Source organism: Urocitellus parryii, chromosome X (assembly GCF_045843805.1).
Source record: "Urocitellus parryii isolate mUroPar1 chromosome X, mUroPar1.hap1, whole genome shotgun sequence".
Lineage (NCBI taxonomy): Eukaryota > Metazoa > Chordata > Mammalia > Rodentia > Sciuridae > Urocitellus > Urocitellus parryii.
Window position 1 is genome coordinate 90,592,397 of NC_135547.1, and position 139,563 is coordinate 90,731,959.

Consider the following 139,563-nt stretch of genomic DNA (forward strand, 5'->3'; position numbering starts at 1 on the left):
GGCTGGGGCCCTGGAGCCCCCTTTGGGACAGGAGCCGGGAAGGTGTGAGTCATCGCCCGGGGCTGGGCCAGGCTAAAAAGGGCAGTTAGAACCTTTGGGCCACGCCCCACTTTTCCATAGATGGTGACGAACTGCAGCGGGCCTTGTGCTTACACGCCATATGCTGGGCGTTCCAGGTCCCTAGAGAAACACAGAATTTCCTCCACCCTTCCAGCGGAGCCCCACAGCTGGGGCTTATAAGACCAGCGGGATTCTAACCAGGGTAGCCCCAAGGCAACTGCAGTCTGAGACCAGAAATATTAGGACACCTTTGCGGTCACCACATCCTGAACACTGGGCCCCAACCCCCCAAGGAGGGAAGCTGTGGTCTGACTGGAACTGGCAACTTTCAGTCCCTATGGTGAAGAGGTGTGGAAGTAGAGAGAGAAATTAAAGGGTCAGAGTGCGAGAGTCTGGGGTTGTGCTGGAGTGGAGACAAGGATTGCAAAACTGAGTTGGATTATGAAGAACATTTTAATGGTTAGCACTGTACACATAGCAGTGAGTGTCCGTCTTCCAGCTACCTTTGACTCAGAGCCTGGAGGAGGCATGACTCCACAGTTGTCAGGAAGGGTTCTAGAGCCCCATTCCTATAAACACAGTCACACCCAGGGGACTAATAATAATAATCCCAGTCACATTTATCTCATATCACTTCATCTCTGCTAGTGGTTTTAGTGCAGTATTTATTTTCATCTAGTTACACACCTACTCAAGTAGCCTGTAGGTCCATTTCACAGTGGGGGAAAGCAAGGCCCCAAATGAAAATAGCTTTAGGTGTGTGTGTGTGAAGAGGTTGAAGAAAGAGTTAATCAAAGCTTGATTTCTGAACCTGTCCTCTTAATCTCACCTATATTTGACAAGTAGTAATAGAAACTTGGCTGTCTGTATACCTTGCATGGAAGTATTATGGGGATACTTGTGGAATAAGACATAAAGATGAATAAAGGTTATTGTTACATTTCCAAAAATATATATTTCCATCTGTGTGTAGCAGACATCATGAAGGTAGGCATATGTCAGATAAGAAAGATAAGACAATGAATTTTTAAAAGACAATTTCAGAAAAAAAGTGAGAATTACAAAGATAGCAAAAGGAGGTTATGTTGGGGAAGATCATGGTGGGCTGCTAGCCTCTTTGAGGACATGACATATGAGCTGGAACCTGAATGATCACAAGTCAGATGACTAGTTGTGGGGAAATGGCATTGACAGCAGCTGGAACAAGTGCAAAGGTCCTAAGGCAGCTGAGTTTGTCTTGTTCAAGAAATTTGGGCATTCCTTACTGAAATAGAAAGCACACACTCAGCACTGGGGAAAAATGTTTCTACCCCTTCCACTATTCAGTCACTCTTTCAGCAGCCTTAAATTTGAGGGGCCCTGTGTTTGGGAGGGGGACAGCAGGCAGGTCCACAAGGTGAATCCTTCCATGAATCCAACTATGACTCTCCACCTCAAATGAGATGAGAATGAAACTGATGTCCAGTCTAGAGAGTGTGTCATCATAACACATTGGGGTGTTGATTCCAGGTAACCAGGTGCATGTTTCAGACACAGGCATCCAGGCTGAGCCAGAAGTTACTTGCTCAGTATAATAACTCTGCAAATGACAACAACTATGTCTTCAGCCTTGCATTTCAGGAGCCATCCCCTACCTTGCCAAGCTCGCAGCAATAAATATGCCTTTCTCCTCAAAACTGGAAACTGAGGCCCAGCACTTAGGGCCAAGACTTCTCTGGAATCGCACTGCACAGAATCAGACCCTGGGCTGTCCTGGCTCTAAACCTATTAACAATGTCCACCCCCATTTACTGAGCAGCTCCATGCTGATCAGGCCCCGCTTTAACTCCACCTTTGCATCACCATGGTCTCATTCTCATCACTGCTGAGATTTATTTCACTCCGCTATCCTTTATCCAAAGTTCCAAAATCCAAAAAGCTCTGGAAACTGACTGCCCCATGCCCACCACAGGTTTGGTACTAATCGTCCGTACAAGCTGACCTGATCTGATGAAAAACAATATTCAGTCCTTATTTATCCCACTTTTTATGAACATTCACAATTTTTTTTTTTGAGGAAATAATTAACCCTAACCATCCCAGACCTCGCCGAGGGTGTTAAGTAATATATCATACAGGCATCGGGAAAACTTTCTAAAATCCAACATTTTCCGAATTCTGGAAACATACCTGGCCCTTAGACTTTCGGGTTTAACCATGGCCTCGGCTGGTTTTCAGCTGAGGAAACTGAGTCACTCCCTCCCAAAGCCAGATTCCCGCAGTTCTAAGTTGAGGCAACTCTGTTTTGAATTTTAAAAAGGCGAAGAGTCTTGATATTCCCGCGCCCGCCCGGTACCTGGAGCTGCAAAGCACCTTGGGGATGGGGCGTCCCCAAGGCTTTGCGCCGGGCTGGGACAGTCCTTGGCGGGCGGGGCGAGGGGGCTTCCGGGGCGGCAGCCACCTGGCCCGGCCCCCTCCGGCCCCGCCCGCTTGGGCTCAGCGCGGTGATTCACTCCCTCCTTCGCCCCGGGGGCCCCCTTCCCGGCCAGACGGCGGGCAAGACGGCTGGGTGTGCAGCGTCCTCGAACCCGCGAGCCAGCGAGCCAGCGAGCCAGCAGATCCTCTGTACCCGCAGGAACTCCAACCCACGCCATGGCGGATTCCGAGCGTCTCTCGGCCCCCGGCTGCTGGGCCGCCTGCACCAGCTACTCGCGCACCCGCAAGGGAATCCTCCTGTTCGCCGAGATTGTGAGCGTCCCAGGGCAGGCGGGTGGGCAAAGGCGGGGTGGGGTGGCGCGACCACGCTGTACTGGACAGTCCGGGGTGAGGCAGGCACGTGGTCGGGGCGCTGGGCCTTGGGGCGCAGGGCCTTGGGGCGCAGGTGGCTGGGTTCGTGGCCGAGGCTGGGAACTGGGGGTGCAGCGGGAGTTGGTGGGATTTGGGAGGGTGTTGGAGAGTTGGTGGAGCAAGGACGAAGCGGGGAGCCTGGGACGCACATGGGGGTTTTGGTGGGAGAAGCCCTCTAGGACTCAGTGGACTGAGCCAAGGGGTCGTGGGGGGCTGAGAAGTGGGGTGCCTTCCGTGGCAGGGCGTGGCGCGGCCTGGACACTGGCGGGCGGGCTGGCAGTGTGCCGAGAGGAGGGGCCTGTTGGGGTGGGGCCCCGTGCACTAGTGTGGTGGGGTGGTGTGCCCCACCCTCCGCCAGTTCTTTCTTGCCCTTTTGGGACTGGGAGGAAGGTCCTTAGCTCTTCAGGCGTCTGGGGAACCTTGGTTTCCCGCCCCTCAAAGTGGGCACCGCCTTTGAGTCACTTATGAGAAGGGTGCGGTACCTTTAACGGAGCCCTGCCCCTCCAGTGTCACTCTCACCGCTTCCCAAAGGGGTTGCTGGGGGAACCGCACGTTCCGCCTCCTTATGGGCTGGAAGCTGGCGCCAGCCTTGCTCGCAAAACACCTGGCAGAGCCACTCCCCTCAGGCAGCCGACATCCTAGAAGGGAAAGCGGGGGAACTGAGGCACCCAACTGTACTCCTTACTTTATGAGTGACCCTGGGAAGCCATTTAACTTCTCTGACTCACTTTTCTCATCTGTAAAACAGAGATACTAATAGTATCTAGCTCATTAGGTGGTTGTGATGACTAAATGAATCAATATTTTTAACTGAGAACAATGCTTAGAGCCCAGCATGGTGGCTCAAGCCTGTAATCCCAGCGATTTGGGAGGCTGTGGCGGGAGGATCACAAGTTAGAGGCCAGTTTCAGCAATTTAGCAAGCCCCTGAGCAATTTAGCAAGACCCGGTCTCAAAATAAGAAGGGCTGGAGATGTAGTTCAGTGGTAAAGTACCTGTAGGTTCAATCTCTAGAAACCAACCAATCAACCAACCAACCAAACAAACAAACAAAAACCCACATTGCTCCAGGCACAGGGAACACACAGAAAGTGTTTAGCAATTATTGTGTGTCATTTTTTCCCAGACCTGGTAGGTATCTGAGAAGTGGATCTTTTTTTTTTTGGAGGGGGGGAGGGTGTTGGGGATGTAACCCAGGGCCTTGTGCATGGAAGGTACTACCATTGAGGTATATTTCCAGCTCTGAGAAGTGGAATTCATTTATTTTTTCTGGTAGGCATTTGAATTTGAGACCCCTACTCTCCCAATTTAAACTAGTTCCCTCAGCCTTCAGAACTAACTGGGACCCCCTTTCCCATGTCACCCTTCCAGGTATTGTGCCTGGTGATTCTGATTTGCTTCAGTGCCTCCACATCAGCGTACTCCTCTCTGTCTGTGATTGAGATGATCCTTGCTGCTGTCTTCTTTGTCATCTACATGTGTGGGCTGCACGCCAAGATACCATTCATCAACTGGCCCTGGAGTGTGAGAAGGGGTCAAAATGGCAAGCTGGGCAGGGGCCTGGGCAGTTGGGATTGTCTGGGGAACTCTGGATGCTGACTTCCCTCTTCTCCCTACACCTCACAGGATTTCTTCCGAACTCTCATAGCATCGATCCTCTACCTGATCACCTCCATTTTAGTCCTTGTTGACAACAGAAGCCAATCCAGAATCGCTGCAGGGGTAAGCCTGTGGAGGCACCTCTAGAGCATAGGGAAAAGGGTTTGAAGATCCAGGGACCATCTGCTTCTGCTTTTGGCAAAAACTTATTCTCAGGGCCAACAGGAAAATCTGGCCCCAGCCATGGTTTATCTCCAAAGATCATTTGCTATAAAGGGCTGCCCGTTGTCAGACACAGGGCCTTTGTTGGAAGTATAAACATGCTAGATTGCCATCTGTTAGAACTTTGTCTCAAATGTAGGATGAAATATGCCCCCTACATTTGGCTGGCTGCCCTGTGTTGAGAGGTCCTAGGGGCGGAGTGGGGTAGAATCCAGCCTACTGGACTTTCTCTTTGGCTCTGGGGCTTCCAATCTAGATAGGAGTTACCATCCTGCATGGGGCAGTCCCTGGAGGTGGTGGATACCGGGAGTTAAGAGTCTGAATGGGCCAACCACCTAATCCAACTCCCTCACTCTCATCTCCATCCCCAGGTACTGGGACTGATAGCTGTGTGCCTCTTTGGCTATGATGCCTACTTTACCTTCCCTCTTCGGCAACAAAGACATACAGCAGCCCCCACTGGTAAGTGTGTGTGTGTGTGTGTGTGTGTGTGTGTGTGTGTGTGTTGCTGAGAGAGCAAAGGAGAAAAAGGAAAGGGGTCTCCCAAGGGAGGGTAATAATGCCCTTATGTCTCGTATCAGTAAGTGCCATAAGCTTCAACATTCCTGTTTGTAAAATGGGCATATGGATGGGGCTGGGGTTGTGGCTCAGAGGAAAAGTGCTCATTTAGCATGTGTGAGGCACTGAGTTTGATCCTCAGCACCACACAAAAATTAAATAAAGGTATTGTGTCCACTTACAACTAAAGAATAAATATTTTTTAAAAATAGGCACATGGATGTTTTCTCTCTTTTCCTCCTGCAGACCCCACAGATGGCCCGGTGTAGGAGAACTTCCCTCATTTCTCTCTGCAATTTGAAAATAACTTCTTTTGGAAAACACTTCTTCCCACTCCCACAACAATCCTCCCAGCCAACCAACTTCTAGCCCCCTGTTGAGGTAACAGTGCCTTTTCTGGGAGAATTTTGTCTTCCAGACTGCTACTCAATCATCCTGGGTATGGTCACCTTTATGGGTATGCCTAGGTCCCCCTCCCTTCTGCAGTATTCAGTTCTGCCTGGACCACACTCCCACCTAAACCACAAAGTGAGGGAAGTGGGTGCCTAGGATTTCAGAGTGTACACTCCATCTGGTGACCCACTCCAAATAACCTCCTCATTTTGGGGGATGGTTCTGTGGAGAGAGAAATAAATAATAAACATTGTTAAAATCTATGAATAAATTAATCCTCTGATCAAATGTGAACAAATCTCAAACATCCAGGTGGGTTGACCTGGAGTAAAGGAAGCAAAGAAGCCAGGCCTGTTTTACGACAAACATTAAATTATTTCAATAATACAAACAGAAGAAAGAGGGAGGAAGAAAGGGTATTTGACTTAGTTCAGGGTGGGCGGCATCATCTACGCTTATCGGAGAATAGAGCCCCCTCCAGAGCTGCCTAGGTCTTTAAGCCAGGATGCAGTTCTTGTCTCGGGCCTGGCGAGGCATCCCTGTGCGAGAATCCCCATGGAGCTGTGGGGTCGCAGAGCCTAAAGTCTCAGCTGCACTGTCGGGAGAGGTTGTGGGCCTGCGCAGGTGAGGGGGCAGTGGAATACGTTCCCCTAGGAAGAATCCATCATCCTCAGAGGATTCAGAACTGGGGCTGGAGGGTGAGCTGGAGCAAGATCCTGAGTCGGACCCTGATCCCAAGTCACAGCGATGGTAGCCACGTCGGCCAGTGTGGCGGTGGTGGTGGTGGTGGTGATGGTGGTGGCGGCGGTGGCGTCGACGGCTGGGGGCCCTAGGTGGGGGACTACGTGGCCTCCGGCGCTGGGCTGGAGGTGCACTCAGGGTCCTCCGTGGACCTCCTTCTGAGACCAGAGGCTCACGGAAACTAACACGAGGGGTGCTTTGGCGGCCAAAGACACTATCGTCAGGACGCAGGTCTGGTTGCTCCGGAGACTCCAGGGGTTGCTCAGGAACGTTGCGGAGCCCCAGCTCGGGCATGGAGTGGCGATGGGGGGCCCCTCTCGTAAAGGGGGAGGGCTCCTCGGCGCCTGTAGCTGGAAAAGAAGAGATGGGGGCTCCCTATATCTGCATCCCCCACCCGCCCCCACCTGTGAGGAGGCTTGTGGAAAGGCCTTCTCCTTTTCCACCCACTAAGACTAGGGAAGTGGGGACAGGGATCTGAAGCCTGGTGCAGACTGGGTGAGGAGGAACCAGGTACGATTGGTGTATGGGGCGTGGCCAAGGGTTGGGGAAGCTCTGGGATGGGAGACAGGAGGCTTGGGATGGAGTAGATTGGATTTACCACAGAATAGGGGTGGGGCCTGAGTGCAATGGGTGGAGGGTGACGGGTTGAAGGAAAGGAGGAACTTCGACTCCACCAGGAAGCAAGAGAAGCACCCTGTATAAAAGCAGGGTAAACCCAGGGTTCCCGAGGCAGGTGTAGCTGGGGCTGGAGACCAGCCTGGAATGGTGCGGCAAAGGAGGCTGGGTCAAATACTGGGGCGGGGCCTGGGCAAGGGTTCAGGTTGATGTGGGGGCGGGGCTGTGACTGGGCGTGGCTCTCACCAGGCGCCGCCTCCGTGCAGGTGCCTTTGGTGGCGGTCTCAGAATTCACCTCCGCAGCAGGGAAAGAGGACGTGGAAGTTGCCAGCCGGGCAGCGACTGTGCCTCCGCCTCCGCTCCAGCTGCGGCGGCCGGGCCCTGGAGCGGTGGGCTCAGACCCAAGGCTACAGGCTCGGGAGCAGAAGATTAGGCCACGTCGGGGCAGGAAGGGGCGGCCCAATAGGGCTCTGCCACAGCGACTGCAGCAGAAGCAGCGGTCTGAAGCGTGCCAATGCTGGCCCTCATAAGCCATCTGGCCCTGGTCCAGGCCTGTGGGGACCAAAGTCAGGGGTGGGGACTGAGGCAGAACCCCAGGCATACTCCCAGTCCTCATGAATGGGGCCTTAATTGGAAAAAAGTGGTGGATTGAGGCAGTGCACCCTGATTTGCCGCCCCCCTTCCTAAATGGGATCACTCTGGAGTGGGGTTTGGTCCACACCACACGGCTCCTCATCCTCCTGAGTCTCTCCTGAAGATTGGCAAATGTCTTACCTACCCACCTCCCTTTATTGCCCAGGGTGCCCCTCTGGGAGTGGGGTTGATCACTGGAGGACTCTTATGATGCAAGCCAGACAGACATTAAAGGGAGGTGACTTCAGGTGGGTGGGCCTCAAGAAGAGGCCTGGGTGGCTGTGGCAGAGCTTAGAAGGGATAGTGTCATTAGAAGGTGGGACCAAATCTAGGCTGGTGGAGGAAAGTGGAAGAAAATGGGGCATAGCTCAGGGCAAGCAGAGGCTAGGCTTAAAGGGCTTTGTGCTGCTGGTGGGTGGAGACATGTCACAGTGGCCTAATGTGTAAGTAGGCCTTATGGCAAAGCTTGGGATATTGGGGATGGAGCTTGCAGTGAAAAGCACTAGACTGTGATGCTGGGACTGAGTTAAAGGACAGGGTGTAGTGGGGGCTAGGGCCTGGTGGCTTGGGGCTGTGGCCCAGCTATACATGCATCCCTCCATCCAGTCCCATTATTCACCCACCGATGTGCTCCCCACAGCCATCACAGTACTCCGCATGTCGGGCCTCATAGCAGGCACAGCAGTGGGGGCGGCTTTGCCGCATGACATAGCGCTGCCCTCCTAGTGAAGCTTCACACTCGAAGCAGCAGAAGTGACCCATATGCCAGTGCCGGCCCTCAGCTTCTGTGCACTCAGGGGAAAAAATGATCTGGAAGGTGCAGGCCATCTGTAGCTGTCAGAAGGTTCTGCCCTGACCCTTTCCACCCTCCACTCCCACCCCTGGGCAGAGAGGCACAAACCTCGTCACAGGCTTGGCAGCGTGGGCGCAGGCGTTCAGCATGGTGACGCCCACAGTAGACCTTGCCAGCATGATAGAAGTAGATGAGGTCAACAAGCAGCTCCCGGCATGTGGTGCACACAAAGCACTGTGGGTGCCAGCAGGCACCCAGGCCTGCACGGCTGGCAAACACCGCAATGTCCCCACCTCCAATCTGCTTCCCACACTGCCAAATGACAGACAGACATGGTCACCATCACTAAAATAGTCAGATGGATTGGGTCAGCCAGGTATGTCACACTTGGGCCTTTCCCATGGTCAAGTTTTATGACTGGCCCCACGTACAGGGTAACTTTTTTTATTTTTTGGTACTGGAAATTAAACCCAGGGGTGCTTTACCACTGAGCCACATCTCTACCCTTTTTATTTTGAGACAGGGTCTTGCTAAGTTGCTCAGGGCCTCAATAAACTGCTGAGGCTGGCTTTGAACTTGCAATCCTCCTGCTACAGCCTCCTGAGCTGCTAGGATTATGGGTGTATGCCATTCTGCTTAGCAGTAATATTTTTAAATCAGTTACAGGGTAACTTGGAGACAGTTTTCACTTACGGGGGTGCCTTAGGGACTGACCCTGTTCATGTTCAAAAACCATAGAGACAGGCACTACATATTGAGGGTGGCCTTACAGGCAATCCTCCTGCATAGGAGGCTGGAGCAGACATAGAGACAGAACAGATCTAACCACCAGGACCTTATTGACAGACTTCAACCAACAGTAAGTTCTAAGGACAAGCTCCACTCACCATAAAAGGCCTTAGAGATAATTCCACCCACCACTTGGCTTTGGACACAGGTCCTGCCACTGTGGGTCAGTTTCTTTGTGCTGGGGATTGAATCTTGAGCAGGCTAAATAGTGCTCTGCCACTGAGTCATACCTCTAGCCTTTGGGTCAGTTCTTAAGCACAAGTCCTGACCACCAGAGGACAAGAGAGATAGCCCACGGCCCATGTCCGTTATTGCATGGAGGAAAGAAACCATGGAGAGAATACACCAAGGCCTCCTTAGAGAAAATCTATACCCAACAGTGGGATCCCAGGGACAGGTCCTATCTATCAGTGGGCTCTAGAGACACATCTTTTCCAGTAGAGGAGGCCCTAGAGACAGTCCACTAGGGCTTGAGTGGCAGGCCTCAGCTTTTCAGGGCCTAATAGGTGGGCCCTGCACCCCAGACCTTCAATCCAAGGCCCTTCATGATTTACCTCTTCACAGATGGCTCCAGTGATGGTCACTGGGAAGATGCGTACAGTTCCACGCCCCAGATTCTCTCGCTTCCGCTGCTGACTGAAGGCTCTCAGTTCTTTCTTCTCCTCCTCTTCCAGTGCTGTGCAGTACTGTGCCTAGGGGGAGCAGGGGTCTTCCAGACTTCATCCACACTGACAAGTTGACTTCTAGGACTTTCTATAGCTGGTGCCTCCTGCCTGAAATACCCACCCCTTCCCCCTTTTTCCAAAGCCAAGCTATGGTTTTGCCAAGGAATGTTCCCTGATGGCCCCTGCCTGTTCAGCCCTAAGCTCAGTTACCTTTTCTCCTTCAACCCTACCCATTTCCAACTGTCCTGCATTTGCCCAGGTTGTGCTCTCTACCCAGCATGCTCTTTCCGTCTTCTCTCTCACCTCACTATCGTGTGGGGGCAGCTGATGCAGCAACTGCTTGATCCTGTATTTCTCCCCAGGACTGTTGACATAGGGGACCTTGTCTTCTGGGAGGCAGCTGAAAAACTGGTATACCTGGGAGGACATGGTAGAGGTGGGTAGGAGAAAATAATTGAGATTAAGGGTGGTAGGGATGCAATGAGATGGTGGGTCCCTGCCTCTCTAAAAATTTAAACTCATCAGAAGGGAACGTCTCTTGGTTCCTCCTTCTCCCTAAAGCTCCCAAACATGCTGAGAGTTCTCATATGTCTTGACCCTACTTTCCCCACCAGTTATGCTCCACTTTTCTCCTTTTTCTGTACAGCAAAATTCCTCAAAAGAGTTGTGAATGCTTATGTGCACTGCACTTCCTCTCCTCCCATTTTTCCCTTAACCCTGGTTGAGTCCCCAGCACTGCAATACACACACACACACACACACCATATCCTGCTCAGTACAGTAGCACACATCTGTAGGCCCAGTAACTCAGGAGGTTAGGGCAGAAGGATTCCAAGTTTGAGACTGGCCTCAGCAATTTAGTGAGGCCCTAAGCAACTTAGTGAGACCCTTTCTCAAAACTGTAAAAAAGAAAAAAAATTAAAAGGACTGGAGATGTAGCTCAGGGGTAAAGAACCATAGGGTTTAATCCCTAGTACCAAAAAAACAAATATATCTTCCCATGTGAAGTTTAGATTCCTGGAAAGAGAAATAGCCAATAAACAAACATGTAAACATATAGTCATCCTTTGGGATCTTTGGGGGATTGGTTCCAGGACCCCTCATGGATATCAAAATCAGCAGATGCTCAAGTTCCTTGTATAAGATGGTGCAGTGTTTGCATATAACCTATACACATCTACCCACACACTTTAAATCCTTTCTGTATTACTTGTAATGCCTGATACAATATAAATGCTATTTAAATAGTTGTATTGTTTATAGGCTAGGGGTATAAATCAATAGTAGAGCATTTGCCTAACAAGTCCAAGACCATAGGTTTAATCTCCAGCACCACAAAAAAGTATTGTTTAGGAAAATAATGACAAGGAAAAAAGTCTGTATGTGTTTAGTACAAGTGCATTTTTTTTTTCAAATCTTGATCCACAACTGGTTGAACATGAAGATGTGGAACCTGCAGATATAGAAGGGAAAAACTATGTCAGATGGTATAAGGGATATGGAACAAAAAACCAGGGAAGGAGCCAGGTGTAGGTTCAGGCCTGTAATCCCAATGACTTTGGAGGCCAAGAAAGGAGGATCTCAAGTTCAAGGCCATCCTCAAGAGTTTTTTGAGGCCATGTCTCAAAATAAAGAATAAGAAAGGCTAGGGATATAACTTAGTGGTAGAGAGCTCTGGGATTCAATCTCCAGTGCCAGAAAAAAATAGCAAGGGCAGTGGAACTGTAATAAGAAACTCAGGTAGGCCTCTGTGAGAATTTAATGTCTAGCCGGGCATAGTGGTGCATGCCTGACATTCTAGCACCTAGGAAGGCCGAGGCAAAAGGGTTGCAAGTTAGAGGCCAGCCTCAGCAACTTAGCAGGACCCTGTCTTAATATTTTAAAAAAAGGGGAGAATCAGGCTTGCTGGCACATGCCTATAATCCCAGCAATCCCATCAACTCAGGAAGCTGAGACGGGAGGATTGCAAGTTTGAGGACAGGTTCAGCAACTTAGCAAAGCCCTAAGTGACTTAGTGAGACCCTGTCTCAAAATAAAAAATAAAAAGGGCTGGGGATGTGGCTCAGTGGTAAAATGCTTCTGGGTTCAATCCCCAGCAATTAAAAAAAAAAAAAGAAGAAGAAGAAGAAGGGGGGGGAGGAGAAGGAGAAGAACTGAATCTTTGAGCTGCTCCAAAGGATGTGAAGAAGTGAGTTGAGCAGATATGTGAATTAGAACAATCCAGGTAGAGAGAATAGCAGTGTTAAGACCCAGAGGCAGGAGTGTACTTGGCAGGTATGTGTGAGAAAGTGAGCAAAGGGGACAGCAGTTGGAGGCGAGGCCAGAGAGGTAGCAGGGCCATGGAGAGGACTTTGACTGTAACTCTCAATGAAGGGTCAGTCACTAGAGGGTTGTGAGCAAGGAGGGACATGATTTGTCTTAGAAGTTAACAGGATCTATGGCTGCTGTGACAGCCTGTAGGAATGAGGGAGGAAGCAGGGGGAAGAATGAGGAGGAAACAAGTGACTACTGCAACGACTGGTGACTGTGCTGATGATGGAAGTAGTGAGTCTAATTCTGGAGAATGAAAGTGTATATGTATATATATTTTTGTTTCCTCCAGTGCTGGGGATGGAACTCAGAGCCTTGCACATGCTAAGCAAGCACTCTACCACTAAGCCCCAATTCTGAATATATTTTGAAAGTACAGCTGGTAGGACAAGAGGATTTGCTTGTGGGGGTCAAGATAAAGGAGTAAAAGATGACCTAAGAATATGTGGATGTGTTCACTTGTGTGAAAACTGTCAACTGGGTGTGGTGGTGCATGTTTGTAATCCCAGTGGCTTGGGAGGCTGAGGCAGGAGGATCATGAGTTCAAAACCAGCCTCAGCAACTTTGTGAGGTCCTAAGCAACTCAGCAAGACCCTGTCTCTAAATAAAATAGAAAAAAAGGGCTGGGGATGTGGCTCAGTGGTTAAGTGCCCCTGGGTTCAATCCCCAGTACCCAAAATAAATAAACAAACAAACAAACAAACAAATAAATAAATAAATAAATGAGGGAGTTGCAGATGGAAGAGCTTAAGTTTGTTTCTGGCCATCTGGAGCCTTGGGCATGCTGGCAAGTACTCTACCACTGAGCTACATATACCCTTAGCCCCTATTTTGTGTGTTTTCTTCACTGTGGTATCCACAGTGCTTAGAACTGTGTCTGCAGTAGATGCTCAGTAATTATTTGTGGAATGAATCAGTCAATGATGGTGTGGTGAATGAGATGCTTAGATAAGACCTGGGGTGGGGGTTGCAATAGGAGTGGGTGAACAAGTCCTGGGGAACTGATCCAGTGATCACTCAAGCGTCTCCATCAAGAGGGGTCAGAAGGACACTGGAAGTTTGACCACACATTCTAGCATTGCTCCAGAAATAGATTCCTATTTGAGTGTTATGTGTTTGTGTGTTTGTGTGAGTGTATGTGCATGCCTGCATGTGTGTGCACCCACTGGAGAGTGAGAGTGGGTGGCTGGCCTATGGTCACCTGCTCAGGTTTTAGGCCCGGGGGCACCCAGGCATACTCCTCTGATGCACAGCCTGAGTCATCATCCGAGATGGAGTGGCGCTGGAAGTCTGAGATTAGTCGACACATGATGCGTTCCAGGTCCACAGGTACTGCATGCACTGCGTGCTCCTCCCGTGGGCATTTGCAGTGCTGGCAGATCTTTCTGAGGGGGCCAAGATGGGTGGTCAGTTACCTAGGAGTAGCCTATCCAGACCCCCCTGAATCCCTTCACAGGCCAAATTCAATGAAAGAGCAGGACATGTAGATTACCACCAAAGAGCTGTGAGTATAGAGCTATGGGCCTTGGGGCTGATAGGACTTGGGGCTAAGAGTCAGGGTCTGGTTATGAGCCTGTGGCCAAGGTCATAGGGAGTAGAGTGCTGGTTATGAGGGGCCCAGCTTCTGACTGATGACAGGGCCATAAGATGTGGGCAGAGGGAACTGGAGCTGGGGCTGTGAACCTGTGTGCACACAGAATGACAAGGGGCTGTATAGGGTCTTGAGAATATCGCCTAACCTTCCTGTCTGGGACTTGGGTCAGACTCTCCGAGCAGTGAGCAAGCAGCTGGTCTGAGAGTGGTGGGACTCCAGAACTAAGAGTGAAATTCTGAATCTAGGAGCTTCCCTTCAGGAAAGGCTCCGTGCTTTGTGGGGGAACTCCCTTTCCCTTGAAGCAGGGCTCCAGCCCTGTGATGAGGCACTGAACTTGTGTGTGTTGGGGAGGTGGGCTGTGAGCACCAGTAGGAGGATAGGACACTGGCCCTGGGAGAAGAATGGAGTCCTGGAGAAAGGGGTTGGGGAGTGCATGGGAGATGCTCAGAGCCAGGGTCAGGCTTGGGGAAGCCTCTTGGGCAGGGGACTGTGTAGTAGGTGGAGCTCTCCTGGGAACAGGATTCTTTGTAATGAGTTAGGGGGCAGGGCTCTGCGCCTGAGATTGAGGCTCTTTTCCCTACAGAGATCTTTCTGTGGGCAGAGTTCAAGCCTAGGGACATGGTCTAAGCCTCCAGTAGTTTTCTCTGAGGGCAAGGCTCTGACAGAGTTGAGGTCCTGGAGAGGGTTCACTTACCTCCAGCCATGCAGCAGGAAACCGGGGCACTGCTCTCTACAGGAGTTGCAGGGCTGGCCCCGGTCTGGGTCCTCTGCCTCTGGAGGCTGTAGTAGGCGGAGGCAGACGCAGGGCCAGGCGAGGCGCCAAAGCAGAGAGGGAGAAGTTAACGCCTGCCTCTCCACTCCTAGGCCCACGACTGCACGCTGGGGCCTGTCCCACTAGGGCAGCGCTGGGCAGGCTGGGACAGCGCCTGGAGCGCGGGGGAGGAAGACAACCGAGCCAGAGGCGGGGCAACTGGGGCCACCTCCCCATATGTTCATTTTTCAAGGAATTACTCTCCCTGTGCAGTCTTTGCCTCTCCCCCAGCCTTGGACACATCCCACCAGCCTCAGATCCCTTCAGACCTCCCCCAGAATCAGGGTATTCATCCCACCAGAACAGAGTCCCAAATCTGGGCATCCCCTCCTAGGCTTCATTCCAGCAGCTTCTCCACCAAGAAGACAGCAGCAGTCAGATTCCATAGGGTAGAAATCTGAGACCCCCATTCTTCCTTGGGATCCCCACATAAACCATGCTACTCCCTTCAGAAGCTCAAGAGCCTGCCCCCAAATCCTGCCTTCATTTCCTCATATCTAAGAAACTGGGGACTGTCCCCTAGGATCTCAGGAAGCCCCTGCTCCATCCAGAAACCCCCACCCCATGAAGCCTTGGCCTTTATTCCTCATGTTTACTAGGACTATTCACTCCTTTGGATCACCAAACCTAGACCCCACCTTTCCTAGTCAAGAGACTTCCTCCAAAGGAAAAGAAAGACCCTCCCATATGGGAAGTCAAAAGCTCCCCAGGCTCAGGTGGGAGCCTGGAAGCCCTTTTACCTCAAATCCCTGTTCCTCCACCCTAAGCATTGGGGCACCCCACAAGGGTGGGACCCCATCCCTCAGTCTATTTCCCTCCCCAGGGTGTGGAGGTCTCTGCTCATCCCAGGACCCCAAGACTCAGCCTTTTGACTCTAAGAATCCCCTCTCATAGTTCCCAGGAAAAGGGACACACCACGACACAGGGTTGCTGATAAAGGTGTGCAGAGAGGTGATTTAGGAGCATGGGCCACCAGATCTATATATTCCTTTATCCAACACCTCCAGGGGCCCTAGAGCCCAAGTCTGGGAGAGCTGGGGATAGGGATTCCCGGACTCTCTGTGGGGCTTCTCCAGAGTATCCCTGTGCCCTGCGCCCTCACCTGGGCCTCAGTTTACTCCTGACCCCCACCGCTGCCCTGATTGTCGCTCACCAAACGCCCGGAGCGGCGCCTCCGGGACCCACGCGCGAACATGGCGCGTCCGGACAGGGTCAAGCTGGGCCGGGTAGGGCGAATGGAATCCTCGCGGCCTCCAGGACACGGAGCGTCAGGCCTGGGAGCTCTGTTCCGTAAACCTGACACCGGCGTGGGAGGAGTGCGCCCCGTAGGGTCCGCCCCCGGTCCCGTTGTCTCTCCGAGGCCAAAGCGCCCCCTGTCGGAAGGTGAGCTGTCCGCAGCCCGGTGGTGCCCTGCAGAAAAGCCCCCTGCCCTCTTGACCCCAGCTGAAGCAGGAGGCACAGCCTCTAGAACTCCAATGTGCCACGTGGCCTTTAGGACTGAAGTCTTTAAGTAGTGGAGGAGGGAGGTTCTTGGAGGTGGCTATCTGACTGGAAGGAGTGGTGCACTAGGGTGCTTTTATGGACGCTTTGTGTCGACTTATCTTGGATGTTTATTTGGGCAGGGGTTAAAGCCGTCTCTTGGCCCCTTACCACTGGTGAGGATCCAAAGTTCTCTTTTCCTTAAAAGAATACTGCAAGATGGGCTGGGGGTGTGGCTCAGTGGTAGAGCACTTGCTTAACACGTGTGAAGCACTGGGTTTGATCCTCAGCACCATATAAAAATAAATAAATATACTGTGTGTCCATCTGCAACTAAATAATAATAATAATAATAACAATAATAATAATAATAATAATAATAATGTGAGAGTGGTTCCCAATCGCATCTACAGCCCCAGCTGAGGCTCTGTGACTCTAACCAGACAGCTATACCCTTCCTATTTCCTTCTGTGGGCAAGGATTGTATGAGATTTGTGGGGAAGAGGCTAAAGTCAGCGGCTAGGTTTAAAGGCCCTCTTCCAGCTCCCTCCCCGTCCCTACAGGCCCTGCCACCATACCCATCAAGTCCAGAGAAGGAGATTTTAAAGCTTTGCCTCCCCCACCTCCATTTTTTCTGTCTTGGGGTAGATATCCCCTTCCCAGAGTTGGTTCCAGAACTGGGAGTCTCTTCCTTGGCACTCTCAGGCTTCACTGTGCCTCGGGGCTGGGAGGAGGGGGTCCTGCATCTGCAGTCAGAACTCAGACCTCAGGCGCCTAACCCAGGTCTCTAATTAGACATGGAGGGGAGCCGGTGGCGGTCAGCCCGGCCTTTCATCGTGGGCGCCAGGAACCTCCCTCAACCCCATTACACACACCTCAGTCACTTCCCTCCCCTTTTAGTCCCCGGGAGGGTGTAAAGAGAATGAATAAATTAATTAAAGAGTCACGCCAGCGCCCCACCTCCCTGATGTCGAGGTTTTCCAGCTGGGGCAGAGTCAAGGAAAAGGAGAGAGCACAGGATTGGGTAGGGTGAGGTCTCCCTGTGATGTCTCCCTAGTCAGAGCCCTTGGGGATCCGTCTGTCTGTCTGTCTGTCTGTAGTACTAGGGAGCAAACCTAGAAACTCTTACATTTTAAGCAAGTGGTCTACCACTGAGCTACATCTCAAGCCTTTCCCATGGGGATTTGAGGATAGGGCTCCACAGGAACCAGGAAGGATAGTGGCTGAGGGAACCAAACCCTTAAAAAGACCTGTCATAGCTAGCAGGTCTACTCAGAGCTTGACTTAGAATGACTGGCAGGCGAGGAGCCTTCACAGAGAGGATGTGGCAGCAGCCTGAACTGCATTCATCAGGTTTGGGTTTTAGCCTCCTCTCCCCAGTCTTTACCCGCACCCCATCTGCCCCCCCAAAAGACACATTGAGAAACTGCAGCCAGTTGGACTAGGTGGTTGAGGAGTTTATTTGGGGAGGAGAATTATTCATATTTGTTCTTCCTGGGGAGGGGGTCTTCAAACAATACCGAAGGGCAGGGTGTGGGAAAGGGGGGTCTGGAGGGGAAAGGAAGGGGCCACAGCCAGACGAAATGGCAACACACAATCACAGGCACTACCGACATCACAGACACAGCAGAGGGTGCAGGACAGGGGCTCCAGACCAGGCCTCCAACCACCCCAGATCGGGTGGAGATGTGGAGGGAGGGAGGGGCAGGGGAAGGGGGAAGAGGGGTGGGCCAGCCCCACAGACCTGCCTGGCTCTGCCCTCTGATTACCTAGCTATCTGGTCAAGGGGAGGGACAAGGGTGTGGGGGCTGTTCCTCTCTGGATCCCACCCCTCACTCTCCAAGCAAAATCATTCGTTTTTTTTCCCAGACCAGCTTCCTTGGTTCCCAGCCTTAGCTAGGGCCATTTTCCCCACCCTTAACAAAACTCATCCTGCAGCTCCTAAGCACCCCCCCACCTACTACCCAAACCTGTTCAATTTAAAACACATTTTCTTCACTGTCCTATTGGGGGAGGGGCTGCCCTTTCTGAAACCACCAGGCTCACCCCACTCTAACCACACCCCTTCTGGAACCCTGACTAGGACAGTTCACCCCAAGCTTAGCTCATTCCTGAACCCCACCTCTTGCTCTACTCAAGATGTGTTCCCATTAGATCAAGTTCAGATTCTTGAATGTGCCAAGCCATACACACACGCGCACACACACACACACACACACACCTTCTATAGGCTGGTCCCAATCCAAGACCCAACCAGTCTGGAGTCCACTTGCTGGCTCACATAAACCCCCACCCCTTCTAGAGACATGCCCTGGGCCTCCTTCCAAGCCTCACCCCAGAATGCTTTAGGCACCCCTTTACTTCAGTTACTCCCTGATGACTACTCCCCTCCACTCTAGAGCTCCCTTTAAAGACCACCTTGGATCCAAGCTGTCTTCTCTACCCCAAGATTCCGGATCTCTGCCTCTCTCCTACCCTCAGGGTTGAATTTTCCTTCACAGCTTTGTTCAGGCAAGGCTGGTGGAACCAAGGCCAGAGTTAGGAGGAGGGGCTAGAGAGAGGGGAGAGAGTCTGAATTCACACCCACCCTCCCCACACAGCTGAGGTCTGTCCCCTCCCTGTCCCCCTTCCAGAGCCCCCTAAATTCAGGGGACAGGGACAGGGATCAGAGAGGGGCTGAGGAATGCAGGGAAGGGGCAGGAGTAGGGAAGAAGCCCACTCAAGACTGGGCCCCTAGTGCATGAAGGGAGAGGGGTGAGGGCAGGGCTCAGACAGATAAATAGATATTTATATATAATATATATATATATAAACAGCAAAGACAGTTAGGGTCTCCTGGCTTGAGGGGTGGAGACCTAGGGTGTAGGGGAAGGAAGGGGGGCAGGCCTTCTCCTGAGCTCTTGCCCACCTATGGGGTCCTCCCGGGCTGCACTGACCTGTAGAGACAAAAAACACAGAAAGGAGAAAGGGTCTAAACACAGATGGCACCCTTAGGGAGGAGCTGCCCCCTTTCCCTGGGTGCTGCTGCTTTTTCCTTTCTTTCTTCACTCACAGCCCTGAAATCAGTTTCTTTCCAGCTGCCCTCATGGTGTTCCCGATCTTGAGCCCACTGGGTTAGGTACCAAAACCATTAAGGTCCCCCACTCCCAACTAAAAAAAATCCATTAACAGCTATTGTTCTAGCCACTGGGTATATACCATATTGAGCAAAACAAAGATCCCTGTCTTTATGGGGCATACCTTGTGGCAGGGGGAGACAGACTTTCCTTAATGATGCATAAATGAATTATGTAGTAGAACATAAATTCATAACATTGAAATAAAATGAAAGTGGAGTGAACAAGGGGCATGGTGTCAGCAATGGGGTCACATGGTGCCTTGGGGATCAAGCTGTGAAGACTCCATCTTTGCCTCCAGATGTGATATAAGCCATGGAATGATTTTGAGCAGGGAAGAGTAAAATGAGTAAATGTCTCATGGTGTTTCCATCATTTACTCAATAAAATGTTTTGTAGCATGAGGAGTGCTCTAAGTGATGTGTGTCCTGTATGAATAAGTTATGGTTATATTCTTCAGTCTAGGGGAAGAGACAGTGAATAAACATATACACTAATAATTATAGATCATGATAAGGAAAAGCACAGGGTACTATGAGAGAGATAACAAGGGGGATTTGTTTTAGACAGGCAAGACCTCACCGATCAAGTGACCACAAGGATGAAATGAAGCTGGCTAGGTAGATATTAATTTGTGTGGGTGTGAAACTCCAGGAGGAAAACAGGTTCAAAGGCCCTGAAGTCAGATTGTGCTTGACACATTGCAGTGGCCAGTTTGACTGAAACAGAGTAGGGGAATGGTAGGTGAGATCAGGAAAGTGAGATGGGGGTGGGGGGCTAAATGTGTAGGGATTTAATGTACATAGTGAAAACTTCTAGTTTTAATTCCAATGAGATGGGTGGGATGGGAACTACAGCTTACTTCTAAGTACAGGAGGGCCATGAACTAATTTAGGATATAACAGAATCACTCGGATACGGCATAGAACAAAATAAAAACGGGGGTGCACACCTGTGAAGAGGTCCAGGGGAGATTACAGTAAGAAGTGGAAAGACTATGGAATTATTTTGATGGTAGGGCCCACAGGGTTCTTTGTTGAATTAGATGAGAGATGCTTTAATAAATCCCCTGCCTTTTGCTTCCTAGCTAACCCAGTACCAGAAACTACCTCTACCCACAGTTACAACTTCCTTGCCTTCCTGCCCCCGCCCCCAACTCAGGGAAATCTTTTTTTTTGGCAGTACTGAGGATCAGATTCAGGGACACTCTATCACTGAATTACATTCCAGCCCTTTTTATTTTGAGGCAGGGTCTCACTAAATTGCAGAGGCTGCGCTCAAACTTTCAATCATCCTCCTTCAGCCTCCAGAGTAGCAGGGATTGCACCAACACCAGATGACTCAATTCTCTCTTAAGGCACAGCAAAAAGATCGGTAAGCCATGCCGAGCACGGTTGTGCAAGCCTGTAATTCCAGTGACCTGGAAGCCTGCAGCAGGACTGCAGGCTAACCTGGATAATTTAGCGAGACCCTGCCTCAAAATAAATAATAATAAAAATAAATTAGGGGGCTGAGGCTCAGAGGTAGAGCGCTCGCCTCGCGGGTGTGAGGCTTTGGGTTCAATCCTCAGCACCATATAAAAATAAGTAAATAAAATATTGTGTTCATCTACAACTAAAAATTTTTTCTAATTAATTAATTAAAAAGTGTAGTTTAGTGGTAGGCCAGCCCTGGGTTTAATCCTCAATACTGCAAAAATAGTAAGTTAAAAAAAAAATGTCGGTCAGCCTTCCCAAGCACCCCCCCCACCCCTTTTCCTCCTTTGAAATTCCACACCACATCTTTAACCTCGAAGACTTGGGAGAGGTGGCATATCTACCACCTCCTCTGGCATAGGTGAGCTCGTCTGACCTTCAAGACTCAAGCCGTTTACACTCAGCATCTATTGGCTTTACCACCTATTGGCTAACCTGTCACTTCTAAGACCCACCTCTTCCGCAGAGCCGCCCCTCTGACTATGCTTTACTGCGCAAGTCCTCCTGTGATTCCCTCTTTTCATTGGTCTCTCTGTCTACTTGTTTCACCCCTTCCTTCCCGCGGAGCTGCACTTCTCCCTCCCTCTCATTGGCTTGTTATTCCGCCCATCTTCAAGTACCACTCTCTTGTTCTCCATTCATTGGCTAGCTTTTCTACTCAGGTATCTTTATTGGTTCCTTCACACTTTAACCCTTACTCGTGGGCAAATGTTCTATGTACTGTCCATTCCTAACTCTTATTGATTCACTGACCCACCCATCTCCTTTCATGTACCCTCTTTGGCCATATCACCCGCCAGTCACTCACCAGGTTACATCTGATTGGAGAAGGAGGTGGGCGCACCCTGTGGGCCGTAGCCTTGCTGCCCATAGTCGCCCTGAGGCCCGTAGCCACCGCCACCGCCGCCGGCTGGCTGCCCGTAGTCGGGCTGGTAACCACCCTGGGGCCCGTAGGAGTCCTGGGGCCCATACCCGCCGGGGCCCTGCCCGTATCCTGCATCGCCGTAGGCGTCCCCGGGTGCTGGTTGCTTCTCAGGGGCGCCAGGTGGTGCACGCAGGAACGGGGCGGCCCAGCCTGTCTCCTTAAACACAAACCACAGGTTGCCGACCCAAAGCACCAGGTTCAGGAAGCCGAACACCTGCAGGGAGATAAGGACTTGCTGTAGTCCCCTGCCCACTACCTTGGGAGCCTGAGGGGACTTCAAGGCCATGCGCACAGGAATGGGCTTATAGTGCTTGAATTTGTGGACTCCTGGACGGTGGTGGTTTCTAAAGTCCTGACTGAGGTCCCAGGGTTGAATGTCAATGTGCAGAAACATCATCTTGGGCATAGGATGCATGTTAGAATTAAGATTCCTGGGGATGTGGAGCTGTATCAGTATTCCGTATACAAATATTTATCTATTTGCACACATTACATATACATGTTTACACATGTATAAATTATAGTAAATTTAAATTTGTAATATGTTTATCATAAGATGTAAGCATACTTTTTTTTAAACTAGGTTCTGAACCCAGGGCCTTGAGTATGTGTGCTCTACCACTGAACTGCAGCCTTATTTTAATTTCAAGACAGGGGCTTGATAAGTTGTCCAGGCTGGCCTCAATTTGGGATTTTCCTGTCCTAGTTTCCCTAGTAGCTGGGATTTCAGGATTGTGCGATCACACCTGGATATAAACATACATTTTTTTTTATTAAATATGCCACTAACAGGGCTGGGGATGTAGTTCAGTGGTTGAGCACTTGCCTAGCATGCATGAGGTCCTGGGTTCAATCTCAAGTACTGTCAAAAACTAATAAAGAAGCTGGGTGCAGTGGTGCATATCTGTAATCCCAGCAGCTTGGGAGGCTGAGACAGGAGGATCGTGAGTTCAGTCAGTCTCAGCAATGGTGAGGTGCCAAGCAATTCATTGAGACCCTGTCTCAAAATGAAATATAAAATAGGACTGGGGATGTGACTCAGTGGTCCAGTGTCCCTGAGTTCAATGCCCAGTACCAAAATAATTAATTAATTTTAAAAAACAAAAGAATAGTTTACTAACAAATGTGCACACACACACATGAATACACAATGTGTACAAATTCATATGTAATTATTCATGTGTAAAAATATGTAATTATGTACTGTTATATTAAAATATAGATACATGGGAGCCAGACCTGGTGGCACATGACTAGTCCCAGTGACTCTCGAGACTGAGGCAGGTGGACCACAAGTTCAAGGCCAGCCTGTACAACTTTGTAAGACCCTCAATAAAAAATAAAAAGGGCTGGGGATATACCTTAGTGGTAAAGTGCCCCTGGCTTCAATCCTCAGTACCACAAAAACAAAGCAAAAATATATAAATATATTGAATGTATAAAAATATTTTAAAAACATAAAACCTTTCATATATCTTTTGCTATATATTGCGCCCACTTCTAAGTGCTTTACATGTTATTAATTAACTTACAATTCCTTTTTTTTTTTTTTTTTGGTACTAGGAATTGAACCCAGGGGTACTTTACTACCGAGCTATATTCCTAGTCCTTTTTTTTTTTGTTTTGAGACAAAGTCTCACTGAATTTCTTAGGCCCTTGCTAAATTGCCTAGTCTGACCTTGAACTTTCCATCTTCTTGCCTCAGACTCCTAAATTGCTGGGATTACAGGCGTGTGCCACCATCACCAGCAAAATTTCATTTTTAGGACTGAGGTTGTGGCTTACTGGTAGAGCACTTGCCTGACATATGTGAGGCACTGGGTTCAATCCTCGGAACCACGTAAAAATAAATAAATAAGATAAAGGTATTATTTTAAAAAGTTCCTTTGTAGTTAGGAAGTAAAATCTCCATTTTATTTTACCTAAATTTTTCCTTATTTATTTATTGAGACTGGGCCTGGCAAAGTTGCCCCAGCTGACCTCAAACTCCTGGGCTCAAGTGATCCTCCTGCCTCAGCCTCCAGAGTAGCTGGGACTACAGGCCCATGTCACCACACTTGGCTGATATTTCTAATTTATTTATTTAATTAATTTATTTGGACCTGGAAATTAAACCCAGGGGCACTTTACCACTAAGCTATAGCTCTGGCCCTTTTGATTTTTTAAAAATTTTGAGACAGTGTCTTGCTAAGTTGCTTAGGGCCTTATTAAGTTGCTGAGGCTGGCCTCCAGCTTGCAGTCCTTCTTACTTCAACCTTCCGGGTTGCTGGGATTGCAGGTGTGCCCACTATGCATGGCTGATATTTCCATTGCTTTAAACAGAGGAAATTGAGGCCCAGAGAAGCTAAGTTACCCAAGGTCTCAGTCAGCAAGTAATTGAAAGAAGAGTTAGAATCTTGGCACCTGTAACATTTGTATGCAATTTACATTGTGCCAGGCCCTTTTCTAAGCACTTTGTATGTTATTAGTTCATGAAATACTCAAGTTTGGAGCAAAACCAATTATTAGTCTTCAATTTACATGCTCAAACAGCCCCGAGAGGCAGTGTGACTAGCTTTAGGTCACAGAGCTCATAAGTGGCAGAGCTAGGATTTGAATTTATAAGTAGGGAAACATTTCAAGTTATTGTTTCCTTTTGCACATAAGAAAACCAAGGTTCCACGAGGATACTGAGTTGTGGGAGATTCTACATGACAAGGTTGGGTCTGGGATCCAAGTTTCTCAAATTTAATATGGATAGAAGGCTTCCTGTTCCCCACTAGGGGACAGTATGTGCATCCCTGTGTTATCTCATCCTTCAAGACTCTGTTGTTGGTATGCCTCCTCCAGGGATCCTCCTTGGATCTCTCCTGACTGTCCTCTCATTTTCACTTTCCAATGCTCCCTATGTCAAACTGGAAATTTCCCAGGCTCCCTTCTCAAACAGTTCCAGTTTCCCAGGGCTTACCACTGAGGTGTTGAGTCCTGAGGTCACAGGGTCCCTCAGCTCCTTGCATGTGTTGCCTGTCTGGCGGCAGACATCCATCTCCTTGATAATGTTCTCTGGGTCTGTGGCCATCTTCACATCTGAGAGTCCCTTGGCCCAGGCGGATGAGCTAACTAGCCACATGAAGGCAAACACCGCTGTGGCTAGAAAGTCCTAGGGTGGACAGAGGTGAGGAAGGTGGCATTGTGAGTGGGCTACTTCACACTGAACCCTCCTGGGATCAGAACCTTTCTTGGGAGGGAGGGTCCCCCACAAGAGGCCTCTCTCTCCCCTGCCTTTTCAGCTGGGAAGCCTACAACATTTTCACCTGAAGGTGGCCCTCCCAGCTTCAGCTTGTGTGAGTTTATGTGACACAGAGGATGTGGGAGTTTGATTGTGATGTGTGGGTGCAGGTGTTGGGGAGGAACTCTGTGGGATGTTTCCGAATTTGTGGGAAGTGGTGTGTCTTTCCACTTTCATCTGCACGTGGGAATTTGTGTCATTTGATGTCTGGGATGAGGGTATGTGAGTACAGCTGTGTAGGAATCTGTCTGTGTGGCAGGATGACATGCATGACTGTCACAGTGAACCTCTGCATGCACCTTCCTTTGATCTAGACTGCGTGGTTGTGAGAGAAATGGTAGGTTCACTGGTGTAGGCCTGTCTGGGATTTTTTGTAGACTGTGAGTAAGGCCCTGGGGCCCTATGGCTCCCTCACTCCCTGATACCCAGTGTGGACTCAAAGAGACAGCAGCAGCAGTAACGTGTGGCTGTTATGATGGCTGCTTCCATATGGGCCTGACAGTTGGTGTGGCCTATGAACAAAATGAATTTTGTCCCCGAGGTCTTGTGTCCCCCAGACTCTACATACAAACAGCAGGGGACTCACCATCATGGGCCCTTTGTTGTTCTCTCGGTACTTGTTCTGCAGGAAGATGTAGGTGGCCAGAGCCCCCATGGAGTAGAGGAAGGCAAACACAGCCACAGTGACAAAGAATTCAGCAGAAGAGGAGTAGTCCCCCACTAGGAAGACCTTTGTGGTGCCCCCTCGGCAGTTGGGTGCATCAAAGTACACTTGGTGCAGCCTGCAGAGAGAGGTGGGCAGGTGTGGTACAGCCCCTGAGAATACTGTCAGCCCCCTGCCCAGTCATGGGTCTACCCGATTCTGACAAAATCCCAGGAAAGGGAGGGAATGACCATTCACAAAGCACCTGTGATGTACCCAGTCACATTTCACTGACTGATCAAAAGCTTTCTAGTGAGAAGGGTTATCCATGCTCCACTCCAACCTAGGCACTCTTGTCTCTTGGTTATTCCTAGAACTTGCCAGTCATCCTCTTAACTCAGGATCTTTGCACTGGCTGTTCCTTTTGCCAGGAATGCTCTTCTCTTAAATATCTTCATGTCTTACTCCCCCATCTTCTTCAAGCTTTGCTCTGTTGTCACCTTCTTAGTGAGGCCTTCCCAGAAATCACTATTTAAAAATTAATTAAACCATTTGCTCCCCGTACTCCTTAACCCCCTTCCTTGTTCCATTTTTCTCTGAAGCTGTGATCACCACATAACATACCAGGGATTTGTTTTGTTTTGAGCTTACTTATCTTGATTTATGCTGTAATTACAAGAGGGCAGGGCTTTTTCTTGTTTGGTTCATTGCTGTATCCCCAGTGTCTGGAGGACCCCGGAGCACATAGTAGGTTTTCAAGCAGTATTTACTCAATAAAATGTACAGGGGTAAAAAAGGCTCAGAGAACTGCATTAAATTGACCAAAGTCACAAAGCTGGCAAGGGAATGGCAGAATTGGAGCTGAATCCTGTCTTCCCCCTATATCTTGCTCATTCTTCTCCCCATCCCACTTCAGGTTCCTGAGAGAGGAAAAAAAATGTATGCATAGCAGAGGATAGCCCAGTGGCTACAAAGTAGGAAAAGACAGAAAGGAGGGTAGAAGGGACATTGGAACGGGATGTTTGTATGTGAGACAAGGACAGTCTGGTGAAATGGAGGAAACTGTAGGGGTAAAGGCCTGGAATGGGGGTCCAGAGCTCTGACCTCAGACTGGGGGCAGGATTCTGAGACTGAGCAAATGGTGTCAGTGTTTTTGTATAGCAGAGTTCCTGAAGGAGGAGGCTTAACATTTATTGATCACCTACTAAACAGTTTATATATCTATCTAATTTAATGATGCCTTTCTAGCAATTTCTCTAAAGTGGGCATTACTAGACTCATTTTACAGGTGAACAGAGGCTTAGCAAGGCTATTACTTGTCCAAGGCTATTACAAGGAATTGAATCTGGGTTTGAGTTTCCATTTCCAGTGGGCTGGGTTTAGAGAGGAGGTACCCAAAGGGGAATGAGGGATCCTTAGGGTGTATCAGGGCACTGAGGAAGGCTTGTTCAGCAGGACTTGGGACAAAGACTTCTTTGAGGGAGACTTTTGGGTAAAGGGCAGATCCTTCTGTCCTGAAGTCCTAGGCATTGGGGAATCCATAGGGAGCTTTTGTGATGTGGATTCGCAGAGGGTCAACTTTAAATAGTTTTCTATGCTGCCAACTACCGCTTCTTCTCCCTGGTTTCTATGATCCAGTGGATCCCTGTTTGCTCCTCTACCTCTCAGGTCATGCTTTCTCGGTGCTTCTACTTCTTTCCATCATTATTCAGGGTCTGGGCTGGGATTTCCTCTATTTTAACTGTTCCTACTTCCCACTGAGTGATTTCTTGGGTTGACATTGACATTTAGGGTCCAAAACCCCCAATTTCCAACTCAATGCCTGGCCTCCTTCCTTGCATTCCTAAAACTGGTTTCTTTTACTTATTTAGCCAACACTTCTGGGCACTTTTTCAGTACTGGAGATTAAACCCAGGGCTTTGGGCATGCTAGACAAGTGCTCTACCACTTGGCTACACTACCAGTCCTTTTTACTTTATTTTCAAACATAGTCTCAATAAGTTGCCCAGACTGGCCATGAACTTATGATCCTCCTTCCTCAGCCTACTGAGTTGTTGGTATTACAGGCCTACACCACTATGGCTGGCTCTTAGCAAGCATTTCCTGTGTGCCAGGCACTAAGCTAACCATGGTGCAAGTATTAACTCATTTATGACTTCCCAAAACCCTGTGGGATAGGCATTATTATCATCCCCAATTACAGATAAGGAAGTTGAGACTCAGAGTGGTTATGTAATTTGGCTAAGTAGTGGAGGAACCTCAATGGAAATTGTGTCTATAGGTCGGTCTCCCCATCCCTCAGGAGATAGTAACCATGCCAGCTATGCTCACTCTTGGACACCTAGGATCCTGCACAGAGCCCAGCACACAATGTAAGCTCAATAAATGCCAGAATCGTTTAACTGGGTATCATCATTCCCCATATCTAAGCAGCACCTACTCATTTTTCACTATTAGAAAACCCTGCATGAGGATCGCCTCCTAGAGTTTCTCTCCATTTGCAACTATCCTCTTTATCAATTTGTTTGTTATCATATAGACTCCACATGGGTAGGGAGCATGGTGTATTTTAGTCACTTCTACATCCCTAGCACTTTGAGCAGTATCTGGCAAACAACAGATTCTCAAAAAATGTGTATGGAATGGATGAACGAATGGAGAATAAATAATATTGATTGAGCACCTACTGTGTTTAGATTTATATCTTTTACTATTTTTTGTTTTGGTTGTGCTGAGGGTCAAACCCAGGGATTAGGCAAGTGTTCTACCACGGAGCTACATCCCTGGCCCTGCATTTTACTTTTTTTCTTTTGTGGTACTAGGAATTAAACCCAGTGGTATTCTATCACTGAGTGACATCTCCAGCCATTTTTATTTTAAGACAGAATCTTGCTAAGTTGCTCAGTCTAGCTTCGAACTTGCAATCCTCCTATCTCAGCCTCCAGAGTAACTGGGATTACAGGTGTGTTACTTTTTAATCTTGTTTATTTCCTGTCCCTTACCCTTTTCCTTCACTAGAACAGAGCCAGAGGGTGACAGCCTGTGTCTGTCTTGCTCACCACATGGTCCTAGATGTCCAAAGGAGTGCCAGGTACACAGCAGGTGCTCAGTGCATGGGCAGTAATCCCAGTGGTTATGACCTCTTGAGGTGGGGGCTGGGCAGAAGCCACTGGGTAGGAGGTATTAGCCAGTCCCACCCCACCCTTGCCTTTCCCAGGTCTGTTGGGATCCCAGGGTGGGGTCACACCTGAAGGGGTACTCAAATTCAACCTCGATGCTGAGGTCACTCTCCGTCTTGTTGGCACACTCCACGCTCAGCCGGAGCTCCCCGTTGTAGCTGCCGCATGTGGCAAAGGCGAAGATGGCAAAGACCTTGGGCAGCAGGGATGGGGATGGTCATATTGAGCTTGTCTGCATGTGGGAGGGGGGGTGCCCTCGTCTGGGACAGATGGGGGCCCAGCATAGGCAGCAGCAGATGGAGAGGTCCCCACCCCCATCCCCTAATCAGGGCTCATAGTCACAAGCTGATTACAGGGGTGTGGCTGTCTCTTCCTGTTTCTCCCTTTCCCTGTGCCTCTCTGTCTCTACCCCTCTATGCTCTGATGTCCTCCTCTCTTTCTTTTTCTGTGTGTCTTACTGTGTTTCCATATCTTTCTATATCTCTTTTTCTCTATATGTCTTTGTCTTTCTCATATGTCTGTCTCTCTGTGACTCTGATTTTCTGCCTCTCCTGTCTCTAGGTGTCTCTTTTTGCTCTCTCTGTATGAGTGTATGTCTATGTCAGTGTCTTTCAGTTTCTTGGTCTGTCTCTGTCTCTCTGCTGTCTCTCATGAGGTCTCCATATGGTCCTCTCTCTGTCTCCCTCGTATCTCTTTTTCTTTGTGTTAGTTTCTCTTTATTTCTGAGAATCTCTCTGTCTCTTTCTCTACCCCACTCTATTTTCCTTCCTCTCCCTGTGTCCATTTCCATTTGCATCTCTGTTCTCTGTGCATCTTTCTCTGATTCCCTTTTCTTGTCTGTTTGCCTTTCTCTCTCATTTCTTTTCTTTTTTTTCTCAGTAGTTCCATCTCTATCTCCATCATTTCTTGTCTCTATTTCTGTCTCCTTTACTGTGTCTGGGTTTCTCTGTCTTTGCATCTCTCCCCAAGCAATCAGCTTTAGGCTCCACCTCCCCCACCCTTCCCTCACTTCAAAAAAGGATGTAGGACGTCACAATATGCCACTTCAGGACGGGGGTACCCTCAGCCTTATGTGACGTCACAGTCCATCCTTTCCTTGGCTTCAAACCCCTGGGACCTCACCCTCAAGCCCAATTCCCTTATCCCCTTCCAATGTCCATCCATTTGTTGGCTCCCACCCCTCCTCCTCCCTGGTTCTTCTGGACCCCCACTACCTCTGGCTCTCTCTTCAGTGTTCCTCACGACCCAGATCACACTCACCCATTGCAGCACCTTCACGAAGCCAAGGGGCTCCTTGATCACCCGGAACTGACCCCCAGCCACCAGCTGAGGAGAGAGAGTGGGGACGGGTGGGGTTGGGGGAAATGGACAGGAAGGTAAGGGGAAAAGCTATCAGGTGATGACCCCTGAGGATAGGGCACGTGACCTCTGGGAGGGGGAGGCATTTGGAAAGGGGGTGAGAAGGAAAAAGTGACATCTTGGGGAAGGTATGAGCACCAGGGTCTCTGTGAAAAGACCCTCAGGGTTCAAGTCTAGTGGAGAGCTCTGAGGTGATAGTGGGTCAGATGGCAGAAGAGTTCAGAGGTGAGAAAGACAGGGATGGAGTCTGGACCACTTAGGGAAGGTAGGTGTGAAATCCTTAAAGGTGAATCAGATGGGGAAGAAGGTCGGTGAAGAAGGTGAGGAAGGAGTTGGGGTTCACTAGGGTTGGGGGAAGGGGTCTTGAGTGGTGAAGGTGAGTCATAATAGGGCGGGAGGTGGGTTGTCTAAAGTGGGGGAGCAGTCCACAGGAGTAAAGGTGAGTCAGATGGGGGAGGTCTGAGGAGATGAGGATGAGGAGGGGTTGGTATTGGTTAGCGAGGGGGCGAGGTTCTGAGGTGGTGAACCAGAGTGAGATGGCGGAGAGGGTCTGGACTGATTAAGGTGAGGGAGAGCTGGGACATGGCTTCACTGCATATGTCTTGTGGGAGAAGAGATTGGGGGGTTTGGAGAGGCAAAATCGGATCGTCCGCCTAGGTCTGCCCTGGGGAAAGGAGTGGTCATCTACTGGGGTGCAGTCTGTTTGGGAGGGGCGGGTGCCAGCCCTCCCCCACCCCACCCCCACACCTTCTGTCGCTCTATTTCCTAGCTCATCCGCAGCCCCCCCGAGTCTCCCTTCCACTCTTCCCTCCCTTCCCCCCTTTTCTTTCCCCCAACCCCAAGACCCCGTCATGCTCCCTTCGAGGTAGCCGGTAATGATCAGAGATTTTGGTGGCCTCCGCTGCGGCAATGAGGATGGCCCTCGCTGCGGCAAAGAGCGCACTCCTTCTTTTTTCCACCTCCCTCGTCCTCCCTCGCCTGCCGCAGACCCCCAGCCCCAGCACCAGGGAACAGGTCTCTGTTGCCAGGACCACCTCTCAGAGTCAGGGGGTCAAAGTGACCCGAGTCCGGAGGCCTGGAAGCAGAGGGTTCTGTCCGCGGTGCTGGAGCGCGTACCTGATTCACCACGTCCATGTCTGCCAGCAGCAGCATCAGCAATGCAGGGGGCGGGAGGTGCCTGCTAGCAAGGGCGGGCGCGGGGCGCGGCGGGGGCGGTGCGCGATCATTGGAACAGCCCAGGCGGCGGCAGCCCCGCCCCTCGCATCCCCCTTCGCTCGCGCCTGCGCACAACAGGTCGTTTCCCAGTCTCACCGGCCGCCATTCCAGCCTGGAGGCTGGAGACAGGAGAGCGTTTTGGCAACATCTTTCTCTCTGAAAAGACAGCTAGAGGACTGGGGTGAGGAGGACCGCTCATTTCTACAGTATTATATTTTGCCAGGCCCTTTCCTGAGTTTGTTAAAATGTTCACTCATTTAATCCCTGGGTAGGAGGGACTATGAACCGTGTTTTTACAGAGGAGGAAAATGAGTCCCCAGGGAGGCTAAGTGACTTGCACAAGGTCACCCAGCTAGTAATTGGCAGTGCTCAGAGTCTCTGCAGTTTAAACATAGTTCAAGGTCCTGAGGGTTCTGAAAGTCTGGATTTTAAGTACATCCAAATAAACCTGCTCTTCCCTCCTCTCATCTCATTTTTCTCTTCCTCTTGGTCAAATCCTTGCCTACTCCAACTCTGCAGTTTAGTTCCTATTTATTCCTTGTTATTCCTTCCTATTTATTATTTATTAAGCAATCTCTTAATTTGACCACCCTTCCATGCTATTAAAACTAGGCCTATCAAGGTCAATAGTGATTGCCATGTTGCAAAATCGAGTGGATGAAATAGAGTTGGGGCTTAGGATGTTCAACCTCACTCATGCTAAGAGGAGCACACATAAAAAATTACTAATACTAAATGCTAATAAAGCAGTACATCATTATACCTGATAACAGTGGCTGCCACCAGAGGAAAAGGAAACTTTTCAATTTAACCTCTTTGTAGCTTTTGAATTTTGAAACATCAAAATGTATCCTTTTTTAAAAAATATTTTTTTAGTTGTAGATGGACACAATAACTTTATTTGTTTTGATGTGGTGCTGAGGATTGAACCTAGTGCCTCACATGCAAGGCACGTGCTCTACCACTGAGCCACAACCCCACCCCACCCCCTTATTTTTAAAACACATAAATCATTCAAATATGTAATGGATGCTTCCTAGTTGTTACCTTATGAAGGGAAGCAGTGTACAGGAGGGGTGAAGAGCATGGGATTTGACATTCAGCTGCTTGAATTTGAATCCCATCTCTAATATTTATTCCTCTTTGACCTTGGGCAAGGAAGAAGGTTTAAAATGATGTGTATAGGGTTGTTGTACTGATTAAACACAATAATCACTGTAATGTTCTTAGCACTGGGCACAAGAAATGGTTAATTTTTATCTCTTTCACTTCTCTGGAATCCATTCACTTCTTGCTGTCTCCTCTGTCACCTTCCTTAGCTAAGGCGACCATCATTTCTGCCAATTTTAGCATCTCCAGTCTCTTCCCTCCCTTCTGTTTTCAGCACAGCCATCAGAGCATCTATTTAAAATGCAATGTTAACTATGTCACTACCCTACTCAAGTCCCTCCCATGGTTCCACATGCTCTAAATCCCACATCTTGGGTCCTAGCATTCAAGGCTCTACATGATGTGGCCTCAGGTGGTCTCTCCTACTTATCCCTTAGCAGTCTTCTTTCACTCTCTATGGACTGCCCACGATTTGCTATCCCATCAGTCCAAACACTTCAAGCCTTTGTTTCAAGGCCTAGGATAACTCTCTGGAATCCCAGTCTCCAATTTTGGCTTCCTCCAAATTTCAGTCCTGATGTGATTGACACAAATGATGTAAGGTGTGTAGCATTGTCTTGTGTTTGAGCCAGTTCATAGTTCATAGTTCCCTGAGAGAAACCCAGAATGGTGCCTGGCACATAGCTAATGCCTGATAAGCTTTCCCTGGATGAATGACACCGCACAGTTGGGACAATGAGTACAGGTGGAACAAGAAGCAGAAAAAACGGAGCTTGGGGATCTGTATGGGAAGAGAATGAGTGACTCTCATGTGATTTGAAGAAGGCCAGGGGGCTCCTGAGTGAGTTCTCTGAGATGGGAGCCCCACCCCTTGCTGTCATCTATATCTTCTACCAATGAATTTAGGTCTTCTTCTCTTTCTTGGGCAGAAGGTGGGAGGCAGAAGACAGCATGATACCACTTTTAGCCTCTCTAGAATTTCTGATGCCATCAGAGGACCCCTCTGCCTAAGACACTCACATACCAGACCAGCTCCAACTTCCAGGCCTTACCAATGGCAGGACTCTCCTATGGCTTTCCTTATCCTTTCCTTCTTATCTGTGTGTCCTTCCTCAGTTTAACCTGACTGACCTCTTGAGAATCACTACCCCCCTAGCCAGGCACCAACCCTCACATCCTCTCTCCCCCCCTTCCTCCATTTCTACCCAGTGCCCTCCTCCTCCCCTACCACCTCCACTCTGTCTCCAGCTTTTTTTGGCTGCTGTCTCTTCTTCCTCCTCCTCCCTCCTTCCCTGACGCTGAATAATCAGGCCTAGCTGTCCTGGTTTCTGGAAATACCCATGTGTGGGCAGTGGCTCAGGGCTGGAACCAGGGATGGATGGATGCATAGGGACCTCTGGGCAGCTTCAGGCCCCTAGAAAAAAATACACCAAAGTATAGCAGTGTGTGGTCCATGCCTGTCTCCCTCTGGGGAGGGGAGGGCAGGAGGTTTATTGAGCAGTGGGGGAGGGATAAGTATTCAGAGGGCATGGACACAGGCCATTTCATCTCCCAGGTCCTCCTCATCAAAGCGGGAGAGGATGGACTCCTCATCACTATACAGTGAGCTGGTCCCCTGTGCCAACAGGTCACTAGCAGCACTGTCCATTTCATCCAGTGTCAGGCGACATGCATCTGCGATCTCCTTCTTGGCCAGGGCCACGAAGCGTGGGTCTCGGGCAAAGAGGCCTAGGCCTTCAGAGATGAGTACCTGAGGGCACATAGGTGGGATCAGTGTGACAGTGTATACAGAGGGGACTGTGGATTATATGATGTGCCCATGAGGACATATAGGGAAGTCAGTGGGGGACAGTGGTTGTACATTATGAAGAACATGCACAGCGCAACCTGGGAACCCCTTCCCCCCCTCCTCCAGGTTCTGCCACCTCCCTTTCCCCAGGCCTCTTGCCTATACCCCCTCTGTACTCACAGCCTCCACCAAACTGTCAGCACTGCCTCTCTTGCCATGGCTGGGGTCCGAGCGAGATCCAGGCACATGCAGACAGGTAAAGGTACGCAGTGGACCACTGGATTTGCCGAGGTATCCCTCCCCTGCTGCACCCTCCTCCACCAACAGCAGTGGGGCGTATAGGAGCCGACCCCTCCGAGGAGGGGTTGCCCAGGAACCCTGGACCAGAATAAATATCAGAGGTGCAGAGATTGATGGGTGACCATGAGGGTCTAGGACTCACTCCTGTGAATGCTGTCCTCCTCCCCCAACACACAACTGGAGTCAAAATGAATGGGTGTAAATTATTTATGTGTTTATTTGAAGTGCCATGCAGGGGGACAGGGCCTTGAGCATGCTAGGCAAGTGTTCTACCATCGAGCCACATCTCCAGCCCCAGAATTGAGTTTATGTCAGAGCCTAAGATTGTCTCTGTCACTTACTAGCTATATGATCTTGGATGAATACATTCCTTTGGGCCTATTTCCTTATCTGTAAACTGGGGGTAGTGTTACACACCTCACAAGTTCAGTGAGAATTATGTGCATTCCTCCATGAATGCCCTGTTCAGAAAGTCCTGACATGCAGTGTATTTGATAAGTTCAGTCCAGGCTGCTCCCACTCTTTCAGACCCAGGACCCCCTCCTCCCTTGCCTCACCTGAGCCCTGCTGGGCCCTGTGTTTCGCCCCCGATGATAGGTGCCTGGGATGGGTAAATCTTCACAACTGCCCTGGCGCTGCAGACACTGGATGGTGAAGGAGGGCTTCCGGCCTGAGGGTTAAGAACAATGGCATTCTTTCCCTGGCTTGCTCTTCTGCTGGACCTTGGGGGGTGGCCCTAGAGTCCATTCCCACTCTTACCTGCAGGAGTGGGGGGCAGCAGACGTCTGCGTGGTGCATTGTGCCCATTTACATATCTCTGGGGTTGGTGAGGTGGCAGAAGGGCTGGGTGTGGGGGAGCCTCTCTCTGCTCATCCAGATAAGAGAGCCTGTGCAGAAGGGGGAGATGGAGGTGAATCCATGTCTGGAACTTGGAGATGGAGTAACAACAGTCCTGCCCTCTCCCCCACAGCTCATGGGCTCATCCAACGTGATACGGCCAGTGTACCGGTCAGGGATTTCCTCTTCCTCAACTTGCTTGTTTTGCTCTTTAGTTTCCTTGGGCTGAGAACTTCCTTCTTCTGGGATGGTGAACATGAAAACCCCAGAGCTTCTCCTGGGAAAAGTGAGGCATATTTGGTAGACCAGATACTCCCAAATATGTGGCTCTGAGTCCTTGGCTACTATTATACCATGCCCCATCTTCTATACAAATATTGGGCTTAACACTTAAATGAAAATTCATATAACATAAAATTTATTATTATTATTATTATTCTAAGGATAGAATCCAGCATCTTGTACATGCTAGACAAATGCTCTATAACTGAGAATTGAGTGCTTTACCCCAGCCCTTTTTATTTTATGTTATTTATTTATTTATTTATTTATTTTTGATACCTAGGATTGAACCCAGGGTTGCTTAACCACTGAGCCACATCCACAGCTCTTTTTACTTTTTATTTTGAGACAGGGTCTCACTAAATTGCTTAGGGCTTCACTAAGTTGCTGAGTCTGGCTTGGAACTTGTGATCCTCCTGCCTTACCCTTCTAGGCTGCTGGGATTAAAGGCATGTACCACTGCATTGGTCTCTGTTATTCATTTTAACATGAACACAGGTTTACTTTTAAAAAAATATTTATTTTTTAGTTTTAGGTGGACAAAATATCTTTATTGTATTTTTCTGTGGTGCTGAGGATTGAACTCAGTGCCTCATACATGCTAGGCAAGCGCTCTACCACTGAGCCACAATGCCAGCCCCCAGGCTTACGTTTTAATACATATTTGTCTCATTAGAAGGATCCCAAATTTTTTTTTTTTAAATCAAAGTTGGTCTCTTGAAAGGATAAGTTCAACACAGGAGCCAGGATTATGTTGGGGGAAGTAAAAACTGGGCACTTGACATGTATGACTTCATTTCATCCTTTCATTACCCCTATGGAGTAGATGCTGTTATCATCACCATTTTGGAATTGAGGAATTGAGGATCCAAAATGAAATGATTAGGGGCTAGGGTTGTAGCCCAGTGGCAGAGCACTTGGCTAGCACATGTAAGGCACTGGGTTTGATCCTCAGAACCACATAAAAGAAATAAATACAACACATTTTTTTTTAAATGAAATGATTAGCCCAAGGTGTCACTTAGCAAGTGACAGAGTTAGGATTTGAACTAAAACCTATTTAGTTCCACATCAAGTGATTTTTGTATTAAACCTTTACACTGCCTTTCTCTTTTTGAGCGGGGTACCAGGGATTGAATTCAGGGGTACTCCATCACTGAGCCACACCCCCAGCCCTATTTTGTATTTTATTTAGACACAGGGTCTCACTTGCTTAGTACTTCACTTTTGCTAAGGCTGGATTTGAACTCATGATCCTCCTGCCTTAGCCCCCAGAGCTGCTGGGTGCCTTTCTCATATGACTCTCTTATTATTCCCTCTTCCCACCTGAGCCCTTGAAACATCTCCACCCTCTCCAGATTTCTACTCAAAGGTCTCTGGGTCCTCATGCTGCGCCCCTGCCTTCCTTCACCATTTTCTCCCAGACACTTGACCTTACCTTTGGTTGTGGGATCCAGCTGGGTTCACACTGGGCTGTCCGGAATTGGAAGCCCTCCCATCATCATCACTGGGCCCAAGGGAAAGTGAATCTGGGTTTTTGCTTCCAACAGGCAGAGACACGGAAATTCTGGAATTCCTACGAGATGGGGGCTGGGACTCCATGGGGGCCTGTGGAGAGTCACAGGACTAAGTGTTGCATCAACGTTACAGCTAAATCAGTTGGTCATATAGTGTGTATCCCTCAGTGGTTTATAGGCTTCCCAGGGGCCAAATCTGGGTCCTGCCCTCCAACAGCCAATGGTAGGTACTGAATAAATATTTTTCCATCATGGAGGGGGCTCCTTTGGAGGGCTTTTTCCTAGAGAAGTGTCAAAGGCAATCAGGGGATTGGGGGAATATTATATGATCAAGAATTCCTGGGGGATGAAAATTAAAGGGAGATCAATAGAGGAAAGGGACCAGGGGGAGGGAGACAGCTAGGGAGGGGGAAATGCTGGTGAGGGGTATTGGCCAAATTATAATGTTATATTGTCTTGCATGTTCGAACATGTAACAGCAAATCCCACCATTATGTACAAAGTATAATGCACCAATAAAAAACATGGGAAAAATTCCTGGGGGAATGAAAAGCAGTTCTTACTTTGTATGTTTCTGGGTCCTTTTCAGCTTCTTCCTCTCCTTGCTGCCCCTCTTCCTCCTCCTCCCCTTCCTCATCTGTGTCACATGTGAGGGCCTGCCGGATCTCAGGACCCAAGTCCTGTAGGCTCCTCAGACCAGCCTATGGGGGTAGAAAAATAGGGAAGTGGGAAACTCAGGGTCTAAACTTCCCCTCCACAAGCCTGCTTCCCATGGTGGAGGAGTGAGTGTGTGAGTAGGAGCTCTCAGTCATCCTTGACCCTCTGTGGGGACCAGTGCCTCAGTTTCCACATCTGTGACATGGGTTTCATGAGAACAAGAGGGAGGTGAGCCTCAGCCTCAGCCACAGCAGACCCTGCCCTGAAGACCTGAAGGACAGAGGAGGTGCTGGAGGGGGCCTCAGTTCCTAATAGCCCCTTTTCTTTCCTCCTCCGGAATTTGCGGAAATAATCTTGGATCAGGAATGTGGCATAGAATTTGCCCACGGTGACTTCCTCCTCTGGAGACAAGGAAGAAAGGATAAAGTTACACAGGGTTGTCTCTCCCACCACTGCCTCCCCAATTCTTATCCACCAGCAAGGACCCCCACTTGTCCCAGGCCAGTGCTGGTTTTATGGTAGAAAGCAATCACCGGACACTTAAGCAATCCTCTGATGATTCAGTTGTCTGAGTTCAAGGAACTGGAGTGGGGACAGCTCACCATCTGGAGGGGGAATGATTTCATCCAATAGCTTCTGCTTTATCCGCTTCCAGATCTTTTTGATGACCATCCGCAGTTCCTGGTTGGCTTGCTCCAAGTTCCCTGCATTGGAGGAAGATGTGGGGCAGAGTAAATGGGAAGAGCTGCTCAGCACTGTTGGAGGGGGGAGGGCATCAGAAACTACTTTTTTTTTTTTCAGTACTGGGACTTGAGCCCAGGAGTGTTCTATCTCTGGAGCTATATCCCAAGAGCTTTTGTAAAATTTTATTTTGAGACAGGGTCTTGCTAAGTTGTACTGGCTGGCCTTGAATTTGCAGCCCTCCTGTCTCAGCCTCTCGAGTAGCTCCAGAAGCTTTGACTATAGCTGTGTGCTGGCCCCATTGTATGGGATGGACTAGGCCTGGAGATGCCAGAGCCACCCATTTTGAGGTTTGAAGTGGGGTTCATCACTCTATGAGTTTGGTCCCTGCACCCTCCCCAAGGACTCTCTCACTCCTGCCCCTGACCTCTCACACACCTTCTGTCTTGATCTTCAGGGATGTCCGCACCAGGGCAAAGAGTGTGGCATTGAATGTCACTGTCCCATCTGAATTGAGGGGCACGTTCATTGCTACAAGTCTCTGCAAACATCAGAGATATAGAACCCACTCTGAGAAAATGCCAAGTATTGCATGAATCTCTGGGGCTGAAACATTTGAGAATGTGACCAAACACATGTCCCCACCCAAGGCAGGTCCCTATCCCCACATGTGATGGACAGCCCTCCCAGAGGCCATGAGAGGGTGGGTAGGTGCACAGACCTTGCAGGCCACGCGATGTGGGCACAGCTTCCCAAATCCTAGTGGGGGCTGGATGCGTCTCAGCAGGGCAACCACATCCAGGTGCTTGATGCGGCCCCTAGGACAGTTGTGGAGGTTCCCCTAGGTTGGTGATACCCTCTCTAGCTCTTCATCAAGACCCCACTGGCTCATCACTACATCCCCCTACCAACACCTCGAGGCTTTTTAGGGAAGAACTGGGGGACAGTTGGAGAGGGCAAAGGACGGGGGCAGTAGATAACTCAGGGCATCTATTGACTGGGTAGTGGGATGCATTGGTCAAAGGTTCTGGGACTATGGGACTATTGAGGGGAGTGCACTGTGCCCTAGGATTTTGGGTAAGGGGTTAGAAGGCATACTTGGCCCCAGGGTCATATTCAGACCAGATCCTCTTGAATTCATCAAGATGATGAGGGCCCAGGATGGACCAATCTCTGGTTAGATAATCAAAGTTGTCCATAATCACAGCCACAAAGAGATTTATGATCTGTGGGCCATTGAGCAAAGAGGGTTAGGTGAAGGGCAGGTCAGGGCTGTGGGAGGATTGTGGGAGGCTAGGGTGATCTTATACTGTCACTGGGTCACAAGTCCCCAAAGCTGAACTTACTGTCAGGCCAGCCCTCTCAAGATCTGAGTTGCCCACCTAATTTGGACATCTCTGGGCCCAAGGCAGTGCTGGTGATTTCAGGGAAATGGTTCTCACCAGGAAGGCACAGAGCATGAAGAAGCTGATAAAATAGGCTATGGCAAAATTGCTACCACAGGTAAACTCCTCGCCAGGGCCATAGTCAGACTCAGGGTCACACCGACTTCCAGGAAGGCTGGCAAGCATTATTTCCTGCCATGCCTCACCAGTGGCACACCTGAGGGGTCACACAGGGATGGAATCCTGAGAAGAGGCCATAAAATTGTGGCAAGTAGCATTGTGGGGAATTAGGAAGCGGGGAGATGACCCACTCCTCGCCAGGGGCTGCATCTGGCAGAGAGCATTTCATTGTTTTAGTGGCCAGCAAGGCCATGTTGATGACAGTCATCTTTGCATCTTACAGATGAGGGCACTGTAGACTAAGAAGGAGGTGCATCTTATTACTAGAAAAAGAATGGCTGCGACAAGAATATTCTAATAGACTCTTCAGTTCATGTCCAGAAAACATCTCAGGCTACATGGAGCCTCGTGCTGCCCTAGTATTTCCACAGCAAAGGAAGTCTGAGGACCACAGAGGATGTGGGGACCAAGGTGGCAGGGAAGTGGGAAGATGTCACCTGAACAGAAGCAGCACAGCCTGTGGAAATGTCTGGAAGTTGTTGTTTCGGTTGATTTGCGTGCCATCCTGAAGAGCCACCTTGCCAAACATCTGTGGGCACACAGGAGCAAGTTAGGGGGATAAGCCCATGTCCTCACACGTTCCCACCCAGTTCAGACCTTCCTATACCCAAATGATTCTCATAATCCTGACAAGCAAGCACTGTTGACCCCATTTCACATTATGTGTAGACTGACCTAGGGTCTGTTGATCTCATTTCACAGATGTGTAGACTGACCCAGGGTGATCTAGTTTTTCCATCTTACCACCCCCACTCCACTATGGGGCTATTCCTACCCAATTGTCCCCCTTCTGCAGAGAGGTGGCAAAGGGATGCTCCCTAGGGTCCCCACATACTTGCATGCCAATGACTGCATAGATGAAGAATATCATTGCTATGAGAAGAGCCACATAGGGCAAGGCCTGTGGGGATGGGGGAATAGATGCTTAGGTCCAGACAGAGAGCTATAAACTCCAGAATGCACTCCCTGCACCCAGCCATGTTTCCTGGGAGATGTAGTCCATCCTCAAAATGCTCAGGACTACCAGAGTTTCCCAAATATGGACATAGGATTAAATAGAGTAGGGTAAGGTCAGTGAGGCCAGGGGCATGTTGGGTATTGTGAGCACAGCTGGAGAACGCTAGAAAGCTGGGAACAGTTAGGTAGGAAGTGAGTATGGCAATTTTGGAGAGCTGGAGTTCTAAGGGTAATAAAGGGGCAGGCTGAGAGGAAAGGGGTTGGGTCAAGGTGTGGTTAAAGGGGTGGGATTGAGGATTACCTGGAAGGATTTGATGAATGTCCAGAGCAATGTGCGGATCCCTTCACCCTTACTGAGGAGCTTGACCAGTCGCATGACTCGGAAGAGGCGAAAGAAGGTGATCGAGATGCGAGAGCTGTCTTCAGAGCTCTGGGGATGGGGATGCCCAGTTTATACCAGCCCTAGTCACTTCCCTGTCTCATGTCTTCATCCTTCCAGCCCCCCAAACCCTCAGAAACTAGGCCCCAGAGTGGTCAGAGTTAGGGTTAGGGCTGGGGTTTCTAAGGACTCTTGGGAAAAAAGGGAGGGAGAGGGTAGAAAAGGAGAGTGTCCCTGTGGTGGTAGGGGGTTACCTCACCAAGATGGCCACCATTCTGGAGGAAGATATGGCCAAAACAGAGATGACAGAGATGATGAGATCATTGACCCCAAATGGATGAGGGGGAGAGGAGAGACATTGGAGCCAACGGAGGACATGATGGAATCAGTATTTTATGGAGATGATGGAGATGAGGACCAATGGATGACCCATTGAAGAAGCCAGTGATGGAGATGTGGAACCAGCCGCATCATCAGTTGAGGTGATAGAGTCATATAATTCCCGGCGGAGGAGATGATGGAGCCCATGTTGCAGTCATTGGTGATGACAGAGTCATGAATGAGCCAGTGATGGAAATGACAAAGTAGGTTGAGGAAATGGAGCCCATGGAGCCATCAGAAGGGATGATGAAGCCAAAGCCAAAGCCAAAGCCAATGGGCATGATGGAACCAATGGAGAGGAAGGTAGAGGCAAATAAAGAGGTGACAGAAGTAACAGGAAAGGCATTTTTAGGAGCTAATAGAGCCAGTGGAGAGGTTGCAAAATGGGTTAAGGGAGCATGTGGAGGGGGACTTTGGCTGAGTCCAACATGAACTCATTAAGAGAGAGAGCTAAATTCAGGAGTGCTCAATCCCCAGAGGTGGTGACAATGTAAGTGGGAGACACCTACCCATGTGAAGGAGGGCCCTGAGGTGGAGGTGGGGGAAGGTTTTTGGGGGAGAGTGGGTTCGTGCAAAGGCCAATCCTCACATTGACTTCAGTGACGGCGATGTCCACGACGCTGCCCACCACAATAAGAGCATCAAATGTGTTCCAGGCATCAGTAAAGTAATGCTGTAGACAGGAGGAAAGCAGTGTTCTGTCTTCTCTGAGCTAGCAGGGAAGGGTAGGGGGACACTGGCGAGGCAGAGCCTGGCTTGGGCCACAAGATGAGTCAACACCTGGATCCCTCTCACTACCTAGTCTATGACTCCCTACTTGCCCCCCCCAGCTCTGGAATGTGGTCCCTTCCCAAGGAATTCACCCACTTGGGGGTGGTTCTGGGGCTGAGGGGCACCTTTGGTTTGAAGGCGATGATTTTGAGCACCATCTCGATAGTGAAGAGTCCAGTGAACACCATGTTGAGGATATCCATCGCATAGTTGAAGGGAGCAGTCTGCTCATAGTGCTGGGGGAGAAAATCAGTGGGTGAAAGAGCCTAAGGCAAAGAATCCCCATTCCCAACCAAATTGTTCCTGATCTGGGCTAAAGTGAGTCTGGGGACATGGTAGCAATATGGGTTGGCCAAACCCCTGACACTGTCTGCTTCCTATTATGGATCCTAGAAAGCCCAATCTTTGATTCCTAGCTTTTCTAGCAGATGGGCAAGGCCAGTTCTGCTGACACATAAACATAAATCTGCTGATGGTTGAAAGCTTCTGTGAAAAATATTTTGCTCTCCATCAAAATGCTCAAATAAGGAGAGTTCTTTATCCTGCCTTGAATGTGGTTTTGATATCTGGAGCTATGGCAGCTGTGTTGTGACCATGAAGCAACAACCATAGGAATGAAAGTCACTTGCCAGGAATGGTGAAGTAGAAAGACAGATGGGGTCTAGGACTGTGATCAACAATAAGCAAACAACCTACCTCAATACTTCTCATGATGTGAGGTAATTACCATATTTCAGTGACTCTCTTTAGAATCTCTGAAACTGGTGTCATTTTATAACCAATGGCAACTTAAAATGGCCACGAATCATTGTTTTCACATTCATACAACTCTAAAATCAGAATACAATTTACAATTTTTGGCCTTAAAGAAATATGTCAAGTGTCTTGATAACTTGGGTCTCTGCCAGTTGGAGGATTTTTGTTATTTGTGGCCTAAAGTATTCCTAATGCTTCCCAGGGGATTGTGTGGAGAGGGTAGAAGCAGGTGCCTAGCATAGATCAAGATAGGGCATTCAGACCTGCATGGCTAGGGCAACTGTGTTGAGCAGGATGAGCAGGAACATGAGGTATTCAAAGGCAGCAGAGTTCACGGCAGCCCACACGCGATACTGATGTGGGTTCTTGGGGATGTATCTGCGGAGTGGCTGGGCCTTGAGGGCGTACTCCACACACTGGCGCTGCAAACCAATTTAGAGCATGAGTGAGCATGGGGGAGGAGTCCTAAGGCAAAGAGGGAGGGGTTCGTGGTCACCAGTAGGGGGTCCGGGATCAGAAGTCACCTGATTCTTGTCCAGCTCACAGTTTTGATACTCCTGCTCGCCCTGGGCACGGAAGGTGATAATGACAAAGCCCACAAAGATATTCATCATGAAGAACGCAATGATGATGATGTAGACAATGAAGAACACAGAGATCTCCACTCGGTAATTATAGATGGGGCCTCGGTTTTCTGCATGTGCATCGATGGCCTTATATAGCAGCCTGTGGGAGCCAGAGGAGAGTAGAGGCAGGGGAAGGTGAGGAGGTATCCTAGACCCCTCAGACCTGATCCAAGATCACCTATCCCAGATACAAGTGAATCTCCTGTCTGGTAACCCAAAAGTCCCTGAATCCCCAACCTAAACCCTTGGGACCACTATACATTCTCAGAGACCCCCACCAGGACCTCAAAAATTCTCAAATTCCTTATTCCACAGATCCCCATACAGCCCTTGGAAAAATTCCCATTCATCCTTTCAAAGACCCTCACCCCCCAAATTCCCATAGACCTCCAAATCCCCTTATCCAGCCACCTGAACACATCCATGTAGCTCACCAGAACTTCCCCTCAAAGCCCCTAAAGATCTTTAAATCCCCAATCCAATTATCAGGAATCCCCTGCCCCATTCCCCCTAGAAATCTCCAGTTAGTACACCCAAAGACCTGTGCAGCTTCCTAGAAATCCCTGAATTCCCTGCTCCACCTCCTTGGTGACCTTCTTTCCAATCTCCCCAGACCTCTAGTTAGTTCCTACCCAGTCCCTTCTAGATTCCTACTTAGTCCATCAGAGATCTCTACACAGTTCCTGGAGACTCCTCACCCAAGTACCCAAAGAACTGGCAGCCAGCTTCTGGGAGACCCCCCACCCCCAGTCCTTGGACACAACCACCAACCACCAGTCTTTAGAAAACCTTACCCAGATCTAGAAAAAAAAAAGACAACATAAAAATAGCAGGGAGAGCATTAGAGAAGAGGGGTAGGGGAGGAGAGGGTCAGGGAGGTTACAGGGGTGGAAATGATAAAGGAATGTTATATGCATGTGCAAACATCCCCAAATAAAGCTCATTATTTGTTCTGTATAAATAATATGAATTTAAAAACCCTATCCAGTCTTGAGAGACTTTCATCACATCCCCAAGTTATTGCAACCATTTCCAGGAGATCCCTATCGAATCCCCCAGAAAACCCTGCCTAGTTCCAAGCCATCCCTAGGGCCCCGCCTCTCACGCAGGCCAGCCTTCAAAGGTGGAGACAGTGAACAGGGCCATCATGGCTGAGAGGACATTGTCAAAGTTGAAATCACTGTTGACCCAGAGCCGCTCCCGGACCAGGGGTCGTGACACATCTCCATCAGGATAGACCAGGAAGGTGCCCCTGTGGATGAATGTTGCAGACATGCTAGGTGGGTAAGGAGGGTTGGAGATCTGTGGCAAAGGGTGTGGAGTCTCTAGAATGGAGGCAGCAGGCCATACTGGCAGAGTTTGACAGGCTGGGTTCAAATCCTATTCTTCCATTTCCTGGATAGGTGACTGGACATTGATCCTCTCTGTGCTTCTGTTTTCCCCATTTATGGAATGACGATAGTAACAGAACCCATTTCCTGGCTTGTCACAGGATTAAGCAAGTCAATAAATAAAATTCAGGGGGCTGGGGTTGTGGCCCAGTTTTAGAGCACCTGCCTAGTATGTGTGAGACACTGGGTTTGATTCTCAGCACCACATATAAATAGACTAAAAAAAGGTTCATCAACTACTAATAAAAATATTTTAAAAATAAAATAAAATTCAGATCTGGCTATAGTTGGTGCTCTATCAACCCCACCATCACCAGCCAGGGAAAAGTAACACTAACGTGGTTGTCAATGCTGGGTTTTTAGTGTAGTAACTTTATACCATGGCACACTTTCTTTTTTCCCTCCCCTCCCCTCCCCTCCCCTTTCTTTTCTTTTCGGCCTCAGGGATTGAACTACTCAGGGGCACTCAACCCCTGAGCCACATCCCAGCCCTTTTAATATTTTATTTAGAGACAAGGTCTCACCGAGTTGCTTAGGGCCTCGATAAGTTGCTGAGGCTGGGTTTGAACTCGTGATCCTCCTGCCCTAGCTTTCCAAGCTGCTAGGATTACAGGCATGTGCCACCACACCCAGCTACAACCACATTTTTAAAAAATCTCCATTTTTCAATTAAGCTAAAAGGGACTCATGAAGGTTAAGAAACATACCCAGCCCAGATCTCATGACATGGATTTGAACCAGGAATGTCTGGCTTTGCAGCCTACACTTTAATCCTCTATTCTCTCTCTCTCTCTCTCTCTCTCTCTCTCTCTCTCTCTCAGGGATTGAACCCAGCAGTGCTTAACCACTGAGCCACACCCCCAGCCCTCCTCCTTTATTTAAAAATTTGAGAAAGGGTCTTGCTGAATTGCTTAGGACCTTACTAAGATATTAAGGCTTGTTTTGAACTGGTGATCCTCCTGCCTCAGGCTCCAGAGCCGCTGGGATTACAGGTGTGCAGCACCATGTCCAGCATATAATCTATCTTCTAAAGGAGTCTCCAGATGGAAGCTGGAGGCTTGCAGCAGGGATGGGGATTGCTAGGAGATCTGGGATGTAATGGAATGTAGCTGACACTGGAGAACATGGAGGTTTGAGGGGGAAAATGGGGCAGCCTCTGAGGACTAGGTGATCTCTAAGGGCCTCTCAAGTTCTTGGAATGTATCTTGGGGCCTTAAGGAGTTTTGGGGGGTTTGGAGGTCTTAAGGAATTCTGGGAGTCTTTACAGTTCTCAGGAGGAGGCTCTAGGGGTTTCAGAGACCTTGGTGAAGTCTAGGGACCTCTATGGCTTTCAGGAGGGGTTCTGGGGTCCCTGGAGGGCTGAAGACACTCACTTGCATTCTTTGGGGGTGTGTTTGGCCTCGTCGGTACAACTGTAGAATTTTCCCTGTAGAGAGAACATCTGTTAATCAGGTTTGTGTTTCACCCACTGCCCTGACTTCTGCCCACCCTCCCTCCAGCATTTCTCCCACCTTGAAGAGCTGCACACCAATGCAGGCGAACATGAATTGCAGGAGCGTGGTGACAATCATGATGTTCCCGATGGTCCGGATGGCCACAAACACACACTGTACCACGTGCTGCAGGCACCCATGCATATGGCTGATGGATACCGCAGGCCACAGTAACCATGGGGTGGGGACTCTGGTGATAGATGCAGCTTGGGGACTTTGAACAGGCACATGTGATTGCAAATCAGGGATATGTGGCCAGAAACACGCGGAGAAAAGACAGTGATGTGGGCTAGGGCTGTGTGGGCACCAATCAAGAATATCTGCCAGGCAGGTATATTTGGCTACATGTCAGGGACCTGAACTAGGGAAATGCAGCCACTGCTAAGGAACGCATGGTCATTTGTAAGGAACATGGGTCAGGTCATATGATCAGTAGTCAAGGATTATGACTGCACAGTTATACATCAGTGCAAATGGTCAGCTTGATCAGTGTCCCTGGCTCCAGAGACAGGGAAAGGGCCTGGGCCCTGTGGGCTTGGGTAAGGTGGGCTTACCTTGAGTCCCTTGGCCCTATTGATGGCTCGGAGGGGCCTCAGTACCCGGAGTACTCGCAGTATCTTCACCACGGAGATGGCGCTGGAGCTGGGAAGGGGGCAGTTCTCAGGCCCTGAATTGGGCCTGGCTCTGGCTCTGAAAGGAATGGGGTAGGCAGGGGGAGGTGTCACTTACTGGATGCCAAAAGAGATGAGGGACACACTGACCACCAGTAGATCCAACAGATTGAACCAGCTACGGCAGAAGGAGCCACGGTGCAAGAAGGCCCCAAACACTGTCATCTGGGAACCAGAGGAGAGTGGGCTAGATGTCAGACCTGGAGATAGTTGGGGGAATGAGGGGACGGGGACCAGAGAGGTACACTTTTGGGGATGGGTAGGAAAAAAGATTAGAGGCTGGCTAGAACCATAGGCGCTGGGCTGAGAGAGCAGGTAAGAAGGATGCTGGGGTAACTTAGGGTATGGCTGGGGGTCCATTAGTCACCTTTAGTAAAATCTCCACAGTAAAAATGGAGGTGAAGGCATAATCGAAGTACCCTAGAATCTGGGAAGTGAGAAAGAGGGGGAGCCACTGAATCATGTGTAAGTTTTGTTCTCCTGCTGGGCACAGTGGTGCACCCTTGTCATCCCAGCGTCTTGAGAGGCTGAGGCAGGAGGATCACGAGTTCAAAGCCAGCCTCAGCAACTTAGTGAGGCCCTAAGCAACTTAGCAAGACCCTGTCTCTAAATAAAATACAAAATAGGGCTGAGGATGTGGCTCAGTGCTTAAGTGGGTATAAAAAAAAAACAAGTTTTGTTCTCCTTCCTCTATTTCTCTCTATCATTATTATCATCACCAAGTCAAAAGGGTTGGCCATCAGACAGACTAGGGTTCAAATTCCGACTCCTCTGCCTCAACCCAGCTTATATGAGGGTTCAAATTCAGACTAGAGTTCAATTTCGGACTCCTCTGCCTCAACCCAGCTTACACGAGTGCCCTTGGCTTGCTTCCTTTCCCTGATCACAGCTCCCCTCCACCCCAGTTAAAAACTGATCCCCCGCCTGGCCTTCCTCAGATGTGCTGCACACATAGTAACTTCTGGCACTGCTGTAGCTGCCACCATGAATCCTCATTCTCAGCCAATTAGAGGTTTTCTCCCTGACATCCCTTGGGAGAGTCCCCTCCCTCGGCCTGCCACCTCGAGATATGGAGGCCCCTCTGAGCCTCACGTGGTTGCGGAAGGAGTGGGCGCGGATGGGGTCTTCGGCGGCCAGGGACACACTGCTGAGGATGATGAACACCAGGATCAGATTGGTGAAGATATGATGGTGGATGAGGGTGTGACAGGCCTTCCTCAGCCTGGGGAGCAGGAAAAGGGCTGTGGTCAGAACCCAGGATCACAGAAACAGGCAGGAAAGCCTGAGAGGTACATCTTTGTCCCACTCCTGCTTTGACAGCTCCATGGCTCACCACCTGCCCCAACCCCAAGGCCACTCCCAGTGCTCACGGGTTGGTTTGGCTGAGGCAGAAGAATGCACTGCCTTCTGGGATGGGCATCACCTTCTCCTTGGGTACAACTTCCTGCAGGAGTTCCTCATGCCCTGCACCTGCTTCCTCTTCTTCTTCTTCTTCTTCTTCTTCCTCATCCTCTTCCTCTTCCTCCTCCACGCCTGGCATTTGGAAAAAGAGCATAAGAGAAAATTCATTAAGAAAATTGATGTAAAGTGCCTGGAACAGTGTTTGTCCCATGGCAAGATTTTTCCATTTTCTCTGCCAGAATGTCAACTCTGCAGGAAATTATTTATTTACTTTTTTTTTTTAGTACCAGGGATTGAACTCCAGGGCATTGAACCACTGAGCCACATCTCTTTTGTAATTTATTTAGAGACAGGGTCTCATTAAGTTGCTTAGAGCCTCGCTAAATTGCTGAGGCTGGCTTTGAACTCATGATCTTCCTGCCTTGGCCTCCTGGGCCACTGGGATTACAGGTGTGTGCCAATGCGCACAGCAGGGAAGGGATCTTAGTCCATTTTGTTCACTGCTGTATGTCTAGTGGGACAAGGCAGGGGCTCAGTGAGTGTGTATTGAGTGAACATTTGTGTCTGTGTGTGTGTGTGTGTGTATTTTATAAAAAAGGCTCTGAAAAGTTCTGCAGTAAAACAAAAGGTCTTTTTCTCTTCTTTAACCTCAATGTTCCCCAATATTGTTGGCCACACTCCAAGTCCATTCCTTTCAGGATGATCTTGGAAAAGGCCACTACCTGGAGAGGAGAGCATCAGGAGTTGGGAGCTCTGTGCCTGGGCTCTTTCCCCAAGATCTCACACCAGGTCCCACTGCCTACTTGCCTGCTTCTTCAGTCTTTGTACCTTCCTGTTCCTCATTTTCTCCACCAGGCACCTGGGGACAGGAAGCTGAGAGTCAGTGATAGTGGGGAGGACAACAGAGGATGGATACAGAAGGCATGGATAAGATGTGATAAAGGGGGAATGAACAGGCAGAGGGTGGCAATTAGTCACTCACACAGGCACGTATGGGTGGTAGTGGGAGGTGTGGCCAGCACCCAGGCTTCTAACTCACCAATATTCCATTCTCTTTTGGGACACTCTCCTCACTGCTCTTCTCCCTGTGTGAGGAAATAGGGGGTGACTCTCATGGATGGCAGCACATAGACAAGTCTGGGGAGGGTCACTGTAAATACTGCAGACCTTTCTTGGATCCCCCAGAACCTCCCTGATTAGGCTCAACCCCCACATTCTGTACTCACAACAGCCAGAAGGAGCCTGTCTGCTTGCAGCCTTCCCATGTTTCCATTACCAAGAGCTAAGGCCAAAGTCTTACCTTGACCCAGAATGCCCTCTCTCTGGCCCCTCTCTCCTCTTTACTATTCGACTTCACCCCCTACCACTCTCCTCCCTGCCCACCAGTGGGTGATTATTTGTTGGTTCGTTTGTTCGTTTGCAGTGCTGGGAATGGAACCCAGGGCCCCACATAAGCTAAGCAAGCTTTAAACCACTGAGCTATGGCCCCAGCCCTGGTATTTTGTTTTAAAAGTGCTAACAACATTTGCACTTGCTGTTCCCTTGCCTTAATACTCCTTCCCCAGATATTTGCACAGCTTACTCCCTCACTTCATTCAGGTCCTTGTATAAATGTCACCACCTCTTAGAGCCCTCCCTTGACTATCCCAACCAAAATAGCAATCTTGGTTTCTCTTTATCCCTTCATCTGCTCTTTTTCTTTATTACTTATTAATATATACTCAAGTTATACTACATATTCATGTGTTTTGCTTGCAACTAGGAGGCCAGCTCCATAAAAGGTCTACCTTGACCCCTGCTGTCTCCGTGGCATCTGCATCAGAGCTGCGCACAAAGTAGGTGCTTAATAAATGCATGTAGAATGCATGAGCCCTGACAGTTTGCATCTGGAGGTGAGGATTACCAGGGACACAGGAGGCATCTCTAGTGATACTGGTTGTATGCGGGGGTTCGTAGTCAGGCATCTCAGGGAGTGGCTGTCTTGGGGGTGGAGCCAGACCTCACCTGCTCTTGTCCGTGGCAGTGCCTGCATCCCCGCTGGCCAGGTTATCCACAGCAATGGCAAGAAACACATTCAACAGGATGTCTAGTGTGAGCTCAGGCTGCAAAGGCAGAGAAGCAGCCTACCTACAGACCACCCAGGTCCCCCTATCTATCCTTAGGCCCCAGGCCCCAACACCCGGGCCCCCAAAGCTTCCAGGATACAGTTGCCGCAGATGAAGAGGATGATGAAATAGACGCACACCAGCATCCCTGGGAAGAAGGGGCCACCATACGCCATGATACCATCATACATGACCACGTTCCAGTCCTCACCTGTCAGGATCTGGGGGTGGGATGTCACCATGAAGCTCTTGGGACCCCCTCCAACTCCAGGATTTCCCCAACCCACTTATCCTAAGGTGTCCTGGCCCCACCTGAAAAACAGTGAGCAGTGCCTGGGGGAAGGTGTCAAAGGTGCTCCGCTTGGTTTGGGTCTGGTCAAAGTTGAACTTGCCCCCAAACAGCTGCATGCCAAGCAGGGAGAAGATGATGATAAAGAGGAAGAGGAGCAGCAGTAAGGATGCAATAGATTTCATGGAATTGAGCAGGGATGCCACCAGGTTGCTCAGAGATGCCCAGTGCCTGTGGCAGAGATAGAAAGGGGCAGGGTGGATACCACGTTTTCTGAAGAGTCAGGAGCCAGGGTGGGGCTCCAGCTTGGGATGCGTTGGGGCCATTTGGTGGAAATGATTTTGGAATTGGGGTGTGGCGAGAGTAAGAAATGAGGGGAAAGCTGAGCTTGGGGTTAGGGTTGGCATTAGGGCTGCTATTGGGAGATGAGGTAGGGATGGAGGTGTAGGTGGGGATTGGTGAAGCTAAAGTTGGGTTTCAGGTTGGGACTGGGATGGGGGAGGGGACTGGGGACATTTGGGACTGGAGATGGAGCAGGGGATAAGCTTGTGGTGGGGGTTGGGACAGGAGAAGGGATGGGGAGGGGATTGTGGCTAGGGCAGGGAATGGGTCTGTACTTGGGAAAAGGGTGATGATTAGGGGTTAGGGATGTGGGGGTTTTGTTTGAAGATTGAGGATAGCACTATACTTGGTGGTTAATGATGGGGCTGAGGCTGGGACATGGGGCTGGCTTTGGTACTGGATGTTAGTATTGTAAACATACCATGAACAATGAATGGTGGGGGCTGGAGTTAGAGATGGAGTTATGGTCTGGGATGGGGTGGGGATGGAATTTAGTTTGAGAACGAATATGGAGTTGACTTTGGAAATGAACTTGGGGATGATGTTAGAATAGGAGTTGAGGTTGAGGAAGGGGATAGGAATGAAAGGGATACTCTTCCCAGTGCAGTCAAATCTCCATAAAGGCAGGGACTTGGGTCTACTTTGATTCCTGATGTGTACATAGGGACCAGAAGTGTGCCCAGCATGCAATAGGTGCTTAATGGGTGTTTTTTGAATAAATGGTGATGCAGATGAGATTATCGTTGGAGTTGGGATATGAGTTGTCTGGGCTGTTTATGGGACTCCAGTCTTCCTCCATATGCATACCTGGTGACCTTAAAGATCCTGAGGAGACGCACACATCGAAGCACTGAGATGCCGAGAGGCTGCATGGCACCCACTTCCACCAAGGTGGTCTCCAGGATGCCCCCACAGACCACAAAGCAGTCAAAGCGGTTGAAGAAGGAGGCGACATAGACAGAGGGGCCCAGACCATACAGCTTAAGAAGCATCTCCACAGTGAACAGGCAGAGCAGAACTTTGTTGGCATACTCTGTGGGGACAGAGACATGGTGATTGGGCTGGCTGGATTCCTTAGAGACATATGGAGAGTAATCCTGAGTTAGCTACTATCAGGCCAGGTGCAGGCTGGGGGTGAGATTTTTGAGGAGTAGTAAGGCTGGGGTGAAGAGCAGGAAAATGCCAATTCAAGGGTAGTGCTAGCACCTAAGGTTTACTATTTTTTTAAAATTGTCTAATTTTAATTTTTTTAGTTATAGATGGACACAATATCTTTATTTTGTTTATTTATATTTTTGTATGGTGCTGAGGATCGAACCCAGTGCCTCACACGCTCGAGGCAACTGCTCTGCCACTGAGCCACAACCCCAGGCCTGTCTAATTTTTTTAAAATAGTTTTTTAGTTGTAGATAGACACAATACCATTACTTTATCTATTTTTATGTGGTGCTGAGGATTGAGCTCAGTGCTTCACACATGCTGGGTAAATGCTCTACCATTGAGCTACCCCTCCAACCCCAGGCTTTACTATTTTTGTTTTGTTTTTATTTTGTATTGTTTTGGCACTGTGGATGAACCCCAGGGGTTCATGCATGCTAAGCACATGTGTAGCTCTACCATTAAGTGACACCCTCAGCCAAAACTCTAGCATTTAGTTGGGGTTGGATAGGATCTGTAAACTGAGTATGATGGCACATGCCTGTAATGCCAGCTGTTTGGGAGGCTGAGGTAGGAGGATTGCAGGTTCAAAGCCAGCCTCAGCAGCTTAGTGAGACTGTAAGCAACCTAATGAGAACTGATCTCAAAATAAAGAAATAAAGTTGAGCACAGTGGTGCATGCCTGTAAACCCAGAGGCTTGGGAGGTGGAGGCAGGAAGACTATGAGTTCAAAGCCAGCCTCAGCAAAAAGTGAGTCGTTAAGCAACTTGGTGAGACCCTGTCTCTAAATAATATACAACATAGGGCTGGGGATATGGCTCAGTGGTCAAGTGCCCCTGAGTTCAATCTTCTGGTACCCCTCCAAAAATGAAAATAAATAAATAAATAAATAAATAAATAAATAAATAAATAAAAGGGCTGGGGGTGTGGCTCAGTGGTTAAGCACCCTTAGGTTTAATTCCTGGTAGAGGAAAAAAAAAAAAACAGAAGTGGGATCTATAGTCAGCCATTCAGTTTATGTGGGCCACACAATGTTCTAAGAACATTTTATTTTAACTCATTTAATCATCCCTATAATTCTAGGCTGTGTATACTATCATTATCTCTATTTTGTGGGTAGAGAAATAGAGGCACAGTGGGATTTACTTGTCCACACAGTGTGGTATTAAGATTCTGGATTCTGCCAGTGTGGAAATGCATGCCTGTAATCTCAGCTACATAGGAGGCTGAGGCAGGAAGATTGCAAGTTTAAGGGCAGCCAAGGCAACATAGTGAGAGACTGTCTCAAAATAAAATAAAAAGGGCTAGGGGTGTAGCTCAGTGGGAGGGCATGCCTGGATTCAATCCCCTGTATTGGAAAAATAAAACAAACAACCCAAGATTCTGGGGCCAGGCTGCCTGTGTTCTAATCCTGGCTCTGCTACTCACTAGCTGAGTTTATGGATTAGATGCTTGACTTTCAGTACCCTGGTGATTAGTACCCTGTGCCTCAGAACTTAACTTGTACAAGGTTGTGGTGGAGAGTTGCTATATGTCAAGAGAACAGAGCTTGATGCACACAGCAAGCATCACATAAGTGTAAGCTACAGGCAGAATGGTACAAGATAAGGTTTCTGTGTTTATCTGGCCAGGAAGGCACTGTCTGAGGCTCCCTAGAGACCCTTAATTTGAGCTGGATATGGTGGCACAAACCTGGAACCCCAGCAGCTCAGGAGGCTGAGGCACAGGAGGATTGTGAGTTGTGACCAGCCTCAGCAAATTAACAAGGTCCTAAGCAACTTAGTGTGACCTTGTCTCAAGAAAAAAAAGATAAAGATAAAGAAAAAAGGTGGGGGTCTGGGGATGTGGCTTAGTGGTAAATCACCCATGGGTTCAAATCCTGGTACCAAAAAAAAAAAAAAAATTCTGGATTTGAACTTCTGCGATGGAGGGACCTGGGGGGAGAGAGTTGGCAGGCTGGGTGCGCACCCTGGATCCGGGTGAGCCAAACAGGCTGGCCATGGTGCTCTGAGGCGATCGTCAGCGTGTTGAGGAAGACGAGCAGCAACACAGCCCAGTAGCAGGCATTGGACTTCACAGCCTTCCGGCAGTGTGCCCGGAGCCCCCGGTTGGCTCTTCGAAAGCGGCGGCTGGTGGGGGAAGGTCAAGATCCCACTGCTGTGATAGCCTCCCTAACCCAGGGGTGGGGGCTGATGCGGGAGCCCAGAGGTCATGGAGGGCTTGGAGGTAGGGGAGGTCTTGGGAGGTCTCCAAGTCATGGGGTCAGATAGTTATACATTTTTTCCCAACTCACCAGACGCTGGTTTTCATGATCTTGTTTCTGGAAAAGAGATAGGAGGTAGTTGTCATAAAGGACTGGCAAGGAGTCAGCAGATGGGGCTGGAGGTCAAGGTTTGAGGCTAGCCTAAGGACTAAGGTTAGGGTCTAGTGTGGGCACCAGGCTGTCAGGGTCAAGTGCTGGGGGCTCTTACAGGCAGCGTGCACAGCTGGCCAGAGCTCCTTCTTCCTCCTCCTCCTCAGCTGGGGTTTCTGCCATTGAGCCAGTGTCACTGGCTGGGAGGCTGGCTGTGGGCAAAGTAAAGAAAAAAGTCAGGATCCAAAGACCCTATGTCCCACCTCTCCTCTGCCAGCCCACCTGTCCTGGCCCTGCCCCCAGCCCAGCATGGCTGGATCCCCACCGTGGCTGCTGGTAGAGTGTGTGGAGTGAGTGGAATGACTGAACCAGCGTAGACGTCCACGCCTCCTATTGGTCAGCTCTGCCAGATGTGGCCCTGTGGGAACAGAGAGGACAGTTGGGGTGGACAGTCTAGGGGCAGAGTTAGGCCCATGTCTGGGGGAGGGGACATTATGTGGAGTCTGTATCTGAGGCTGGGTCTAGATTTTTGTATCCTCAACCAGCACTGAGGACTGGTCCTAGAAAAGTTGCAGGTTGGGACTGTATCTCAGGAGGGTGGACCACATCTGAGGCATGAATAGAGCAGGGAATGAGCTAGATTGAAGTTGCCTACGATTGCCAGCCCGGCCCTCTTCAGCCATAGAACCAAAGTTGCCATCTGCTGAGGGGTCCTCGAGATCCAGCTCCTCAGCCTGTGTAATCCAATCCAGGTAACCCCGCAAGTCCTCTTCCATCTGCTGCTTCTCCCGAAGCTTCTGGAAATCACCTCGTGCTTTTGCCTTCTCTCTCTCCTTGGAGAACTCCCTGAGGGAAGAGGGTGAGGAAGCCCCCCAGACCCCTTGCGTTCACCATTCTAGCCACATTTCCTTCCTAGCTGTTCTTTCAATATGCCAAGCATATTCTAGCTTTTGCACTAGCTGTTCCTGTTGTTTGGAATGCTCTTCCCTCAGATAGCCATATGGCCCACTCCCTTATCTGTCACACATTTTTACTCAGATAACAACTTCTCAACCAGGCCTGTCCTGATGTCTCTATTTCTAATTGCAAGATCTTCCTATTCCTATATTTTTCTTTCCATAGCATATGTTGTGTGTGTGCACATATAATGTATACACACTTCTTTATCATGTATTTTGCTGTTGTCTGCCCCTGCCCTTCAGAATGTAATATGCAGAAAGGCAGGGGTTTTCAAGTCTTGTTCCATTCCTATAATGTGCCTCCCACACAGTAGATATTTAAGACTGAGTGAATGAAGGAGCATTTCAGATGGGTTTTGCAGGACACTTAAGAGTTTGCCAGCATGACAAATGAGTCAAGGGTTGGAGAAGAGCAATATGTTTAGGCCTCTCACCCACTCAGGACACCAAGCACAAGGTTGAGGACGAAGAAGGACCCAAAGATGACCAGGCTCACGAAGTACAGCCAGGGTAGCTCATGCCCCATAGCATCCTGCATCTGCGAAGAGAGCATACTTTCCTCAGGGTATGCAGACATACCCATCTGAGCTTGGGGAGGAAGGGCCGGTTCAGCCTTGGAGCTGTGTGCCTCCTGTCCACCTCACCCAGTAGAGGACATCAGTCCAGCCTTCCATGGTGATGCATTGGAAGACTGTCAGCATGGCGAAGAAGAAGTTGTCAAAGTTGGTGATGCCACCATTGGGCCCTGGCCAGCGTCCTCGACACTCGGTCTGGTTCAGAGTGCATGCACGCCCAGAGCCTGAAGATGCACAGGGTGACGGGTCCTCTTCTGCTTCCACATCTACGGGAAGACTGGAATTTGTCACTATGAAGCATGCCCACCTGCTCACCAGGAAACTCTGGAGCCCCTGAGACTCAGGGGCTCTAGATTCTTCTTAGGCAAGGGCAACCCCTTGCTCCCCTTGCTTTGTGGGATCCTGCATTCTGAACCACTGGGGAGTTGTGTGTCCCACTAACTGGGATCTGGGGAAGTTGGACTGTAAATTCGGGATAGGGACTCATAAATAACCGGGAGGCATGAGCCTGGATGTGGCATCTGGTACATCTGGGAGACCCTCTTGAGAAGAGAGTTGAATAAAGGCTTGGGCTTGGATCCCTATGAAAGGGCTTAAGCTCGTAGAGCCAGTGGTGGAAGATGACATCTTAACCATGGGACAGGGCTTTGCTGTGTGGGTAGAGTCTTGTGATGGGGCACAGCTATTACTAAGGGAGAGGTTGGAGTTAGAGACTTAGGGCACAGTCTTAAATATATAGGGGTGTGGCTTGGTTATCCAGGGAAGGAGCCTGAGTCTGGGGGTGGAGTCTGATGAATCTGACTGGATTTCCATGAGAACAAGACACAAGGCTTAAGAGCAAAGGAGGGAGCCTGTCCTGTCCGAGGAGGGGTGGGCGGGCTAACCAGATCCGAGGAAGTAGCAGGTTTTGTGCATGCGTCCAAGAAACAGCTCCAGTCCGATGATGGCATAAATGATAATGACGAAGAGCACGAGCAGTGCGATGTGCAGCAGCGGCACCAGCGCCTTCATGATTGAATTGAGCACTATGTGCAGGCCTGCGGGGAGGGAGAGGAGGGTTTAGCCCAGCCCCAACCCCACCTCCCCACCTTCAACCCGGAGGGGTGTACCACTTACTGGGGACGCCAGACACCAGTCTCAGTGGCCGCAGCACCCGAAACGCCCTCAATGCCTTCACATCAAAGCCTCCTGGCTTTGTATGCGGGGCTTCGCCTGGCCGCCCGGATCCCTGCTCCAGTAGCACACTGAACAGCCTGATGGGAAGAACGGGACAGGGAGGTGGGGGTCAGATCTTGGAAGCCCCCTCCACCCCTCCCTTCTCGCCAGTAAAGCACAAGTCCTAAAAAATGGTAATGCACATGAGTTTTAAATATGTTAATAAATCCGACTGTGGTTGCCAAATAGGGACGGTCTGAATTAGTCGCTTTCTCGAGTCCGGAATTCAAAGGGCTTAGGGTCAGCAATGCGAACTAGGGTGGGGTGCCTCCCCCACCGCAGCGAAGATGCGCACCCGACGACGACGATGATGAAGTCCAGGAGGTTCCAGCCATTGCGGATGTAGGCGCTGGGGTGGAGCACCAGCCCATAGGCCACAATCTTGAGCACTGTCTCCACGGTGAAAATCACCAGAAATACGTATTCCACCTGCTCCTGGGGGCGGAGTCGGGGCGGGGTGGGAAGTCGGGGAGTTATTTGGGGGCGGGGCCTGTCGAGATGGGTTTGGGGGAAGGGATGCTTAACTCGCACGGAGGGTGGGGCTGGGTGAGTCAGAGAGGGAAGAGACCTGACCCAAAGGCTTGAGGTGTGACTCTCCCAGGGCTGTATTTGGCTGGGGACAGGGCAAGGCAGGCCTCACCAGGTTATGGTTGGCAGTGTTGGAGTCGTCCTCAGGGAAGGGGATGTAGACTCCCAGGGCCACGCAGTTGGCAAAGATCGTCAGCAGGATGAGGATGTCAAAGGGCCTCAGGTGGACACAGTCAAGGACCCAGACAGAGCAGCACTGGAATCCCCACACTCCTTTAGGGCTCTCCCACCCAGTGCTGACTCTTGACTTCAAGGTGTCTGGTTCTGACATTCTCAACCTCCTCCGCTCTGACCAAGATCTTGACTTTGACCCCCTGCCCCACAGAAACTTATATCATACCAACTCTTACTTTGATTCAGTCCTTGACTCTGTTTGAAAGGTAGAGGGTACCTGGGATTGAACTCAGGGGCACTCGACCACTGAGCCACATCCCCATTTCTATTTTGTATTTTATTTAGAGACAGGGTCTCACTGAGTTGCTTAGTGCCTCATCCTCCTGAGCTGCTGGGATTACAGGCATGCACCACCACACTCAGCAGTCCTTGACTCTTGACCCGTGGTCACTATTACCTTTATGGAGGAGTCCCCCTCTAATCTAGTTCTTGACCTTGATCCTTGATGACCTTGACCCTCCTCAGTTCCCCCATCTGATTCGATGCTTGACTCTTGGTACCCTGGTGACCCTTACCTCTAAGCCTTATGCCTGTCCTTCCAGGATACTTCCACTCCACAATGCTGATGCAGGACCGCCGAAGGGGATTGGCCAGGGTGAGGCAGAATAGCGCACGGGGTGACCGCTGGGCACTGGCCACTGCCACTGTCTTGTGCTTGTTGTGCTGGGCCTTTCGCCTAGGGGTACCCAGGCCCGAAGCCCCACCGGTATCACCTTCCACGACTGGAGGTCCAGGGCAAATCCCCCAATCGGGACCAGGGCCTGTCCCATTGGCTGGACTGGGGTCTGGGGTGGTATCTGTGTAGAGAGAGTCAGGGAAGTGTAGAGGGGTAGAGTATTCGGACAATTATAGACACCTCCTACATGATCCCATCCCTTTGTTTGAAGAAAGGAGAGGACATGTAAAATTAGAGAGTTGGGGCTACTCAAGTTAAGTATTGTGGATAAGAATTAGCGTTGGGATTAAGATTAAACAGAGACATGAGGTGGGAGGGAAAGGGAGAGAAAAGGGATATTGCATGGAAATGGAAGGAGACCCTCATTGTTATACAAAATTACATATAAGAGGTTGTGAGGGGAATGGGAAAATAAACAAGGAGAGAAATGAATTACAGTAGATGGGGTAGAGAGAGAAGATGGGAGGGGAGGGGAGGGGGGATAGTTGAGGATAGGAAAGGTAGCAGAATACAACAGTCACTAATATGGCATTATGTAAAAATGTGGATGTGTAACCAATGTGATTCTGCAATCTGTATTTGGGGTAAAAATGGGAGTTCATAACTCACTTGAAACTAATGTATGAAATATGATATGTCAAGAGCTTTGAAATGTTTTGAACAACCAATAAAAAAATCTATCAAAAAAAAAAAAAAAAAAAAAGAAGGGGCTGGGGATGTGGCTCAAGCTCGCCTAGCGTGCGTGCGGCCTGGGTTCGATCCTCAGCACCACATACAAACGAAGATGTTGTGTCTGCCGAGAACTAAGAAAAAATAAATATTAAAAAAATTCTCTCTCTCTCTCTCTCTCTCTCTCTCTCTCTCTCTCTCTGTCCTCCTCTCTCTCTCACTCTCTCTTTAAAAAAAAAAAGAAAAGAAACAATAAAAAAAAAGATTGGAGGTAGAGTGAGAATTTACAGGGGAAGGCTTCCAAGTGAAGTAGGGTTTAACTGAGGAGAGACTTTAAATTGTCATGAGGTGGGCTTCAGTTTAAAGCTGGAGGCAAATTTAAAGTTAAATTTGAGTTGTAGATCTTGGATCAGGTTGGGGTTAGGTTTAAATACAGGAGTGGAGCTTGGCGGACATTTAGGGTTAGGACTGGATATTTGAATGAGTTTGAATTAGAATTGGGATCAGGGTTAGGGTCGAAGATGAGCTTTGAGCAGGGTTTGAGTTTTGCATTGGGGTTTTTAGCTAAGGTCATTTTCAATTGCCATGGCCCTATTTCAGCCTCTGAGGGGTAGTAAGTAGGCCTGGTTAAGATCCCCAGCTTTGGAGGAAATAAACAGTCTGAGTTTAAATCCCGCCTCTACCATTTGGTAGCTATGTGTTGCCTTGGGCAAATAAGATAATCCCTCTGACCTCAATTTTTCTTATCTGTATAATGGGATGACAATAAGGGTACCTGCATTGTACAGGTGGCCTGAGGGTAAAGTGAGTTCAGCATTCAGAAGAATGCCTGAGGTGTAGTATCATTCCATTTTGCAGAAGAGGGAATCAAGGGAAAGAGGTTAAGTGACTTAATGAAGCTGCAGAATCAGGAGTCAAACCCAGGCAGTCTGACTCCAGAGCTCTTGAAGTTTAGCACCCACCGTCAGATGTGTATTCTTGCTCTATATTTGTTTAGTCTTTTTTTTAAAAGATCTATACACTTTCTGTAAAGTCATAGATTATACTCACTAACAGTACTGGCATCTAGGGGTTGCAGTTGAGGTTAGGTGGCTTCAGAGTTCATAGGGGGTCTGCAACCAGAGTGGGGGTTTGCATTCTAATGGGTTTGCATTTTGGTTAATAAGGTTTGTGTTAGGATTCAGTTTGGGGCTGGATTTGCAGGTAGAGTTGAGTGGGCTCTAGAACAGGGGTCAGGGTGAGGATTGAGGCTGGATTTAATTTGAGAACTAAAGGTATGGAATGGGGCTGGGAGGCCAAGGGGCAGCATCTGGGTCAGGCTGAGGGTCTGGGCTCAGGTGGTGAAGAGGTTGTATTTAGGGCCTGCTGGGATGGGAATAGGGAAACATGGTTTTGGTCCCCCCAGAGGTTTCCAGGGATAGGGTTCAGGTTGGCAGTTGTTGGGTCAGAGGGGTGAGGGCAGAGCATAGCTCAGGCTTGCTCCAAGGGTCTGCAAGGGTAGTCAGCTCCTCTCACCTTTTCCAACTTCAGATTCCGACATCCTCCTCTGGAGATTGAAGGTCCATCTGCACACAGCCCCCCTCTCCTCCCCCAGCTTTGGAGAGATTAAGGTCACTGGGCGGGGCAATAGCAATGTTGGATGGGAGGGTGGAAAAGGGGTGCAAATGGGACATTTGTGGGTCGGAACCTGGCGGCAGAAAAGACAACAGATTAAATATTTACCAAATAGATATCTATACCATATAGTCAGAAACTAAAATAAGAAAAATGGTATCATTTTCCAATAGTATTTGAAATTTGAAGTACCTAGAAAAAACATAGTATATGTGCAATATCTCTATGGGAAAAAGGATCAAATATCAAATGCTAAAGGGGACCTAAAAATGAAGAAACAATGTTTAATGATTGAAATATTCAATATTAATAAAAAATAAAAAGGGCAGGGATGCAACTAGTGCTAGAGTGCCCCTGGTTTCAATCCTCAGTACTGAAACAAAAATTGACATCAACACAATATCGATTTTTTTTTCCAGTACAGGGGGCTAAACTCAGGGTTCTCTACCACTGAGCTGCATCCCAGCCTTTTTTTTTTTTTCTAAATTGAGATGGAGTTACCCAGTTTGGCCTAAAACTTGCTATTTTCCTGCCTCAGTCTCCTGACAATGTTAATTTTTCCCATAGTGTCCTGGAGATTCAGTGGAATCCCAACTAAAATCTCAAAAAAAAAAAAAAAAAAGAGTTTCCCATGGAATTTGACAAACTGATTCTGAAATGTATATCAATGTATAAAGGACCTAGAAATACCAAAATCCTTTGAAAATCAAGTTGGGAAGACTTGCCATATCTAATATGAAGGCTTTGTATAAAGGCACACTAATTTAGAACAATATAGTTAGGACACTGAGCCATATATACATCCATGAGGTTTATGACAAATCTGGCTAGAAAAGACAAGATGGTTTTTTTTTTTTTTTCCTCTTTGAGACGGACTCTCACTATGTTATTCAGGTTGTCCTCAAAGTCATGGTCCTTCTGCCTGTTTCTGGAGTAGCTGGAATTACACCCTGCTCAGGATCAACTTGTTAATAAATAGTGGTTACATAGATATTTGCTGTGTCATTATTCTTTGGAGAGTACAAAAGTGCGTGTGTGTTTGTGTGTGTGTGTGTGTGTGTGTATAGAGAGAGAGAGAGAGAGTAAAATGAGGCATGTATTGAATCCATGAATAATTATACTAACAACTTAGTTAAACTATAACTTTAGTAGTGCTCTTTTATGTGTCAGGCATATAGTACAACACGCTTTACAAAAAGTAATTGTGTTTTAATCCCAGGAAGTAAGTACTATCAATAGTTTCATTTTTCAGATGGGGAAAGCAAGACGCAGGGAATCAGTTAAAACCCCTGCCCTTTTGCCTAACATTCCTGAGGCCCTGAGTACAATCCCAGCCCGGCAAAAAATATAGATATAAACCCCTGCCCTTCACTTATACTCTTTTATAGCCTAGAAGATGAATGCTGACTTAAATGAAGCTCCCGTCTCCCCTCCCAATACAGTTCGTTTTTTCCCATTTAAAGAGACCATGGGACCGCTAGTAAAACTACAATTCCCAGCAGCCATTGCGATCTCAAGGTTTGCGCGCACGCGGATTCGCATCCCGCACACGACGCGCTCGCTCACGGAACTACACTTCCCAATTTTCCCCGCTCGTCCCGTGACGCTCATTGCACCCTGAGCGCGAAGCGGGGGTTCAACAACTGCGCCCCACTTTCTCAGATTCAGTGCTGGACCCAGCCCCCGACTCCGACTCGGCTCCACCATGGAGGAGGCAGACCGAATCCTCATCCATTCCTTGCGCCAGGCTGGCACGTAAGTACGCAGCCCCCCTCGCCCACAAATGACCACATCCGGGACTCCAAAACCCAGGACCCCCATTACCCGGGAACCTTAAAACCCAGGTCTATATTTAGGGCTCCAACTTCCAGGGATCTTAGACCCCACGCACACATCCCAACCATAGGATCTTCCCAAGCCCTTTTACCTCAACATTTGGTAAACCCAGACTCTGGGACCCAGATGCCCGGAGACCTAAAAGCCTTGGAATTTCAAGATCCATGACTCGGAAATGTATGGATCTTGATATCAATACGCTGGGAACTTGATACCTTCAGACTCTGAGACACCTGCACCTTGAGAACCAGGGAACTTAAAATCTCCAGACTCTAGCACTGGAGTAACTCAAAAACCCTAGAACTGCATAATGTGGAGCCTTCTAAGTTTAGTTTCCCAAACACCTTGGGCTTTTAAAATCCCAGGACATCAGCACATCTGGTGGGACATTAGCACTTAGTCACTTCTGACACATCAAGACTCTTCCATTTGAGGGTCCTAAAAGACTCAGGATGCGGATATAGGGTGCCTGATTTTTGTTTTGTTTGAAACTAGAGGTCTTAATATACAGGGATCTTGACACCTAGGGACCTGACATTTGAAACTCCTGAAAACCCCAGAGTTTGCAACATGAAGTCTTCTCTAAATCCTAGTAGCTCAGTATCTAGGAGTTTCAGACATGGAGAGAATGTAATTCTGGGGACCCAGAAATACAGAGAATATGCCACGTGGGCCCTTTCACCTTCACAGACCCCCAAAATTTGAGGCTTTGAAGCCTAGAGAAAATCTGAGATTTTTCTAAACTGAGATCTGTCTTATCTACCATTCTCCTACAACAAGGACTGGAGAATGAAGCTAGTTCTTTTTATCCAAGTGGAAGTCACAGTCACCAATACTTAGGATTTGTTTGAACTTTTGAACTTGGGCATCCTTTCCAACCCGGGTCTATTCTAGAGCTTTTAGAAGGCTGCATGGCCCATCCTGATCACTGTATCCTGATTACTGCCTCCATAGATTCTGTCTCTTTCTTCTCCAGGGCGGTCCCTCCAGATGTGCAGACCCTACGAGCCTTCACCACTGAGCTGGTGGTAGAGGCTGTGGTTCGCTGCCTGCGAGTGATCAACCCTGCTGTGGGCTCTGGCCTCAGCCCCCTGCTGCCTCTAGCCATGTCTGCCCGGTTCCGCCTGGCCATGAGTCTGGCTCAGGCCTGCATGGTGAGTGCCCTCCCCCCATTATACACATCTTCTTCCTTCCTCCTTCACAAAGTAACCATGCTCCTTTGAAACTCTTGACTTTCCTCTCTGCCATCTCTCTTTGTGGCTTAGCATTCATTAGTGGTTAAGGTTGCTGCTTAGTGACCAAACTGGTAAGTAGTTCAGACCTTGGCTGTACCACTTGCTAACAGTGTGACTCTAACCCTTCTAGGCTTTAGTTTTCTTATCTGCGAAGTGGAGATTATAAAAGTAAAGTTGTTATGAATATTAAATGAGTTTATCCTGTTTACACCTGGGCTGCCCCTACCTTCCACGCTTCAAGCTTAGCATCAATATATTTTCCTCCCTGTAGTATCCATTTATCAGTTCCAGGAAAGGCCCTGCTTAAGTAACATGCTGTCTCTTAAACTAATCACTGTGTTCCCTTGTTGGTCCATCCTGAATCCCATGGTCATTTGGTAGGACGCTGTGATTGGCTGCTCCTTCAGGATCCCATTGATTTGTGGGAAGGATGGTTACCCAAAGAAAGATATACTGGTTAACTCAAACAATCTCTCTTACATTCCCCCTGTGGCAACCTCATGCATCCTGCCTCTCATAGCAATTCTAAAAATGTCTCTCTGATAGATCAAGTAAGGCACCTTTCCAATGATGCCCTCCCCCCTCCCCCATTCAGAGCTGTGTCCAGTTACTATATTCTGGAGGGCTGAGTTTCTTGTGGCTCCCTGGCTCTGTGACTTGGGGCCAGTCTCTTTAACTCGTTTGGTCCTAATTTTCTACATCTGCAGAATGGGTGTGAGAATTGTACCTACCATGTAGAATTGCTATGAGGATTAAAAACAAGGGGCTAGGGCTGGGCTCAGTGGTGCACATCTATAATCCCAGCTATTAGCAGGCTGAGGCAGGAGGATCCAAGTTTGAGGCTAGTTTCAGCAATTGGGCAAGACCTTCAAGCAATTGAGCAAGACCTTGTTTTAAAATTAAAAGAATATATAGAAAGGAATGCTCAGTCATAGTACCCCTGGGTTCAATCCCAAGTAGCACCAAAAAGTGGGGAGGCCTAAGTATGTAGCTCAGTTTTAGAGTGTGCTTGGCATGCACGAGGCCCTGGGTTCAATCCCCAGCACAAAAAAGTAAAATTGAATTAATGAAATGAATAAATGGATATATAAGCTTTGTGTCAGTGGCATTAATGGATAGGTCTGATGGGGATGCTCGCATTTCAGCAACCTGTGGCAACATGGTGATCGTAAAGACTTCCAATATATCTAGTAAGTATATGGTGGCAGAGGGACAGTAGAATAGCTTCAGTGAAAACTTCCATTTAGACCAAAGGGACAGGGTGGTCAGAGATGTTGCATTTGGACCATGCTTGTGCACTTTCTGTCTTTTTCTCATCTCTTCACTCTCAAGTTTACTTACCTGTCAGGAGTTCTCAGAATCTTCTATCTGATGCTCTTGATGGCCTCATAAGGCAGACAGTCTGTCCTCTGGCCTAGGGCTATGTCCTGGAGGATGGTACTCTTAAGGTGAAAAATTATGTCTTCTGTGGTGCATGGAGTATGCACAGCAGGAAGTGCCAAGTAGGTGTCAGACCTTTGCAATTCTCTGTTCTCATTTTTCAGGGCTGACTGCCACTGGATTCATGTTGACTTACTTTGGCTCACACTAACTTTAGTGTGGGGCAAAGAATAGCTTTTTTGGTGGTCATAAAGGTACATGGGATTGTCCAGCCTTGGTTTGTCAGTGGCAGGCAGAAAGGCTCTTACTCATTATTGCTGCATTCTTATTTCTTCCTCTGCATGTGCCCTTCTCCTTGTACCCCTTTCTGTGCCTCATCCACTTCCATATTTTGGCATCTGCTACCACACATATCCTACTCCTGGAACAAGTTTCCATATCAGTCAGAACTATTTGATTGCAGATGTCAACAACAACAATAACAACAACAAACCACAAAGGAGTAAAGTAGCTTAAGAGCTAGTGGTTTTCACACTTTTTTTTTTGGACTGTGACCCTTCAAAATAAAAAGAAGTTACACAGTGACCCAGAACTCACATACATATATAATAAGGATGCATTTAGAGTGTACTCTGTACTAGGCACTGTGATGACTCATTTCATTCTTACGACAATCTTCTGGGGTAGGTATTTTTGATATCTCTCTTTTTTTTTTTTCAGATGGAGAAAGTGCAGCACAGAGAGGTTAAGTGATAGGCCTGAGGTCACAAGGTTATAAGAGGCAGTACTTGGGTTTGAATCCTGGAAGTTGGCTTTCAGGATCCACGAAGCTCTAGAGCAACAGCATCTCTGGCAGAACAAGTTTTTCTTTCTCTCTGGGCCTGTTTCCCAGTCCCACCTAGAACTCTCAGGAGTCCTTTCATTCTGCTCTATTATGCTGCTGGTCTGTTTTTGCCTGTTTATATCATTTTATGTTTTGCAGTGCTGGGGTTGGAACCCATGGCCTCATCTATATTGGGCAGGTGTTCTCTAGCTGAGCCACATCTCCAGCCCTGCCTGCTTATATTTAGGCACTCTTTATATAATAGGTAGATTCACTACTGCCAATGATAGGGGGCTCCAAATACTTTTTTCCCAACTCGTCATGACTCTTGATTTTGCTAATTATATTTTCTGGAAATTGTTTATTGTTTTCATATAGGCAGAAATCCCATCTTCTCTTTTATGGCCTCTGGATTTTGAATAGTTAGCAAGGTCAGAGCTTTAATCTCCTTTCTCCCTCTCTGTAGCATTGATTGTAATTACTCTGGGGTTCCCTAGGGGCCCTGGAGGCCTTGGGGAGCCAAGAGGAGGTGGAGAGGGTAGTGGCTGGTGAGAGAGTGTGAGCAGGTATGACCTAGGCCAGGGCTCCCAGGGCAGGAGGATCCTACCTACCTGGCTGATAGGGGCCAACCTCCCCAGACAGGCAGTGTCCCCTGATTAACACCTGATAACCCCCAGGACCTGGGCTATCCCTTGGAGCTTGGCTATCAGAACTTCCTCTACCCCAGTGAGCCTGACCTCAGGGACCTGCTTCTCTTCTTGGCTGAGCGTCTGCCCACTGATGCCTCTGAGGATGCAGACCAGCCTGCAGGTACAGGGTCTAGGGGATGGGGGTGGGGGAGTAGAGTGTGTACTTGGGATGGGAGGGGCTGTAAGAGATGGCAAAACTGTTGCCTGCCAAGTGGGGGTTTGTGTGTGTGTTTGGGAGAGCTAGGCAGGAGAACTGGGACTAGAGGGGATGTAAGCATAGCAGGTCTTCTGAGACTGGGGGCTGGGTGACCCAGGTGGTGAGTGTGTACTTGGAGGGCCTCCCCAACTCACCTCCTGCACCTTCCTTAGTGCGATGCTCCAGGCATGCTACAGCCTCAGGGCCTTTATATCCCTGTATCATTCTTCCCCCATACCTCATGGTTTATGTTCCAATATCACCTCAGGGAGGCCTTTCTCTCACTGTTTTGTGGAACATTCCAGCCTCCTCTCAGCAGACCTCCTCTCTGGCTTGCCATCTTGATCTAGATCATTCTTATGATTCTCATCATGAACTTTCTCCTCTATTAGCTTGTGGGTTCCATGAAGATGGGAACCTTTTCCACTTTATTCCCTGAGGTGACCCTAGTGTCCAAAACAGTGATTAGTACCTAGTTTGTGCTCAGTGTTTGATGAATGACTGTGAGACTGATCTGCATTTCTGGCTGAGGAATCAGGAGCCATGGCTGATTTCCCAGAGTATTTACTTTTGGATTTGTGGCATTGTCATCTGTTGAACACTTCTTCCCCAACCCCCATAGGTGACTCAGCTATTCTCCTCCGGGCCATTGGGAGCCAAATCCGGGACCAGCTGGCCCTGCCCTGGGTCCCACCTCTCCTTCGAACACCCAAGCTACAGAACCTCCAGGTGGGATCCCCGACTCCTGTCTGTGCTTGTCCCCACTTTACCTTTCTTATCCCCATCTGGTTGCCCAGGTTGTTGGCCCCTTCACCAGTGACCCCTGTCCCACTTTGTCCTAGAGACTCTGACTCTGCTCTCCCTCCAGGGCTCAGCCCTCCAGCATCCTTTCCATGCCAGCACGCTGGTCATGCCTGAGTTGAGTTCCAGAGGAGGTAAGGCTAAGGCTTTGGGGAAGGTTGGGGAGCAGAGCAGAGGTAGGTCTTTATGCAGGAGGGCCGGCTGACTCTGTTCCTGTTTCCAGAGACACGGGAGTTCCAGACGAGTCCCCTTCTGCTGCCAGTCCCTGCACAGGTGCCCCGGCCTTCGGGGAGGGTGGCCTCACTCCTTGAACACCATGCCATCCAACTCTGTCAGCATGTAGGCCGGGATCGCCCTGGTGATGAGGACTGGGTACGCCGGGCACCTCGTGTCCCACCCCAGGTATAGCCTAGTGCTTTTCAAATCAAATTTCCCCGGTTGTCTTGAAACTGTGTTCTTGTCTCTTTCTTGCCTTATCTCTCCTCTCTCGAACTCTGTCTCTCTCTAACTGTTTGCCTTGCTTCTTTGATTTTCTGTCTCTGTTCTGTCCCACACATCTCTTTCTGTGGGTCTCTCTGATTAGGGGCTCCAGGCTTCTACCCACATCTTTTCCAGGGTGGGGAGCAAGTAGGTAGAGAGAAGTGTGGCTGTGGGGAAGAGGTCCCTCCCAGTCTTCAGGGAGCTCACAAGCCTGTGGAGGAAGGGACCTAACTCGGTGGAAAGGCTGGAAGAAGGGTGTGACTTATCAGGTGGTCTCTGGAGGAGGCAGGGCCTTGGGGGCCAGTAGGCTTCAACATCCTCCTGTTCCCTTGCCTGCTCTCTCCAGGAGGACACCCGGGCTCCACGGCAGCGGCTCCACAGACAGTTGGCTGAGCACCTGCGCCAGACCTGGAGCCCACTTGCAGCACCCACACAAGCCCGAGACCTGGGGGAGCTGCTTCAGGGCTGGGGTGCTGGGGCCAGGACTGGCGCCCCCAAGGGATCCCGCTTCACACATTCAGAGAAGTTCACCTTTCATCTGGTGGGTGGGCCTGAGTGGACGTGGGGGTGCTGATCTGGTGAGGGCTGCTTTATATATATAATGCAGCTTTTATTCACATGAGGTCCCATATACCCACAAGGTAGGCCCTTTCCCTCCTTAGGGAAGGTGTTCAGAGGGCTTCCCTAGCTTCTTGGGACATCATTGGAGAAAGAGCATACAGGTGGGAACCATGTAAGTGTAGAGGGGTGCTTTTGGTACAAACCCCATCTTTCCCCAGTCATTTTCCTCTGGATATATCTTCTCTCCTTGGATGCTCACCCAGAGGGACCCTCGTCCTTCTCATGGGCATTTAGGGCTGCTACATCTGGACCAGGGAGGTTTCTCTGAGAGCAGACACTTTAGTTGCCCTTCCCCTTGTTTAGTCACATTCTGACAGTTGTTAGTAGTTGAATGGATATCGGTACAGCACTAGGAGGAGCTTTGGGGTGTTGAGGCCAGGCCATAAGAGGCAGGGCCTTCCCTGATATCCAGGTTGTCCCTCCTCATGCCCCCTAGGAGCACCAGGCCCAGGCTGCCCCAGTATCAGATGTGCCAACTACCTCCAGTCAGCCTGAACAGGTGAGCAGAGCAGTCCGTGTGTTTGCGGGGGGTTCCTGATCCCTTTACTGTCTGCTGGGTCTGGCATTTCCACCTGACTGGCCTGTGCCTCCCAGGACACACGGGCAACTCAAGAACAGGAGCTAGAGTCCCTTCGGGAGCAGCTGGAGGGCATGAACCGCAACATTGAAGAAGTGGAAGCCAACATGAAGACTCTAGGAATCAGCCTTGTGCAGGTGAGGGGCTGTGGCAAGGGCCATGGGCTGGGTCAGGCCAGAAGTAGGGCCTTGAGGGGACCTGGAGGTTGTCTCTTGAGGTCTGCAGATGTTAGAAGGGTTCATGGAGGATATTGGGAATCTCTGGGGCTCTTGAGTTGGTGGGAGCAAAAGGGGATGTGGGTTTGGGTGCTTCCTGGACCTATTGGGGTTAGAGGCACCTATGGGCATCAGTCAGGCCTTGTAGATGGTGTTGAGGGTCTGTGAGCATTGGCGGGGCAAGATGGGTCTGTGTGGGCAAGGCTCCTGGGCATCAGTGTGGATCTGGAGGATCATAGAGGCCTGTGGGGGCCTCAGGCTAGGCCAGGGTTTCTTGGGGTCATTGGGGACTGTGATGTGTGACTGGGGGTGGGGCTGATGTGGTGCCAGGTGGAGACAGAGTGTCGGCAGAGTAAGCTCAGCATGGCAGAGCGTGAGCAGGCCCTGCGCCTGAAGAGCCGGGCAGTGGAGCTTCTACCAGACGGGGCTGCCAATCTCGCCAAACTGCAGGTGGGCTGGGGCTGAGTCTGGGTTTGGGCTGGTGGGGCAGGGTTGGATAGGCCCAGCCTGTTTGACATGTCTCCACCCATAGCTTGTGGTGGAGAGCAGTGCGCAGCGGGTCATCCATTTGGCGGGTCAGTGGGAAAAGCACCGGGTTCCACTTCTTGCTGAGTACCGTCACCTTCGAAAGCTCCAGGATTGCAGGGAGGTAGGTGGTGGGGTCTGGGGCCATGGGGCAAGTCTGGTGCCCCTCTAGGAGGCTGCCTCTGAGCTCTGCTCACTGCCTCTGCCTGTGGGTCCCTGGTAGCTGGAATCTTCTCGACGGATGGCAGAAATCCAGGAACTGCACCAGAGTGTTCAGGCAGCTGCTGAAGAGGCCCGCAGGAAGGAGGAAGTCTATAAGCAGCTGGTAAGGCCCATGAAGGGGCCCTGGTGGCAAAGATGGGTGGGGTGTGGGTCCTTGGGAAATACCTGCTGTGTCCCTACCTAGGTGTCAGAACTGGAGACTTTACCGAGAGACGTGTCCCGGCTGGCCTATACCCAGCGCATCCTGGAGATTGTTGGCAATATCCGGAAGCAGAAGGAAGAGATCACTAAGGTGCATTGCAGTGGCCCTGGCGGGTGGGTCTCTCATATATAAAATATATACCAGAGATTGAACCCAGGGGTGCTTGCTTAACCACTAAATCACATCCCCAGCCCTTTTTATTTTTTTCATTTTGAGACAAGGTTTCACTAGGTTGCTTAGGGCCTCCTTAACTTTCTAAGGCTGGCCTCAAATTTGTGATCCTCCTGTCTTAGCCTCCCAAGATGCTAGGATTACAGGCTTGTGCCACCACGCCTGGCTGGGTGGGTCATGTAGGCAGACAGAAGTAGGGTGGCCACATGGGAACCTCATGGCTTCTGATAGGCAGAGCTGTCTTGCACACCCCAGCACAGAATAGTCCACTCCAGTCTCCCTGATGTAGTGACACAGGCCCTGAATTGATGTGAGTACATGCATATGAATACCCTCGGCTGGCCAGCCACCCTGCCCTAGACACACTGCCCTGAGCTCATGGCCAACCTGGTATCTGCCAGATCCTGTCTGACACGAAGGAACTTCAGAAGGAAATCAACTCCCTCTCTGGGAAGCTGGACCGGACATTTGCAGTGACTGATGAGCTCGTATTCAAGGTGTGGGGCAGGCTGGGCCTGGCATGAGGTTTGGCGTGGGGTTTAGCCTGCTGCCGGCCCATCTGCTCATGGGCCAGCTTGGCCCAGGCCCTCAGTGAGTCCTGTAGGCATAATAATGCTCAGAACTTGCTTCATGAAGGATGAAGGCAGCGGGGTGGTGGCATGGAGGTGGTGGGGGACAGTGGATAGCTGATTTTTTCAAGGTCCCCTCTGCCTGGTCAGGATGCCAAGAAAGATGATGCTGTTCGGAAGGCCTACAAGTATCTAGCTGCGCTGCATGAGGTGAGGAGAGCAGCATGCTTGGGGGGCTGGTTGGGGAGGGACTGACTTGGGTGCAAGCCTCGTATTCCTGCCATCCCCAGAACTGTAGCCAACTCATCCAGACCATCGAGGACACGGGCACTATCATGCGGGAGGTTAGAGACCTTGAGGAGCAGGTGAGAGGCCTGGATATGGGAGGGGAACTGAAACAGGTCAGGGGACAGCTCCTTGACTTAGACAGAGAGAGGCTGTGGGACCAGACAGCCTATAACTGGAGCTCAGCCTTGTCACTTGGTACCTAAGCCTGGAACAGACTGGTGGCCTTCTCTGAGCCTTAGCTTCTACTCTGCGGTCCTCAAACTTGCTTCCCAGGGCTGCTGGCAGAGGCTTTGGCTTAAGGATACTTTAGGTGGAGGGAATGACACGTGCAGAGGCCTGGCAGTGGGACAGGGGGTGGGAGGGGTTCAGGGCAGCTGCAGTGGAGGTGGTGGTGAGGAGGAGCTGTGGAAGAAAGGGGATCTATGTGCTGAGCAAGTGTGTTCACTTTCCTTTAGATTGAGACGGAGATGGGTAAGAAGACCCACAGCAACTTGGAGAAGATCTGTGAGGACTACCGAGCCCTTCGCCAGGAGAATGCTGGCCTCTTGGGCCGGGTGCGGGAGGCCTGAGGAGCTCCTGTGGAGGGCTCCCCAACCACAGACAGGGATGTGGGGTGCTGGAGGCGGTAGCCAAGTGCTGCTGCCCTAGCTATTCCCTCCATTTGCCACCGGTTCCTCCCGCTGTGGTCTTAGTCTCAGACACTTGCTCACTTGACCCCAACTCTGATCTGGGGTGATCATCCAGCACGTGGGAGCTTGGCTGCAGTTTATTGGGAAGGGCATTGGAGGTTGGGGGTCTTGGATCCCAAATAAAGGAGGGGCTCTTCTGCAGTCTAGGCTGAGGCATGGATCGGGCTCGGCCATGGGAGTGGGGTGGGTGGCAAGTGAGACATGGGGTACATTTTTGTCAGTTGTTGTGTGTCTTCATGGGACTTGGGAGATACCGGGGGTGTGGGGGGCTGTGTGAGCACACATGTGAGATACGCAGGCAAATCCAACAGGCTGTGTGTGAGTGAGCACATGTGTTAGGCGCTGCATAAGCCTGTGTATGACCAGTTGTGTGTTTGTGTGACATTCTGGAACCTGCTATCCTGAGGGTACTGATCGCTACTTCTGTGCGGGGCTCTGGGAACACCCTTGTGTGACCCTGAACTTGGGGGCCCAGAGACTGGCAGTGGGTATGTGCTTTCAGGTTGATGGGGCTGCACTCATGTGTGATATGTAACTATGCAGCTTTGAGGGTGTTTGAATGTACTAAGGCGGGATTTGTGATTTAGGGTTTATGTTGAATACAGGGGACAGGATAGTGACTGTGTCTGTGTGACTTTCTCCCCCACCCCCTGAGGTGAGAGTGGCTGAGACAGGCTGTATGTATGGCCTCTGATTGGCTGGAGAACCTGACTGGGGGGGTTGAATGGGAGTGGGAGCTGGGCTGGTCTTGGGGCCCCTCCAAGCAGCCTTGGTGCAGAAGAAATGATCTGGGATGGCAGCCAGCTGGGGAGCAGGGGCCCTGGCAGGCAAGACAATAGACATCTCACTTTTTGGTCTCTGTGGGCATGTCCAAGGCCTGCCACCCCTGCCCTGGGCACCTCTGCCCCCCATTTTGGCTCCTGTCCATCCTTCCTCTTCTTGGTTTTGAGGTCAGGGGCTGTGGGTAGGGTAGGAACACCTGCTGGGCCGCTGGCTCCTTTTCTTGCGGAACTCAAACTCATCCACGGTCCACACAGCCCCCTTCTCACTCTCCACTCGCACAAAGCACTTGTGCAGGCTCAGGTTGTGGCGGATGGCATTCTGTGGAAGGAGGATCAGCCAGAGATGGGGCAGGTCAGTGGCCTGAGGTCAGCATCCCCTGTCAGCACTGACCTGCTCTTTTCTCATATGCCTCTGAACCCAGCCCCCAGTTAGCTCGTTCCTACATTGTGTGGCACTGTGTCCATCCCAGCCACCACCACCTCCAAGAGGCACTCACCTTCCAGGTGGCAGGGTGGTTTCTGAAGAAGGCAAACATGCGTGTGAACCAGTGGTAGATCTCATTGAGTGTCCGCTGCTTCTCGGGAGCTTCCAGGATGGCCTGGAAGTTGGAATAGAGTGGGGTAAGGGGATCATTCCCCCAAAGTTGGGCCTGAGAGGGGCAGTGGCCTGCCTTGGGCCTTATGGTTTGGGGGTTGGATTGTGGGGCAGGGGAGGGGAGGGAGAGTGATCATACAGGGTGAAAGATCAGGGGCAGGGTTAGACATAGGGTGAAGCATGGGATCAAGGTGGCATCAGAAATGGCATGGACATCTGGAGAGGGGTGGGTTTTGGGTTCATAGTTTGGTTTACACTGGCCTGACTGGCAGTTTAGGTTTGGGCTCAGGGACAGGATTGGGGTATAGCCAGCAGGAGGGATCACATTGGAGGCATGGCTGGGGCTCCTCGGGGCTGGGGTTTCTTACTGGAGAAGCATGAACTCGTTGTTCAGAGGAAGGTGGGAGTTTGGTAGCCCCCCATCATCTTCCTCCCCTCTAGGCTTGAGCTGTCCAGCTTACCCAGCGGATGAGGGTGGCATAGGTGAAAGGGGGCCGCATGTTGTGGAACTTGAAGTAGTCCATGTTGTGGAAAAACTCTGGCAGAGGGTGGGGACAGATCAGGCCCTGTTCAAGACCTCCTCCCTCCTTGTCCCGCCCTCCTCCACACATGCCTGAAATCCCATCATCAACCCAAGGGGAAGGGCCATGGTCACACATTGGTACCAGTTACTGAGTATTTGATATAAATTGTCCCTTGCTCTTTGGTCATTTGTGACCATGATGGGGGACTTTCAGGCCATAAAAATCCTGAGAGGAAGCTTTTACAAGCATGTGCATTTTCAAAAGCTGGGTGGTGGTAATGTGGAGATCCTTTGCACCCCTGCCTGGCACCAGGTAGGATTAGGAGTGTAGGTCAGTGGGTAGGGCACAGACCACTCTTACCTGGGAATGTGCTGTTTCCATGGCTGCCCCAGAGGTGCCTCCGCACTGCAAACAGGCTGTCAGATGCCTCCCGAGGGCTGGGCCAGGCTGGAACGACACTTCCTTGGGTGCTAGTAGCTACCATGCAGCAGGAGCCCTTGTCAGATGATGCCTGGGGGAGGCAAGAGGGGCTGGTGACACAGAGGTTTAAATTTTCCACTCTCTTTTTTTTGGCACTGGAGATTGAACTCGGGGGTGCTTAAACACTGAGCCACATCCTAGTCCCCCTCTTTTTGTATTTTATTTACAGACAGCTTAAAGCTTCACAAAGTTGCTGAGGCTGGCTTTGAACTCGAAATCCTCCTGCCTCAGCCTCCTGAGCCCTTGGGATTAAAGGCATGCACCACCACACTGGGCTCCACTCTTATATTTAAATCAGTGTTTTTATTTTTTCTTTTAAGAGATAGGGTGTGGGTATGCTGCTAAGGGTGACCTTGAATTCCTGGATTTAAGTGGTCCTCTTAACCTCCTAAGTAGCTGAGACTATAGGCATATGTCACCATGCCTGGCTAAATCAGTGTTTAAGGGCATCCTCTTAATTCTAGTCTGACATGGAATCCCATGGAACAGCATGAGCCATACTGGTGTGCGCATGGTGTGTAGTCACAGATGCTGGGATCATGAGGTGGTGCTGATAGGGCTTCTCTAGTGCCCAACTATGACTTTGGGAGAGTTAACTAAACCTTTCTGGCCTCAATTGTCCTCATCTGTGAATTGGGGATGATAGTGGTAGTTACTTTACAGTGGCATCCTGAGGCTTGAATAAACACTAGCAAAGTGCTCCGAAACAGTGCCTGGCACTCAGGACTGGTTTTGTGAGTGTGACCTGTGCTGCAGTCACACAGAACCCCACACTTTTTTTTTTTTTTTTGTACCAGGGATTGAACCCAGGGGCAGTTAACCATTGAGCCACATCCTCATCACTTTATTTTTTTATTTAGAGACAGAGTTTCACTAAATTGCATAGGGCCTCACTAAATCACTGAGGCTGCCTTTGAACTCTTGAACTCTTGATCCTCCTGCCTAGCATCCCAAGTGCTGAGATTATAGGCGTGCACCACCACACTTGAATGCACTGAGGTTGCCATCTTGAAATTTGAACATGGGTCCTGCATTTTCATTTTGCACTGGGCCCTCCAAGTTATATAGTCAGTGCTTTAGGGATCACATGGTCTAACTTCATTAAGTGTGGGGTGCTTAATCACTGAGCTACATCCCTATCTTTTTTTTGTTTTTTTGTACCAAGGATTGAACTCCAGGGCATTTTACCAATGAGCCACATCCCACCCCTTTATTGCATTTTATTTAGAGTCAGGATATCATTGAGTTGCTTAACACCTTGCTAAGTTGCTGAGGCTGGCTTTGAGGTCATGATCCTCCTGCCTCAGCCTCCTGAGCCGCTGAGATTACAGGCATGTGCCACTACACCCGCCCAGCTTCCTTATCCTTTTTTATCTTTCATTTTGAAACAGTTTTGCTAAATTGCTGAGGCTGGCCTTGAACTTATGATCCTCCTGCCTCAAGCTTCTGACTAGCTGTGATTACAGGCATGCCACACAACCTGGCCCTATTGCTTTAAAAAATATTTTTGTTGTGCTGGGGATTGGATTCATGGGTACTCTACATCTCCAGCCCTTTTTGTTTTGATACAAGGTCTTCTTGCTAAATTACCCAGGCTGACCTTAAACTTGTGATCTTCCTGCCTCAACCTCCTTGGCATAATTTAATTTTTTGCAGTGCTGCGAATGGAACCCAAGGCCTCCTGAATACTAGGCAGGTGCTTTACCACTGAGCCTCAGCCCCACCCCCAGCCCCTGTTATTGCTTTGGAAATTCAGAATCAGGATGGGTAAGGTCAAAGGGTTTGCAAGTGGAAGAGGACAGATTCTCACGTGTGGCACATATGCAGGTACTCATAGACTCCAGAGGCTGTGTGTGAGGACAGGTTCCCATGCACCCTTCAGTTGTCCCCCAGCTCTCTAGTTCTTCTGCCTTCAGGTCTGGGGTAGCTTACCGTAGCTGGAGCCTTGGTCAGTGCCATTTTCCCTGCCAGGTGGGCCTGCATAGCGCCCAGTTTCTCCTTCTCCAACACCAGCTATGGGGATGGGCACAAAAAATAGGGCTTCCATTTGGCCTTTCTCCACCATACCTTTCCAGCTGTGTTCCTCCCTGGAGTCCCCTCCCTCCTTTCCCTTACACAACACTCATCCTGGATTATCCTGGTTCCTGGCACAGTATGGACATGAGGCTCACCCACCCACCACCCACCTTCCTCCTGAAGGCATTACCTGCTGCTCCAAAGACTGCACCACCTCTCTCTGGAGGAGACACTGTGCCCTTCCCTTCTCATCCAAGAGGTGGTCTGCCTGGCAGTGCCTGGGTAGGGGAAAGAATTCATGCAGGTGACCATGGTGCGCCTGGCCTCCTAGCTCAATGTTTCAGTTGGGGATGGCCACTCCCTCTGGGAGGTCTTTCCTTAGAGCCTCAGCTGCCATCCCCTCCCTCAAGCCCTCCGTCATATGTTACAGAAGTAAAGGAGGGTGTGTGTGTGTGTGTGTGTGTGTATGTGTGTGTGTGTGTGTGTGTGTGTGTTTTGAGACAGGCCCAAGGGAAGGCAGCAATAGCCATCTATAGGACCTGGGACTTTGGGGATCAATAATGTGATCTGTTGGCATGAGGCCTAACAGGGCAAAAATGTTAGTAATTTGGATTCTGGAGTCTGGCTGCCTGAGTTCACATCCAAGCTCTGTCACGAGGGAAATGGGTAATCCTGATCAAGACACACCCTCTTTGACCTCAGTTCCCTTGTCTGTAAGACGGAGGTAAATATCAGTATGCATCTTTATTATCATGCCCCGTTATACAGATGAAGGAACTGAGGCCCAGAGAAGTTAATGGCTTGTTCAAGTTTGTACAGCTGTTGAGCATCAAAGGCTGGATTTGAATCCACACTCTCAGCTTTTACCTGTTTCATCTTACTTTTATTGAGAGGAAGCCTGAGTGGAGATCTGCATCTTAGACCTATACCCACTAACCAGGTCACTCACTTGAGGAAATCTTCTGGCTCCTTGAAGACCTTCTCACATCCAGGCCACTTGCAGACACCATTTGCCAGTAGTGGGTAGGAACTCTGGGGTGTAGCTAAAAGGGTGCTGAGGGGACAAGAGGGTGTCAGGGGAGGGGAACAATAAGGTGAAGGATCCTCCCCAGCCCTGCACACTCACCTGTCCTTCCTGGGTGTGCCAGGGCTTGGGAAGGTACAGAGCAGTGCTGGCTCCCTGGACACCCACTCCAGGTTGGCCACATTGATCCCTGTGGATAGGAACAGGGCACATACTTGTTATGGGTAGGGACAGGGCACCTCTGGGGCTGGGGACCAGGCTCTGCAGCTTGGCCCACAAGACCTCACACCCTCCTGTGCTTCAAAGACCCTGACTCCCAAAGGACTCTGCCATCCCCACAGTTCAGGGCTTCTGGCAGAATAGCTCAAAGACAGCCATCAGCAGGTGCTGACATTTTGACTAACTTTGCAAAGATCTGTGGTTCCGTGATGTTGACATTCTGCATCTTGAAGGTTCTTAATGTGACATTTTTTGGAGATTAGAGTTTCTATGTCACTAAGACCTGAGCCCTCAGACCCCCACAGGGCCTTGATTCAGAACAGTCAGTATTGCACATGTTCAAGGATTTGGAGACTCTCAGCTTCTCTAAAGTTATGGGGTACAGGCTAAGGTATTACCAGGTGGCAGGCCAGGCCGGGCCTTGAGAGAGAAGACCCCGGTGGTGGTGGTGGGTGGTGGAAGGCTGATCATGGCTGGGCTTTCCAGTGGGCGCACTTGTAGCACAGGGGTCCGGGCGTGGGCATCTACTGTGGAGAGCTGGGGGACATATATGGGCCATGGCTCAGGGTTTCCTCCCCCAAATTCTCCCGCTGGCTCCCTCTTCCCAGTCTATTTAGGGTCCATACCTGGTGCATAAAATGTGGCCTGTCCTGGAGAAGTGCCTGCAAGTGGGGCGAGGGGCCCAACCTTGCCCCGGAGGGTGCCACCATGACTAGGGGCACTGTGGGCAGCTGGAGGGAGAAGGCAGGCGTGTGAGGTACCACCCTCATCCTTGCTAATTCATATGCTCCTCTCCGTAGTCCCCCACCATAGGTACCATGATTGTCTCCACACTTGGAAATGAGGCTCATGGAGACTAAGTAATTTTTTTTTTTCAGATCATATAGCTAATAAGTGGCAGAGCTGGCCTCAACCCTATTATCTCACCACCTTGGGCCCCAGCTATCTCTTGTTGTCACATGGGGATAAGGACACATAGTTGTGCCCATGGATCATTATAGAATCTCTTCTTCTCCTGAAACAGGGATTGGGAGGTTGGGGAGAGCCTCAAATCTCTGAGGCCTGGCAGGTGGGGACTTTCTTGACTCTGCAATATCTGCATAAGTCACAGACTTGCCTGGGACCCAGAAACCACTTCCTGTGCCCCAGCCTGCACCCCTCCTGCTCAGTGCCACAGTAAAGGTCGGCACCTGTAGGCCCAGGTACCCCACCCTGCCTGCCCCATCCTGGGCCCTGGGCCTCACCTGCAGCTGCGATGTTGGCAGGGGGTTCAAGGAGGAGGAGGAAGAGGCATGGATCCCACTTCGGAGTTCCCGACCCTGGAAGGTTCCTCCTGGGATCCTGGTCCCCAGGAGGTCTGAGGTCTTGGGTGCAGCCCTCAAGCTGGGCGAGGCTCCAGGGGATGGGCCAAGGGCCAAGGAAGGGGCAGAGGGCTTGGCTGGCCTGGGGTTGGGCATTGGGTCCTTGTCCAAGGGCAGTCTGCAGGGACATAGTGGGAAGGAGTCACACGTGTGCTAGGTTTGGTGTGAGATCCTCTGAACCACATGGACACCCCTACTGGTCAGAACAGGTATTGGCTGGGGATATGTCATAAAGAGACCCAAAGCCGCACCCCAGCTCTAGTCATGTGTGTGCGCGTGCACACACACACACACACACACACACACATACATATGGTTATCAGGAATAGGCATGTGTGCCCACATACCCCATATGCACAGGTCCATCGGCCAGCTTGCCAGCACATGCCTGTATTACCCTGCTGTGGGAGTTTCCCCCATGAGGGCAACGGGCAGTTGGTTTGTGAGACATTAGCTAGAGTAGGTCTCAGCCCATCCTCCTACCACTCGAGTCTTCAAATCTCACCCCTGGTAAACCCTGTACCCTGCATAGGGCACAGTCTTTGCTGTTTCTGCTGGAACTGGTCACAGACTATAATTGGCATTGATTTACTCCAGTGATGGGTATGGACTTAAAGATTCATCTGGCTACTCTGTGGGGGACTAGTTTGGAGGCTACTGCAACAGTCAAGGCAGGTGATCATGTTGGCACTGACTGGGATGGTGACAGGGGAGATGGTTAGAAGTGGCTGGATTCTGAGACTATTTTCAAGGTGGAGTCAGGAGAAGTTGCTGGCAGCTTGGACATAGTGGGTGAGAGAGGGAGGGTCAAGGTGATTTCTGGGTTTTAGCCTGAGAAGCTAGACGAACAGAGCTGACATTATCAGGGACATGTGGCAAACAGGGTCGGGATGATAATCAAGTGTGGATGGATATGAAGAGTCTGGCATTGAACGCATGGATGGACGTGCCAGATGGGCAGCTGGGTATAGGAGTGTGGTGCTCAGGGACAGGATAGAGTCTGTTTCTGAGCTCTTGTCCTGCATGGAGGTGGCATGGCAGATGCCAGAGAGAACCAGGGACATGCTTTCTTGAGCTAGAGCCTGTGTGAACTCCTCAACCCAGCCCCCATTAGTAGTCACCCCAATTCCTACTCCCCAAAGGCTACCTCCAGGCCCTGGCTCATACTATTTGCCACTCTTCTTCTTTCCCTATCTAAGCCACAAAATGCTTGCTTTTCTACTTGAAAGCCTTCCGTAGTGACTCCAGGTCCCCCTACTGACCCCTAGCATTAACACTCCCCAAAGTTCATGGCCTCAGTTTCTCAGAATCCCATAATCCCAGTCAGCAAGGAAGCCAGAACTAGTAGGGACTGCCTGGTCCAACCCCCATTTTACTGAAAGGGACACCCAAGTACAGAGTTCCATGGTCCCATGGTGACTTGAGAACTCCATTTCTTTCTCCAAGAACCATGTGTGTCTGTGTGCACATTTTCACAAGCCCCTTGTACTGTGCCTACGTGTGAGAGACTCCCTGTCCTGCTACACAGCACTGGGTTAGGCACACAGCTGCTGAGAAGAGTCTAGGAGATTTCTGGGAGGGGCAGTTGTCCTTCCTTTCTTTGCTGTCACCTCATGGGGGCTGTCAGAGCTGTAGCGCTGAGGGAGATGGGCTTGAGAGTCTGAGTATTAAACTCCTAGTCTCTCCAGGGTTTGAATATTAGTATGAGAATCCGAAGTCCAGGTCCGTGGAAGCTCAGACCAAGGGTCTGGGAGAAAGGTGGAGAGATGAGGAGGTGAGTGAATGAGTGAGTGAACCAATGAAGGCAGGGATTAAGTGATGCTTCCAGAAGCCAAGGAGGAGCAAAGATTGCCAACAACCCACCTGAAGCTGAGGGGGGCCTGGGGCATATTCTCTCATAGCCTTCATAAGGAACTAACCCTGCCGACGCCTTCATCTTGGATCTCTAGCTTCCAGAACTAGGAGAGAATGAATTTCTGTTGCTTAAGCCACACTGTCTGTGATACTTTGTTACAGCAACCTGAACAAAAGAATACTGATTTTGGTGAGTGACTGGATATTTTCCACCACTGTGGCCTGGCCCACATGGCTGGCCCATTGGCACTTCTGAAGCTACCTGGACACTTGGCCAGAGCTTATAGGAAATTTCCTCCCCCAGTATATCTCGAGTGGTCTGACTCAGGAAAGTCTAAATATATTCTCAGAAAGGGGACCTGGATATGGTCTGTCTGGTGGCGGGGTACTTGGAGGGCCGGGCTGGCCAGCCAGCTTCCTGCACTGTCTGTTTGGGCGTCCCTTTCTGACTAGTTTTCTCAGAAGCTGCATGGAGGATGTTTCTGGAACACAGATTATGTTTTCCTATCGGGGTCTGCATCTGGGCCCTATTCTTACAGCCCCCGACTTCCCCAGATTTTTCTGCCATTGACGTCATGGCGGCCGGATGCGCTGGGCTTCATCCGCACCAAGGAGGAAGAGAAGGGGGCAGGACTTCACCCCACGGGTTTCGTTCCGAGAACTGGCTGGCCCATCCTGCAGCCGACCCAGGTGGGGTGATGTGGGTGCTGGCGGATGTGGTGGGTGACGTCCATTGGCCACCATGACAAGCCCTGGGTTCTAGAGACCTGGCCTTTCTTGGGCCGCAGTGAAGTCCCAGGTTGGAAGCTCTGAGTGCTAGGGTGGCCCCTCAAATACTGGGATTCCTGGGGTCTTTCATAGAGTCCACACAAGTACATCTCCAAATTGTAGGACATCATTTTTTAGATTCAAAGAGGCCCAGGATAGAAAAACCCACAAACTCTATGGGTCCACAGATCCATTGGTATATAAACCAATGATCCTGTCATGCAAACCAACTGGAATTGCCTGAAGGACAGGAAGCATACTATTTCAGAGGGCCTCTCACCCACTAGGCCTAGAATAGCAGCAAGTGTACCCTCAGCTTCCCTCCTGAGGTCCATGAAGGCAGAGGTCAGAGTAGCATCTTCCTCTCCTGAGCCTGGGGCCATCTCGCCACTGACAGGCTCTAATGCTTGTCAAGTTCAGTATAAATTGGTATAGGAATAGAAGCTAGTTTCCAAAGTAATTCCATATGAAAAACTTAGCAAAATATCAATGATCGGTAAATAGACACTTCCGTGGCCTCAGTCTCCCTGTTCATTTTGGGTCAATGTCTCAAAACTCAGAGCTCTCTGGTAGAGAGAGGGATGGAAGGATGAGGAGGACGGAGCTATCCAGTCTCTGGCTTGGGCCTCATGAAGGGAGCCCAGCACCAGGTTCTCTGGAGGAGCCCCAGGATAGAGGCTCCCAGAATCAGTGCCAGTTCTATAGACACCCAAACTGACTGATGTTCTTCCATCCTTTACCCTCCTGACATGGGGCCCATGACCCCTCGCAGCCCTGCTCTTCTTAGGCTAGACCCTGTGTTATGATCATGGATTGTTGTGCTTAAGTCAGGATCCAAACTGTGAGAAGGCGGAAAAGGGAAAGGCAACCTAGATTCCACTTTCTCCACCTCATGGTGCAGAAAGGTAAACTGAGGCCCATAGTAGGGGATAGAAACAGAGTCAGGGTCTCACTGAGAGGCCTGATTTCTGATCTTGTATCTCCTCTCTGCCATTGTGTCTCTATGAGGCTTAGAAAGGGGCTCTCCTGCCTCTATTTTGGCCTCAGTTTACCCTTCTACACGTGGTAAGGGAGAGGTGTGTGGCAGAAGAGGGCCTGAGACCTTCTCCTGTGTCTGGTTGAGTTTTTAGGTGTCTACAGGGATTTGAGTTGACAACTGCCCCTCTATCCAGGGGACTGGCTGAGAGACAGAGGTATATGAAGACAAAGAGACAGAGAAAGATAGACAGATACAAATGCAGAAAGAAACAGACAGACATGAGGAAACAGAGACACAGAGTACAGATACAGGGAGATATGAAGAGAGACGTGAGAGAGAACAGAGATGTTCACACAGAGAGACACTGAGAGTCACAGAGAAAAAGTGACGGAGAATGGCAGGGGTGGGGGGGGGGAGAGAAAAGAAAGAAAGAGGGAAGAGAGAATTGCCCCAAATAAGAACAGTTACTGACCTCTGGTTGGAGGACTGATGCTGCCTGAAATAAGAAAGGATAAGGAAGAACAAGGTGCTAGGGATGCCCATGGCTATGGCTGGGTATTGAATCATATTGCAAAGCAATGTACAGCTAAACAGTGTGGCCCTGGTATAAGGACAGATACAGAGAAACAGATCATAGGAGAAAGATTGGACAAAGACCTGTGCATAGAAGGAATAGAGTTTGTGATGAATACAACATCTCAACATGGGGGGGGGGTGGAGGATACATTAACAAATATTTCTGAGAGGGGATGGGGATGTGGCTCAAGCGGTAGTGTGCTTGCCTGGCATGCACGGGGCACTGGGTTTGATCCTCAGCACCACATAAAAATAAAATAAAGATGTTGTGTCCACCGAAAACTAAAAAATAAATATTAAAAAATATTTCTGAAACAATTGGGGGAAAAGAGCTATTGAATAAATAATCATTCCGTGTTCCCACTGACCCTTCCCTGTTGAGTTTGAAATGTCACCATCACCATATACACTAGAATAAATTCCAGATCCATTACAGATATACATTTTAATGTCTAATATTGATCTTGGGTTTATTGTGTGTCAGGCCTTGTGCTAAGCACTTACCATGATTAATAGATTTAATCTTGACAAAGACCCTTTGAGGTAAGTACTATTATGTTCATCATAGCACATATGAGGAAATGGAGGTATAGAGTAGTTAAGTATCTGGCTGAAAATCACACCGATGGCTTGAGGTGAGATTGGGTTTGTCCCAGACAGTCTGGCTCCTGTACCCACACTCTTAACCTCTATAGTAAATGGAAAAAATGAAGGCATAAAGGAGACTAGAAGCCAACACAGGGTGAACATTTATCTCATTTTCAAGTGGGAAAGAACTTTCTAAGCACAAAACCAGAGACAGAAACCACACAAGTGAAGACTAACCTATTTCACTATTTAAAAACATCATGAGTATCACAGAAAACCCATAAACAAATAGAAAATGCAAATGATGAATTGGGGGAAAATATGTGCTGCATACATATGATTGATAATTAATATCCTTTCCAAAAATAAAGAGCTATGGCAAATCAATAAGAAAAATGATGAATACCCTAGTAGGACTAAGGACATTTATAGACAACCCCCAAAGTACAAGTGAATGATAAACAGTAAAAATAATCAACAAATGTAAATTTCAACAACATGGCAATGTTTTTTTCCTTACCTGTTAAGTTGGGAAATTATTTTTTTTGAGGGAGGAGATACTGGGGATTGAATCGGGGGCCCTTTCCTACTGAGTCATATCCCCTGTCCTTTTTATATTATTTATTTATTTATTAAAAAAATAACTCAACATCCATGGAGTTTTTTGTTTTGTTTTGTTTTGTTTCAGTTGTAGTTGGACACAATGCCTTTATGTTGTCAAACCCAGTGCCTCATATAAGCACTCTACCACTGAGCCACTACCCCAGGCCCCTTTATTTTTTATTTTGAGACAGGGCCTCACTAAGTTGGCCTCAAACTTTCAATTCTCCTGCCTCAGCCTCCCAAGCGCTGAGATTACAGGCATGTGCCATTGCGCCCAGTGGGAAATGATTTAAAAAATGATAATACCCACCCAGGATTAGCTTGAGTAGAGGAAGCATGAAATAGGACAAACTTTTGGAAGAACAATTTGCAGAGAGGGTCAGAAACCTTAAAAATGCACATCTCTTTTTCACGGAAACTCCATTTTTAGGAGTCCAAGGAACCATTTACGGTGGTTTATGAAGAAAAATTAGAAATGTCCTGAGTGTCCAACAATTGGCACTTTGTCAAATCAGAATTCATGCTGATGTGAGGACAGTCATGACAGCCACGAACAATCATGTGTTCAAACATTTATTTTTAGCAGACTGCAAAAGTGCTATTACTTGAATAAAACAGGAACAAAAACAATATATTGCACGCTGATAATTTGGTTAAAATGCTAATAGCTAATACTTAGTGCTTACTATGTACCAAGCATTGTGCTAAGCCTGAAGAAATGAACTTGTCACAGTCCTGAACAGCCTGCCTTCCTGGACACAGAGTCTGATCACATGCATGCACACTATACAGTAAACCATGGTTTATGACAGCATGAAGTGCCCCCCAACAGGGTCTCCTCTCATGTGATGTAAGCACACATTCAAGTTAAATTCTCATCCTTTCCTGACAACTCAAAATCCTCCTGCTGCTGGGGCAAACAGAACTGACGCGCATTCTTGTAAAATGTAAATGTCCTCAGCGACATTACTCGACCCACTATTAATAAACACCAGCTGTATCCAAATCTCTGTGCTAGATGCCGGGTGGAAAGGCAGGTGAGGAAAGGTGAGACAAGAGAGCCGCTGGTAGGAAAGAGATAGAGGAAAGGCAATGATGTAGTGTTGCCAAGATGGAGGAGATGGAGACGGGGAGGCGGTCAAAGCCTAGCGCTTGAGTTCAAGGGAGACAGAGAGATGACATGTCGAAAGAGAGAGGTAGAGAAACAGAAAAAGGAAGACAGGGTGAACAAAGAGACAAGAGGGATGGGAGGCATCAAGACGGAAGAGATGAAGAGAGATGCAACTGCGATTTCCAGTTTCATTTGGACAGCATTTCAAGTTGTTCAAAACCCTGAAATCCATAAAGATTGGCAGTTGACATATTTAAAAAATCCTACCCATCTGTGTATCAATTGATCCATTTATTTATCTTTGTCCCTGCCCAAGCATCGATTAAGTACTTCACCTACCTAGTATTTATTATGACTATTATATTATTTTTAAAAAGATCTTACCTGAGTGGGCTCATGGTGGCTGAGTGCATCTGACTGTACTGGAAGGCCGCTGACCCCCCAAGTGCCTACCTACCTGCCATCTCCTCCATGAGGGCACCCATTTGGTGGGGTAGAGCAGGGACACTCACCTTGGTGAAGTGGACTGACAGAGAAGGATCAGCCTGGCTTGTGGGAAACTGTCACATATCAAAAACAACTTTGCTTTTATACCGAGAAGAAAAACCACGGCGTGGAAGCCACAGACCTCTCTTCTAATAATCCAATTTCGATGAGTGTATGTGCTGATAATCACGGGGGGTGGGTTCTCATAGTTCTCTCTCTCTCTCTCCTCTCTCTCTCTCTCTCTCTCTCTCTCTCTCTCTCTCTCTCTCTCTCCTCTCTCTCTCTCTCTCTGCTCTGCTTCTTCTCTTCTTGATTATGAGACTTAAACGGAAATTTTGAAATTTTGGGTTTTTTCTTTGCCCTTTACGAGTCATCTGAATATATGATTTCTTCCCCTCACCACAGAGGTGAGAGGTATCAATGAGATAACAGGGCTCATGAGAAAACACAGTTTTTTAAGCCAAGGTGTATAGAGTCAGAAAAAAAATAAAGGAAAAGAACTCAAATCACAGAGGCATCCCGAGGCACCAGAGATACCATTCTGTGTGTGACAGTATATCTGAGGCTGTCTGGGTTAAGAAGGAATGTGAAGTCTTATGTGCGGACAGAAAACATTAGGGAAAGAGATAAAACAGAACCCTGTTTCCAGAGGCTTCACCTTGCTTCAGGACTCATTTTCCTCTTAGGTATAACTAATATGGTTACCATTATTTGTGTTGTCCAGAGACAGGGAGCTTTGAATACCCCTGCAGCCCTCTTTCCCACAGAGAGTGAGGGGGATGTCAGGTATTTCATGAAAAAAAAGTGGGAAGTTGGGGCTGGGGATGTGGCTCAGCGGTAGCGCGCTCGCCTGGCATGCGTGCGGCCCGGGTTCGATCCTCAGCACCACATACCAACAAAGATGTTGTGTCTGCCGAGAACTAAAACATAAATATTAAAAATTCTCTCTCTCTCTCTCTCTCCTCTCTCACTCTCTCTTTAAAAAAAAAAAAAAACACATGTGTTACAGATGGCTAACTCTCTAAAATAAAATTTCATTTAAAAAAAAAAAAAAAAAAAAAGTGGGAAGTCCATCCCTACCTCCCCACCCATTCACAGAATTGAGGAGTCTGAGAATCACTAACTCCCTGAACTCACAAGGAATCACTGAGTTAGGGAAGGCAGAAAAGTCTCACTTCATTATGTCCCAGAGCTTTAGAGGTCTGATCCAGTGGCCACTCTACTGGGAAGGTCCCCAGTGGCCCCTAGTAGAATGAATCAAATCTCACAATGAAACCCAGAGGCTCCTTGGGACACTGGGACTCTCCTGTCATGAACACCATAGCTGATGCTTCTGATGTGCTCAGACTCTGTGATTTTATACTTGCAAAAGCCCCAGTTTCCAAGGATTTAGATTTCCAAATATCACCTATCATCCTGGTGGCTGACATTTATCCTGAATTTCCACATGCCATACTCGGCACTGGATATTTCCCACAATCAGTTGTGTCCGATCCTCACCAGAGCCCTCTGCGGTCCATCTTATTATCATTACTGTATCGCTGTTATACAGATGGAGAAAATGAAGGCACAGAGTAGCAGACCAATTTGCTGAAGATCAGAGAGCTGTTTCCTTAGTGCTAGACTTTGAAACTCGCAGTTTCTGTGATCCCAGTAGTCTCAGGTTTTAAATTCTAGGATGCCAGGAAAGGGAGGTTCTGGGATTTGGAGATTCCTCTGGGGGCTTGATGCTTGTGAGGTTTCTAGGTTGTCCAAGATTCAGTGGCCGCGTCTCCTCATCTCAGTGCACATTCCCTTCTTCCAACCACTAGTCAACATGGGAGATCATCCTCCAGAGGTTTCTCTTGACTGGCCATGGCTAAGACTTCCAGCCCCACCATGCATTGTCCAGTGCCCTGTGTGGTCTGGGGTTCTAGTCATCCAACATCCACTCCGACTTTTCTGCAAGACTGGTTTCAGACCTGGGGAAGAGAAATTGAAAACAGCTTCTAATTCATATGATACAAATCTAGTGACCAAGACCCACCCCTTTACCCTTTTGCCCCTTTGCCCTTTCATACCCTTTCCTCCCTTCACCTTCTAATCTCTCAAAAAAAAAGGGAGGGTCTCTTTTCTTAACTCGACTCACCTTTCTGGAAAAGCCCATATTTGACTTGATGGCCTGTCTTTGTGAAGACAAGGGGAAAAAAAAAGAGTGAATAGAAAAAAAAAAGACTTAAAAAACACACCCAACAACAACAATTAAAATAAAAACCCCAACCCTCCCTATCATTAGTTCAAAACAAAACTTTCACTGGTTGGGGCTTTAGAGTTGGTGGGACATGTTTATGACACAAAGATGAACTATGTGTGTGCTGGGTGGCTGGAGGAAACACCAAGATGGGGTGAGATCCTCCCAGCTCTAAGGTCTACAGGGACCTTGTGTGTACAGCAAGTGCTTAACAGATCCCCATTGTTGCTTGTGGGAGAGAGCACGGGAGGGGTTAAGGAGCGTGCTTGTAAGGAACAAGTCCTGGGGAGGCCCCCCAAATTGATGACCCATTGCTCCTTGCAGACTTGGGTCTGAACATTTCCCATGTCTCTCAGTAATTATACACCACACTAATTCTAGAAGATGAGACCACCTTCCCTGCCCTAGCATTTCGCTCCTCCTGGGAGAGGGGTCTGGGATTTTCTGTCAGGGTCTGAAGTATGGGCTGCACCCTTCTTATAGCTTCCCATGACCATCTCTCCCTAGTGTCACTTACTTTGTGAGAGATTGATTAGAGAGGTGGGAGAAAAAGTGAATGAGGGTGGTGGTCCCAAGGATCTTAGGAAGCCACTTGAGTGGGACTCAGAGTGTGGCAGGGGTGATGCTAATGCCGCTGAAAGTCAGGATCTTTGCAGAATGAAAGCCAGGGCCAGGTGAGCAGAGGGGCTGAGGTCACTACCTCCTCTCTAAAGTGGACTATACCCTATTGCATAGAAGGATTCTGGGGGGAGGACATTGAAAAGACTTGGAATTTGGGGAGAATGAGAAAGATTAAACAGGTTGGGGAAAGTGCCCAGAGAAGAGGGTCTTTGACAAAAACTTGAAGGAGGTGAGATATCATGTATGTATCTGTGGAACTCCCGAGGAAAGAGCCAGGGCAAAGGCCCTGATGTAAGAGTGTACTTGATGCGTACAAGGAGGCTGGTGTGGTTAGGGTGGAGTGAATGAGAAGAAGAGGGTTAGGAGCTGAGACCAAAAAGGCACTAGTGGGGTTAGACCATGCATGACCTTCTAGGTCATGGCAAGGACCTTGGCTTTTACATTTAGTGAGAGAGAACCATGGGAGGCTTGTGAGCAAAGGAGAGACATAAACTGTCTTAGGATTTAACAGAATGCCCTGGAATGCCAAACATAGAATGGAGTGCTGGGGTCGAGGGTGGAGGCAGGAGAATCAGCAAGGAGGAAGATACTACAGTAGTCTAGGTGACTGGTGACAGTGCTCGCAGTGAAGGAGGAGGTGAGAGGGTGGATTAGGGAAATATTTTGAATAAAGAACCCACAGAATTTGCTTAAGAATGAGAGTCTTGGGGCCAGACCAGGACATAGCTGATGCTCAAAATGCATGGGTAGGAATGGCGTCCCTGGACCTCTTGCCAGTTTGAACTTTTAGGTGAGGAAATAAAATTTTATTTGTTTAAGATCTAATGATGTTTCTGCAACTTGTAGATTACATATTCTTTCCTGACCCATGACCCCATCCTGGACTCTAAGACCTAAAGAGAAGAGAGGCTGCTGGGGGGAATTGCCTCCCTCCTAGGGATGCTGTACTAGATGAGACAACGGCATGATCATAACCTGGCATACAGTAGGTGCTTCATAAATCCTCCCAGGGTGGAGGGGGAATATATGCATGTATATATTCAGTTGACAGAGGCTACAGTTCAGTAGGAGATAAGACCTCAAAGGGAGAGTGAAAACAGTTCGGTAGAGAAGCAGCAGAAGGAATAGTAGTCTTGGGTGGAAGAAATAGTAGGAGCAGAGATTCGAACAAAAAGAAGGAAGGTGAGGCCACTTAAGAGGTGTTGAGTATCACTGTTGGCAAGAAAGGCAGGGCTTTGATTTGTGGTTATATTAGCCAGTGTCTATCAATATGCCCAATTGACTCCTGGTAGCATAGAGTCAAGCTCAGCATTGCTGAAGTGAGAAAAAGCTAATCTTTCAAAAATTTCCATTTTCCATTTGGGCATTCATTCAACAGTGGTGCAAAATCCTGGAGACTGCTAATGATCAATCTGGGACATTAACGAATAATCAGGGGCATTCTTGGCTAGTGAGTGGGGTTCAAAGCAAAGCCTGGGAGGTAGGCGTGTGGGGGGAAATCCTTTTTGATTTCTTTGGTCTCACACTAAGGTGTTGTCTAGGCCTTCAGGCTCTCTGGGCATTTCCAGGACAATAGGGAGTCCTGGAAGGTTAGGGCGAAAGGAAAATCTATGTCCCCCAGAGGCATACCCTTTCTATTGGATGCCTGCATTCTATGGTTCTGCTGCTAGACCACTCAACAGCTCAGGATCTGCCTAAGCATTAGCCCCCTCTCTAGATTCCTTATTGGCTACTCTTGCCTTCCTTCGCACCATCTGCCCCGCCCCTATTGGCTCTGCTCTTCCCTCTTGCCGCTACACTATCTAGCTTTGGTATTGGTCAATCCCACGCTAGCACTGCCCTTTGAGTTCTCACTGGCTTCCCCCTGCCCGCCTCCCCTGCCATTGGCTATCTGCCATCTCTCTTCCTTGCCCCTGCCTTCATCCCCATCCCCATTGGCTTTGCCCTGCTCGGTCCCACCTCTGTGGCGGCTCACACACCCCCTCGTGGTCTCCTTTTGGTCTCTGCATTGGCTAGTTCCGCCCTGGCTCCTCCCCTTGAAGCCATAGAGCAGGCTTACAAGACTTTGCACTGGCTCACTTCGGCTATTATCGTCATCTTGCCTTTACGTCACCTCTGCGCGTCTCCTCATAGGCTGTTCTCTGTTTCTGTCTTACGTCCCACTATCTACGCAACCCGCGGATCTCCCACTTTTCGGACCTGTGGGTTCGCTCCCTTATTCCCCCATCGCCTGAAACCATTCCACCTCCCCGCTGCCCACAATGCCGCTCCCATTCAGACTTCCCTATTAGCTGTCCTACTCCTGCTCTCGGCCTCCTGGGCCCGCACCACCCCCATTCCCACCTCCCCATTGATATCCCCATCATCCCGCCTCCCACACCGCCCACTCTCCGGCATCCCCATTGGCTGTGCCCTTCTCCTGCTCGCCATTCACCACCTACGTCATCCGTGCGCGGCTGCCCATTGGCTCTCTGCTACACCTGTCTTCATCTCGCCGCCTACGCTCCCCGTGAGCTGTACCCCCCCCGCGCTGGCCTTCCCATTGGCTGTCGGCCCCTTCAGGCCCTGCCCCCGCCGGTGCCGCCGCCGGTGCCGTCGGTGCCGCCGCGGCCGCCGATATGGCGCGCACGGCCCCTGTGGAGCCCCCGCTGCGGCATCCCGCGCCCCCATCACCGGCCGCGGGCGAGCCCCGCACCTCGGTTGAGGCGGCGGTGGCCCCGCGGAGGGTGCTGTTCGCCGACGAGGCCCTGGGGCTGCCGCTGGCGCAGCTGCGCCGCTACCGGCCATGGGGCGGGCCCGGGGCGGGCAAGATGGCGGCAGCGGCCGGGCAAGATGGCGGCGGCGGCGGGGCTGATGAGGACGACGATGGCGAGGATGGGGATGAAGGGGAGGAGGAAGACGAGGTTATTCCCGAGCCCTCGCCGCTGTGCCCCGTCCCTGCTGGCGGGGGTTTTTATCTGGTGCCCACATTTTCGCTGCCGCCTGCGCCGGGCCGTCTGGAGCGCTTGGGGCGCGTCATGGTGGAGCTGGAGGCGTTGCTGCCGCCTCCCGGAGCGGTTCCCGGGGGTGCCGGGGTGTGGGTGCCTGGGGGACGCCCGCCGGTGCTGCGCGGGTTGGTACGCGTGCTGAACCGCTCCTTCGAGAAAGCGGTGCACGTGCGGGCCTCACACGACGGCTGGGCTTCCTTCTGCGACCACCCAGCGCGCTACGTCCCGCGCAGCCCGCCTGGTGCAGGAGCAGGAGGAACAGGAGCAGGAGATCCCATCCTGGATCCAGGTCTCGGCCTGGGCCCTGGCCAGGCATCTGCCTCCTCACCCGACGACGGCGGCCGCACCGACCGCTTTGCCTTCCAGCTGCCCTTTGCTGAGGGCGCGGGTGATGGGGCACGCCTCGACTTCGTGGTGCGCTATGAGACCCCCGAGGGCACTTTCTGGGCCAACAACCACGGCCGCAACTACACAGTCCTGCTCCGGATCGCACCCGCTCCCACACCCAGTGATGTCGAAGGGTTGCTCCAGCAGCAGCAGCTGGAGCCACAGCCTGAGTGCCAGGGTCCGGTGGAGGCTGAGGCCAGGCAGCTGAAGAGCTGCATGAAGCCAGTGAGGCGCAGGTAATGTCTGCCAGCGCCACCTCCGCCAACACAGGGCTGTATGTAGAATGGAGGGCAAGCATTCCTGCCCAGGAACCCCTCAGGCCTTATCTTCAGAACAGGGAGGAGAGTGCAGTCAGTCAAATAGTTGTGGAGGCCAAACATGTGCTAGTAACTGTTTTAATTATTGGGATTTTTCATTTATTCATTTATTGAGCTCCACTGTAAAGCCCTAAACAAAACAGACATCTTCCCTCTCCTCAAGGATCATACAAGCTCCTGTGGGAGACAGTTTGAAAAAAACAACAAGCAAGCAGATAAGTAGGGATAAGGTTAGCTGCTGAGAGGAAAGAAGTATGAGGAGATAGATTGGGAGGGAATGGTTGTTTTAGAGATTGTGTTCAGGGAGAGCCTTTTAGATGAGTCCTGGATAATGAGAAAGAAGAGATGGGGGGAAGAGAATTGGTAGGAAAGGGGCATCATTTAAACAGTCCTGAATGACAAGGAACAGTTATGTACATATAGGTAAGGAAGGTTCTAGATAGCCTGAATGGCAAGTGCAAAGGCCCTGAGGCTGGAATGAATTTGGTGTGAATGAATGGGCAGTGTGCTGGAATGGAGAGAACTGAAGTGACATGGTAGTGTGGACCAACAGCCTTGCAAATGATGAATAGGGAATCTGATCCCCATCTGACAGAAAAAATCAGGGTTCCAGAGGTGGAGAAACTGGTTGAGGAAGTGATGGCGCCTGGCTTTTTGACACCAGCCCTGTCTGACTTCGAAGTCTGTGCACGTTCTTTACTATTATGCTCTGTAATCTAGGTTGAGGCCTGCAGAGGTAAGGGACTGAGGCCATGCTCTCAGGGAAGCAGTGGTTTTGGCAGAGGCAGAACCAGATGGGGAGTAGACTTGAAGCTCATGTCCCTTTTTATTGCCACACTTCCAGTAACCATTCAGGGACTGGGAGAAAGAGCCAGTTCTATCCCAGGAAGCTTTGATCCAAGATTTTCATAGGTTTCCTCCATTATTATATAAGTTTTAATGACAGCCACTAGGCCTGATTCTTTATGTGGCCATCTAAGTATAGCTTGTGATCAGTAGGTTTTCTCTAAAATGCATACAATTCCCCATTCCTGGAAGGACTGGAAGTGGGAAAATGCTTTTTTTGGACCTTGTATATGCTTGACTAGATGTTGCTGGTTGCAGTGAGGTGTTTGTGGGATCTGTTGGTCCTGGGGAAGCTTTAGGCTGTGAGTGGTTCAGAAAGATATACCTCGTGCCCAGCACTGTGATGCCCACATGTATTCTCAGCTTCTTGGGAAGCTGAGGCAGGAGGATCACTCAAGCCTACAAGTTTTGAGACCAGCCTGGGCAAAGTAGGTTCTTTCCCCCTAAAAAAAAAAAAAAAAAAAAAAAGGCCTTTCTCACGGCTGGTGGGCATATGTGCCTGAGTGAGTGAACAAGCAGTCAAGTCAAGTGCCTGCTTACCACCCTGTGACACTCCCCCCCACCATACCTGAGATTTAGTCTAAAGGAGGTCAGCAGCATGATTACTTCTTTAAGAGTGTGGATTCTGGCGTTGTGGCTCAGTGGCAGAGCACTTGCCTAGCATGTGTGAGGCACTGGGTTCTATCTTCAGCACCATATATAAAAATAAATAAAGGCATGCCATCCTTCTACAACTACAAAAAATAAAAATAAAAAAGTGTGGATTTTGGCCAGGCACCGTGGCACACACCTGTAATCCCAGCAGTTTGGGAGGCTGAGGCAGGAAGATCGCAAGTTCAAAGCCAGCCTCAGCACCTTAATGAGGCCCTGTCTCAAAATATAAAATGGGCTGTGGTTATGGCTCAATGGTTAAGGCCCCCTTGGTTTAATCCCCAGTAACAACAACAACAAAAGTGTGGATTCTGGCATCAAATTGCCTGGGTTCAAATCCTAGCCATTTCACTTACCAGCTTTGTGAACTTGGCCAACTTATTTTTTTTAAACATTTGATTCAGCTGTGTTTTTTTAAATCTTTATTTTATTTTTATGTGGTGCTGAGGATCGAACCCAGTGCCCTGCACATGCTAGGTGAGCACTGTACTGCTGAGCCACAACCATATAGCCCCTTGGCCAACTTATTTAACCATACTGTGCCTCAACTGACTGTATCATCTTATGTAAAACAGGCGATTATGGGCACCTACTTTACATGATACAAATAAAAGCACTCAGAACCAAGCCGGATTCAAAGTGCCATAGAGATGTTAGCTATATTGATGTTTAGTTATTCACATGCAGTTCTCTAAGTTCCCCTACTAGACTCAACTCCTATCACCAGCTGTGTGGCCTGGCCTCAGTTCCCTAATTTGCTAAAGGGGAGTGACCATCATGTGTGGTTGAGTCAAATACAGCAAATGTGGCCAAGGTAACTGAGGCATGGTAGTAGCTACGTAAGAGTGGCCAGCATTTACTGAACTCTGCTAAGAGTTCCAGGTCCATTCTCTCATTGAGGCCAAGTGTGCATGTATATGGTGTAGGTGCTGTAATGATGGTCTCCATTTAAGGGGGGAAACGGGGAACTCAGGTGAGCCAGTTTGCTCAAAGTCACTCAGCTAGTGAATGACAGGACCAGGAGAAATGCTAAGGACATTATTTTTTTTTAAAGTGCTGATCCTCTTTGAAGTTCTGGCAGGGTTCAGGGAAAATTCTGGATTTCATTCTTGGTGTTCTCAATGTGTTGTGCTTTCCTTTTGCCTTTATGTTTTATTGAGGTATATCTACAGAAAATGCACTGCTTAAGCATACGACCCAGTGGATTCGTACATATGTATACACTTATATAACCACTTCCCAGATCAAGAGATCCAGTAGTTCTAGTGCCCCAGAATTGCTTTCATTTCTGTCATTTTTCCCAAGTTGTCATCTCAACCTACTGTCATGGGAGCCCTTTCTATAAGATGAGACAGTTTGAGTAACAGAGTTTGGTCATTTTTAAGAGTTGTGAAAAGCAAGGGACAGAGAAATCAAAACCTTGCTAGGGCAAGGTGGGTGGAAAGGGTGTTTTTCTTTTAAAATACATGGGTGGTTTTAAGGAGAAATTGAAGCAGCCCGTTTAGACAATTGTTTTGGTAGGTGGCCCCAGGTCTGTGGTTCCTAACATGACTTGTGATATTATTTTAAGTGGGCAGATGGCTTTTTGATAGTTTCTTTATCTTTTGATCTCAGCTCTTGCAAAGGGGAGGCTGGTGCTCATTGCAAGATCAGCGATAAGGTTTTCTTTGTAGGTTGGTGGCTTTCCTGGCGAGTACATTTCAACTTATTATTGTTTTAAAACCTGTGTGCTGCTGATTACTTGGAGCGCTGTTCAAGAGCCACCCCCTGTGATCCAGACCTCTGGGGAAATAGTGAAGGATCTCAGGGGATATCCTTTACCTGTGGGAGCCCCATTGTAGAGGGCTTCAGGAAATACTGGCTGTAGACCCCCTATGCACTGGATATGACCATGCCAGGTGGGGAAAATGGGAGAAGTCTGGTGGTCATTGGGATGTAATTCAAAAGCCCCAATGGCTGCTTTCCCTGGGTTGTGGGACCAGGCTTTCAATTCCCCATTAGGCTTACAGATAATCCATCAACAAGTGTTTATTGATAACCTTCTGCATGCTGGGCACAGTGCTGGGTTCAAGCAGGGGAAAGGAGATTCAGACTGGTCTTAACATAACCAAGGGCTTTTGGTGGAGCTGGGAGGGAGGGGCAGTGTGGAGAACTTGTCATGTGAGACCTGGCTGAGACCCTGCTCTTTGCTAGGCACTTTGCCAAATATTTTTGTGCAAAATTGTAGTTACACCTGACAGCAGACCCTGTGAACTGTGTTTTTTTTGTTTTGATTTTTTTTTAAGTTGTTGATGGACCTTTATTTAATTTATTTATGTATATGCAGTGCTGAGAATCAAACCCAGTGCCTCACACTTGCAAGGCAAGTGCTCTACCACTGAGCCACAACACCAGCCCCACTGCATTGTTTTTAATCCCTCTTTCTTAGAGGAGCAAACTGAGGTTCCTAGAGTCCCAAGTTCCAGGGCCGGTGTGGAAAGGAGCCCTCTTGGTCTACCTTGGCTTAACACTCCAAGAAGGTCTCCTGTTCCTCTTAAAAACAAAGACCAACAAAGCCTAACCATGGCCTTCAAGCACCTTCCACTCTAGTCTCCCAATCTGGCCTCTGCTGGCTTCTAGGCTTTCCTCATACTGGACTCTGTTCCTGAGTCTTTCAGCCTGGTCTTTCTGTCACTCCCAGGGCCCTGGCTCTTTCTTGCTTCAGGACTTTTGCTCATGTTCTTTCCTTTACTGGTAATGTTCGTCTCTAGCAGTCTCGTGGAGTGGATCCTGCAGTTCTAAGAGGGCTTCCTAGGGAAACCCATCCACTTCAAGCTCCTTGGGTTCCCAGTTTTTCTCATAGTACTGGGAAGCCTAGCAGGCATGCCCTGTTATAGCATGTTATAGCATGCACAGCAGATGAGCCCCACCCCAAATTCTCCATTATTTTCTACCCTGCAAGGCAGTCCTGCTGTATTTTTCTGACCCACTGTTGTCGCTTTTCTCATGTAACTTTTTCAGATATTCTTTATCTTCACATTTCTCCTGCTTCCCAAAACACAATAGAAACCATAAGAATGGAACTCCTTACAATTTGCAGCCTCTAAGTCAAGTTCTCCTCTCCTGTGTTACAGGTGAGGAAAAGTCCCTTCACCTTTAGGCCAGTTCCTCTGCCTATGCTCCAAGTTCCAATTTTCTGCTACCTGCTGCAGAATATGAACTTGTCAATGCCTCTTTTTGTCCTGGCAGCTTTTCTACTGCCCTCCCTGATCCTCTCTGTTGACCTTTCCCCCTGCCAGTGTTGCTATCTCTACTGATCTCCTCTCTGCCCTTGGCTCCTGGCCAGCACTGTAGTAATCTCCCTCCCCATTCACTCCCACCCTATGGGAAGGATTTGCCACATGCCCTTTCACTCCCTGCTCACCCCTATGTATTCGTCAGCCCCTTGCATCAGCAACATTCCATAGGAGATTTTTCGGTTTTCTTGAAGTGGCTGACCACTCCTAATGAAGTCATTTCCTTCCTTGGCGTTGGGATCACACTCTGTTATTTTTCCTCTGAACTCTCTGGCCCTTTTCTTTCACCCTGCTTTTTTAGCCTTGTATCTGAACTTGGTATTTCTACTTGACTTAATGGTTCCTCAAATTAAACCTTATTCAGGGCTGCATTCATCCCCTCCTCTTCTCAGTGCTCCAGAGCAGCCTCTTACTCCCTTGATCCCTCCCTTGCTTATTTTCATTCTAAGCACTCTTAAGCCCTCAACATCCCTGTGGTCTGGGCCAAGGCCCCTTGTTCTAGAACATTCTTTCCTTTTTTTTTTTTTAAGGCACTGACCTCAGTTTGTAGTTAGACATTTATTAAGGGGTTACTGGATAACTCTGCCCTGATAGACTGTAAGCTCCGTGAGGGGTAGGGATACAGTCTGCTTTTGGTCACCACTGTATTTTGCAGGCCTGCTATGGTGCCTGGGATTTAGCAGGTGCTCAATAAATGTTTGTTGAAAGAACGAGTTTGAGTATTTTTTTAATGTCTTCTTCCACAGTGAATTGTAAGCTTCCTAGTTGGGTTTGCTCACTGGTGTATGTCCAGGGTTGGTCACTGGGATGATGCACAATAAGGCCTCAGTGGGTTTTAGGTGCACCTATAACTGAATGGATGGGATCCAACTTGATAATAACTTGATAATGTAAGTTGGCAGCCTTAGGGCCAATGGGAGCAATTAGAGTTGAAATAGGATGGGTCAGAGGTTATCAGAGGTGTCTGGAGAGAGGATTTAATGAAAAATGACACCCATTTTATTCCATAGAAAATTGATAGGGCATCACAGTTAAGGATATGGGCCTGAGGTCCTTCATTAAGAAAGTGGCAGAGCTGGGAACTAAGCCTGGGAGATTCTGCTCTGGTACCCCAGTTCTTAACTGCTCTACCAGGCTGGGGAGTGTGTCTTACCAGCTGGGCACCACTGGGCATGTAGCTTTCTTTTTCAAATCCTCAGTTTCCCTCAGTGCGAATTTGAAGAGAATTACTTTTAAGCACTTTATAGACACTTTTCATATATTTCTTCAGTTCACTTAACTGACTGAGGGAGGAAATCACTATTATCCGCTCTTAATAGATGAGAAGAGTGTGACAGAGAGAGGCTAAATAACTTGCACCAGGTTACACTGCTAATAGGTGGAAGACCTGGGATTATTAAAACTTGCATATTTTGACCATTTATTGAGATGTGAAATCAATTTATTGGGTTCTAACCAATACTAAAAAGTGGCATAGAAGTACCAAGCATGTCACACTATGCAGGAAAGGTAAGTATTGTTTCAAATTCAAAGAACAACCATTTTTCAGTTCTATATGTGTGAATATATTTACTCATGAGTGGGTATGCTGGGTTATGATGTAAAATGGTTTCCTTACTGGTGGGCTATGGCTAGGGAATTGTCACAGCAATAAGTGAAACTCACAGCATGATAAATGCTTTCCTCCCTCCACCTTGCCATATTATAAGTCTCAAAGTTGAGGCTGACATTGCTTGGGGAAGGTGAGGCAGTGTCCCACATAACTTGGTGGCTTTCACATCTGCCTTCAAACCCCATTCTTTCCTGAAAGCAAAGGCCTAGGGTAACTGTGATTCCAAGTATCACAGGGCAGCTTTCTGAAACTGCCTTTACCCCCCCCCACCCCCACCCCCCACCCTGAGAGTCAGCAGCAGCATCAGATTGTGTCCATGGGAGCCGGGAACTGCTGAGTTTCCCTTTGGTTTCAGTGCCTGACCCACTTTGGGCTGGCAACACTCTTTGAAGATGTGAGTGCTGAGGGCACTCAGTTCTTGAGTGGTGTTGGTGGTAGCAGGGATGTGACTGTTCTTGAGAGTATGCTTTGCTTTTCTCCATGAGGCTTGCCAGCCCTCTCTTGCTTGTTCACTGTCTAACCCTGGCAACTCATCTTTCTGTTGTGTCTCTGCTGGCCTAGGCAGAGGCTGGTGCCACCTCTTTCTAAGATCTCTCTCCCCGATTTCCTTAGGTACTGTGAGTTCAGCAGTTCCTTGCAGGAGAAATTTTCACACCCAGGAGATTGGTGTGTAGGCCTTAGCCCCTTCCAAATAACACCAACTTGGCTGTTACTCACAAGCACTCCCAAGGTTCTTGCCCGAGACAGCCGCAGCAATTGGTACCATGGCCTTCTACTGCCTACAACCCTTGAGAGGATGCCACGTGGCATTTGTGGGACTGGTGCCAAAAGAGCAGGTTTCCTTCTTGAAAATTAGCAGGCGCACTGTAGGTACAGTTTTGTTCTTAATATCTCTCCCCATTTTTCTAAGAATCCTGTTACTGATCAGTGAGTCAATATACACTTGTTCTTGATTTCCCTTACTGTCCTCATTTTGATTGTAGTCAGAGCTGCCTCTAAAATTGTTATCGTGGACGACAGTTCAAGGATATATCTATATTTTAGGCCTCCAATTTCAGATACTGTCTTCAAAATGGAGCCCCCTTTGTATGTTATTAGTGTGGTGTGGAGTGAGTGTGCATAGGGACAGTTCCTTAAGCCTTACTTTCTGCATTTCAAATGACTTGGTATATCAATGAAAAGGGCCTGTTTTTTGGAGAAGTGAACAATAAATGCTGGTGCCTCCTGCTTTCATTTTTCTGACTTTGAGTTTAGGAGAACAACTTGTTTGCTTCTGTGGACTCTGTGGACCCTGGGATAGGCTCAGTTGCTTGACCTGAGTTTTAGATGTTCCTCTTAGACTTGTCAAAGTGCCACTCTGGCAGTTGAAGGATTTCTTTTGCATTTGTTTTTCTTCCCCCATTTCTTCCTCCAGCTGAATTGTGGAGACCTTTGCCTTTTGACTGACTGCTTCCTGAGTTCTTCCCTTTTCACTTGCACATTTAAGCCACTTTGTAGTGGCTTTTAGAAACTTGGTTGTCACGCATGTCAGAACTGGGCCAGATGGCAGGAAGGCTTGCCTAGTCCTGTCCCTGGGAGGGCGGGCTGGCTTTCTGTCTGTTCAGGAGTATTTTTGAAGCGGCTTGCTTTAGAAGATCCTAGGAAGATTATTTTTATTTTTTTAACAAGCACTGACTTTGAGCTGTTGGGCAGAGATCATGTTGAGCCACAAGTTCATAGGCCTGGATTTTAAATCTACTGAGGGGACTAGTACAGGACTATGGTGATTTGCTCTGAATCCCTGTTTCTCAACTGTGAGGTATAGGGGGTTGATCTCTGGGATCCCAGCATCACCCATCTGAGGTCCTGTAGTATTCTGATTCAGATGCCTCTCTGTGGGATGTTTAAGCCTTAGACCAGAGAGAATGATAGACTCTGCTTTCCAAGGCTTTCCAGATTCTAGATCTGTATACATGGTTCAGGCTTCTTCCTCAAGGGTGATAATAAAAAGTTCTGGCAACCTTTGTCCTTGTTGGTGTTCTAGCCCACATGACCATGGAGGCAGGGAAACTGGGAATGAGTATGGAGGGCAAAGGGCAAGTCCAAAGAAAAGGCTGGATGAAGGAGTAGGGAGAAATCGTGTCTATTATTGATGCCTCCCTTTATCTACTTCTAGAAAGTGTTGGAAATCAAATTGGGTAAGACCCCAGTCTTTCTCATCTAAGAAGTGGCAGCATATTGATTCAAAACCAGAAGGCCTGTGTCTCAATCCTGTCTGCATGACTGTAAGCCACTCACACCATCTCCAGATCATCATATGTAGTTTAAAGGATTAGAAGTACCTATCTCAGGGCACTGTGAAGATTAAATTAATATATGTGAGGCACACAGACCAGTGCCTTAATGCCATAGTACATACACACAGGTCAATTAGTGATACTGTTTTTTTTTTTGAGGGGGGGGTACCAGAGATTGAACTCAGGGGTGCTTAACCACTGAGCCACATCCCTTGCCCTCTTTTATATTTTATTTAGAGACAGGGTCTCACTGAGTTGGTTAGGGCATTACTAAGCTGATGAGGCTGGCTTTGAACTCACGACCCTCCTGCCCCTGCCTCAGCCTCCTGAGTCACTGGGATTACATGCATGTGTCACCACATCCAGCTTGATATTCTTTATTTGTGAAGGCAAGTGATGCGGTGTTTTCACAAAGTTTCAGCTATTTCTAGGAATGTCAGTATCACCCCATTGCTTCTCAGGAAGAAAAGTCTAAGCTTCCCTCAGGTCTCTGAAACTGTAATCAGTGCTTCCTTCATTCACCTTATCTGTACCCATTTGATACTCGTAAGAAAGTAAGAATAGTGATTTCTTCATAATGAGACACCAACCCTGGCAAGGGAGGTATCTGGTTGAAACATTCTTGGTTTATGTCACTTAAGTCAGACTTGGCTGGCAAGGGAGCAATAGCCACTTCCTATTGATTTAGCCCTGCTGTGTGCCAGGTCCTGATATATGGCTTTCCATTTTCATTCCTCTTCATTTCCCTGTGCTTGATGTGCATATCCTGGCTTATGTTACAAGTGAGAAGGTGACATGATATGGCAGGCTGATCTGGGCATGGGCAAGGGCTGGTGAAGGGACCCAGGCCTTTCTGACCCCCTTCCTATTCTCCATTTACTTTTTCTTTCTTCCCCCTGTTGACTCCTGTGTCCCAAAGTCTTTTCCCTCTGCCCTTTCTTGGAGAAGATGGCTTTGTCCCCAGACAGGAATGGACCATAAACAAATGATCCAGTTTTTTTCTTATTGTGGGATTAAACCCAGTGATACTGTACCTCTGAGTTGCATCTCTGGCCCTTTTTATTTTATTTTATTTTATTTTACTTTGAGACAGGGTCTTACTAAGTTGTTGAGGCTGGCCTTGAGCTTGTGATCCTTCTCTCTCAGCTTCCCAAGTTGCTGGGATTATGGGCAAGCTCCACTATGCATAGTGAACCAAACATGTTGAAGCTGTGCACAAGACTGTTTGCTGAAGTCTGCTTTTGACCCAAAAGTAAAGGAAACAACCTACTTGCTCAGCAGAAAGGGAATATCTATGGAAATTATAACAAGCCATAAGATATGACTATTAAGCAGCCATTTTCAATGTTTGCAAAATCCTGTAATGTTTCTTACTGATAAATCATCAAAGCCAGCTTTAAAAGTATGTAGAATCTAAACAGTTTCAGAGAATGTCTGGAATGAAATTTTCCATAATGGTAATAGTGGTAGCCTCTATCTGATGTGTGTGATTGCTTTGTTTCCTGTATATTTATACTTTCCTGTATTTTGCAAAATTTCCATAAGCGTGTAGGACTTTTCAGCAGAAAGTAGCAGCTGTCAGGTGAGGATAGGCCACCACAGAGGTGCAGAAGGTACCCACGGGTGGCAGAACTGGTCTCTCAGGGCGTGAGATCTATGTGCTCTCTCCTCTGCCCCACAGGCCTCATGAAGAGGAGCTGAGGATGAAGAACACGGATGATAATACCCCTGCCATGGGTAAGCACCTGGCAAGCTTTGCAGTTCTAGTCCCTTTTTATAACTCAATTGTTTTTGCTTGTTTGCAGTACTAGGGATTTGAACCAAGGGACTTGTACATAAAGTGCTCTACCTTCAGGCCTTCTAGCCCCTTCTTTTTTCTTTTCCTTCTTCCAAGGGTGCTTTACAGCAATTTAACAAGCTCAAAATAAAAAAGCTTAAGCTACAATCCCCAGCCCTTTTTTATTTTGAACTTGTTAAATTGCTGAGGCTGATCTTGAACTTACAATCCTCCTGGCTCAGGATCCTGAGTCACTGGGATTACAGGTGTGTGCTGACATACCTGGTGACGCAACAATAATATTAAATACTACTACTACTACTACTACTAATAATAATAATAATAATAATAATTATTATTATTTGTAGCATTGGGGATTGAACCCAGGGCTTTCTGCATGCTAGATAAGTGATCTACCACTGAGCCACATCCCAAGATCCTGTCATTTCGTTCTTCCTACCCTTTTTCTTTCTATAAAAGTAAAGAGGTACCCTCTGCCTTAGACTGCCACAGAAAGCTTCAGAGACAAACTGCCAGTTGGCCATACTTGTAGATTTTCTTAATAAAATAAGACATGCTTTTACACCTGTCTTGCTCCAACACTTTCCTTCTCTTCTCTTAAGCAGAACATCTTGATGTCCAGGAGTCACTGGGCTCCTTGGTGGCCCCTACCCCTCTCCGTCCATGGCCCCAGATGACCCTTCAGGTAAGCAGGCCCTTGTATCCTGGGGGCAGACAGCCTAATGTGTAACCTCAGCTGGACTAGGTAGTGGAGCCAAGTAACTCTGGGTTCATTCTAGGTCAGAGGGAGTTTGCAAAAACCAGAAGATGATAGGGGAGGGGGAGAATCAGTGATTTACCTGGGCTTAGGGAAATTTCAGTCGTTAATTTGGCAAATATTTAGGGGTGCTTTCTGTGTTTAGACACTGGAAACACAGTGGTAAACAAAAATGCTGTTTGCATGGGGCTTACATGTTAGGTGAGATACAATAAAATAATAGTTAAAATACATAGCATATTGTTATATGAAGATGAATACTAAGGGAAAAACTGAAGGGAGAGGGAGAGAAGGAGAGACACAGAGAGAGATATGGATGTTTACAGCTTTAGATCAGGTGGACTGGGAAGGACTTAGCAAAGATTGAGATTTGAGAGAAGATCTAAAGATGAGAGAGTGAGCCATGGGGATAACTAGATGAGCATTCTAGGCAAGTACAAAGTTCCTGAAGTGGGGCCATGACTAATGTGTGAGGGACAGGGGAGGCTATTGTGGAGGGAGCAGAGTGAGTGGGGGGCAGAATGGTGGGAGTTAAGGTCAAGAGAGGTGGCTGGGGATAGATTGGACAAGGTTTTGTGGGCCACAGTGAGGATTTAGGCTTTTATAGTGAGAGCGGGAGCCACAGGAGGGTTGTGAGTAGAGGAGGGACTTGGTCTGACCTTGGATTTAACAAGCTCCCTCTGACTGCTACCTGGAAATAAGCTGTTAGGGGAGGATGGAAACAGGGATGCCAGGGAGGAGGAGGAGGAGGCCATTGCAGTGGGTCTGAGAGAGCCCTGATGGTGGTGACAGGGGAGGAAGGGACATCTCAGAGCTGTGTGTGTGTGTGTGTGTGTGTGTGTGTGTGTGTGTGTATGTGTATGTTTTAACTTCTTATTATAAAGGTTTCCAAATATGTATAAATGTAAAGAGACTAGTATAATTAACTCACATATACCATCACCTAGTTCCAACAAATATCAACATGTGTCCATTCCTACTTTCCATACTCTCTGCCTCCCCTCTCATTTTCTATGGAATTGTTTTGAAAAAAAATTTAGACATAAATTGAGTGTGATGGTGCACACCTGTAATCCCAGAACTTGGGAGTCTGAAACAGGAATATTGCAAGTTTGAGGCCAGCCTCAGCAACTTTCACAACTTGGCGAGACTCTGTCTCAAAAAAAAAAAAAAAAAAAAAAATATATATATATATATATATATATATATATATATAGGCTGTGGATATAGCTCAGTGGTAAAGTACCCGATTTCAATCCCCAGTACCTATACATGTCCATATCTATCTATATCTATTTATTTATCTATCTAATAATCTACCTACCTACCTATTTACTTACGTAAATACCTATCTGGATGACAGAGTCGTTGGAGTTTAAAGAATTCAAGAGGGCTCTTTAAGGCATTATCCAGAAACTCCTGTTGGGCTGGGTGTGGGCTGTCACTTGTTCTTATTGTCTTGCTTGTCCCTCCCCTCCTCTACTTCATTCCCTTCCTTTTCTCTCCCTATTCCCATCATGGCTCCAGGTTTCTGAAGCTACTGCAACTGGAAAACCCCCAGAAGAAGGTGACATCCCCAGAAGCAGTCCACCTGTGGCTTTTACAGAAGTCCCCCAGGCACCAGCCATCAGGATTCCCCCCTCCACCCCTCTCTGTGGTCTGGGTGGCTTCCCCAGGGACCAGGCCTCAGGGCCCGATGCAAGTGAGGGGGCCACGGGGCCCTTCCTGGAACCCAGCCAGCAACAAGTTGAGACCACGTGGGAAGTATTGAGTGAGAGTGGAGGGAGTCGAAAGGACCCCATGGTGGGGGCTATTATGGATGAGCCTTCTGGGGGTCTGGAGGTCGTGAGTGGGTTGGAGGAGCTGCTTGGCGAAGACACCATTGACCAGGAGCTGGAGCAGCTCTACTTATCCCACCTGAGCCGCTTGCGGGCTGCTGTGGCTGCAGGTGGGGCAGGGGGTGGTGGGGAGGGCCCCACAGATGGAGGGATGTCCCCCAGCCATCCCCTGGGCGTACTCACGGATCGTGACCTGATCTTGAAGTGGCCTGGCCCTGAGAGGGCCCTGAACAGTGCCCTGGCTGAGGAGATCACTCTGCACTATGCGCGCCTGGGGCGTGGTGTGGAGCTCATCAAGGACACCGAGGACCCTGATGATGACGGGGAGGGTGAAGAGGGGCTCTCCATCACTCCCTCCAGCCCTGAAGGAGACAGCCCCAAAGAATCGCCTCCGGAAATCCTCTCTGGGGCCCACTCTATGGTAGCCACTATGGGAGATGTGTGGCTCCCATGGGCAGAAGGCTCAGGATGTGACAGCCCTGTGGTTCTGAGTACAGAGGGCCAATTTACTGGGGATCCAGAGAAAGGGGTGGGTAAGAACACCACCTCTTTGCACATGAATAGAATCATAGCTGGGGTGACGAGGTCCCCAGGGGAAGCCGGGACAGAAGCCAGGATGGAGGTCACTGGTGAGTTGGCAGACAGCTTGGTTTCTTTATCTGGCAAAGAACCAGCTGCTCCAGTCCTTCTGCAGGAGCAGAATCCCACCCTCCTTGGTCCTGTGGAGGCTGAGGTCTGTCTTTCTAGTGTGGCCAGACCTCATGTGATCTCCCAGGATGAAAAGGGTGCAGACCCAAACCTTGAGCCCTCAAAGAAGTCTCCCACCCTAGCAGCCCCTGCAGAATGTGTATGTGGCTTACCTCCTCAGCTCCGGGGGCCCTTGACCCAGACTCTGGGAGTCCTGGCTGGGCTGGTGGTCGTCCCTGTGGCTTTGAACAGTGGTGTGTCCCTCCTGGTGCTTGCGCTGTGCCTCTCTCTGGCCTGGTTCTCGTAGGGGATGCTTGTGGGATCAGCAATAACAGGCTTCCCCCTCTCTAGGGTCTGGGGAGGGGCAGTCCCTCTACCACCCCACAGGGTTGATATGAGATTTGTGGCCTGTGCAGTGAGGGACCTTGGTCCTTTGCTTCTGAGAATGCTCGATTGGAGAGAGCCTTCCTTGTTCTGGAGCTGTCTAGTCAGCTCGGGACTCCCTGCAGTGATACCCATGGAGAGGAAGGGATAGTGGATGATGTGAGAAAAAAGGACTTTTAGAATGAAACCAGGCATGTCCTCCCCCACCCCACCCCGAGCCTGTATTTATTTTTGTATAATTCTCTGGACGAGGGAGAGTGGTCGTGAGCTGGTCTTGGGGCACAATTACCCAGAGAGATATTTATTAACAGCCAACCTGTGCAACCTGCTGGAGCTTTATTTTTAATTTAATTTATATAGAGTACCTATTATTATATGCCACAATAGAGCTCTATGAGAAACCATGTGTCTTGCTGTGCAATGGTCTCCTGTTTGGGTCCGAGTGTACAGGGTGGTCACATTCTGGAGGAAGATTATGGTGGGGAATGGGTGGTGGATGTGATCCTGCCTGCTGCTACCACTTCAATATATCCCTGGGTATCTGTGTTTCCTCATGTCATGGTTCTAATACGTGTAGTCCTTTGGTCTTTCCACATTCTGCCTGTGGGAAACTGCCTGTGTATATAAGGTTGGTGGTGGGATCCAGAGAGGAAGAGTTGTGGCCACATCAGGGTTTGGTGTCAGTTACATGGCTGCAGTGTTGACTGTAGTCATTTTTGGTTATGGGGATATGAGCTGTGAATCAGTCAAAAGGTTTTGAGGTTACTGAAAAAACAGCCCTAGACCCAGCAGGAAGACCCCTCCAACCTCCAAACAGGGGAGGCCTCAGAAAGGAGAGAGGAATTAATGTACTGTGAAAAATTCTTACCAGAATTGCTGTTCACAGACATCACATTTCTACTAAAAACAGGAAACCCAGAAGCTTTGAAAGAAAGGGTACATATATCTGTTGCATGCAAATAAAAACTCTTTGCATAGCAAAACAAAACCCCATATATGTATTTACTTTACAGCAAAACTTTTCATATATTTATAGCAGCTTTTTTTAGTTCTTCATTGCTCCAATGCCTTTCTGAAATTACCCCAGTTTTTTTTTTTGCCCAACCACTTCATCAAAATGGCTGAAGTTACTGATGATGTTCACATTGACCAAACTACAGTTAAGTCTCAGACCTCATCTTATATAGCCTCTTAGCAGCATTTGACACACTTAGTTATCTCTATTTTCAGCCCTTTCTTCACATGGTTTCCAGGATGCCACATGCTCCTAGCTTTCCTCTTTCACTGGCTACTTTTGTAAAACAGTTCCCCTGGCACTTAGTAACTGTTCAACATGTACCCATTGAATGAAATACATGAAGGAACAAACAAATGTACATGAGGATATACAGAGAAACATGGCCAGAAAGCTTAGTTGGCCACTCAGTGGTTACAAGCTCAGTTCAACTCCACAAGTATTGACTGGCCACCTCTTCTCTGTTCTGTGGACACACAGAAAGGAGCTCACAGTCCAGTGGGGGTGACAGAGAAAGAATTTCAGTGCAGTATGGCTAGTGCATCAACAATGATAGGTCCAAGGGGCCGTTGGAGCCCAGGACAGATGCTTGGCCCAGTTCAGGGAGTCTGGAAATCTTGGAGGATCTAGTGCCTGGACTGGGTTTTCAAAACCAGGAAAGAATCCACGAGATGATGAAGGGGAGGAGAGGCAGACTCATCAGAAGAAATAGCACCTAAGAGTCTGGAAGAGGAAAACAGCTAGTGAACAATTAAACACCCACACATCTCATCTGCTTTTCAAGGAGGATATTGTGACTGTCCAGTATCAACACCTAGATATGTTTGTCTTTCCATTGATGTGGTAATTAATTTGATGCCTAAAAAGGCAACTTCATGCCAATTTGGTTGATAAATTAGGTCAAGTGGACAAATGACTACAGACATATAATTTGCCAAAAGTGTCTCCAAAAGGAATAGAACACTTGAATAGGCCCATAACAATTGAAGAAGAAACTGGGAGCCAACAGTTTTCCCATACAGAAACACTATCTTCCCAGATAGCTTTGCTGTTGAAATACTGAGGAAACAAAAAATGCAAATTTTACCAAAGCACTTCCAGGGTGTAGTAAAAGAGGGAGCATACCAAATTCATTTTATGGGGCTGATATAATCTTTGTTTTAGAACTTGATGAATCATGGGCTGGGGCTGTGGCTCATTGGCAGAGCACTTGCCTTGAACATGTGAGGCACTTGTTTCAATCCTTGGCACCACATAAAAAAATAAAATAAATATATTATGTCCATGTATAACTAAAAATATTTTAAAAACTTGATGAATCAAAAAATAATAGCAATAGAACAATCTCAAGAAAATGGATGCACATATTCTAAATGAAATGATAATTGCCTGGGCACAATGTATTTTATAAAGTTTAATATGACCAAGTAGGATTTAGTCCCAAAATGTACTTGTTTTAATATTTGAACTCAACATAATTGGCCTCATTCACAGATTAAAGGAGAACCTCCAATCATCTCAATAGATAGGGAGGTAGGGTTAGATAAAATTTGACATCTATTGATGATTAAAAAAAAAACTTAGCAAAACAGTCAAATGGACATTTTTAGGTTAAAGGGTATATACAAAGCATTGCATATTTGAATGTTTATAGCTTTGGCATTGGGAATGTGCCAAGGATGGTTGCTACAGCCATTTCTACTGAGCCTTGCACTGGCTTAATAGTCAGTATAATAATGTAAGGGAAAGAAAACACTTAAAGGTTGGATATTAGGAACAGAATTGTTATGTGTAGGCAATACCATTGTATATGTAGAAAATATAATTTATGGGTAAATTATTAAAATTACTAGGAATTTAGAAAGATTTCTGGGTACAAAAATCTATACTTAAAAATTTATTTGGCTTGGCATGGTGGTGTATGTCTATAATCCCAGCAGCTCTGGAGGCTGATGCAGGAGGATCTCAACTTCAAAGCCAGTTTCAACAATTTAGCAAGGGCCTAAGCAACTCAGCAAGAACCGTCTCTAAATAAAGTACAAAAAAGGGCTGGGGATGTGCCTCAGTTGTCAGTGTCTCTGGGTTCAATCTCTAGTACCAAGATAAATAAATAATAAATAAAAAGAGCTGGGGGTGGAGTGTAGCTTGTTTGGCAGAGTGTTCCTGAGTCCCATTCCACCTCCCCAAAATAGTAATAAAATAAAAATTTATTGCTTGGGCTAGGGATGTAACTCAATGGTAGAGTGCTTACCTAGTACATGTGAAGATCAGGTTTCATCCCTGGCACCAAAAAAAAAAAAAAATCCAAAACAAAACTATTACTTTTGTCATGATAACAAAGAATTTGTAGTTGTAGATGGACAACATGCCTTTATTTTTTAATTTTTTTGAACACACAATATCTTTCTTTATTTTTATGTGGTGCTGAGGATTGAACCCAGTGCCTCACATATGCAAGGCAAGTGCTTTACCACTGAACTACAGCCCCAGCCCTTGTTTGTTTTTAAGTGTTGCTAAGGATCGAACCCAGTACCTCACACATGCTAAGGGAAGTGCTCTGTCACTGAGCTACAGCCCCAATAAATATTTTTTTAAATAAAGATACCATTTATTGGGCTGGGTTGTGGCTCAGTGACAGAGCACTTGCCTAGCATGTGTGAGGCACTGGGTTTGATTCTCAGCACTGCATATAAATAAATAAAAGAAAGGTCTGTCAACAACTAAAAAAAAAAAAGATACTGTTTATGACCTACTGAAAAATTAACAAAACAGGGCAAGAGCTTTATGGAAAAATATAAACCCTGATTGAAAGGCTTTTAAAAAGACTAAATAGAGCTGTGTGTGGTGGTACATGCTTGTAATCCCAGCAGCTTGGAAGGCTGAGGCAGGAGGAGCATGAGTTCAAAGCCAGTCTCAGCAACTTAGGGAGGTCTTAATAAACTCAGTGAGACCCTGTATTTAAACAAAATATATAAAAGGGCTGGGGATGTGGCTTAGTGGTTAAGCACCCCTGGGTTCAGTTCCTGGTACCAAAAAAACACAACAAAACAAAAAAACCTAAATAGAAAGCTGTATACATTGAAAAGTCAGAACCATAAATCTGTCATTACTCTCTAAACTGTTTTGTAGATTCAATGCAAATCCAATCTCAATTCCAATAGATGTTTGCATATGTGTAGGTTTTGACTAATTAATTCATAAAATTATGTGGAAGTATACTTATTATAAACACATAGCAATCAAGATGGTGCAATATTGGAGTGAGGCTGTGGCTTAGTGGTAGAGCGCTTGCCTATTGTGTGTGAGGCATGGGTTTGATCCTCAGCACCTCATAAATAAATAAATAAAATAAATAAATAAATGAAATACAGGTACTATGTCCATCTACAACTCAAAAAATTTTTTAGAAGGTGGTGCAATATTGCTGCAAGAGTAGATAAGTGGACCAATGATAGACTTGTGCTCTCAGGAACAGACCCACTCCTATGTAGACACTAAATAAATGACTGAGGAAGTATTGTAGACCAGTGGGAAATGGTTGGACTTTCAGTAAATGGAACAATTGGTTCTATTTTGAAAAAAAGGAATGATGAAATTGGATCCCTGTCTTACAACACAAAAATAATTCTTGGTTATTTCAAAACCTACATATGAAAGGCAAAGTCAACAAGCTGTAAAATTATAATATGGCAGAAAAGTTTTTTTTTTTTTATGTTGGGGTTCAAACCTCATGCATGCTCGACCAGAGTTTTATCACTGAGCTATACCCTAACCCCAGAAAATCTTTGCTTACTTGTGATTGAAAAGTTTTTTGTTCAAGACAGAAAAGCATTAACCATAAATGAACATTATAAAATATTCAATGACATTAAAATTAAAAAATATTTATTGATCAAAAGACACCATAGAGTGAAAACACAAGCGACATCTAGGGAGAAGAAAATGGAAGCATATATAACTGATAAAGGTCTCACACCTAGAATATGTTAAAAACCACAGAGAAAAACCAGACATGTTAATAAATTAACCAATAAATTTTGGTATATTCACAAAAAGGAATATTGCACAACGAGAAGGGAAGATCTACAACTGTATGAAAGGATCTGGATGAATCACACAGACATGATATTGAGCAAAAGGAGCCAAACTGAAGTTTCATACTGTATGACTGACCCATTTACAGGAAGTTTACAAACAGGTGAAACTAACGTATTACCACATGAGAGGTAACATTATAAAGAAAGGTGAAGGGATGATTTTCATTGTCACCATAGTGTTTCTCACTGCAGGGGTGAGGGATGTGGCTGGGATGGAGTCTCTGGGACTTCTGGGATGTCTGTATAGCCTACTGATTCATCTGGGGTGGTTTGTTCATGAATGTTCAATTTACTTTTTTGTGCTCTTTATGTATTTTGGGAGATTGAACCCAGGGACACTACCACTGAGCAACTGTATGAAAGGATACTCCTAGCCCTTTCTTAAAATTCTGAGACAGGTCTGGCTAAGTTGTCCAGGCTGCCTCAAATTTATGATCATCCTGCCTCAGTTTTCCCAGAAGGATTACAGACCTCTGGGATTATAGCCCTGCACGATGGTGCCTGGCAATGTGCAAATTATTAATATTCATTAAGATGTACCTTTATGTTTTTAATGCCCTCAGGCAGAAAAAAAATCACCAAGTGGGGTAAGAAGTGGGAGTAAGGTGACTGTCTGGGGCTCCTGCACACAGTTTGCCAGCATCCCTAGCTTCCTGGTCTACATACTTCTCAACCTCCTCTGTGTTCAGGGTCTTGCTTTCATGAAGTCTTCAGAGGCTCCCTTAACCCTGTTTGTGGAGAAGATGCTGTGGGGAATTGTTGATCCTATATGGGATCAAGCTGAGAGCAGCTGTGGGGAGGGGACACCCATTTCTCAGGGCAAGGACAGGATTTACCCATCTTGACCTCAGATGCTGGAGTTCGCCTCCACTTGGCCTTTTATCATACCCATCATAACCCAGGACAGGTGGGTTATGATCCTTATTTAAAACCCTGGTGTGGCTGGTAGTGGTGGTGCATGCCTGTAATCCTAGCAGCTCTGGAGGCTGAGGCAGGAGGATCGAAAGTTCAAAGCCAGCTTCAGTAAAAGTGAGGTGCTAAGCCACTCAGTGAGACTCTGTCTCTAAATAAAAAAGGGCTGGGTATGTGGCACTCCTGGATTCATTCTCCAGTACCAAAACAAAACAAAACAAAAACCCTGGTTAGGGGGACAAGTCCTAGTTGTATGACCTTGGGTAAGTCACTTGTCCTCTCTGAGGCCCAGTTCCACTTTCATAGAAGAGCAGGGTAACTGTGGGCTTTGAGGAAAACAAATGTAATGTCACTTCACCCAGGACCATGTTCAATTGGTCTAGTAGTCAATGCAATGTAGCAGAGTGGACGAGAGGAGGGGCTGGAGCAACACAGTCCAGGGCTGAACTGCCCCTGTGTCATGCAATGGGCAAGTTACTTAGGCTCTCTGTGTTTCCCTCGGCTCATTTGTGCTCTGAGTAGTAACTTTCCCTCCTTACAGGGTTTTGTGAGGGTGAAGTGAGATGCTCTGTCAGTCACTGAGAGCAGCACCTGGCATAGAGCAAAACTGAGTGCATGCCTGCTGTAGCCACCTCTCACCAGAACCTGTTCCCCATGACACCTGCCCCACCTGCCAGTGTAGACTATCCTAATGGTGTGTGGTGTGTAGAGTGGGCCTCCGTATGCTCCAGGTGCCTTCCTGGCCTGCCCCCTCATGAGGCCCTGGGTCCTTTCACCCTTGTCAGGGGTCCTGCACACCCCTGATTCTCACCTGTCAGTGAGGCTGATAAGGAAGCACGGCCACCACCTCAACATCCAAGTGATACCTTATGTAGGCTGCAGGGCTGGGTGTCTCTGACACAAGTGCCCTGGGAGGGAGGGAGGGAGGAAGGGAGGGTGGATGCATGTTGCCACCTGAATAGTTTCCAGTTGCTGATGGAACAAATTCACAACAAACTTAGTCGCTCAAAACAACACGAATCTATCATCTGAAGTTCTGGAGGTTGGAAGTCTCCCAGGTCGGCAGGTATGTTCCTTCAGGGGGCTCTAAAGGGGAGAATTTGTTCCTTTGCTCTTCTTGCTTCTAGAGTTTGTCCATGGTGCCCCTTTTGCTGGTGCTCCTTCTCTCCATCTTCAGAGCCAGCAATGGACCGTTGAACACGGTGCCCATCCTGTGGGGGCCAATAACATGTCATGTCAATGGACATAGAATGATTCTAGTAATAATAACAATAACAATATGTCGGCATTTACCTCAGTTAGTCTGTATCAGACACTGACTCCCCCACTTTCCATGAATTCTGCTTTCCTCATAGAAACCCTTGAGTGTAAATTCTACTTGTATCCCCAGTTTACAGATGAGGAAACTAAGGCCCTGGGGCCTCCTGTGTTCTTATCATCCCTGAGAACAGTCCTTTGCAGGGGCTTCTTGATCATCTTCTGTCACCTCCTCCTTGTTACGAGGCCCAGAGTCTGAATCTCCCAGTGGCCCTTGCTCTCTGTTCTTAGCCTTCAGCCATCTGTCACCTGCTCACATCCTACAACCCCTTCTCTACCTATTTTTGGTATCTCTGATCCACAGTAAGGCCAGATTCCCACCCGAACTTCTAGATAAATTGAAGTGAATTTTCCTTTCATTCAGGGAGGCCTAAATGTAGCCTGTGGTCCCTTAGTGGTTGTGGTCCCGTGGTGATGTCACTAGGATTGTCCACATTATAGTGATACCCACCTTTGCCAGCAGGGGGCACCTCATCACCTAGTCAAGGAAGGCCTCAGAAAAGACCCAAGAGGGTCAATCTTTCTTTATCCCACTTGCTCACAGTACTGGAGATCAAAGGGCACTTTATCACCGATCTACATTCCCAGCCCTTTTTTAAAAATAAATTTTATTTTGAGACAGAGTCTCGCTAAGTTTCCCAGGCTGGCTTTGATCTTGCAATCCTCCTGGCTCAGCCTCCCCAGTAGCTGGGCTTACAGGCATACACCACTGTGCAAGGCAGGATTTACTGGGCAGGAGAGGCAGTTTTAAGCATTTACTTCTAGTGGGGTTACAGGCCTCTGAGGGTGCATGACCCCTAGGATGGGGAGTCCCTGGGGCCCTCCCTCTGCATGTGGACAGATGGGGCAGCCTAGGATAGGCTCTGCTCCTTCCTCCTGGAGGGCCGAGGTTTTAGTGGGTACTATTTGGGTTATTCTATGGATGACCTTCCTCCTCCTCGTGTTCTTCCTACCAGCAGATCATTTCTATGACTAAAAAGAAGTTCTCATATTTTTAATCTTCTTATTCTCATTTAGAACTTTTATTATAGTTTTCTTCCCCCCAGTAAGATGCAATGATTCTGTGACCTGGACCACAAGCAGGTCAGGTTACAGTGTGACTAGTCCTGAGGGAACAAGCTTAGATCATGAAGATACTCGGGACACTCTGAACAGAGCCTGGGGTTTAGGAAAAGGCCATCAGCCTCCAACCACATCCTGGGCACCTTCCCCCACCCAGTTCCCACCCAGGGCCTGATTCTGGGTTTACAAGCCCTAGTTGGTGCAAATAGATGACCCAGGAGGTCCCTTCAGGGGAGAAAGCAGCAGAAAATCTGTACATGGCTTGAGGGGATGTACAACTGTGGGATAAAGGAAGGGCCACCTGCCACCCACCCACTGACCTGCTGTGCTGTTACAGACCCAGTTCCTGACCTTTATGGCCTCAGTCTCCTAACCTGGTCAATGGGCATAACTATACTCTCAGAATATAGGAGATGCTCCTGAGTGGAGGGGAGCTGAAGCCATAAGAAAGCAGATTAGGGGCTGGGGATGTGGCTCAAGCGGTAGTGCTCGCCTGGCATGAGTGCGGCCTGGGTTCGATCCTCAGCACCACATACAAACAAAGATGTTGTGTCCGCCGAGAACTAAAAAATAAATATTAAAAAATCTCTCTCTCTCTCTCTCTCTCTCTCTCTCTCTCTCTCTCCTCTCTCTCTCTAAAAAAAAAAAAAAAAAAAAAAAAAAAGAAAGCAGATTTGGCCCAAGAAGAGGAGAGGTTAGAATTGGTGGAGGAGGACTGACTTGAGCCAATTCAGGCATCTCCAGGGGCTATCTTCCTAGAAGTGCTCTGGGAAGCCTGGCAGGGGAAAGCTCTGAGGCCATTGACGGGAACCATGGGCCAAAGAAAATTTGAGGTTGGCTCTGTAGTGCTCTAGTGCTCTGGGATGGCCAGCTACTGGTGTCACTGACTCCTTCCTGTTTGTCCTTATTTGTGCCCACTGGAATCCTGAGATGAGCTCAGAGAGCTCACTGCCCCATTGGTTACTGTGACCCACAGGTCACCGTTAGAGCTGTGAGCCATCATCACCACGGCCACCAGGGGAACACTTGTGTAATTTACCCAGCAGTGGCTCACATGTTCTAAGATGATTCTGATGATATGATATTATCGATTATCATTGTTTGTTCACTCATTCTCCTATTGGATATTTAGGTAGTGCTTGATTTACCTTTTTTGAATATATTTTTTATTTATTTATTTTTTTACCATCTTAAAACAAATGATATGTACATTCTTGCCCATACATATAAACCTGGTAAAAATACAGCAATATTCATGTAATATAAACTATTTGTTAACAGCAAAGAATGAGAAACAAATGAATTATACAAAAACAACCTAATTATACATCACCCATTGAAGAGCATCTGGGTTGTTTCCAGTTTGGAGCAATTATTAACAGCTGCCATAAACATCTGCGTGTGTTTTTGTGTGAAAATGAGTTTTCATTTCTTTAACAGAAATATCCTACATGTCCAATTGTTCTGACACTGTTTGTTGTAAAGACTTTCCTTTCTCCATTGAGAAAGTGAATTTTGCTATATTATCCCATAGAATACTACACAACTATGAGATAGAATAAACACACAGAGATTATGTTAAGTGAAAGAAGCCAAATGCAAAAGGGGTCGTGCTGTAGAATTCCTTTTACAAACGACGTAAAAGCAAATAAACCTAATGTTCAAGTATACACACACATGTGTCAAATAGTTCTACAGAAAATGAGGATTCTCATGTGCTTGACTGGCAACATTGAAAAAAATGTATTTAAAATTGCAATACAGTATAATTGTATTTGGGGAGTTATATGAAGTTTAGCACATGTAAATGTTCAAGTACTCACCACCATAATCAGGATACAGAAAGTTCTGTCACCCTAAAAAACCCCATCATGCTGCCTATAGTAACATGTTCTCTTCACACCAAAGCCTCTGCAAAACTTCATCACTATAATTTTGTCTTTTCACGAATGTCGTATAAATGGAATAATACAGCCTGTTATTTTTTTGTTCTTTTTATACATTACAGCAGAGTGTATTTTGATGTATGATCCATATATGGAGTATAGCTTCCCATTCTTGTGGTTGTACATGATGTGGAGTTACAATGGTCATATGTTCATACATGAACATAGGAAAGTTATGTCAAATTCATTACTTTCCCCTTCCCATCTCTCCTCCCTTCCCTTCATTCCCCTTTGTGTAATCCAATGAGCTTCTATTCTTCCCTCCCTGTCCCTTATTGTGTGTTAGCATCCTCTAATCAGAGGGAACATTTGGCCTTTGGATTTTTGAGATTGGCTCATTTCACTTAGCATGATAGTTTCTAGTTCCATCAATTTACCAGCAAATGCCATAATTTTATTATTCTTTATGGCTGAATAATATTCCATTGTGTGTATTTACCACATTTTCTTTATCCATTCGTCTGTTGATGGGCTTCTAGGATGGTTGTGTAACTTAGCTATTGTGAATTTAGCTGCTATAAACATTGATGTGGCCATGCCATTGTAGTAGGATGATTTTACATTCTTTGGGTATATGCCGAGGAGTGGGATTACTGGGTCAAATGGTGGTTCCATTCCAAGTTTACTGAGGAATCTTCATACTGCTTTCCAGAGTGGTTACACCAACTTGCAGTCCCACCAACAATGTATGAGTATAAATTTTTCACATCCTTGCCAACATTTATTATTACTTGTATCAGCCTGTTACCTTTTGAGGCTGGCTGTTTCACTCAGCATAATTACATTGAGTTTAATCCACAATGTTGAGTATATCAATAATTAATTATTTTTATTTCATTGCATGCATGTAACACAGTTTGTTTATCCAATCACTTACTGAAGAACAATTAGGTTGTTTCCAGTTTTTGGCAATCATTAACAGCTGCCTTAAACATTTGTGTATTTGTTTTTGTGTGAACATAAGTTTTCATTTATTTAACAGAAATACTATACACAATTCTCAAGATGATATACAGTGAATCAAAAACTATTTGAAAAAAGTTCAACATCTCTACCAATTAGAGATATGCAAATCAAAACTACTCTAAGATTTCATCTCACTCCAGTCAGAATGGCAGCTATTAAGAATACAAACAATAAGTGTTGGTGAGGATGTGGGGAAAAAGGCACACTCATATATTGCTGGTGGGTCTGCAAAATGGTGCAGCCAATATGGAAAACTGTGTGGAGATTCCCTGGAAAACTTGGAATGGAACCACAATTTGTTTATAAACCACCTTGGTTTATGCCCAAAGGACTTAAAATCAGCATACTATAGTGATGCAACCACATCAATGTTCATAGCAGCACAATTCACAATAGCTAAATTATGGTACCAATCTAGATGCCCTTCAGTAGAAGAATGGATAAAGAAACTGTGATATATATATACACAATGGAATACTACTCAGCATTAAAAGAGAATAAAACCATGGTATTTGCAAGTAAATTTGCAGGATGGAGTTGGAGAATATTATGCTAAGTGAAGTAAGCCAATCCCCCCAAACAAATGCTTAATGTTTTCTCTGATATGTGGATGCTGATACATAATGGGGATGGGGGACATGGGAGGAATTGAGGGTCAAGGGGAGGGAGGGAAAGGGAGGGGGCAGGGGGTAGGAAAGACGGTGGAATGAGATGGATATCATTACCCTAAGTACATATATGAAGACACAAATGGTGTGAATATACTTTGTATACAACCAGAGATATGAAAAATTGTGTTCTATGTGTAATATGAATTGAAATGCATTCTGCTCTCACATATAACAAATTAGAAATACTATAAATAAGAAATACTATACATATCCAATTTTTCCAACACTATTCATTATAGAGATTTTCCTTTCTCTATTGAAATGCCCACACAAATATGGCCAATTTATTTTTCATAAAGGTTTGTCTCTACCACATTGTTAATAACACACTGTCTTTATAACTATGTGTCATGGTTTGGATCTTAAATGACCACGCATAGCTCATGTGTTGAAGGCTCACTTCCCAGATGATGGTGCTACTGGAAGGTGGTAGGAACCTTGGGGCCTGGTGGGAGGAAGTTAGGTCCCTGGGCATGTGCCCTTGAAGAATATGGAGACCCAGGCCCCCCATCTGCTTCCCAGACACTTTGAGGTGAGAAACTTTGCTCCACCACACTCTCTCTTCCATGATGTACTGCCTTGCCACAGACCCAAAGTGACAGAACCAGCTGATCATGGATGGAAACCTCTGAAATCAGAAGCCAAAATAAACCTTTCCTCCACTTTAGTTGATTTTCTCAGGTATTTTTTTTCCCAGAAAAGGAAATATAACTAACACAAAGTAGGTTTGGAGTAATTTTTAAAATTTTTTTTTGTGGTACTGAAGATTGAACCCTGGTGTTTACCCATGGCTAGGCAAGTGTTCTGACACTGAAGTACATGCCCAGCCTTCTTAAAATTTTATTTTGAGACAAGGTCTCACTAAGTTGCCCAGGCCAACCTCAAACATTTTGATCCTTCTGCCTCTCTGCCTTCCAAGTAGCTAGGATTATAAGTGCACTTTGGAGATTTTTTTTATAGTGGCAATTGAATCCAGGGGCACTCGAACATTGAGCTGTATCCCCATCCATTTTTATTTTTTTATTTTTATTTTGAGACAGGGTCCTGCTAAATTGCCCAGGCTGGCCTTGAACTTGGAATCCTCCTACCTCAGCCTCCTGAGTTGCTGGGATTACAGGTGTGGGCCATTGCACCTGGCTAGGAGTAATTCCTAAAATGTGTGTTATTCCTTTGGTTGTTTATCCTTTTCAAAATTATCTGGACTATTCTAGTTTCTTTGTCTCTCCACACACCTTTTAGAATCAATTAGTTGTATTTACAAAAATATCCTGGAATTGTATTAAATCTATAGATCCATTTGAGGACCATTGATATCTTAACCATATTAAGCCTATAAATTCATGAAAATAGTCTATTTGGGTCTTTTTTATTTATTTAATCAGCTTTTTATTGTTTCAGCATACAAATCCTACATATGTTCTTTTATATTTTTTTGAGGAACAATGCAAATAGTATTATATGTGTACTGTAATTTTTTTCTGATTGTTCATTGTTAGTATATAGAAATGTGCTTGATTTTTTTTGGATGTATTGAATTTGTAGTCTGCAGAAGTGCTAAACTCATTTGTTAGTTCTAAGGATATTTTTATAGATTCCATGGAATTTCCTATATTGAAAATTATGTCATCTACAAATTGGGGCTGTTTTCTTTCTTCCTTCTCAATCTGTAAGCCATTTCTTTCTTTTTTTTTTCTTGCTTTATTAAACTGGGTAGGGCTTCCAATACAATGTTGAATAGCAGGAGTGAGAGTGAACATTCTTGTTTCATTCCTGATCTTAGGGCAAAAGCATTTAGTTTTTCTCTACTAAGCATATTCTTGGGTGTGGGGATTTCTTTGTAGATGCTTTATAACAGACTGTGAGAGTTCTTTTCCCCACCTCGATTGTTAAGTGAATTTTTAAAATCATGAATTAATGTTAAGTTTTTTTCAGATACTTGTTTTGCATCACTTGATATTATCATGTGTTTCAATTACTTTAGTATGTTAATATGGTACATTGGATTGATTGATTTTTAATATTGAGCCAATTTTGCATTCCTATGATGAGTTTCACTTAGTCATAGTGTATTATTCTTTATGTGTATTATTGGATTTGATTTACTAATATTTTATCGAGGATTTTTTTTTTTTGCATCTACATTACTGAGGGAAATTGGGCCATAGTTTTCTTTTCCCATACAGTCCTTTTTCTAGTTTTGGTATCAGGGCAATGCTAATATTATAAAATGATTTGAGAAGTGTCCTTCTTTTCCTAAAGTTTTGGTACGATTTGCCAGTGAAATTATCTAGGCCTGGAAACTTCTTTTTTAAAAGAAGTTATAGATTTACAACAAAATGAGCAGGAAGTACAGAGAATTCCCATTTATCCCTTTTCTCTCACATGCTGAGCCTTCCCCACAACATCCTAAACCAGAGTGGTATATTCATTTCAATTGATGAACCTAAACCAACACATTGTTTTCACCCCAAATCCTTAGTTTACATTAGGGCTCACTCTTGGTGTTATACATTCTGTGGTTGGGACAAATGCATAATGACAGGTATCCACCATTATAATATCATACAGAATAGTTTTACTTCTGTACAAATCCTTTGTGCTCTGCCTACTCATCCTTCCCTCACCTCTAACCCTTGGTGACCACTGAACTTTTAATTGCCTTCATAGTTTTGCCTTTTCCAGAATGTTCTGTTTATAGTTGGAATCATACAATATGTTGCCTTTTTAGACTGGTTTCTTTCACTTAGTAATATGCATTTAAGTTTCTTCCATGTCTTTTCATGGCTTGATAGCTCATTTCTCTTTAAGTGCTGAATAATGTTTCATGTCTGGATATACCACAGTTTATCCAATCATCTTTTGAAATGTATCTTAGTTGTTTCCAAATTTTGATAGTTATGTATAAAATGGCTATAAACATCAGTGTGCAGGTTTTTATGTGGTCATAAGTTTTCACCTCTTTTGGGTAGATACAAGGAATACAATTGCTGGATGGTATGGTAAGAGTATGTTTAATTTGATAAGTAACTGCCAAACTTCTGAAGTGGTTGTACAATTTTGCATTCCCACCAACAATGAATGGGTGTTCCTGTTGCTCCACATCCTCATCAGCATTTGCTGTTGTTGCTGGTCTGGATTTTGGCCCTTCTAATAGGTGTGTAGTGGTAGCTCATTCTTATTGCAACTTCTTATTTTGTTTGTTGATTTTTAAGGGAATACTTAGTGAATTTACTCAAACAAAATATTTAATGAACTTACTTAAATGAAGGTAGCTTAATGATATAAGAATGCAAAATATTAGAAATCTATATGCAATAAAATAAAATATATATATTAATGAATAAAAATGAATATATACTAGTCAAATCTGTGGAAATTTCCAGATAAACATTCATAGAAATACATATTCACAATTTTCTTTATATAGAGACAACACATACATATATGACATGATGATTCTGGCAAAAGTATCAGAAATAATATATGAAAATGGAAGGGAGAAAAGTGGAGTAGAGGAAGGGAAATGAGGGAGAGGGGAGAAGGGATAGGAAAGAGGAGGAGCAACAGAAGGAAATTAACCAAACTATGTCATGCACATGTATGAACATATCACAGTGAATTTCACCTTGTGTATAACTGATTCATCAATTAAAAAGTAAATTAATGAAAAGGAAAAAAAGATTGCTAAAACTAGAAAAATAAAAAATAAAAAGTCAGAGATACTAAAAATATTCTCAAGTTGTAAAAATTGTGTGGAATATTTTCAACAACAACATTTTACATGAGCATAAACCCCTGATGTAATTCCACAACTTTATCATGCCAAAAGCATCTATCTATCTATTTATCTATCTATCTATCTATCTATCTATCTATCTATTTATTTTTCAGTGCTGGGGATCAAAGCCAGGGCTTTATACATGCTAGGTAGGTTTTAATTTTTAGAACAGATATTGGCATCATACACATTGGCATATTAATAATTAAGGCTTTTGCACATACAGAATCTCAATATAGAAAATTTCTTTAAAATACTGATTGTTTGCTATGTTGTTTTAAACTTATAGTCTTCTCAGCATATGAAAGTAGAGGCACATATATAAGTGTTTCTTTTTTCTTTTGGTACTGACATTGAACTTAGAGCCTCTCCACTACTGAGCTACACCCCCAGAACTTTCATTTTTTATTTTTGAGATAGGGCCTCATTAAGTTGTAGAGGCTGGTCTTGAACTTGTGCTCCTCTTGCCTTAGCCTCCTGAGGAGCACTGATTATAGTTGTGTTCCACCATTCCTGGTTAAGTTTTTTTTTCTTTTAATAAAACAGTCTTGAAAGAATTAAGGATGAAGGGAAAGATATATCTCAGTGGTAGAGCACTCACCTAGCATATTGCAAGGCTCTGGGTTTCACCCCCAGCACTACCAAAACTAACTAAATGAAAAAATAAATAAAAAGATGAGTGGTCTTTGTGGTTCTTAATAATAAGTTCTGTCTTATTCTTTCACATGTTATATATTATATTCTTATGAAGGATAGTATTTAAGATCCAGACAATCTTACACGATGTTATTAAATGACCATATAAATCCCAAATGCAGCAAAGATGAACAAAGTCTTCATAGTGAACTTTTTTTTTTTGAAAAGATATTTTGTTTAGTTGTAAACAGACACAATACCTTTATTTTGTTGATTTATTTTTATGTGGTGCTGAGGATGGAACCCAGTGCCTCACATGTGCAAGGCAAGTGCTCTACCACTGAGCCCCAGCCCCAACCTCTTCATAGTGAGTGCACTTTTACCTCATTGAAATTGAAGCTGCTTCTTTTGGACATTTTCCCACTTCAATGTGACGTAGATTATTAGGTTTTACAGTAGTTTCATCATGTGGCTCTTTTAAAAAAATTTATTTAGTTGTAGATGAACACATAGTATCTTTATTTATTTTTATGTGGTGCTGAGGATTAAACCCAGTGCCTCAAACATACGAGGCAAGCACTTGACCACTGAGCTACAGCCCCAGCCCCTCATCATGTGGCTTTTTAAAAGAAAAAAAAAATAGTTTGATTTCTTCCACAGTTCACAGTTCTCAGAAGAGACCTACTTTTGGAAATCATATAATCTAAGGATACTTTGAACAACTAAATGCTCTTTAATAGACAAACTCTGTCCGTGCAACTGTAATAAACAAGCATATACATTCTAAGCTATGTAACTAGCATATCCCAGAAACAAAGTAGGATGGTTTTTCTGTTCCCACTATCCACTGAATTATTGTTTTAAAATCCAAATATTTCCATCATTTATAATTTCTGTTTTGGATAATAGTTCTGATCACCACATTTTAATTGCTGCTTGAAGCCAGTTTAAACCAACTACTACATATTTTCAAGTTTGCTTTTAAGTAATGATTTTACAAGAGGCAACAACTCTACTTAGTAGTCAAGTGAGATATGTTGTTTCTCTTCTAGTAAATATTGATGAGCACAGGAAGGGCAATCTAGTACAACTCCAGTTATCTTTGATTCCCATCAAATAAGCTACAACTTAATTTATACTTCTCTTTCTCTAGAAATTTAAAGGCACTATCTCAAATTCTTTTTTTTTAATATCTTATTTTTTAGTTCTCGGCGGACACAACATCTTTATTGGTATGTGGTGCTGAGGATCGAACCCGGGCCGCACGCATGCCAGGCGAGCGAGCTACCGCTTGAGCCACATCCCCAGCCCAATCTCAAATTCTTGAGGAATAAAATTTGTGCCATTGTTTCATGGTTCTGAGAAACTGTGTGGGGGGGAAAAGGCACTGTATTTTGATGATGGGTCTGTGAAGAACAAGTTACTGGACTTAACCATATATTTTCAATCCTGGTGTAATTTTCCAGGAGCTGGCTTGCACAAGCCAGTTTATTGTCTCCCTCCCTACCTCCCTCTCTCCCTTCCTTTCTTCCTTCCTCCTCTACCTCTTTCTTTCTTTCACACTAGAAATTGAACCCAGGGACGCTTAACCACAGAGCCATATATATCCCCAGCCCTTTTAAAAATATTTTATTTAGAGATAAGTCTCACTAAGTTTCTGAGACTGGCTTTGAACTTTCGATCCTCCTGCCTCAGCCTCCTGAGGGGCTGAGATTACAGGCCTGCATCACCATGCACGGCTCCCACCCTCTCCACCTTTTTTCTTTTTTAAATTTTGAGATAGGGTCTTGATAAGTTGTTTACAGTCTTGTTCATTTGCTGAGGCTGGTCTCAAACTTGCAATCCTCCTGCCTCAGCCTCTCTAGCTGCTGGGATTATGAGTGTAAGCCACTGCACCCAATTTATTGTCTTTATTTTCCATGTCATGTCCTCCACTTTTAGGGCATTTTCCCTCAATCCCAACAAGGATTTGGAAAGGGATGATGAACTTTTAGTGATAGATCACCTTATATACTTTTGTTTGTTTGTTTGTTTTGCTGTCCTAGGGATTGAACCCAGGATCTTGTGCATGCCAGGTAAGCACTCTACCACTCAGCCACATTCACAAACTCTTCCCTTATATAGTTTATCTGAGCTCTTCCTAGCTTGTCCAAATGTTCTACTTATGTCCACAGCCAACTGTTTTGGAGATGTTTTAAAATCTTCTTCATGTTCTTATTAGTGAAATTAGGGATTCTTTTTCTAGGAAGAGAGGAGATGTTTCTGGAGAAGGGTCCAACAAGTTCCCAGAGGGGAAGGGAATTCAACTCAGGACAACTGGAGTTCTTGGCATAAGTGACCAAAAAGAATTTCAGCATGAGCCAGACAAAGGCATGGGCAGAAGTTGATTTAGGAAGGTAGATACACATTTAAGGGAGAATACAGGCTATCTTGAGAGTGAGAAGCACCCCCACTTTGGGCTGGAGGTCCAATATTTATAGAAGGGCTGTATTAGGGATAAGACTGAAGGTGGAGCCACGTTGGAGCCGAACAATTTCAAGTTAATTTTCCCTGTCCTTTTGTATTTCCCTTATTTTACAAGGGCATGGGCCAAAGGCCTGTTGCTCAAGATTTACAACTGTGATTTCTGCATCTCAATGACTCATGGATGTTTCCATTAAGACTCAGTATTTCTCTCACTCTTTATCCTAAAGCCCTATTTCAGAATGATCCTCTATATTGTGAAAATTCTGTTTTTTAACATTGTGGGTTTCAGATGCTGTAATCTCTTAAATAACCTCATGGTGTCATGGCATTGTAGCTCAGCACTAGCACTGATGAATTGCACCCAGCAGCCTAGAGTGTCCCTTGGCTCCGAGCCTGGGACCCACTCAGAGCCATTCAAATGCAGACCCATTCTTCAACCTCTTATCTTAAAAGATTTTCCAGTGTGAATTCAATTTTCTTTGTGTTGGTGGTACCTCATGCGTGCCAGGCAAGTGCTCTATGACTGAGCTACATTCCCAGCCCCATATTAATTCTTTTTTTTGTTTTGTTTTTAATCTCATTGATTTCTGCTCCAATATTTATTGTTTCTCCCCTTCTGCTTGCTTTGGTTTATATTGCTCTTCATTTATTTATTTGTTCAGATTCTGAAGGGGGAAGTTTTTCTTATTGATTTTTTTTGACAGTGCTGGGAGCCTTATGCAAGCAAGGCAAATCGTCTACTATGGAACTACACTATATTCTGGTCTAATGTAAGCATTTGATGCTATAAACTCCCCTCTTGATTTAACTGTACTCTGAAAATTTTGGTATGTTGTTATTTTGTCTTTCATTCTATTCAAAGTATTTTTGTGGTGCTGAGGATGGAACCCAGGACCTTGCACATAACTAGTCAAGTGCTTTACCACTGAGCTAATCCTCAGATACATTTATTTTATTTTGGGGCAGGGTCTTGATAAATTGCCCAGATTCATATCAAACTTGAAATCCTCCTGCCTTAGTCTCCTGAGTATCTGGGATTTCAGTGATGTGCCACCATGTACACCTATTCAAAATATGTTTTAATCATCCCTGAGATTATCTCTTTGACCTATGGATTACTTAGAACTGTATTATTTAGCTGGGTGTGGTGATGAATGTCTGTAATCCCAGTGACTTGGGAGGCTGAAGCAAGAGGACCTCAAGTTCAAAGCCGGCCTCAGAAACTCAGTGAGGCCCTAAGCGACTTGGTGAAACCTTGTCTCAAAATGAAAAATAAAAAGGGTGGGGTTGTGGCTCAGTAGTAAAGCACCCCTTGGTTCAATTCCTTGTATCACCCTCAAAAAAAAAAAAAACAAACTCAAAAGTATATTATTTAACTCTCAAGGGTTTGAGATTTTTCTGTTAACTTTCTCTTATTGATTTCTAGTTTATTTCCATTATGGTCAAAAAGCACTGTCTGTATGATTTCAATTATTTTATATTTGTTAAGATTTGTTTTACATCCCAGAATATGGCTTATCCTGGTAAAATGTCAATATGCAATTGAAAAGAATATTTATTTTGCTCTTGTTTTGTGGAAAGTTCTATACAAGTCAATGAAACTCTGTTGGTATATGCTATTGTTCAATACTTCTATGTGTTATTGACTTATCCCCCTACTAGTTTTACATATTTCTGGATTTGAAATTTAGTTTTTGGTGCTGGGGATTGAACCTAGGTTCTTAGCACATGCTAGGCAAGAGCTTGACCACTGAGCTACACCCCCAGCCCTAGTTCTACAAAATTCTGAGAGAGTATTTAAGTCTCCAACTACAATTGTAGATTCATGTATTTCTCTTTACAGTTTTGTCTATTTTTATGTATTTGGAAGCTCTGTTGCTTAGTGCTTTATGAAAAAGTGTTATGATAGCAGGCTTGAGATGGTTATCCTTAGAAAGGCTTGAGAGGTTGGTTTTTTATCTGGAGTCTGTGAACTTGGATGTCAAGAAGGTTCCCATCAATTCCTAGCTGACAAGGATTGTTTGTTTACTCTGCTTAAACTGTACATCCAAACTATAGGCTTTATACTGAAAATTTACTTTCCTTCTATGATCTGGAATCTTGATATGTACTAGGCTGAGATTGCATATGTATTTCTTTTGAAAACCTTGGCACTGAGTCTTTCATAAGCTGTCCTGATAGGACAACACTTCACACAGGTCACAATTCATTGCTGGAGGAATGAATTGTGTGACCCCACTGAGAAAGGAGGACTCTTAGAAGTTTGCATTAGTTTTCTCTGGACTTCACCCATGCACTTTTCCCTTTGCTAGTTTTATTTAGTATTCTTAAGCTGTAATAAATCCCAGGCATCAGTTCAATTATATGTTGAGTTCTGTGAATCCTTTTAGTGCATAATTGAAGCTGGCTGAGTTGGTCATGAGACTCCCAGTGCAAGTGCACACATATTAAGGATTATTATATATTCCTGGTGAATTTTTTTTTTTTTGTGTTGTGTGGTTCTGGGGATTGAACCCAAGGTTTTATCCATGCAAGACAAGCACTCTACCAACTGAGCTATATCCACAGCCCCCCTGGTGAAGTGTTTAAAAAATTGTTCTAATTAGTTATACATGACAATAGAATGCATTTTGACGCATTGTACACAAATGGAGTGCAACTTCTCATTCCTCTGGCTGTACATGGTGCAGAGTCACACTGGTTGTATACTCATACATGTATATAGGGTAATAATGTTTGTCTCATTCTACCATCCTTTCTACCCCCACATCTCCTCCTCTTTCCTCACTTGCCTCTGTCTAATCCAAAGTTCCTTCATCCCTCCCTACCCCACCCCCATAATGGATCAGCATCCACTTATCAAAGAAAACATTTGGCCTTTGGTTTCTTGGTTTGGCTTATTTCACTTAGCATGATGTTCTCCAGTTCCATCCATTTATCTGCAAATGCTGTAATTTCATTCTTCTTTAAGGCTGAATAATATTCCATTGTGTATATGTACCCTATTTTCTTTATCCATTCATTTGTTGAAGGGCACCTAGGTTGGTTCCATAGTTTAGCTATTGTAAATTGAGCTGATATAAGATTGATGTGGCTACATCTCTATAGTATGCTGATTTTTATGTCCTCTGGGTATAGACTGAGGAGTGGGATAGCTGGGTCAAATGGAGATTCCATTCCAAGTTTACTGAGGAATCTCCATGTTGCTTTCCAGACTGGATGCGCCAATTTTCAGTCTCACCACCAATGTTATGAGTGTACTTTTTCCCCACATCCTCTCCAACACTTATCATTGCTTGTATTCTCGATAATTGCCATTTTGACTGGAGTTAGATGAAGATTTTTTTAAAATCAGTGTGTAATGTTTCTCTTTGTCCCTGGTAATTTTTTGCTCTGTAGTCTACTTTTTCAGATATAAATAGTTTGAAATTTCTTTTATTAATGTTTATCTGTTATATTATTATTATTTTTTAAAAGCATAAATATATTTAAGAAATGTTATTACACATTAATACAATAGTGTATAAACACAGGCCTTAAACCAATGAATATAAAATCAAGAGAAAAATATCATTCAAAGGTTAATGTAAGCAAATAGATCCATTTACCTTTAGGAAGTTTTTTTTTTTTTCTTTGCAGTGTTGAGATTTGAACCCAGGACCTTGTACTTACTAGGTAGGTATTCAACCATTTCACTACACCCTCAGCCCCCTTTTGGAGAATTTTATTTAGAATTTTAAACATTTAGAGAGATAATGAAATAGAGAAGCTAAATTTTATAATTTGAATACTTATGTTGTACATAACTTGGGTTGGAACAAATGTAAGTAAAATATTTTTTTGTTATAATTTTATTTTATTTATTATTAGTTGTTCAAAACATTATATAGCTCTTGACATATCATATTTCATACATTTGATTCAAGTGGGTTATGAACTCCCATTTTTACCCCGTATATAGATTGCAGAATCACATCAGTTACACATCCACATTTTTACATAATGCCCTATTAGTAATTGTTGTATTCTGCTATCTTTCCTATCCTCTACTATCCCCCCTCCCCTCCCCTCCCATCTTCTCTCTCTACCCCATCTACTGTAATTCATTTCCCTCTCTTGTTTTTTTCCCTTTCCCCTCACTTCCTCTTATATGTAATTTTGTATAACAATGAGGGGTAAGTAAAATATTAAATGAAAAGAAAATAAAAAGGGTTGGGGATGTGGCTCAAGTGGTAATGTGCTCGCCTGGCATGCGCGGGGCGCTGGGTTCGATCCTCAGCACCACATAAAAATAAAATAAAGATGTTGTGTCCACTGAAAACTAAAAAATAAATATTAAAAATTCTCTCTCTCAAAAATTAAATACTACAAAACAGGCCATAAAGTTAAAATTAAGAAAATGCTGAAGACATGACTCATCAAGTGTTATAATTTTCCATATTCAGGATGGATACAATAAAAGACTCTTTTGTAAGTATTCATTATCAGGAAGTAATTGTGAAATGTACTAGATGAGTGAACTCACTGGGAAGAGATTCAGTTCCTTAGTAGGAATTACTCTAAGCTGAACATTCTTGGTGTGTTCCACCACCATGTGGCTGTTAGAAAAAAATGTGAAGGCCAAGTTCCTGTGCACAATAGAAGATGTTAGTACTCTGTACAGAATGATCCTTCTAATTGTTGCAAATTTAAAATGTTGGCAATTTTCAGTCTATGGGAGTTATTTTACAACTCTGAAACTTGCACATGACTGATACCGATGCAAAATAATTTTTGTCTGTAGATATGCAAACTCTGTCCTCTACAGAGTTCAACTGACAGTTCTCACTTCTGAGAAATTCAGTTAGTTTTATCTCCATTTGCACATTCATTTCAAGCTTCATTGTCCGTAAATATTGTTATTTTATTTTCCAACTCTTTTTTTTGGGGGGGTGGTGAGTACTGGGGATTGAACTCAGAGGCACCTCACCACTAAGCCACATCCCCAAAGTAATTTTGTATTTTATTTAGAGACAGAGTTTCACTTTCTTAGCACCTCACTTTTGATGAGGCTGGTTTTGAACTCGCAATCCTCCTGCCTCTGCCTCCTGAGTTGTTGGGATATCAGGAGTACACCACTGTGTCAGGCTCATCTTTTTATTTTAACATACTTATATCATTATATTTGAAGTTTCTTTTTTCATTTTTATTGTTCTTTTTAGTTATACATGACATTGGGATTCATTTTGACACAATTATAAAGGCAAGGAATATAATTTGCTCTAATTAAAAAATATAGCATATATTGGATTTTTTTCCTTCTTTTAAAAATTGATTCTTATAATATTTGATTTTTTTCTTTTCCAAGTTATTTATTAGACTGTCTGACACAAAAAAATCTTTGATTTTTTTTTTTTTTGTGGTGCTAAGAATAGAACCCAGTACCTCACGTGCTAGGCATGTGCTCTGCCACTGAGCCCTAGCCCTAGTCCCAAATCTTTGATTTTTAATTGGTATGTTTAACTTATTTGCATTTAACATTTGGATTTACATGTACCATTTTATTATTTATTTTGTTTTTTCCTGTTTTTTTTTGTTTGTTTTTTCTCTGCTATTTTCCTTTTCTTTGGGTTATTTGAACATTTTTAGTATACTTCTAAAATTTATCTATTGTGTTTCAACTGTATTTTTGTATATTTTAATATGATTCTTTAGGAATTAAAATACATAATTAATTCTCCATAGTCTACTTAGAATCAATATTTTACCATTTTATTTATTTAAACATTTTCTGTTTAGTTTTAGATGGACAGAATTTTTTTATATGGTGCTGAGAATGGAACCCAGTGCCTCATACATGCTAGGTAAGCACTCTACCACTCAGCCACACACACAGTCCCATTTTACCATTTTAAATGTGATGTAGAAAACTTACCACCACACAGTTCTCTTTAGTATCCACTCTTTGTATTATAGTTATTTTATATGTTTTGATACATTGAAATTCCATCAGACAATGTTTAAAGCTTTGTTTTAAATCCACAAATATGTTTTAATTTAAAAGAATAGTCTATTGTAGTTGGCTAAATATTTATTATTCAAATTTATCTTCCTCAATTCCTGATGTTACAGATTTCCTCCTGGTTTCATTTTTCTTTTGTCTGAAGAATTTCCATTGTAATCCTTTTGGGCTCACTTCCAACACATTCTCTTTGTTTTTCTTAATCTATGAATATCTTATTGACACCTTCCTTCCTGAAGGATATTTTAATTTATTTATTTATTCTAATTTATTATACATGACAGCAGAATGCATTTCAATTCATAGTACACATATAGAGAACAATTTTTAATGTCTCTGGTTGTTCACAAAGTAGAGTCACACCATTCGTGTCTCCTAAAGGATAATTTGACTGATGTAGAATTCTGGATTGAAAGGTTATTTTTTTTCTTTCAACACTTTGAAAATATTGAGACATTTCTTACCAGCCCCAATGGTTTCTGATGAGAATTTTGTAGCCATTTGATCCTTTTTCTCTACATACTTTCAAGATATTTGCTTTTTAAACATTATTTAGTTATAGGTGGACACAATATCTTTATTTTATTTTTATGTGGTGCTGAGGATCGAACCTAGTGTCTAACACATGGTAGGCAAGCACTCTACCTCTGACCCACAACCCCAGCCCACTTTCAAGATATTTATTTTTATCTCTAGTTTTCAGCAGTTTGATTATGTATGCCTAGGTATGATTTCTTGAGTTTTATCCTGTTTGGAGTTTGCTGAGCTTCTTAAATCTATATATTTACATCTTTTACTGAATTTGTGGAGTTTTCAGCAATTATTATTTTTTAAAAAATATTTTATTTTTTAATTGTAGTTGGACACAATACCTTTATTTATTCATTTTTTTATGTAGTGCTGAGGATTGAACCTAGGGTCTCACACATGCTAGATGAGTGTTCTACCACTGAGCCACAACTCCAGCCCTCAGCAATTATTGTTTTAAGAGTGTGTGTGTGTATGTGTGTGTGTGTGTGTGTGTAAATTTCAATCACCATACTTTCACTTGTTCTTACAGGATTTTGATGATACAAATGACAGATGTTTTAGTATTTTCTCACAGACCCTTGAAGTTCTATTTACTTTTCTTTCAATATCTTTCTTAGTTGTTCACACTGAATAATTTCTATTGATCTGTCTTAAAGTTCATGAATTGTTCTCTCATTTCCATTCTATTTTTGAACCTATCCAGTGAAAATTTTATTTGGTCATTTCATTTTTCAGTTCTAAAATTTCCATTTGTTTCTTTTTAAAAAATTATTCTCTTCTTTATACTAATATTTTTCATTTTACATTTGTTTCAAAAGTCTTCCCTTGTGTGGTTGTGCTAGGAAGGCTTATACAGGAGGATAACAGGTTTGAAACCAGCTTCAGCAACTTAGCCAGTCACTAAACCACTTAGTGAGACTCTGTCTCAAAATAAAAATAAGTGAATAACTAAAAAGGTTTGGGGATATGGCTCAGTGATTAAGTGTTTGGTTCAATCTCTAGTACCAAAAAAAAAAAAAAAATCTCAATATCTTGGACTTTTTTACATTGATATCTGCCCATGTCTTTTCCCATTTGATTTGTACCATTTTAGTGGTATTTCTTTTTTTTTTAAAGAGAGAGAGAGAGAGAGAGAGAGAGAGAGAGAGAGAGAGAGTTTTTTAATATTTATTTTTCAGTTCTTGGCGGACACAACATCTTTGTTTGTATGTGGTGCTGAGGATCGAACCCGGGCCGCATGCATGCCAGGCGAGCGCGCTACCGCTTGAGCCACATCCCCAGCCCTTAGTGGTATTTCTTATTCTGAGTAATTTTAAATTATAGGATGGAAATTCTGAATATTTGGTTATGAGACTCTTGATAAAGTGTAAATCCTGTGGAATATGTTGCTATTTCTGTTTTGGCGGGCAGTCTACTCTTCATGACAGGCAACTACCATGGCCCTCGTACTTGTGGTGGAACTGGGATGAAGGAGGAAATTGAGCCTTGTAAGGATCATTGGAAGACAGGGTGCATTATGAGTGGGGACACTATTTGAAGCATTTGAGTCCAAGAGTCATATGGAACCACCTGCAGGGGAGAGGTTCCAGGATACTCAGTGGATACTCTGGGTAGAGGTGTAGGAGGAGCTTCAGAAAGCCTGGCAAATGCAGGCCTCAGTGCGCATGCCCACAGCGCACCTTCCCATTGGCCGATGCACACTGCGAGGTGAGTGAGGAGCTGTGCTTCTGCGGGTTGGCTTCCTACTGCCCTGACCATTCACCTGACAGAAGTTAGTCGGTAGGTCCACAGATCAGTCTTTCCTTAGGTTTAAGTGTGAATGTGAGGAGTTGCCAGCAGGCTTCTGTGAGTAGGTATTGTGTTCTGTGTCCAGGAAGTTGGTAAGGGCCTCGAGGGCATCGACCTTGTACTTGCAGATGGAGCGGCTGCTTTGGGCCTTGTTGTGGTGACAGGGACAGGAAAAGGGCGGAAGGTGGGCAAAGGAGGGGAGGGTGTCAGGTGGAGACTGGGCAAGTGTTGGGGGTGTGTTTGGAGGTATCTGAGTATTGGGAGGGCTCCTGGAACAGCCCATGGGGGCAGATTCCTGAGTCCTCGGTGGGGAATTGAGGGTAGAGCAGGGTAGGAATTGAGGAAAGAGCCTGGAAATTGGTGACACTATGAGGTTGTGACTGCATCGCCATCCCCAATTTTGTAGAGCACTTAGTGAGGGGTGTGCTTATTGCTCCTCATGGCAACATTTTACCTCTCCTGTGGATGGTATTAAAGTCAATTTAGAGGATGTGGGAAGGAATTAGGTAGGATATACATTCCAACAAAACTTTATTTTAGGGAATAAATAGGCCTACTTAGTGGGAGTGTGACAAAAGCAGAAGTCACTTGAGTTTTAATTCTCTAGTGGTATTTTCTAAATGCCTTCATGATGGGGAATCTAGTTGTGAAACCAGTCCTCCTCTTTTGTCTTTTACCCTATGCCTTTAAACAATTAAGATGATTTCTTTTGTCAGGTTGGCTACAACATATGCAGTTGCCTTCTTAAGCTGCCAGATATGCTATAATTGGAAAGCATGTGTACTTATAATTACCCTGAGAATTATTCTGAAAATATTTTCACTATTGAAAACAATTACATGCCACTGTTTATTGATGGAAGCAGTCAAAAAATAGTTATCCTCTTAAATGTGTCTTTCAAATCACACTATTATGCTTTCAGTGTGAAAAATGAGCAAGCAAGTAAGATCCACATTTAAATCTAGAGGACAAAGTGATGAACAAGGATCTTCTCAGCCTGTTGCACCTGTGGTTGTGAGTGCTTTAATGTTTGAGGTTTATCTTTTTTAAATATATATTTATTTATTTTTTATGTGTAGATGAATGCAACACAATGCCTTTATTTTTATGTGGTGCTGAGAATCGAACCCGTGTCCCGCCCATGCAAGGTGAGTGCTCTACCACTGAGCCACAATCCCAGCCCCTAATGTTTGATGTTTTCTATCAGCAGAAATATATTTGTGTGGTAGTGTTGTTGAAGTAGTAGTATAGATACTATAGAGGTCTTCCATGATGATAAAAAAAAACCATAATGGAATCTTATGAAAGAAACATTGATCCAGGAAAATTATATTTTGGTTTTGTCTGGATTGAAGGTCTTATGGCCCCCTAATTTTGCCTATGACGTTCTTCTCATGTTTATTGATAATAGATTGCACACATATATTAGTATAAATCAAAATAGCTTCCAAAGTCCTTATAGGTAACATTTGTTAGGTTAACCTGAGTGTAGGAAGAGTACCTTTTTAAAGAAATATTTAGAACAGTGTTGGGGAAATATCCTTTGACTTACTTAGAATCAGAAATATCTATGTATTCTGTATATTTATATTAGAGACCTGTAATTAAACATTTTAAACACACACCTCTAGGCCAAGCAGCCCAGTGATGAAAAACTTCAACAAAAGGAATCACCTGAAAGTCAGATGACGCCCCTGGTCAGAGAGATGAAGAAGAACCTGTAGTTGAAAATGAAGGCAAGGGAAAGAGTGCTTATTGGGGGTGTTTGTGTGTATATATGCATATGTGCCTCATGCATATACCAGAAGTAGGGTGAAAGAAAATAGTAGAAACAATGCCTCAAATTGACTGTAACAGTAAATAGGATATAATTTGCAGCTTAGTTTAGGGAAATCCCTTACAATTTTAAAAATTTTCCATTTTATAAATGAGAGAACTGAGGACCAGGGATTGTGTTTTATCAAATAACATGTGACTTGTGAATATTAAATATGTTTTTATTCCAAAGCTTGTGTCTTCCTTCATCCATGTTGTAAAAAATAAAAGTGAATGGGCCAGGTATAGTGGTGAATGCCTGTAATCCCTTCTACTGGGAGGTTGAGGCAGGAGGATCACAGGTTTGATGCCAATTTAGTAAGACACCCCCCCTTTTTTTAAGGTGAATAGCTTTAAGTGCTCAAAGCTGGAATGTTGCTACCATAAGGTAGCTCAGTACTAGCCCAACTGTAGACCTTCAGTGGAAGAGGAGCAAATCCAGAAATGAGTCAGTAGATGATGGCCACTGTTTCTTTTCTTTTTCTTTTAGTTGTAAGCGAACACCATAACTTTATTTATTTATTTTTATGTGGTGCTAAGGATCAAACCCAGTGCCTCACATGTGCTAGGTAAGTGCTCTACCTCTGAGCCACGACTCCAGCCCCAAATGTTTCTTTTGATTGATATTTTATATGATAAGTTTGACAAAAGCTGGATAATTTAATATACTGAATTAGCAGTATTAGGCATACAGGTATATGGTTTAATATGTTTTTTAAAGTGGCTTTTAAGATGTGGTCAAATCCTTTTACAGTTAGAAGAATAAAAAAATTCTCTTGATTAACATGAGACAGAAATGATTTCTCTCAGATTTAGTATTTTGAAGTAAAACATTTAAATAATTCAAGTCATAGATTATTCTAGAAATTTACAGTTGAGGGTTTTTAGGCTCGGATTACTACAACCCCCATTAATTTCTTTCTACCTGCTCCATGTCACCAGTGTAAGAGAATACATTTTATGTGTTCCACAAATAATTTTTTTTGTACCATGTATTGAACTCAGGGTGCTTAACCACTGAGTCACATCCCCAGCCCTTTTTAATATTTTATTTAGAGACAGGGTCCCACTGAGTTGCTAATCTGCTGAGGCTGGCTTTCAACTTGTGATCCTTCTTTTCAGCCTCCCGAGTTGCTGGGATTACAGGTGTGAGCCACTGCACCCAGCTTCACAAATAATTTTATTGTTATTTTTGGTACTTTGATTTTCAATGGATTCATTTCTGGAATATTATGTTTAGGACCTTTGGACCTAAATATAACTGTAGTTTATTTTAATAAAGTAAACTTTTCTTTACCTCAATAGGTAGTAATGTCATAACTGTAAGATTTTCTTAAATCCATATAGCTAATTCTTCAGAAAATGATATTTTACTTACATTTGAAATTCTACCCATGGCATGGAATTCGGATTTCTAAATAGTTGATGCTTAGTGATTTTAGCTCACTATTGTAAAAAAAATCATAACTGTTTTGTGGCTTATCCTTAGATTGTTATTTAAAATAAAGGCATATAGGAAAATATATGTGTGAATACATTCCTAATTGCTTCCAATTTTGCAAAATTACAAAATTCCTGAACTGTACACTTGAATTGGTTAAGATGCTTTTTAAAAATTTTTTATTTTTAATATTTATTTTTAGGTGTAGATGGACACAACACAATGCCTTTATTTTTATGTAGTGCTGAGGATTGAACCCAGGTCCCGCCCATGCTAGGCGAGCGCTCTACTGTTGAGCCACAATCCCAGCCCAAGATGGTTACTTTTATGTGTGTTTTTTACCTCAATTAAAACAAATATCTTCTTGAGGCCCCATGTAGTTGTCATATTTTTTTATTTTTATTTTTTATTTTAAATAAAATAAAATTTACAGAAAAGTACAAGAATAGTATAATTAATAGTAAAATTAACTCATATGCTTCTTACCTAGATTCACCAACTGCTAGTTGTTTTTTGCCATGATTGTTTCATATCATCTTCCCTTGCTTCCACACCTCCCCTACACACACACACACACGGACATTTATTGATACTGTGTTTATTATTATTAATATTGAATTGTTATATAAAGTTTTAGATATTGTACATCAGTATATATGTATATACATATTACATATACACTATATATACTATAGTATATATAGTATATCAGTAATATACATATTACACATACACTATATATACTTTAGTATATATAGTATATCAGTATATATGATATATACATCAGTGTATATGTATATGTACATATTACATATATATTATATATACTATATGTAGTGTGTGTATATATATACTATAGTATATATACTATATAGTGTATACTATATATACTATATACTATATAGTATATATTACATATACATTATATATGCCATATGCAGTGTGTGTATATATATACACATACTATATATACTATATGTAGTGTGTGTATATATAGTATATATACATATAGTATATATGTAGTGTGTGTGTGTATATATATATAATATATAAACATATATCTCCCCTCAGAATAAAGAAAAAGTCATTCTCCTTGATAACTATTGTATAGTGATCAAAATCAGGAAATACGACAGTTGAGAAAATATAATCATTTAATATATGGCCTAGAAATTTCCCTATTTGTCAATAATTTCTTTCATAGAATTCTTTTTTTCTAATCCATAGTGTAGTCTAGGGTATACAACGGATATAGTTGTCATGTCTATTTATTTTCCTTTATTCTGGAATAGTTTTCAGCTTTGCTTTGTCATTCATAGCACTGACATATTTTGAAAAGAAGGGACCAGTTGGTTTGCAGAATTTTTATCATCAGTTTGAGCTTTTTCATGTGTTTTTTAGGATAATTTTGTTTTCACTTAG

General features: G+C 46.4%; 7 protein-coding genes and 1 pseudogene across 10 annotated transcripts; 3 read left to right on the top strand and 5 right to left on the bottom strand.

Moving 5' to 3' along the window:
* The first annotated feature begins 2,504 nt into the window (after window positions 1-2,504).
* Window positions 2,505-5,920, top strand: Plp2 (proteolipid protein 2). The gene is made up of 5 exons (XM_026406742.2): window positions 2,505-2,787; window positions 4,257-4,409; window positions 4,512-4,607; window positions 5,078-5,168; window positions 5,511-5,920. The coding sequence occupies exons 1-5, from the start codon at window positions 2,692-2,694 to the stop codon at window positions 5,531-5,533; spliced, it is 459 nt and encodes a 152-aa protein (XP_026262527.1). The 5' UTR covers window positions 2,505-2,691; the 3' UTR covers window positions 5,534-5,920.
* Prickle3 (prickle planar cell polarity protein 3) lies at window positions 5,573-15,874 on the bottom strand. The gene is made up of 9 exons (XM_026406740.2): window positions 15,762-15,874; window positions 14,492-14,577; window positions 13,405-13,588; window positions 10,197-10,310; window positions 9,783-9,920; window positions 8,548-8,751; window positions 8,270-8,456; window positions 7,260-7,565; window positions 5,573-6,748 (listed from the first exon to the last, which is right to left on the bottom strand). Exons 1-9 carry the CDS (start codon window positions 15,801-15,803, stop codon window positions 6,153-6,155), a joined length of 1,857 nt encoding a protein of 618 aa, XP_026262525.1. The 5' UTR covers window positions 15,804-15,874; the 3' UTR covers window positions 5,573-6,152.
* A 1,662-nt stretch (window positions 15,875-17,536) lies between these two features.
* Syp (synaptophysin) lies at window positions 17,537-31,269 on the bottom strand. The gene is made up of 7 exons (XM_026406699.2): window positions 31,169-31,269; window positions 29,954-30,019; window positions 28,762-28,886; window positions 25,458-25,653; window positions 24,551-24,742; window positions 21,487-21,817; window positions 17,537-19,023 (listed from the first exon to the last, which is right to left on the bottom strand). Exons 1-6 carry the CDS (start codon window positions 31,202-31,204, stop codon window positions 21,491-21,493), a joined length of 942 nt encoding a protein of 313 aa, XP_026262484.1. The 5' UTR covers window positions 31,205-31,269; the 3' UTR covers window positions 17,537-19,023; window positions 21,487-21,490.
* Window positions 31,270-33,896: 2,627 nt separating this feature from the next.
* Cacna1f (calcium voltage-gated channel subunit alpha1 F) lies at window positions 33,897-61,474 on the bottom strand. Of its 2 annotated transcripts, none has more exons than XM_026406682.2 (48): window positions 61,450-61,474; window positions 59,137-59,386; window positions 58,468-58,573; window positions 58,123-58,262; window positions 57,729-57,865; window positions 57,497-57,649; window positions 56,682-56,878; window positions 56,472-56,575; window positions 55,767-55,924; window positions 55,404-55,496; window positions 55,197-55,290; window positions 55,019-55,045; window positions 54,694-54,854; window positions 52,375-52,600; window positions 51,249-51,456; window positions 51,037-51,157; window positions 50,836-50,917; window positions 49,871-49,916; window positions 49,639-49,690; window positions 48,801-48,963; window positions 48,523-48,652; window positions 47,798-47,857; window positions 47,489-47,595; window positions 47,314-47,401; window positions 46,778-46,885; window positions 46,640-46,692; window positions 44,981-45,127; window positions 43,774-43,975; window positions 43,513-43,671; window positions 42,619-42,729; window positions 42,312-42,395; window positions 41,596-41,616; window positions 41,264-41,392; window positions 40,841-40,906; window positions 40,443-40,534; window positions 39,883-40,042; window positions 39,539-39,666; window positions 39,162-39,258; window positions 38,879-38,981; window positions 38,362-38,463; window positions 38,030-38,160; window positions 37,666-37,803; window positions 37,024-37,193; window positions 35,473-35,580; window positions 35,226-35,353; window positions 35,024-35,136; window positions 34,347-34,544; window positions 33,897-34,127 (listed from the first exon to the last, which is right to left on the bottom strand). In XM_026406682.2, exons 1-48 carry the CDS (start codon window positions 61,472-61,474, stop codon window positions 33,897-33,899), a joined length of 5,907 nt encoding a protein of 1,968 aa, XP_026262467.2. The 2 variants fall into 2 exon arrangements, with proteins under 2 accessions (XP_026262467.2, XP_026262466.2); XM_026406681.2 differs by having other exon boundaries at window positions 55,734-55,924.
* Window positions 61,475-63,114: 1,640 nt separating this feature from the next.
* Ccdc22 (CCC complex scaffolding subunit CCDC22) lies at window positions 63,115-73,667 on the top strand. The gene is made up of 17 exons (XM_026406692.2): window positions 63,115-63,303; window positions 64,361-64,538; window positions 67,500-67,632; window positions 68,330-68,436; window positions 68,576-68,642; window positions 68,732-68,910; window positions 69,335-69,529; window positions 70,046-70,108; window positions 70,204-70,323; window positions 70,732-70,851; window positions 70,934-71,050; window positions 71,150-71,251; window positions 71,333-71,440; window positions 71,923-72,018; window positions 72,241-72,300; window positions 72,381-72,455; window positions 72,834-73,667. Exons 1-17 carry the CDS (start codon window positions 63,254-63,256, stop codon window positions 72,945-72,947), a joined length of 1,884 nt encoding a protein of 627 aa, XP_026262477.1. The 5' UTR covers window positions 63,115-63,253; the 3' UTR covers window positions 72,948-73,667.
* A 351-nt stretch (window positions 73,668-74,018) lies between these two features.
* Foxp3 (forkhead box P3) lies at window positions 74,019-80,170 on the bottom strand. Of its 2 annotated transcripts, XM_026406727.2 has the most exons (11): window positions 79,952-80,170; window positions 79,334-79,438; window positions 79,106-79,244; window positions 78,591-78,678; window positions 78,414-78,518; window positions 77,655-77,742; window positions 77,381-77,461; window positions 75,329-75,479; window positions 74,906-74,982; window positions 74,347-74,448; window positions 74,019-74,168 (listed from the first exon to the last, which is right to left on the bottom strand). In XM_026406727.2, exons 1-11 carry the CDS (start codon window positions 80,162-80,164, stop codon window positions 74,019-74,021), a joined length of 1,299 nt encoding a protein of 432 aa, XP_026262512.1. In that variant the 5' UTR covers window positions 80,165-80,170. The 2 variants fall into 2 exon arrangements, with proteins under 2 accessions (XP_026262512.1, XP_026262514.1); XM_026406729.2 differs by lacking the exon at window positions 79,334-79,438 and having other exon boundaries at window positions 79,952-80,164.
* A 12,302-nt stretch (window positions 80,171-92,472) lies between these two features.
* Window positions 92,473-109,586, top strand: Ppp1r3f (protein phosphatase 1 regulatory subunit 3F). Of its 2 annotated transcripts, none has more exons than XM_026406754.2 (4): window positions 92,473-93,494; window positions 103,917-103,972; window positions 104,636-104,718; window positions 106,318-109,586. In XM_026406754.2, exons 1-4 carry the CDS (start codon window positions 92,503-92,505, stop codon window positions 107,620-107,622), a joined length of 2,436 nt encoding a protein of 811 aa, XP_026262539.2. In that variant the 5' UTR covers window positions 92,473-92,502; the 3' UTR covers window positions 107,623-109,586. The 2 variants fall into 2 exon arrangements, with proteins under 2 accessions (XP_026262539.2, XP_026262541.2); XM_026406756.2 differs by having other exon boundaries at window positions 104,639-104,718.
* Window positions 109,587-124,780: 15,194 nt separating this feature from the next.
* LOC113195276 (KATNB1-like protein 1 pseudogene) lies at window positions 124,781-125,536 on the bottom strand (annotated as a pseudogene).
* Between the last annotated feature and the right edge of the window lie 14,027 nt (window positions 125,537-139,563).

What these genes read in the sequence shown, in the direction of transcription:
- Plp2 (XM_026406742.2), top strand. Translation starts at nt 2,692, where the DNA reads ATGGCGGATTCCGAGCGTCTCTCGGCCCCCGGCTGCTGGGCCGCCTGC. An exon ending in TCATCAACTGGCCCTGGAGT is followed by an intron (nt 4,410 to 4,511) that starts GTGAGAAGGGGT and finishes TACACCTCACAG; the next exon opens with GATTTCTTCCGAACTCTCAT. An exon ending in ACATACAGCAGCCCCCACTG is followed by an intron (nt 5,169 to 5,510) that starts GTAAGTGTGTGT and finishes TTCCTCCTGCAG; the next exon opens with ACCCCACAGATGGCCCGGTG.
- Prickle3 (XM_026406740.2), bottom strand. Translation starts at nt 15,803, where the DNA reads ATGTTCGCGCGTGGGTCCCGGAGGCGCCGCTCCGGGCGTTTG. An exon ending in GGCGCCGCTCCGGGCGTTTG is followed by an intron (nt 14,578 to 15,761) that starts GTGAGCGACAAT and finishes CGCCTACTACAG; the next exon opens with CCTCCAGAGGCAGAGGACCC. An exon ending in CGGGCCTAAAACCTGAGCAG is followed by an intron (nt 10,311 to 13,404) that starts GTGACCATAGGC and finishes ATGTCCTCCCAG; the next exon opens with GTATACCAGTTTTTCAGCTG.
- Syp (XM_026406699.2), bottom strand. Translation starts at nt 31,204, where the DNA reads ATGCTGCTGCTGGCAGACATGGACGTGGTGAATCAG. An exon ending in GAATTTGAGTACCCCTTCAG is followed by an intron (nt 25,654 to 28,761) that starts GTGTGACCCCAC and finishes CTCTCTCTGCAG; the next exon opens with GCTGCACCAAGTGTACTTTG. An exon ending in CAGGACTCAACACCTCAGTG is followed by an intron (nt 21,818 to 24,550) that starts GTAAGCCCTGGG and finishes ATCTCCCTGCAG; the next exon opens with GTGTTCGGCTTCCTGAACCT.
- Cacna1f (XM_026406681.2), bottom strand. Translation starts at nt 61,474, where the DNA reads ATGTCGGAATCTGAAGTTGGAAAAG. An exon ending in CACATCGCGTGGCCTGCAAG is followed by an intron (nt 38,982 to 39,161) that starts GTCTGTGCACCT and finishes TGATGTTTGCAG; the next exon opens with AGACTTGTAGCAATGAACGT. An exon ending in GAAGAGGAAATCCCTGACCG is followed by an intron (nt 35,354 to 35,472) that starts GTACACTGGCCG and finishes CCTTCTGCACAG; the next exon opens with GCTCTCTTATCTGGATGAGC.
- Ccdc22 (XM_026406692.2), top strand. Translation starts at nt 63,254, where the DNA reads ATGGAGGAGGCAGACCGAATCCTCATCCATTCCTTGCGCCAGGCTGGC. An exon ending in TCCTTGCGCCAGGCTGGCAC is followed by an intron (nt 63,304 to 64,360) that starts GTAAGTACGCAG and finishes TTTCTTCTCCAG; the next exon opens with GGCGGTCCCTCCAGATGTGC. An exon ending in TAGGAATCAGCCTTGTGCAG is followed by an intron (nt 70,324 to 70,731) that starts GTGAGGGGCTGT and finishes ATGTGGTGCCAG; the next exon opens with GTGGAGACAGAGTGTCGGCA.
- Foxp3 (XM_026406727.2), bottom strand. Translation starts at nt 80,164, where the DNA reads ATGCCCAACCCCAGGCCAGCCAAGCCCTCTGCCCCTTCCTTGGCCCTT. An exon ending in TGCCAACATCGCAGCTGCAG is followed by an intron (nt 79,439 to 79,951) that starts GTGAGGCCCAGG and finishes TTCTCCCTCCAG; the next exon opens with CTGCCCACAGTGCCCCTAGT. An exon ending in TGCAGTCTTTGGAGCAGCAG is followed by an intron (nt 77,462 to 77,654) that starts GTAATGCCTTCA and finishes CCATCCCCATAG; the next exon opens with CTGGTGTTGGAGAAGGAGAA.
- Ppp1r3f (XM_026406754.2), top strand. Translation starts at nt 92,503, where the DNA reads ATGGCGCGCACGGCCCCTGTGGAGCCCCCGCTGCGGCATCCCGCGCCC. An exon ending in ATGAAGCCAGTGAGGCGCAG is followed by an intron (nt 93,495 to 103,916) that starts GTAATGTCTGCC and finishes TCTGCCCCACAG; the next exon opens with GCCTCATGAAGAGGAGCTGA. An exon ending in GGCCCCAGATGACCCTTCAG is followed by an intron (nt 104,719 to 106,317) that starts GTAAGCAGGCCC and finishes TCATGGCTCCAG; the next exon opens with GTTTCTGAAGCTACTGCAAC.